We start from the raw sequence: 137,422 nt of genomic DNA, 5'->3' as shown, positions 1-137,422 counted from the left end.
CAGTGCCCCTCACCCACCACCCCCATAACCAAGAGGACCAGCTCACTTCAAGTGATCATGGTGAACTTCTATTGAAACAGATGACTGGAGAGAATCCTCTCACATACATATGTACATGTGTATATGTGTACATATATTCATATTCATATATATATGACTCTGGGAGTATTTTTGTTAAAACTTGGTCAGATGCTTCCATGAGCAGACTTAGCAAATGAGTGTTCAAATAAAACTTCGGAAATGGCTGATGACACAGTTTATTAGGTACACGTGAGCTGACAGCGGTGACTTTATACCATGGAGATTCAGTGTGTCATGCTCATAGGACAGAATTAAGTGTGTCCCTGCAGACACTTCACACAGAGCACTAGAACACCCGGGGGCTCTGCCACCCGCACATATTTAAGTACCTCTCACACTCCAGGAACAAAGCCCAGGTCCCTTGCCCAGCATCCATGGGTCCTTCGCAACTTGCTCATCCGCTCAAAGCCACCAGGCTCCTCTCTGGTGGCTTTAGTCCTTTTAGTCTTTCTAAGGTTGCATGCACAGTCCCCCACAGCACCCCCAACTACACTAGCAGCAACAAGCCCTAGGCCTTCAGCAAAAAGCCTTCCTAGGACACCCACTGGGAAGGGATGATAGTATTTGGAGCAGAACAACTGCTCTGGCTGCCTGCACTGTTGGTACTGCTTCATCTAGGGCCATCTCCCACCCAGAATGAAACCTCCAAGGGCAAGGATTCCCCTCCCTCTGGTCCCCTGAGGTGCAGCCCAGCCTGCACAGGAGACTTGTATGCCTGATAGATTGAACCAGGAGGGGCAGCAGGTGCAGACTATCTAGAGCCTGGAAACCCAATCTCAGAGCACATACCTGAGCAGAGTGGAAAATCTCACCTAAAGGCCACACCATGGAAACATTCTAACTAGCCACTCCAAGAGGCTCCATGCTCAGGAAAGTGCCTGGTCCACACAGGCCTCTGCCCCACCCCCACGGAGGTGTGGGCCTCTGGCCAGTCACTGAGCCCAGGAATCTAGACACTGCTTAAGGCTGGTTTTTCTCTCTCTCTTCACAGTATGGGATTTGCCCCCTGCAATGAGAGTGCCCAAACACGGCTGAGCTGGGAACAGATTGCGTCCACCTCCCCGCACCCCCCTCCCCCACCCCACACACAGGGGCTTAAGTTCTCAATCTGGGTTAATCGGTAACGGAACCGTCAGGCCTCAGTGAAGCGGCAACGTGGGGGGTGCGTGAATGGAGGTAGGGGAATAGGGGGTGCTGACCATTCCAACACGTCAGCGATGCCCCACGCCAGCGATGCCCCGGGTGATTTGGAGCAGGACCTCAGCGCCCAAGCCCTTAAAGTCATAGGACAGCGGGGAGAGGGAGACAGAATTCGGAGCAAACAGAGTCCGGCTCCAAAGAAGGGAGGGGGTCCGAGACAGGTGCAGCAAACAGAGTCCGGCTCCGAAGAAGGGAGGGAGTCCGAGACAGGTGCAGCAGGCCGGCTAAGACAGTGCTTTTCTGCCTTCTCCAACTCTGAAGTGGCGGCCGGACTCCCATCACCAAGTCCTAGAGGCCGGTGGAGGCACAGCCCCCAACCCAGCAGATGCAAGCACTCGGGGCGGCGGGGGGTGGGCGCGAGGCGGGGAGGCGACACCTGCCGGGCCCCACTTCCCCAGGGCACGCGCTGGAAGCTCACCTGGCTGCGGCCGGACAGCGAGAAGGTGGTGTGGCTGGCGAAGCGTGCGGAGCCCAGGCGGGGCGCGCGGTCCGGGACACCAGGCGCGGGCGGAGGGCTGGGCGTGCCTGGTGTGCCGGGCGCAGGGGACAGCCCTGTCGCCAAGCCCAGGGCCTCTACCTGGCGCGTCAAGCGCTCGAGCTGCGCCTGCAGCCTCTGGTTGTCGCGCTGCAGCTCGGCCACCGTGCGCGCCAGCGGGCCGGCCAGACGCAGCGCCTCCGCCACGCGCCGCTCCACGCCGCGCTGCAGCCCCTGCATGTCCTCGTGCAGCGCGCGTACCGCGCCCTCCAGCGCCGCTTCGTAGCGGCCCAGCGCCTCACTCACTGCACGCGCCTCGGTGGCGTCGGGGCTCGGCTCCATGGCCAAGCGGGGCACGCTGGCCTGAGAGCGGGCCTGGCACGGAGAGAAACAAGCTCCTCAGCTCCGGGCTGAGACTGGCCACCCCAGGCTGGGCTCACCCGAGCGGCGGCAGGAGGGGCGGGAGGAGGGCGGGGCGGACCCCGAGAGCCCGGGGAATGGTCGCCGTGCGGGGGCGGGGCCTCGGGGAGGGGGCGGGGCCGGCTCGGGGTCACCCCCAGCCCTGAAGACCCGCAGGATGGTGCTGGGTGGGGTTCCCCGGAGACCCCGAAGGAGAAGAGCTCTCCCCGCCTCTCTGCTCACATGGTGCGAGCCGTGGGGGAAGGGCTGAGTTCGAGACCCCTGACCCTGGAAGAGCGACGTGCGGCCTGGGGGAGGGGCTGCGGGCCCACCGGAAAAAGGCGTTGACCCTTAAGTGGACTTTACTTTGGAGACCACAGACGCAGGTTTTGCATTCCCTAGGCGCTCTAGTCCGTAGGGCCCGGGTCCTGCTGGGGGTGAGGACTTCCCTGCTGCTCAGGGAGACCAGAGAGCAGCAGCAGCAGCAGTCCCCAGAACTACCACCTGACCCTCACCCTGTGTCCGGCACTGTCCTCTCTATGCTGTGGGTACATCTCACGAGCACATACCCACCTGTAGGATTTTTGCCTGGATTTTCTTGCACCTGTTCTAAGACCTAAGTGAGGAAACAGGTGGTGAGGTCCCCTCCCTGTTTCTGCGATTATGCCTTCCCCCCTCCCAGCCCCGGTCTGTGAATCCCAATCTTTGTGCCCTCCCGCCAGTGGTCAGTAGGGGCTCCAGACTCACCAAGGGGCTCCTGTTAGGAGATCAGGAGAGGCTGAGGTCAGACAGAGAGGAAAGAGTGTGCTCAGGGGCTAATCTCCAAATCCTGGCTTGGAGGACTTTGGGACTAATCACCCCCTCCCTCCATCAGAGTCTTGGTCACTGGCCTCTATCCACAGGCGGAGGCTCCCACCTCTCTTCTCTCTCAATGCTCCTTTTAGGAATATCTGCCTAAACCCAGATATTCCTCCTTTCCAACATTCCTGCCCCCCAACCATCACAAGAAAGGGAAGAATGGAAACACTTATTCGTTCAGGATGATAGGATGATGGGCAAGATACTGTAAGTTTCCTAGTATACTGTATTGTAAAGCTAACTAAAAATAAAAATGGGCACCTCCTGTCTGTCTGTGTACAAAAAACTTTTCCTGATTAGCCTTCTTCCCAGGACTGGCACATCTGATGGAGGCCCTGTGACTGGACAGGCACAGCCAGATGACTGCAGGAATGAGAGACCCGAAAGGCTTGTTCCTGTCACATTAGGCTTCCAAAGATGTTTGGAGCCACAGACCTCCTGGACTGGCCTGCGCTGCCCCAAAGGAGCTGGATCAGCCTAACAGATGCTGAGTGCTGATCCCCCTTCCCCTTCCACTATGGGGACAGGAAGGAACGCTGGGTTACCTAATCCAAGCAGCCTTCCAGCAATTATTTCATGAGAAAGTCAAGTGCCAAAAGGCGTGCATGTTGCATGTGTGTGTGCGTGTGTGTGTGTGTTCCAAGTAGCTGTCTGGACAGGGTGAGCCAAACCACTCCCTGCATTCTTTCTCTGGGTAGAATCTTTGATAGAGACCGTGAGAGACACTGCTGCTGCAGCTTCCACCCCAGATAACATTTATAGCCCCTACAGGTCTGGATATGGGAACCTGGAGTTGAGAGGCCAGAAAAGCCCAGTCCCTTCCTTTGCAGGACCCAAAAAAGGACCATGTGGGGATGTCTTAGAAGGAACTGGACAGCTTGACCCCTGGCCCTACAGCTGATGTGCACCTAGACATGTGCCTGGACCAGCAGCATAGGTAGGGGGTAGGGGTGGCAGGGGTCCAGACTTCTCTCCCATCCTCCAGAGAAAAGAAGGCCGGCCAGGTCTCTGGGATGGGAACCCTAATAATGAGAAAGAGGTGACAGACTATAGCTTCTGGCTGCCCAGGATCCATCCACAGTCTCCCATCTGATGTAGGTTACCTAGATTCTCCTGATCTACCATGAGAATATCTAGGAGAGGCTGCTTGCGGGTAAGGCAGGGCTCCATCTGTGGGTTCTAGGAAGGCGGACAGTATAAGAAGCAAATCATCCCCTTGGCTCCTCTCCCTCAGCAGTCAGTCCACTGAGTCGATAGCTGAAGATGAACCTAGGAGATAAGGAGAGATGAACCAGAAACATGAGGAAGAGGGACAAAGGGGCAGAGGGGCAGGGATGGAAGGAGAGAGGGGGAAGGGGGACTCGAGGATGAGGGTGGGGCTTGAAGACCAGTGCCACCCAAGAGCTGGCTCCATGCCAGGTGGGAGGAGGCTGCTCCAGGCCTCTTCCTCCCACCCTCCTCCAGCTCAGCTCCTGCCCAGTACCAGGCTGTGAGGGAGGTGAGGACTGATGAACCTGGCTGAACTCCCTCCACATTCACCAGCCCTGATGTCAGTGAGCCAGGGAGACTGACCTCCTACGGAGTCTTGGGGCTCTGGTGCCAACCCTCCCAGCTCCCCCTCACCTGGCTCTGACCCCTTCGCCGCCTGATGGTCCTTGATCTGCTCTGCTTCTAGACTGGAAGCAGGATGTGAGACAAGTCTTCCTGAGTCCCCCTGCCCGTCCCCTCATGAGATCAAATCCTTGCCAGACCAAAACCACGAAGTCAAGGAAGCTAGTGTCATGGGCCTGAGATGGGGAAATTGAGGCCCTGAGAGGGACAGGGACTGGCCCTAGGCCACACAGCAAGGCATAAAAAACCAGACTGGAATACTGGGCCCTGGCCCCATATTCGAGACACTTCCTGTGTGCTGGTCCCAAGGTACCTCCCAGGGCAACAGTTAAATTCAGCCAAGTCCAGGCAGCACCTCCCTGCTCCCAGGTTGGTTGGAGGCTCTACTCCCCAGGAATTGCCCCTCAGAGGTCTCCAGTACCCCTGCCCCATGGCGCTCTGGAAGTAGCCCCTGAGAACTGCTCCCTCCTCCTCTCTCCAGACTCCCTTCTCACCTTCTTGCTTTTTTGTCCCCAGGACTTCCTGAGTGACTCTTCTTTTGTTCCTTTCTTAACAGGGTGGTCCCCAGGGCTCTGAGCTAGGCCTTTCCCCTCTTCACCCACAGGCCGAACAGGGTGAGGAAAGGATGTAAGAAGTGTCATGGTTCAGTCCTCTGCAGTCCTCTGTCCACCTGCCTGGTACCGCCCTCCACCCTCTGCACCAGGTCCGTGTGCATGGGTGCAGTACGCACACACTTGCATGCACATGTCAGACCCGATCCTTTGAGAGCAGAGGCTGTCTGTCTCCACTGTTCATCTATCCTGACACCTGGAGCAACTGGCTTTAGAAAGTAGGTGATTGAATGCCTGGGGAAAGGGGACCACTGGAGAGCCAGCGGAACCAAGAGGACTGCTAGATGGATGGACAATGGGGAGAGAAAAAGGAGAGAGGAAAGTATAGCTCCCAAATACTGGCTTAGGTATCTGGGGGCTATGAGAGTACCGGTCACTAAGACGAGTCACAGAGAGGGTACATTGGAGGGTATGGGAGCCATGGGGGGCTCATAGTTGCTACACAGAGCCTGTCTCCAAGGTCACATCAGCTTTCGCACTGGGTAAAAGGCAGCTGCCGACCTCACTGGTCACCTCACCCCTCCAAGCCCCTTCACCAGGTTAGAGGGTAATGGGCCAGGCCAGACCCATTATTTGTTGGCCCCAGTCGGCACTGCCTCATTGTCCATGCAGCTCTCAGCTTGCTGGGGCAGCTAAGAGGCCTGGCAACCAAGTTTCATAAATGGGAAGGTACATGAAAGAAGCCACACCCCACCCCTCATGGTCCACAGCTGCAAGCACCCAAAGGGAGCGAGCTGACAAGGACTCAGTGGAAAAGTACACTCCAGGACTGGACCCCCTGGGAAACACCCCACTCCTCCCAAATTCTGAAATCCAGCCTCTGCCCTGGAAACCGTTGCCTTGTTATGAGATCCATGAGATCCATAGGGGTGGGGACGCAGGGCTTGTATTTATCTTTTCCTGCCGGGTTGCTGGGTTTAGGAGCCAAGAAGAGTGCCAAGCAAGGAGGCGGGAGCCATGGTAGAGGTTGTGCAGGAGCAGAAGCCCTGGATGAGCAAGTGTCGGAGCCCCCAGGTCTTATTTCCACCCAGGAGAAGGGCACATGGGGCACATGGGACTCTGCCCCACAGCTCTGCCTGCCTGAAATGGAGCCGTCGGGATGATCCTAGGCCCCAGGGCCCCCCAGGAGGTCTGGAATACTCCTGCCCCTGGGTCAATCCAACTCCCCTCTACCAAACCCTTCTTTAAACTTGATCCCTCCATCCCAGGGACACTGTGCGGAGCACATGTGTAAACTTATAATGTTCATCCTTTTCCTGTGTCTCTGAGGTTGTGTCTGTGCACATATCCTGCTTGCACGTATATGTGTGAGTGCGTCCGTGTAGAGGAACGATGTGGGAGTTACAGAGTCTCCAAGACCCATGCACATATCTGCACACATGTATGGTATGTGAGGTGTGTGCACATTTGCAAGTACCCGTTTCTAAAAAAAATTTTATGCATTTGCTTGTAGTTGGTGGATGTGTTTATAGACACATATGTGTACGCATGCCTGCAGTACACATGTCAACACAGACATCAGGATGTGTCCTACGCCACTGCTATTATGCACCTACCTGTACACATGTCACATGTCTACATGTACTTACATATGTCAAATGTCTATGTGGGTTTCATTGTGTGAGTTTGATCACACGTGTCACATGTCCCATTTCTTGCTGACTCTTTAACCAGAGCTAGAAGTCTATTTCTAGAAAGTATAGATCCTGAGATGGTATAGTATAGATCCTGGGTGTGTACATTTCTACAGAGACTCTCGCATATAAAATTCTAAGGATGGCACTGATCAAGGAGGTGGTAATAGAGAACAGAGCTTCCTGCCCTCCTAGACCAAATTAGGCCTTGTTGGTCCCCATGGAGGAAGAATTTCCCACAGCCCTCTGCTGAGGCCCAGGCTACCCACAAAACAAACAGTGTGTATCCCTGAATGGAGGGGCCTGCAGCCCTCCCCGCAGAGGTGGGGGCTACAGAGGGTGTGGAGTGGAGACAGCTGCTTCCAGCCCAGATAAGGCTGTTTGGCTCACATTTTCCATTTCCAGGATCCTCTACCTCGGGTCCCAGCCCCTAAGCTTTGGCCATATGGCCTCTAAAGGTCTCCAATGACCCACCCAAGCCCCCCACCCCCACCCTGAGAATTGCAGAGCCAAGAGGAGAGATTAAAGTCAGGGAAAAGCATGCACCCTGCCCAAGCCCCTGGGGACTGGGGAAGTGGCCTCTAGGGTAGGACAGGTCCGGCCCGGGGCCCTTACAGCTAATATCCTGACCTTTGGGGCTCCAGAAAATGCCCAGAGATGGGAGGAAGGAGGACAGCCCCTCCTCTTACAACAACGGTCCCTGCAGGGAGGCTCTTTCTGCCCTGCAGAGCCTGGCTGCCCCAGCACGGAGGACCCTGAGACACGGAAGGGCAAGCAGTTGTCTGGGGAAAGAACTGGGCTCGAACTCTGGGCTCCTTCTCCCTTTCCCCACCCCCTCCACAACTGCCCACCCAAAGGCCTGGCCCCTCCAGCCCTGCCTGGCCTGCCTCCCCTCCTGTTCCTGGGCTATTTATAGGGCCTGGCTCAGTGGCCTCCAGGACAAGAGAAGCCAGAGCTCCAGGGCTACAGCTCATCGGGCCTTCCCCAGGGGCCCAAACAGGCTGGGCAGTGTCTGCTTTCAGCCCAGCAAAAGGCCCCCTCACTCAGAGTGAGCAGTGAGGGTGGGGAGGCCAGGCGAAGCAGGGGCTGGGCTGAGGCCTAATCCAGGGGCCCGCTGGAGCCTTTTGCAGTCCACAGACAAGCTGCGCTTCCTCAAAGCACTTTGGAGACTCACTGGGGTTGGGGCTTGTACAGAAGGTTTGTGGTGAGAGGGGCGGCACCAGTCCCTCTTTGAGAATGCCTGGAGGGCAGAGATCAGCATCAGGGCCCACCAGGCAGCCACCCCCCAGAGTCACCTTTCTCTAATGAAATGGGTCCTATGACCCATGGATCACCTCCACCAATAGAGGAATGCCTGAGGGTGTCATTCAAGTTCCTTCCAGCAAAATATACATGAAACTCACTTCTGTAATTGTGCCTACACTGGCACCTCAGCCTGAAGAGTCTCTTGCACTTGGCATCCCGCCGAGCTCTTGCTCATTCTTCAGCTTTTCAGAGCCCAGTTTTAATGCTACCTCCTCTAGGAAGCCATTCCTGATGAAGCCATCACCACTCCTCACCTCCACTCCCTGCCCCACCATGCACCATGCCCACTTCCCTCCTGTCCTTCCTTATTGCCCTCGTACAGTGTGGGGCCTGTGCCTCTCTTCATTAGTGATCTCTGTTTGTGAAGTATCTGTGAAGCTCCCCGGTCCCCTCAGGCTAAGAGCTCCAGGAAGACAGGACCCTGTCTTATTCATCCCTCTGTCCCATCGCTCAGTCCCCAGCTCCATCAGCCAAAGCTTGTTGAATGAGTGAATGAAAGGCAAGTGAAGGGGAGAAGGGTGCTGAATGGATGAGTGTACGAACTAATGACTGAACAGTGAATGGAGATTGAGAGAACAAGGCAGAGAAGGAAAGCAGAAAAGATCCCTTCTGTGTTTCCTGAGCCCCGGAAAAACTGCCTGGTGTCTCAGTGGGTGAGAAGGTGGCAGGGCAGCCCAGGCCAAGGCTCAATGGCATGGCTTGGTCCTGGGAAGGAGCCAGATCGGTCACTCTCATTCTTTCCAGATCAAAGTTCCTCCAGGGAACAGCCTGGAACCTGACACTAGTTGGGGCTGGGGGCGGGAGGTTGGAGGGGTGCAGCTGGCCCAGTTCAGGAGGAGGGCACGGAGAAGCAAGACACCTGTCCCCAGCTCCAGGGACACCAGGCCAGCAGCCCAAGGAGGACACTAGACACATATACGCACACTTACTTAAGCCCCAGCCCTAGCCCCTCCCTCAGATAAAGGGCCACATGGGTAGATAAAAAACTCCTGGCTCCAGGCCCTACAGTTCCAGACTCCCCAAGCCCTCCAGGGCCCCAGGTGCTCAGCTTCTTGCATTTCACCCTCCGTGTCAGTTTTGACTCACCCCATACCCCATCTCTCAGCAGCTTCCATCTCAGACACCCTCCAGGTTCATCTTTTTCTGTGTCCCAGTCACTATGTCTGTTTCTCTGTCTTTGCACCTTTTTATCTCAGCACTCCATATTTCTCTGCATCGTTTGATCCCCCTGGTCCTTGTATCTTTGTCTCTTTCCATCTCTGTTTCTCCCTACACGTGAAAAATAATGATGGAGTGATATGCTGCTAGTCCTTGTTTCTAAGAAGTAGCTGTTTTACATTTCTCCCCTCTTCCCAGCCCCTGGTCGCTACGGTCTGCAGTGAAGATTTTTCTTGATGGTGGGACAGGGGTGGAAGAGAATGGGAGAGGACAGAACTCATTGCCCCTGCTTCAGCTAGGCCCCCTTTGTACCCTCAGGCTGCTACGTCTAAGCCAGACCTAGGCCAGCCCCATAGCAGGCAGGGAGGAAATGGGCAGAGCTGGTCTGGGGCAGGAGGCCTGTGACAGTGGGTCAGGTCCCTGAGTCTGTTCTTCTTCCTCATTCTACTGCAAGCTATGGAAAGTCAGGCCATGGCCAAAGTTTGACTTCATGCCCCTCATCCCTATGTGCAAACTAGCATGCAAGCACACACACACAACACAGGAGGAGTGGCAAAGAGCACAGGACTTCGAATCTCAGTCATGGCTCACCACTCTTTGCATCTCAGCTGTCTTATCTGTGAAACAAGGATTATAATAATAGTATCTGCATCCTGGGATTAGTTCATGTTTGTGAGGCCCGTACAAACAAAAGCCCTTATGTCTGGCAGATAATGAGCACCATATATAGATATATAAAATATACATAATAAATTTAATAAATATGCATACATGATTCAAACTCGACTCTCAGAAACTATAGGTTGTTTCGCTTTTATCCTGTTGCCTGAGGGTGAGCCAGACCCTGGTCACCAACAGGTCCAAACAAGCCTGATGTGAGCAGCTGTAATTCAAGTCAAGGAATAACATACAGTTCTGGGTGTGTACATTTCTACAGATCTGCTTGTGAAACAATATCTAGTTAACATCTACAGACCGGTGGCTGTATCGTATGTGGAGAAGTCGCATTTCTTCCAGTTAAAGATGGTTGAAACCATCTCCTTCTGTCCTAAACACATAGACATGAGATTTTTAAAAATTAATCATCACATAAATGCAATCAATAACACGAGAGGGACATATTTGTAGACAAGAAATGGAGACTTCTCCTTAAAAAAAAAAGGCAGTCTCTGGGAACTGCAAAGTAAGGCTGGGTGAATGTGTTAGATGTGGGCCACAATGTAAATGCTAAGCGAGGCTAAGGCCTGAGCTCAATTGGTGTTGGGACCTGCGCTGCCAGTTGATGAACATAAACCAGGGCAGCTACAGCCACCCCTTATGATCATGGCAAAACCCAAAGCCACAGGCCTGTGGTTGGACCATCAGCAGAGCCACCAAGCTCAAAGGGACTGTCCCAGAAATGCATCACTCATATGAAGTGGAGCCAACAGTGGACACTTCTGAGAAAACACTGGTCTGGCGCCCAGCCAGATACAGACCAAGCCGAGGCCACTAGCAGATGTCCTTGGGCTATACAGAATCTCCAAATAACCTCACAACCAGGAATCACAGAGCACTGAGGAGGCAAACAAATGCAGCAAATGGAAGAACTGACAGCTGAGAAAATAAAGTTTTAGAGCAATTTGAAAAGCATTTTAAGGTAGGTATCTTTAAACTTCTCAATGAAATCAAGGGGATAGCAACCACAAAACAACAAAAGGAAGTCATGAAATAAGAGGAGGACAAATGACAAAGATTCCACTAGACATATATGGGAAATTAAAATTACAGAAAAAAAAACTCATAAGGTGAGCTGAATACCTGACTGAATACAGCTGGAGAGAGACATAATGAACTAGAAGACTGAACTGAGGAAATCTCTAAGAACACACCCTAAGAGATCAGAGATAGAAAATATGAAAGAAAAAAAATTAGACACAAGGAGAATAGAAATAGATGTATCCGGAACTGATAGATAATAAGAGTGATGGAGAGATTACTAAAGAGGCAATGGTTGAGCATTTTCCAGAAATAAAAAAAAACATAAATCCTTACATTGGGAAAAATGTTCGCCACATGCTAAGCATGATAAACAGAAAATCCATACTAGTTTCACATTTTAGTAAAACTTCAGGACATCAAGCATCAAGAAAAAAAATCCTAGTGCCAGCAGAAAAGGCAGCTTATCTAGAAGCAAGGAACAAGAATCTGGCATCAGAGCCCTCAACAGCAACGTTAGAAGCCAGAAGACAATAAAATAATATTTTTAAAGGAATAAGGGAAAATAAACTTGAGCCTAGAATTGTGGACACAGCAATACCATCCTTTAAGAGTAATGGCAAATTAAATACATTTTCAGACATCATTTAAAATTTAAAAAAAAAAAAGAGCCTAGAAAAAAAGCTGTGGTTTGCAATAAGCAATAATGAGCAAATCAGCTCAACGTACTGCCAAATCTAAATAACCATCATTAATTTTATTATGTTTAGTTTCTGGTACTAAAATTTTGGATTATGAGAACTTGGGAGTTGGGAGAACAGAGTATGGGGGGGGCAGTCAAGAACATCACATATCAGATGCCACTGATGTGCTCCTCACATACCCTCAGGCTCACCTCTAATTTCAGCCAGAGTTGTTCCTGGGGGCTCAGGATTACAGGCTCTCATGTCAAGTGTGTTTCATTTTTTGCTCTGGGACTTCTGGAGTTAATGCCTCCAGAGGCATCCCTCAGTGCTGGGGTAAGTGCTTCTCCCACTGGATCCTCACAAGAACAATTTTGAGAAGGCTTCAATAGGCTACTCAGAAAATCCCCACCGGAACTGAGCCCAAATTGCCCACATTAGAGACTTCAATAACACACCCATGGTGGCTTCCCCTCCATCTCCTGCTTTCCCAGTCCCTCTCTCCAGCTTCCTGCCGTTACCTCCCAGATCACCTTCTAACACAGAAGCCCTCATCACATGCTTTGCTTTCAAGAGGATTCTGAGCTAAGACACTAAGGTTCTTAACTTCTTCAGAGGATCGTAGAGACACGAATTGTTTGTCTGTTTGTTTGTTTTTATTGAAATACAGTTTACCACCATTAAATGAATTTTATGAATGTAAAGTCAGTGGTTTTTAGTATATCTATAAGATGTGCATCACCACTACCTAATTCCAAAATGTTTCATCATTCCAAGCAGAAATTCTGTACCCAATAGCAGTCACACCCCAATTCCACCACTATTCTGCTTTCTGTCTCTATGGATTTTCCTATTCTGGACATTTCATATAAATGGAGTCATATAACATGTGATCTTAAGCGACTGGCTTCCTTCACTCAGCATAGTTTCCAAGGTTCATCCATGCTGCAGTACGTATCACAGTCCTTCACACATTTTTATGTCTGAATGATATTCCATTATGTCAGAGCAAAATAGGGAAAGGTGGGATTTAACTGCAAGGTAACAGTTTAATAGTCAGGAAATAGCAACACATACATGTCATTTAGAAACACGGCAATGTTTTTTTAAATCAGCTAAAAAGAAAGAAGAAAGTAACTGCCTGTGGGAAAGAGGAAGCGGGAAGAAAGGAATAACATACAGATATTTTTCCAAACAACCTTGAAGGAAACTAATTCTTTAAACTATATGCATATGTAACTAATGGAAATGAAAAGTAAAATGGAAAAAAAAAAAGGAAAAAAGCATGGTAAATAGAAAATACAAAAATAAGACAGCAAAACAAGTCCAAATGTGCCCACTATAATACATTTAAATGGCTTAAATTCACTTATTAAGAAAACTAAGCCTTTCGAAGTAGATAAAATCTAACTAAATTCTATTAACAAGAGATGTGCCTAAAAAGCAACTACAATACATAAAGATGGAAATGTAAAGGTTGCACAAAATATCCTTCCCAGACAACTACTAAAGGAAAAGGAAAGCTGATGTGACAATAGTGAGGTTGGACAAAAAAGGAATTCAGGACAAAAGGCTTAAGATTAAGATGGATGTTTCATACTAATAAAATGAACAATCCACCAATAAGATTCAGCAATCATGAATGTATCAATCATGTCCTCTTTATTGTGGTAAAAACAAAAAACAAAAAAACACATCACATAAAATTTACCATCTTAATCATTTCTAAGTGTACAGTTGAGTAGTCTTAAGTTCATTCACATTGTTATGCAGCCATCACCACCTTCATCTCCAGAACTTTTTCATTTGGCAAAACTGAAACACTATACCCATCAAACAACAATTCCCCGTTCCCCCTCCTCCAAGTCCCTGGCAACCACCATTCTATTTTCTGTCTATGAACTGGTCTCTTAAGTATCTCATATAAGTGGTATCATACAGTATTTGTTATTTTTTTGACTGGCTTATTTCACTCAGCATGATCTCCTCAAGGTTCATCCATGCCATAGCATATGTCAGAGTTTCCTTCTTTTTTAAAGCTGAATGATATTCCATTGTATGGATATACCATTTTTGTTCATCTATTTATTCATTGATGGACATTGGGGTTGTTTCCACACCTGGGCTATTGTGACTAATGCTTCTATGAACATGGATATGATTGGATGTGTCAATCAACAGTCATTTATTGAACACCATCTTCTAGGCACGGCTCCAGGTACAGAGAATACAACAGTGAACAAGACAGCACCCAGCCTTCAGGAGCTTATGTTCTCATGGAGGCAGTCAATATGCACACAAATGGCACAGTCACATGATGGCAGGTGCTGGTCAGTGCCAGAAGGAACATGAGCTCAGGCCTGTGGGTCACAGCCACTGGTGATGTGAAGACTGCTTTACCCAGGATGGTCTGAGAAGGCCTGTCCAAAAAAAGTGAAATCTGAGTTGAGATCTGAAAAATAAAAAGGTAGCTAAGACCTGTGTGGTAAAGAACATTCCAGGCAGAAGCATCAACAAAAGCAACAGCCTGAGCCTAGACCCAGTTTGGAGTGTTAAAAAGCAGACAGGATGGTGAATGACTTGAGGGGTGCACTGAGGTGGACCAGTGACTTGAGGACGGAGAGGGAGACGGGACCAGGTCAGGGGGTGTGGCCATGTGAAGGGCAGGGCCTATTAAGGGGTGGGGCTAAGAGAGGGGTGTCCTTGAGAACGATGGTGCAAAGTATGGGAGTTTTGAAAGGTTTCTAGCAAGGGGAGGACATGATTTGCTTTAATGTCATGGGGAGGGTAGATTTTAATGGGACCAAAGTGGAGGCAGGAATTCCAGTGAAGCATGCATATAACTTATCCCTGAAGAGGAGTAATGCCCAAACTGGTAGAACTACAAAGAGAAGTTGAGAAATCTATTAATCATATTGAGGAGTTTTATCTCTAGATAAAGGAGCCTCTCCCATATTGCCCTATAGTCCCCACTTTTTCTCAAGTCCTCTGGGCCATCCCTCCCCATGCCTCACTCCCACTTCTTACCATTACCTCCCTTATCTTCTTAGAACTTCTAGCTCTTCCCAGTCCCTACATGTCATTGCCAGTACCTCCAGGCCCAGACCAAACCCTAACGTCTTTCCAATTCCAATGGTCTTCCCGACTTTCCAGCCTCTTCCAGTCTTTCTCCATTCACCTCTTTCCTTCTACATCCCCCACTCACCTCCCCTCAGTCTCTCTTACTCCATCCCATTTGAAATTTCAGCTCCTTGCATCTCGCTAGGTTACTTCCATTCCTAGTCCCCTCTAGCAACTCAAAATCCCACATTCATTCCCGGTTCTATTTCATCCAACTCCCCAGCCCTTTGCTAACCCTTCTAGACACCCAGTCATTTTATCTCCAGGTGCTCACATCTGCCAACTTCCTCCCATTTCCCACAATCCCTCCTGGTCCCCCCAGCCGTGCTTTAGTCCCTCTGTTCTCCTCTGATTAGAGACTCATTTTCTGGTTCCTCATGTGGGACCAGGAGTAGACTCATTTTCCCACTTCCCAGATAGGCCATTACGCTGAGATCCTTGGTTGGCTAGAAATGAGTAAAACACAAACAAGGTTTAATGCCACCTCCAGATGACCCTAGACCCAATGAAGAGGAAAGGCCCCCTTTTAATTCCCACTCCAGGAATGCTGACCATAAGGTGGGGCAGTGCTCATCCTGTCAGGGAGCTTCAGGTTCAGCCAGAGCAGGTCCCCAGTAGCTGTCACTGCACAGACCTTGGGGCAGAGCATAGGGCCTGCTGCAGCAGGTGGTCATGGAGGGGGGACCGGAGGGCTCTGTTTTTGGAGGGGCTATGATTTAGCAATACGGCCAGCCTTGTGCCATCCCCCTTCCATCTATCTTATCACTCAGTTCCTTCAAACTCCTCTGGGCTCCTCCAGTCCCTTCGCAGGCCCCCAGGCCCTCTTAGCCCCGCCCATCCTCCCAGTGCGTCCAGCCCTCCAGAGGCCTCCCTAACCTCTCCTCTACCCCCATGCCCCCATTCTCTGCCTGCCTCCTAGCCCCCCATATTCCACTAGGAAAGAGGCTAGGGATAAGGAAATGATGGCTTAAAATTTTCTCCGTATATGATAGAAAGTAGAATAGATGCTACCAGGGGCTGGGGGTAAGGGGAGTTATTGTTTCATGGGTTTCTATTTAGGAAGATGAGGAAGTTCTGGAGACGAATTGGAGGGGGTGTTGCACAACATTCTTAATGTACTTAATGTCACCAAACTGTACAATTAAAAATGCTTAGAGTGGTAAATTTTATGTATATTTTACCACAATATACATGTCTTCCCTGCCCCAAACTGGCTAAGTCTTCTCCTTTCTCCCAGTCCTTCTAGCCTTCCAGGCAACCCCGTCCCTCTTATTTTCTCTATTCCTTCCATGATCTCCAGCCTCTCTGCACCTGCCTACCTGCCCTAATCACTACCACTGTCCTTAGTCTCCCTAGATCCTGTCAGTTTCTTTCAGCCCCCAATAGTCCCTCCAAGTGCACTCCATTCCCCATCCATTCCTTACCCCACCCCCTTATCCAACAGAATCTCTATCACTCCCCTACCCCAGTCCCACTCACTCACCAAAATTAGGTCAAAATTATCTGTGCTTCAGGAACTATTTTTCCTCTCAGGGCTTGTATGAGTTAGGAATTGTCACAGAAGACTGCCCGCAGTGGTTTAAACAACTGTAACAGGATATAAGAATGGAGGTCATCTTGTCTCAGTTTTGACTAAGATCCCAGAACAATAGGTGCCAATGACCGCTACATTGCAGAGTAGGGTAAGACCACCAAAGCTGAACGTGAAAAGGTAGTGGTTGAGAACCAGTTTTATGACTCTTAGCTTACCAGCCCCCTTAAGTTCACAAAAAAAGTTAGAGAGACTAAGAGGGGTTAAAAAAAAGTGAGGTAGCATTTCTTTGGAGATATCTATACAGTGATCCTCACTACTAACACTCCCCCAGCAATGGGAAAAGGGTGGTGTATGTTTGCCCCTCACTGTAGGTCTAGGGAAAAGGGCTTCAATAGGACCACTCAAAAAGCTTGATATGCATCAGTCAGCCAATCAATAAGCTGTTGACCTTTCCAAGAACTGGGGATACAGCCAAGGATGAAACAGGGGTGGGGTCCTCAGTAGCTTACAGAACATAGTAGACTGGTCTCTGATTCATGCCTCAAAAATCTAATTAGGGGGACTTCCACATTTGCCTCTGAAGGATTAACTGTCTCAGAAATTGTCCCCTCCTCATGTAAACAATTAGAAATCTGGAGAAAATATATAAAACATATTTTCAAACATTGAACAGGTAGCACTGGCCTGGGATCCCTAAAAGAAGAGAAACAAATGATGTGAAGCTCAAAGCCTAGAGGCAGTTTCTGGGTCTCAGTACAGAAAGGGGGATCCTAATTAGAGCTCAGTTGTCCCACTGAGTTGAAGAGGCAAAGCCTGGAGTTCAGAGGTCAAGACAACTAGAATGTTCAGAGCAAAGTACTGATGAGGAATGGGTTTGTTAGAGATACAGCACCAGATGTATTCAAGTGGAGTTTTGGACTAAGAATTAATATGTTCATGTGTGAGAGAAAACTGCCTAGGACAAGGGAAACGGTCACCAGAAAATAGTAAACCAAACAATCTCTGAAGCTCACACAGAAGTGGGCATAGTCCAGACACCAAACACTGCAGCATTGTTCACAAGAGCCAAGATATAGAAACGACCTAATTGTTCAATAGATTAATAGATAAAGAGAATGCATGTGCACATATATAAACAAACCAGAAAGGATAGAGATGATGGAATTAGTAAATAAAGACTTTAAAACCACTATTTTAAACCTTATAAATATCATTAAAGAAAATTTAGACACGATGAGAGAAATGGAAGATATAAAAAGAGACTCATTCTAGAGCTTAAATATATAATATTCAAAATTAAAAATACACTGCATGGGATTAAGATCAGATGAGATACTACAGAAAGAAAAAAAAAACAGAAAACTTGAAGAAATTGCAATATAAGCTACCCAAGATGAAGCACTAAAAGAAAAGACACTGAAAAAGCAATAAACAGTCATAGTAGCTGTAAGACAATATCGAGCAGTCTAACATATGTGTAATTGGAATCCTAGATGGAGAGGTGAAAATGGGGAGATTAAAAATAAATATTTGAATAAATGATGGCCTACATTTTTCCAAATTAGATGTAAACTATAGGTCTAAGAATCAAATAAAATCCAAGCAAAGACACAAATGAACAAAAAACCATACCAAACATCATAATCAAATTGCTAAAAAAATAAAAATAAAAAACTAAAGATAAAAAGAAAATCTCAAAAGGAGCTAGAGAGATTCCACTTCCAGCCAAGATGGAATAACAAGGGCTGGATTTACCCTCTTATTGAAACAATCTAAAAACAGACAAAACATCAAATAACGGTTTTTAAGACCCTTGATATCAAGCAACAAAGGACGAGGATCTCTGAAAGATGGAAAACAAATTAGATGAGATCTAAAATTGTGCCATCTTACTGCTTTGGGTATACTACTGTAAAGTTCTTATGCTGTACATGCAATGGTATAATATCACCATTATAATGGTGATGAAGAATTATGATAATTAAAGATGTCTCCTATAAACCTTGAATGAACAGTAAATAACAAAACAAAAACAATAGCCAACAAACTAACAAAGGAGATAGAAATGGAAACAAATAATATTCACTTGATCCAAAATAAGTCAGAAAAGGAAGGTAAAGGGTGTGAGTGAAGACTGAAGTAAGCGGAAGAAAATAATAAATATAAAATCAGAATTTAATTAAGTGAAAACCAGAAAATCAGTAAAGTCAATTATACCAGAAATTAATCCAAAAGCTGATGCTTTGAAATGACCTATAAAATTGGGAGGTGGGGGGCTATAGAAGGACTGATAAGGGAAAAAAGAGAAGACACAAATGATCAGGAATGAAAAAGAGGACATTACTGCAGATCCTACAAACATCAAAGGATAAAAGGGAACATTATGAACAACTTCGTGTCAATAAACTTGACTTAGATAAAATACATAAATTTCTTGAAATACACAAACTATCAAAGTTTACTCAAAAAGAATATCTAACCTTTCCTAAAAGAAAACTTTAGGCACAAATGACTTCACTGATGAATTCTACCAAGCATTCAAGAACTAAATAATAAAAATCATGTATGACTCTAGAAATTCGTTGAGAAAAAATACTTCCCAACTTATTCTATGAGCCCAGAATTATCCTGATACCAAAACCAGATAAAAATATTACAACAAACCTACAAAACAAAATCCTTTGTGCACATAGATACAGAATTCTTAACAGAATAAATCAAATCCAGTAGTATATAACACGATAATGTAACATGACCATAAGGGATTTGTCCCAGGAATGCAATCTTGGTTTAACATTTCAAAATTATTTACCTACATGTAAAAATAAAATGAACCTTGACCTGTACCTCACACCATACCCCAAATTAACTCAAAATAAATCTTAGACATAACTGTAAGAGCTAAACTATAACCCTTCTAGAAGAAAACATAGGACAAAAATCTTTGTGACCTTGGATTAGGCAAGGATTTCTTATCCACTCTTATCTTTTGATCCAGAAATGCCACTCTTAGTTAGGAAACAAAGGCAAAATGATAACTAGAACTTTACCAAAAATAAAAAATTTTGATCTTCAAAAGATGCCATTAAGAAAACAAAAAGAGAAGCCACAAACATAGAGAAAACATATTTGCAAAACACATTTATCCAGTAAAGGACTTGTATTTAGAATGTACAAGGTTTTCCTTCTCAGAGAGGGGGTGCGGAGAATGCACAAGGAATTCTTAAAACTCAATAATGATACCTTATTTCTTTAATGGGCAAATGATTTGAACAGACATTTCACTAAAAAAGATATATGAACAGAAAATAAGCAAATAAAATGATAGCCGACATCATTAGACATTAGGGAAATGCAAATTAAAACCACAATAAGATACCTCTACACATATGAGTGGCTAAAATTTTAAAAGCTGATGGTACTAAGTGACATCAAAAACATAGAGCAACTAGAACTTTCATTCATTGCTGGTAGGAATGCAAAATGGTATGGCTACTTTGGAAAATAGTTGGGTCGTTTTCTATTCAGTTAACCATATAGTTATCTTTTGATCCAGAAATGCCATTCTTAGATATTTACTTAAGAGGAATAAAAACATGTGTCCACGCAAAGACTTGAACACAAATGTTTGTAGCAGGCACAGTCACAATAATAAAAATTGGAAACGGCACAATCTGCATCAATGAGCACATAAATTGTGGTATATAGATACAATAAAAAGAAAAAACTACTCGAGAATAAAAAGAAAAAAACACTAATACATGGAACAACATGGGTGTTTTCCAAAGGCTTTGTACTAAGTGCAAGGAGCCAGATATGAATAATTACATATTTTATGATTACATTTTCTAAAGGCAAACATATAGGGACAGAAATTCCAAAACAATTCCTTAGCTAAAGGCAAACAAACTTAGAGTGACGGAAATCAGATTGGTATTTGCTAAGAGTCAGAGATAAGAAGTAAGGCACAAGGGGCACGAGGAAACTTTTTGGATGATAGAACTGTTCTTTCTTTTGATCGTGGTATTGGTAAATGGCTATATACATCAAAATCGGTGAATTTTACTTTATGTAAATTATACCTCAATAAATCTGATTTTTAAAATAAAATGCATGACATATTTGCTAGCCCATAGTGGTTTTGATAAAGTGAAGGCAATTTGCTGCATTGGAAACTGGTACCCTTAAAATCCATTGGAGGCAGAGAGAATATGTGACTCCCAAGGACCAGGTGTGAGCCATGAGTGAGCAAAGACCTGCACAGAGCTGTATTAAAACCTGTCCGAGAGCGCCACCTGGAGGAAAGATGAAACCTTGGCAGCAAGAAGCTGAAGCCTGAGCTGCCTGAAAGCTTAGGAGAGGTCAGCCACCAGTCCACACGGAGGGACTCGCCTGTGAGTGAGACACCCCAATAATAGTGTGTGCTAGACAGTTTGGGAAGAACTTACAAAAGAGCCCTACTAGATGAGGGGTCAGATTTATACACATACCATGCTGGGAAGATTGTGTGGCAGCTCACAAGTACTAATCAGAATAAGACTATTCTTGCCCGTTTCCTCCTCTCACTCCCACACTTCATCTTTGGAGGAGCAAAAAACAGCCTAGCACATAAGAAAGAGAATCTCAGGGTGTACAGCAGTAAGGGGAGGGGAAACTGAGGGGAAGTTAATCAGATAATGTACACATTCTCTCTCTCTCTCTCAATCTCTCTCTCTCTCTCTCTCTCTCACACACACACACACACACACACACACAGCATAGCACAAAGCCCTTTTACTTTCCTGTTGCATGCTGCCTACCCAAAATAGACCAAGGTGAAAGGCAGAAGTTTTTACCCTAAATGAACTTTCAATTTTTTTTTTTGCTTATTTTATTTTGCATTTTTTATTGTGATAAAATATACATAACATAGAATTTACCATTTTAATACAATTCTGTGACACCAAGTAAACTCACATTGTTGTACATCCATCTCAAGAACCTTTTCATCACCCCCAACTGAAACCTCTACCTACCAAACAGTAATCCCCCACTACCCACTCCACTGGCCCGGCAACCACTATTCATGAATTTGCCCACTCCATATGGTTTTTTAAATTGCAGTTACTGAAATGAGACTTTTATAACTTGAAGTGACCCAGGAACTTTTTACCAATAGAAAGTGTCCAGAAGAGACATGGGCTTGCCCTATATTCGATGCAAAGGGTGGCAATGAACCATCACTACAGAACAAGCTTGGAGACTGGGAGATAAAAATAAAATTGCCTTATGATGGCACCCTGTGAGTCCTATTCAATCTCACACTTCACAAATAAGGAGCTTATTTTTCTCATGAGGTAAGAAACCTAAAGGTATATAGTCCAGGGCTTACAGCTGGTTGAAATGTCATCAAAGTGCAGGCTCCTCTTAGCTCCTTACTTCGCCATTCTTGGTGTAGGATCCTCCAGCTCCATGGTCTAGGTCTAGAGTCTGATTCCAGGCAGGAAGAAAGAGAAAAGACAAAGGCTTTTGGAAGAATTGGGAAAATTGTCACTCAATCATTTTCCATGTTCTTCAGTTCAGAAAGTGACCTGGTTGACAAAATCTACTCTAAAAGATCAATACAGCCCAAGCATATTTTTAGCCACTTAGTGCCCGCCTGCTTTGCATACCTGGCAAAACTGCACCCAACATCTGCTGGCCACAGGTAAGACAAACCCCAAGCCACTGCTGCCCTTCAAGAGTTTTCTGACCGAGAGACTTCCCTCCTCACCTAGACATGTAAACCCATGAAAGATAGAGGAGTCTTTTCTCCTCCAAGAGGTCCCTTGCCCATTTCCCTTCCAGGTGGTGGCTGGCCTCACTATTCCAAGAAGGTCCTCTGCTATGGGGATGTCCCTTCCATGCAGCCCGGTCCAAGTACCGCCCAAAGACAGCTCACTGCACGCTACTGCCACCTTGTGGTCATGTGTTTTTTTCTTGATCAGCCCCCAAATCTTGCCACTCACCAGGACTCTACACAATAGGGGGGCAGGGCAAGAGGAATAATTCCCCAGTAGAAAATCTGGATGCAATTAGGAAAGAAAATAGAGAGTAAATAGCTGAAAACCTGGCAAACCCACTATGGTCAGTAATGTCTAAGATAAATAAGGCTCTCAGCAGGAGGATAGGACTGGTGTCCAAGGGCAACTGGAACACTTTTGACAAAAGATAAGAGCGGTGCATAAAGAACTAGATGATGCCAAGAAAGGGACACCAGAAGTGCTTCCTGATTCAGGTCTTCTGCTTTAAAAATACTCAGGAGAGAAATTGACCAATGATCTCTTACTGGAGGTGAAACCCCTCCTCCCATTCTAAGTCTAGGTCTAAAACACACTCTGCCTGGGAGCCAGCAGGATCAGGAGAGTACATACGTCCCCCTTGTCCTCTAGGTTTCTAAGGCCTTTGAGCCAGTGTCAAAGTGCTCCTACCTAGCACCATTTCAAGCACATATGCTGTCTGCTGCCCTCTAGGGCTTCCTAGATATATGTGCATGCGTCCGTGTTAGTTGTAGGCAAAAGCCACATTTCTGCCTGAGTTAAATATAAGATAAATTTATGAAAGGTATGTGACCCAGAAGGCAGATGGTGGTGGGTTATTTGAGAACTGGCTCAAGGGCTATGCAGCCAGCAATGATGCTCAAAATCATGCTGTGGAAATGTTGGGAAGGCACAGCTGTTTCTGCTTCATCTGGGCACCAAATGCCACAGCGTGTACCCCTGACACTGAACATTAGATACCGTGTTGCCATAACTCTGAGGCAAGATTATGAAGGTGTATTGCTATCCTTACCAGGTAAAAACAAATGACTTCTGGATTCTCTGCTTGTTGAGACAGAGAATAAAGCATTTAGCAGCTGCAATTCAACTTACCTCTTATTACTATGGTTGACCCTTGAACAACATGAGTTTGAACTGCATGGGTCCACTTACATGCAGATTTTTAAACTGTATTATTTTTAACTGTATTTTCGATCAGTGGTTGGGAACCTGCATATGCAGAGGGCCGACTTAAGTTCTATGTAGATTTTTGACTATGCAGGAGTGGTGGGGTTGGCACTCCAAACCCCTGCATTGGTCAAGGGTCAACTGTATCTCTACTTTAATTTTCCAAGATCCATCTGTCTTCTGCATTATGCAAAGCCCTAAAGTAAGTTGAAATATGATAGGATTCAGTACCCCTTCATCTTTCAAGTCTTTAATGGTAGCATTCATCTTTGTAATTCCTCCAACAATGCAGTATTGATTTTGGTTTACTATTCTGCTTATAGAGCAGATACTCCAGAGGCATTCACTTAGCTCTTGACACAGTAAAGTCTCTTACTCTATGAATCTGAGAAACAACGTAAAGATTTTGAGTCACAGAGTATATTTATTCCAACTGCATAGTCAGAAAGCGTGGAAGTAGCCATAGGATGTGTGGGGAATTCCACCAGACCTACAAATTTCCCTTTGTCACTTAACTATTGTAAGTCCCCATTCTAACTAGTGGACCACAGTGGCATTCAGAAATTATTTGCTTAGAGCTAGCATCCAATAATCCCTAAAACATATGGCTATTTCTCTTTCCTGAATGCACAATTTCCCTAGCAAATAGTAAATACTCATTCTAATACAGATAAATGCACCTGTGAGGGTATTAGTATAAGCAGCAATTCTCAAACCTGGCTACAGATTGGAATCACCTGGGTAGCTTTAAAAACTGTTGCAATGGCTGAATCTCTTCCAGAGGTACTGACACCATTGCTGTGTGACTGAAGGCGGGCAGCACAGTGGTATTTTTTTTTTTAATCACCGGTAGTGATTCCAGCTGCAGAAATTACTGGGCAGGGGTTAGATAAGGAAGTGGTTCTCGGCCTTGGCTGCACATTGAAAACAGCTGGGAAGAATTAAGAAAAATGCCAATGGATCTCCAACCTAAAGACTCTGATTTAATTATTTAATTGACCTGTGTGGGTAATAGGATTGTTAAAGCTCACCAGGTGAATCTAATGTGCAGGACCATTAGGATAAGAGAATAAATAAATAATGAAATGAGGGAATGGATGAATCTATAGTCCTACACTTTAGACTTAGAGCCACCCTGTGAGTGTGTGTGTGCATGTGTGTGTTTGCGGGGGTGGGGATTATCCATATCATTTTAGCATTGTGATATTGAGGCTCATACAACAGAGAGCATGGAACTCATGTATTTTGGAGGTGTCCACTCTGTACCAGGCAGTGGCCTAAATGCTTTAAATGTATTTTCTTGTTGAATCCTCAAAATAACCCTAAAAGGATAGATATTGTTCTACACTTTTTACAGAATTGGAATCAAGACTCCCAGAGGTTAAATGACTTGCCTGCAGACACAAAACGAGTCAGCAGCAGATACTAAACCAGACTCAGGTGTCCTGAAGCGAATGCCATTCCCAACTCCTGCTGAAATGTCTGCCTCCATCTGCCCTTGCAGCCACCTTGGCCTGACCACCATTCATCCCAGAGCCTGTCTGGTGTCTAATTGGAGCTGAGCTAACAGGCATCTTTTGGGGTGTACAGGCAGTGCCATCCAGGCCCAGAGCTGCAGGAGTGAGAAGAACCACAGAGGAGAGGCCTCCATGACCCCATCGGTGGAAATCTTGGTCCCAAAGAGCTTGTTGGGGCACACTAACATCAGAAGGATCTCGGCTGGACAGGGGACAAAGAATCACGTCTGCTGGACAAAGGGAGCCAGCACTCCGAGCCCAGAAGCCAGGCTGAGAAAGAGGCAGGAGACAGGAGCAGCTCAAACACAAAAGGCCCAACTGCCTTTGCTCAGGAAGGAAGGTCTGGCCTTCATCCTGAGACTATAACCTTCCCACATTGTGTTCACAGGAACTGAAATCAAATCATTTGTATGAAATGAGAGGAGATGGTAATTGCAACCCCCAACCCTTGGCAAAATAAAAGGTGGCAACCTATGCTGGTATCTCCATTTGGTTTGTTTGTTTGTTTGTTTGTTTGTTTGTTTGTTTTTGTTTTTGGTCCACAGAATCAGAAAATCTGGAAACCAAGGGTTTCTCTGGGGGTTTGGCGATGGGGAAAAACAGGAAACAAGAAAGTGGAGACAGCAGGTGTAGACAACAATTATTGTAGATCGATACTACTCAAAGTGTGGTTCCAAGACTGGTGGCAGCAGTGGCACCTGGGAGCTAGAAAAGCAAATTCCTGGTCCCTACCCCAAACCTACAAATTCAGATTCTCTGGGAATGGAGCCTGGCAACCTTATTTAACAAGCTCTCTAGGTGATTCCAATGCACACTAAAGTCAGAGAACCACCACTCTAGCTGCTTGTGAAGAGGCCAAGAGAAAGGGAAGTGGCTGGAGAGCCAAGTGAGATTTAAAAATGATTTTTGTGATGGTTGTTCTAATATAGAAAATACTTAAGCTTTTTTTAAAGTTTTTTATTGAAATACCAAACACCTATAGAAAAGTGCACACATCATAAATGTACAGCTGAATACATTTTCACAATCAGCACACTCGTTACCAACACAGGATTAAGAAACAGAACATTGTCAGCATCCAGAAGCCTTCTCATGCCCGCTCCCACCACCTTCTGACTTCTTATGGCAGAGACTAGTTTTACCAGTTCTTGTACTTTATATAAATAGAAGCAAAAATATGTACTCTTTGGTGCCTGGCTTTTGTCATCTATCAGTGTGTTTGTAAGCTCTATCTATGTTATGGCGTACAATTGTATATCTCTTGTTCTCACCGCTGCAGAGTATTCTACTGTGTGATTGCACTACTCACTCTACTGATAATGGGTGTGTGGGCATTTTCCAATTTGGAACTGTTCCGATTAGTGCTGATAGAGCATTCTAGGACAGCGGTCTCCAACCTTTTCGGCACCAGGGGCTGGTGCTCCTATGAGAATCTAATGTCTAATGATCTGAGGTGGAGCTGGGGCAGTGATGCTAGTGCTGGGGAGCAGCTGCAAATACAGACGAAGCTTCGCTCACGTGCCCGCAGCTCTCCGCGTGCTATGTGGCCTGGTTCCTAACAGGCCACGGACTGGTATCGGTACTGATCCTTGGCCCGGGGTTGGGGACCCCTGTTCTAGGAAGTCTGTTAGGCACAAACTTAAGAGAGGAATTTATAAGGACTGGACCATGTTTAATGACTGAGAAGAAAGCAGTAGAGAAGATGTGAAGCTACAGAAAGAAGGAGTCAGTGAGATAGCGAAGTCCAGAGGCAAAAGGCGGGAGGCGTTGGCCAGAACCACAGGCAGGTGGTGGCTTTGCTATTGCACCAGATGGGAAAGACAGAGCAATGTGGAACATGGGTTTGTAGTTGGGGGTGGATATGGGGAGCTCCTTGCATCAGCCTTGATTTGTCCATGTGATAGAGGAGGCAAGGTTGTCCACTCAGTATACAAGTCAGAGAGTTCAGGGGAGGGGAGTGGGAGAAGGTCTGAAGTAGTCATAGTAGTCAGCAGAAAGATAATTAGAGAAAGAATGAGACCAGAGTCCATAATTTGTCCTACGATTTTGCCACAGAACAGGTCCTTGTGAATCCTAGAGAGGGAAGGAATTTGGAAACTCATGGTTTCCAGGCAGTGGCTCCCTGAGAGGTCTGTGGTGCCACCTGCTGGATAAGAGCCACACGATGCGTCTTCGCCACTAGATGCTCCCCAGATAAATCCAGACCCCTGGAGGGGCCTCAGGCTGAGCTTTTACTCCAAGAGACCAGACACCTCCACATCACATGCTGAGCCCTGATCCAAGCAACAATGTAACCGTAGTTCCAACCCAAGCTCCACTTTCCCTAGATTAGCGTCCTGAACAGGCCAGGAGCTCCAGGGTCTGCATCCTCTAAAGAAAGGGAGCCAGCAAGCATCCTGGGTCTCAGGACCTACGACTGTAGGTCGTAGGCTGGGCTCTTCCTACCTCCCTGAGCTGAATTCCCTGCCATGAGAACCCCTGGGCCCTGGGCCCTAATGGGGCAGGTTCACTTGGAACCTCCCTGGCCCCATGACCTGCCCAAACCTGTTTCAGATTCCACACCACCCCTCCCCAAGGCTGTCTCCACCGCCCTGGCTCAGGCAGGGCCTCCTGAGACTCAGCTGGGAAGGTTGGCAGGCAGGAGGGCACCACAGGGCCATGGAAGCCACAGCAGGCCCCGTGCTCTACCAGAAGCTGCTGCTCTCGGAGCAGAGCTTGGAGTCTGAGGAAGAAGGGGAGATTTCAGAGCCACTTATTCATGACCCCTGGAGGCCCCAGGACTCTTCTGGGTGAGTCAGGGAGGGATCTGGGCACCCAGCAACTCAGGCCTGAGGCTGGTAAGTCCCTCTCTCTGGGGCACCTAAGGGGGGCCAGACAATCCTGAGCTTGGCTCAGCTCTGGGAACTTTCTGGTTAAATAGGGGGAACTGGGGCTGCAGCCCCAGACCTGGCCTGAACCAGTCAATCCAAGGTCTGTGTGTCTGAAGGAAAATTTGTACCAAACCAGCCCTGCCAGCTGCTCTGTCGAAGGTTCCCAGCCCCCATCCCTTTGGGCAGGAGGCACCTGCTGAGCTGGTTGGGGCCTGACTACACCTGGCTGAGCCCTGCTTCTCAAGCCTGCCAAGACCTTGTCGGGCCTGCCTACCAACTGGCTCAATCCTGCCTCTCCAACCTTCTTTCCAGAGACTTTGTCCCTATCCCTAACTGTCCTCAGTTTCCCTAGTCTTCATGTCTCTGTCCACACTGCGCTATCTTCCAGGAGGCCTTTTTCCTTGGCAAACTTTTACTCCTCTTGCGAGCAAGATCAACCTTTGGGGAAATATTCCCTGGGTTTTCCTGGGGCTCTTGGGTGTCTATCTGCCGGCCCTGGCTCAAGATACCACTATCTGCAGAAAAGATGCTGGTGCTCGGCCCGGGGCCTGGGCCCAACTAGTCGCCACCCTGCTGCTATTGGCTGTTAGCTTCTCCCTGGCCACATGGCAACTCTACACCAGGGGTAGCTCTACGGAAACCGTGGGCTCTGTGGCCCCTCCACCCCATGGGCACTCCCACCACCCCGGCGTATACCACCACGGTGCCATCATCAGCCCTGCAGGTCAGTGATGGGAGCAGCTCAGGAGAAGGGAGGGTATGGGGTCACTGGTTCCAGGCCCCTCCACATAATAGTCCCTTCCTTGCTGCAGCCATGTGCTCCCACCTGGGCCAAGAGCTGCTTGTCGCCGGGGGCAATGTTGTGGATGCCGGAGTTGGAGCCGCTTTGTGTCTGGCAGTGGTGCATCCTCATGCCACAGGTCTAGGTCAGTGACCCACAACCCCAGACAGTGACCCCAACCCTGGGTGTGATTGGTGACCTGGACCCTAGGCAGTCAGTGGCTCTGCCCCCAAGGCTGGTTTGTGAGCACGACCTAAGACTTGAGCAGTAGCCCCAACCCTACACTGTGACCCTTGATCCCAGGTCCCTGTAATCTTGACCCCAGGTCAGTCTCCAGGCTTAGTCAGTAACTCTTGACCCCAGGCTAAATCAGTGGTCCTTCACCTGGGGCTACTGAGTGACCCTGACCCTAGTCAGTGCCCTGACCCCTGTATGACCCCTTTATCTCCCTCAGGTGCCATGTTCTGGGGCCTCTTCCACAATAGCTCCTCAGGCATTTCAACTGCCCTGACGTCAGGCCCAGCCCAGACTTTGGCCCCTGGCCTTGGGCTGCCCTCAGCTCTACCCACCCTGCGCTTGCTGCACACACACTTCGGCCGCCTGCCCTGGCCGCGTCTGCTGGTGGGCCCCACCACCCTGGCTCAAGAGGGCTTCCTGGTGGACACACCCTTGGCCAAAGCTCTGGCAATCCAAGGCACAAAGGGACTCTGTCCACTACTTTGCCACACTGATGGGACCCCCCTGGGCCTTGGGGCCCGAGCCACCAATCCAAAACTGGCAGATGTGCTACACAAGGCAGCACTTGCCCCGACCCCAAACCTTGCTGGGGATGCCCTACTGAGTTTGCTAGCCAGAGACCTGGGGCTCGAGGGACCCTCAGTTGAGCCCATGCCTACTTTGGAGCCAGCACTGCAGCTACCTTTGGCCCAGGGCATCCTGTTCACCACCCCTAGCCCCTCAGCTGGCCCAGAACTGCTGGCACTGCTGGAGGCAGCCCTACGGTCCAGTGGGCCCCACCCTGACCCGTGCCCACCACCCCTACAAGTTACTGTGACCCCTGTGAGCAGTGTCCTGGCCACCGTGGACAGCAGCGGCTCTGTGCTCCTTCTCACCTCCTCACTCAACAGCTCCTTCGGCTCTCGACACCTGTCCCCAAGCACTGGGATTCTACTCAGCAACCTGGTAGCCAAGTCTGCAATTAGTACCTGGTCCTGCCCCCTCATCCTTCGTGGTAGCCCAGATGACACAGAGGCCGATGTGTTGGGGCTGGTGGCTTCAGGGACCCCTGCAGTGGCCAGAGTCACAACTCACGCCCTGCTCAGCCACCTAGCTGGGCCCCAAACTCAGACCCAGCACCAAAACCAGAACCAGGCCCAGCAAGGATCAACAGAGAGCCCTGGCGCTTGTGGCCAAGAGACTGTGCTCCAGGTGGCAGCCCATGCAGAGCATGCCCATGTTTCCAGTATCCCCAATGGCTGCTGCCCCTTTCAGGGGTTCTGAGTGGGCAGGGACAAGAGTTGGCCCAGGCAAGGGCAGAGAGGGCCCAGCAGCAATGAAGGGCATAAAAAGTGTATATCAACTATGTGCTCACTGCTGGCCCTCAAACTCCGGCTTGGTCAGTGACTTGGATTGGCTCTTCTCAGTTAAGGAAACTAAGGATAATCAGAAAAGAGCACCAGGGCTTGGGGCAAGCCCTGAGTTCAGATCCAGCTCTGGGAAGGAAAGGCGGAAGAATGCCAAACCCCTGCCTAGGCTCCGGGACCCCTGGGCAGGTCAAGCAGAGCCTGGGGTACTACTGGCATCTCTGTCCTCCCCTTCAGGCCCCCTTCTTCTGATTTCCCTCAACGAGGCTGGAAACAAAATAAAGATCAAGTCTCCCAGACGCCATGTCCCATTCCTCCTGCTTGGTTAATTTCCCATAAGTCTTTGAGGCACCTGGTGTCAAGGCTTTCCTGATAGGCAGCACAGGAAACTCTCCTCCAGAGAGACAGAGCCTGGGCATGTGTCTTTTGGTTCCTCCCTGCTCTGCCTACCTCCCTCCTAGGGCACCATGTATACAAGGTAAACGTCTTAATCTCACTTTCTAAAACAGAGAGCAGAGCAAGGAAATGGTTAAGTGTGTCAGTAGGAAGTGCCTCAGGGGCTTGGGTACAAAAGCAGTTAGAGCTGAGTCTCTGGAAATTAAAGGCCAGATTTGCCTCTGACCTCCCCAACTCCCCTAAGGCTGTGGCCTCTCTGGACTACAACCTTCCAGAGACAGCTTCTCAGGTCAACAAGCAGGGGTGACCAATAGCATCCCCCCCACACACACATATTGTAAAAGGTATCTCTGATTTAATAGAACTCTTGATCCCACCACCTTCATCTTCTCCTCCAGTAAAGAAAATTCTTCCTCAGCTCAGTTAATTGGACCACAATCCACCCGCTTACTTTAGCCCCAAATCTGGCATCTCTCTCTTATTTACTCCCTCCACATCCATCATCCGCTACCAGCTTCGAATTAGCTGGACTCTGACCTGTTCTCATAGTACCCTGGTCCAATCCACCACTGTCTCTAAGTGTTCCTCCTGCTTCTACCTCTGCACTCTTACAATCCATCCTCCGCACACAGCTGCAAAATAATCCTTTAAAAATGTAAATAGAATCAAGGCTTGCCCCTCCATAAAACCTTTCAATGACCCCATCACATTAGAAATAAAATCCAAACTCTAGATCTCCGAGAGAAAGCAGAAGAGCCAGGCCGCCCCTGCCACGCCCCCGCCACGCCCCCATGCCCACCCCTCGCCCACCCCTCGCGGCCTCTCCCGGCTCCGCCCCGCTGAGGCTCCGCCCCGCAGCCAACCCAATTCAGCGCGCTTGCGCTGCGACCTGACCCGGAAGAGGCTGTCTTCAGAGCCCACGTGTTCCAAGAGCATGGCGGAGATGGAAAGTCAGGACGTCGGTGAGCCTATGTCTCTGGGAGAGGGAACGAAAAGCAGCGTTCGGCCTGCTGACCGTCATGGCCTGCTGAAGCACAGTCGCGAGTTCTTGGACTTCTTCTGGGACATTGCGAAGCCGGAACAGGAGACGCGTCTTGAGGCCACGGAGAAGCTGCTGGAATATCTGCGCACAAGACCAGTGGTAGGGTGGCGATGCCTGGGGCAGGGTCTGTGTAGGTCTCAGCAAAGATGTGGCGGCGGGCACCAGGAATTGGGACTGGGGACACGTGGTCGCGAACCTGGATGCCCAGGTGAACGCGGTCCGAGGGACGAGAGTGGGCGAGTGCGGTGGGATTCTTGCCGCTGGTCGACCCGGAAATGTGCTTGGTTCCACAGGGGTCCGAAATGAAGTACGCCCTGAAGCGCCTAATCACTGGGCTCGGGGTAGGGCGAGAAACCGCTCGGCCCTGCTACAGTCTAGCCCTGGCCCAGGTGAGACGGTCACTCCTGGAACGAGCCTAGCCACGCTCAAAACGGTGGGGAATGAGGAGGGCAAATGTCTCAGCTGCAGAAAGAGGAGTCAGTAGTCCGAGGGAGAAGTTGGGAGTGGGAGGGTGGCATCTGAGCTGACTGGAGGTGGCCCTAGTGGAAGTGGAGAAAGTGAGCAAGGCCTGTCTACAGAGAACCCCCAGCAGGTGGAATGGAAAGTTGAGCAGTTTTCTTTTTGATGCATGGGTTGACTGGCTTCTGAGGTACATTTACTGAGGGTAGTAAGCTTTGGAGTGGATCTCCTTTCCTCTGCAAGGTTCAGGACCCTCCGTTTCCAAGGGGCACTCAGCCATTTACCAGCCACCTCTGAGGAAATTAGACAACTGGAAGGGCAATAAAGATCAGTCCTTTAAGATCAGCCTAGGGGGAGCTCAGAGCAGGCTATGGGGATAGTGTCCAGGAATCTCAGCTGAGCAATCTAGGGGCCAAAGGAGGTACTTGCTGTAGCCCAGCTAGGCAGGGGGCAGAGACAAGATTCAGCTCCACCTGAGCAGCATGTTCCATCATTAGCACTTCTCAGAGGGCAGTGAGCAGCTTCAAAGGCATTCTTGGGGTGAGAGCAGGGGCCTAAGGCTTCTGGGCAGAAGCTGAAGGGAGATGTTGGAGGAGGTTGAGGTCTTTTGGGATGTGGCTGGGCCACTTGCCTGAGCTCCCCTCTCCCTCCTGTCATGACTCCTGGCAGTTGTTACAGTCTTTTGAAGACATCCCCTTGTGCAGCATCCTGCAGCAGATACAGGAGAAACACGATCTGCAGAAAGTTAAAAAGGTGAGAGTTAGTGGCCCCAGGGAGGTCAGCAGCCCTAGGGTGGGGAATTCTTGGGCCCTTGGAGAATTCACCAGTTCACCGGCTCCTGGAATCCTTTTCTAGGCAATGATGAGACCTGCTCTCTTTGCAAACCTGTTTGGGGTGCTAGCCCTCTTTCAGTCAGGCAGGCTGGTGAAGGTAAGAGCTTTGGGGGCACAGGAGGTATGTGGACTGGCTTGGGAGTGGCGGGGGACAGTGGCATGTCCTACTTATACCCTCTCCCTCTTTGTGGGTACCAGGACTCAGAAGCACTGATGAAGTCAGTGAAGCTGCTGCAAGCCCTAGCCCAGCACTACAACCACTTGCAGGAGCAGCCCCAGAAGGCCCTGGTGGATATCCTCTCTGAGGTACAGGCTTACTGGCTTTGGGCCCTAGGGTAGTGCTGCTCATTACAGACGTGGAGAAGACACAAGTTAATACATGGAAAAGTTCTAAAGCAGCACTGCCCCATAGAAAAACAAGTGTGTGATTTGACAACTTTTTAGTAACTGTTGGAAAGGTAAAAAGAAACATTTATAGTTTAGTAACATTTAACTTAACCGGTATATCTGTTAGGTTGTCGAAATGATTTAAAGTATTATTTCAACATGCAGTGGTATAAAAAGCTGTAGAAATAGTTTACGTTTTTCTTGTCGTATTAAGCCTCCGAAAGCCAGTATGTGTTTTACACTTACAGCAAATCTTCATTCAGATTAGCACGTTTCAAGTGCTCAGTAGCCACATATGGCCAGTGGGTGCCATATTGGACAGTGCAGTTCTAGAACAGCCCCTGGCATGTGGCAAGTATATTAACATGTTTGCTATTGTATTGAGCAGAGTTGACCCCTTAGGGACCCCCACTACCCTACTTGGGAATGGAAGTAGGCTAGTACCTGGAACCCTTTGCTGCTGAGGAAAAGGCAGGGACAGCAGTGTCATGGGCTCCAGCTTTCTGCACAGCCCTGGCCACAGAGCCAGAAGGACCTGAATTTGAACCCTAGCTCTCCACTTGGTGCTTCTTGTATAAGAAACGGGCTAGTCCTGAAAAACCCAAAAGAAGAATAATTAAAACAGTGGCACTTGGCCAATTAGCATCAGTGGGGTGCTTGTTTAAAAACCCAGCTTCCTGGAACTTGGGAATTTAAGCTTTTTAACAAATGCCCTCTGATGATTCTGATGCCTAACAAAGTGGGTTGTGGCTCTCCCACCTCAGACTGGCACTGTGCCAGGGACCTCTTGGGAGCTCACTTCAAAGGATGCTGTGGGGGAGCCACCCTCCCTCAACCTGTCTCCACACCCAGGTCCCGGAGGCCACATTGCAGGAGGTCCTGCCAAAGGTCCTCAAGGCTGACTTGAATTCAGTACTTGGCTCGCCTGAGCACCTGGAGCTCTTCCTCTTGGCCCAGCAGAAGGTGCCCACGAAGCTCGAGAAGCTGATGGGATCAGTCAACCTATTCTCGGATGAGAATATCCCCAGGTGTGAGGGAGGTGGGTGGGTGGACTCCCTGGGGCCAAGGGGCTGCATTTGGCTATCTATAGGTATGTGGTATGGCCTGGGGATGTCCCTGCTGCTCTGGGAACACCGGTCCTTATCTGTTCAGTGGGTGCCCCCTGAGTCATCCCCTCTGCCCTCCACAGATTGGTGACTGTGCTAAAGATGGCTGCCACCTCCGTGAAGAAGGAACGCAAGCTGCCTGCCGTGGCTTTGGACCTGCTCCGCCTGGCACTTCAGGAGGACAAGTTCCCACGGTTCTGGAAGGAAGTCGTGGAACAAGGGCTACTGAAGAAGCAGTTCTGGCCAGCCAGGTATGTGATGTGCTTGTCCGCTCTCCACCCCTCCTTCTCTGTTAAGCAGTGATGGACCAGAGGTCTCAAGATCCACCCAGGGGAACTGAGGGCTCTGACCAGATTTTATCATGTACCCACTTAGCTACCTGTGTTTCCGCCTGCTGGGTGCTGCCCTGCCCCTGCTGTCCAAGGAGCAGCTGCAGCTGGTGATGCGAGGAGATGTCATTAGACATTACGGGGAGCACATGGTTACTGCTAAGGTGGGTGCCACCCACACAGCCCAACACTGCCAGAAAGGGCCAGGCAGTGGGGCTGCTTCCTGCCAAGGGGTATGGGCTGTCTCAGGAATCAGCCAACTTCTGGAAAAGAGGGCTACTCTTTGGTCCAGTGTTGGGTCTTCCTGTCTCTGGTCCTACCTGGATTGGGCAAGCATAGCTGTTGTTGGGAGGGGCCTGGGACCTGGGTGTCCCTTGCCTTTGGGTAAAGTGAGCTATCTGAGCCCCCTGCCCCTTCTTTCCCTCTGAATGGAATTTTGACAAGGTCAGCCCATCTGCTCTCAGGCCCCTCACCAGAGACATGAACAGCCTGTGGTCTATCCAGACCTCCATCCACCTTTGTGTTACAATAAGGAGAGTAGTCTTCATCATCAGTGTTGTTCTGAGCGCTGTCCATGCATCCTACACTAAGCTAAGCACTCGACAAGAATGTCTGTCATGTGGTAATAAGAGCATGGACCAGACTACCAGGTCCCAGTCCTGGCTCCACTGCTCATTAGCTTTATGACCTTGTGTAGTTTGCTTCCCTTCCTTGTGAGACAAGAGGAGCAGTGCTTCCTCAGAGTTATGAAGATATCCAGTTAATACCCACCAGGCACCTAAAGCAGTGCCCACTGCACAGGACATGCTCCTGAGCTTGTTCCTCTCACCAGCTCGTTTCCCCTTTACGAGCAGCTTTGGAGAGCCGCGTTCCTATTAGAGTTCTGGGCGAGGGACAAGTCACAAAGTAGAGAGCAGTGGTGAAGAGCGTGGCTGCAAGGCCAGGCTGACTGGGTCCGCATCCCAGATGTACCATTTGGAATGACTTCTAAGCTTCTTTGTGCCTCACTTCTATAAAATGATAAAAGGAGGCCTACTGCAAAGGGTCGTTATAAAGGTGAAACAAGTTGCTACACAAAGACATGTTGCGTGGTGCCCAGCACACAGGAAGCATACAAGAGGGATTAGGTTTTAAGTCTCACAGCTAGGAGTTTACAGAAGTAGGAGTTGAACCCAGGTCAGTTTGATGGCCCAGTCGGGACTCTGAACCACTATTCCGCCCTGCCTCGAGCCCAGAAAACAGCCTGCCCTGATCTAGTGAGAGGTGGGAGGGAGGGGCCTTCTGGGGTCGGAGGTGAGGTCAGAGAGGCCTTTATGCCAGGCAGAAAGAAGCATTAGGGAGATAGGGCAACTCAGCCTGGCTGTTAGAAAGGAAGGAGGCTTCCTGGGCTTTGGTTTACCCTGATGGGTAAAAGGCTGGCAGGAATGTTGGACAATGCTGTGCCTGACTCTTGCAGTTCCCAAACCAGTTCAAGTTTGCTCCAGAGATGAATGAGTATGTGGGAACCTTCCTAGAAGGCTGCCGGGATGACCCTGAGCGACAGTTGGCTGTGGTAGTAGCCTTCACGTCCGTCACCAACCAGGGCCTCCCAGTCGTGCCTACTTTCTGGCGGGTCGTGCGGTCCCTAAGTGCCTCTGCCCTCAAGGGCTACGTGGCCTGGCTGCGGGACATGTTTCTCCAGCCTGACCTGGACTCCTTGGTGGACTTCAGCACCAGCAACCAGAAGAAAGCCCAGGATGCTTCACTCCATGGGTGAGTGGGCCCAGGGATTGGGGGTGAGGAGGGGCCTAGGGCTCAGGAGTTGGCTTCCTGGGCCTGCTGAGCCCAAAGACCAGTATCACGGTTCCATGGAAGGGCGGAAAGGGGGAGGAGGTGAGCCTTAGCTCTCAAAGAAGGCTCAGTTTCCTCCCGTGTGTTCACATGCTGGTGTTCAGTGGGTAGAGATCTCGGTATTCCAGTCTCCAAAGTGAGTTAAAGGAGTACCATTTTTGCCATCTCTAAATGGCTCTTGTAACCTGGCTTCTGCTTTCCAGGCCTGAGCGTGCTGTGTACCGGCTGCGGAAGTGGATCATTCTCCGCATGGTCAGCATCGTAGACAGCTTGCACTTGGAGAAGGAGGAGGCCTTGATTGAAGAAGTGGCCAGGTGTGAGACATGCTCAAACCTCAACTCCCTATGGGTGGGGCTGCCAAAGAGTTGACCTCTTGCCTAGTCCTAGTTTGGGTCTCCCTGGAGCCAGAAACCTTGGGGTCAAGTTGTCTATGGGAAGCAGGCAAGCCATTCCTGCCCCTTAAGCAGAAGAGGATCTAGGAGAAATTTCTTGGAAGTCTGTGAAAGGAACAAACCCAGGAAATGTGGGGCCGAAGAGGCCTCAAAGGCTCAGGCTGTCACCACAAGCAGCCTCTGTACATCCTCCGACAGTGTCAGGGAAGCCTCAACACCAGCCTCATCTGTGCCAGGTGCTTATTCAGCCCTCAGTACAGTCCCAAGAAGGAGCCACCTGTGTTAGTAGAAGTGATGGTGTGATTTGGTTGAGGCCACACAGCCTTGTGTCTGGTTCCAAGGGAGGGATGCTGGATCAAGATTTGAGAAATGTCCACTTCTCATCAAGAAGTGTGGCCACCTTCTCCTCCTGTCCTTCAGTGGTGCCATCTGAGGAGAGGCTGGTAAAAACAGGTGGCACTAACCTAGGCAACATGGGTTGCTCTACTCTCCCCAGGTTTTGTTTCTTTCACTCATTCTTTGAAAAAAAGAAGCCCACATCCCAGATCCCAGAAACGGAGCAGCAGTTCTCCTTCCCTATGGAGGGCCGGGCCCGAGAGGTGGTCAGCAATGCTTTCTTCAGGTGGGCCGTGGGCAGCGTGGGAGAGGTCTGAGAGTGGGTGAGCAGGGTGGGAAGGCGGCCTTGAGGATGCTTGCTTTCTCCAGTTCTAAGCTGGAAGAAACTTAAGGCCCGGTGAGTTCTAGTGGGTCAGGGCGTGGGGCGGGAGGAAGATGGCCATGTTCACTGAGATGGCCATGTTCACTGACCCAGCCCATGACCCTGACCCCAACCCAGCCTGCTGCAGACCCTTAGTACACAGTTTAGGCAGGCACCGGAGCAGACCCAGGACAGACAGCCGTGGACCTACCGCCTGGTACAGTTTGCAGATATGTTGTTGAACCACAGCCGCAACGTGGCCCCCCTGGCACCCTTCACTACCCAGCAGCGCCAGGCCTGGGACCGGTGAGGGTCAGGATTTCCAGGGGATGGGTGGGGCACTCTGGTGTCTGACACTAACAGCAGTGGCCTGAGAGCATACCCATCTTGCCCAGGATGCTGCAGACTCTGAAGGAACTGGAGGCTCGCTCCTCAGAGGCCAAGGCCACTGCTTTCCAGCACCTCCTACTCTTGGTGGGCATCCACCTCTTCAAGGTACGGCCATCTAGAAGGGAAGGAGTTAGAGATATGGGGTCTGGGGCATGACAGGTTTCCTCTTGAGAGGCTTGAGGGCTTTGCCAGGAAAAGCTCAGGGAAGTTGAACTGGCAGGTATCCTAGGCCAGCTGGTCCTGGATGGAGCTTAGTGCCAGCAACTCTTGACCCTCATGGTTTCTTCCTGACTACATTCTCATTTCTCCAGAGGTTTTCCTCTCACATCGTATGAGGCTCTTACAAGGCTACTTTGGGTCTTAAGTAGTCTGAGGAGATATTGCTTCCTTCTGGCCTCTTGGTTGTGGATCTTGTTCCAGGCCCCAGGAACTCTAGGCCCAGCCCGTGAATGAGTTGTGTGGGTAAAGGTTAGCCATGATGCCCCTTCTGCTCCTTAGCATTATGCCTTGGGGCCCTGGTAATTGGGGACACGTTTTGAGCCTGTCCCAGACCCTGGGATATCTGAGCTTGACTTGGACCAAGGGTGTGTCAAACTACTGAATAAAAGGTGCCCAGCTACGGCCAGGAAGCTGGGGACAGAGACGGCCAGGGTTCTGGGCTCTTATTCTGGCCTTTATTCTATCACTCCAGCCCAAACATTGAAGCCCCTTTCTGTATTAAGAGGGAAAAGTCTGCCTTTGTAGTACCATAATCACAGAGACTGTTTTCAGAGCCTCCTCTTCATCCCCCAAGGATGGTCAAGGAGGGTGGGTGGCAGGAGTCTGGGCATATATCCAGCAAGAAGGGTTAAGTCAGTTTAAATTAGTTAAATTAGTGATATTCGAGTTATTTGTAATAATGTTGAGCCAGGTGTGGGAGGAAAAATCTAAAATTTCGAATTGTGAGGCCAATGACCCTAACATGAAGTTGGGCTCCATGTTCCCTGAGGTCTCTCAAATCCAGTGACTGCATGTTAGGTGTCAGGTCATCACCTGGTTCTAGCTGAAGTCCTCTATTCTGAATGGTGTGGGTAACTGGCCAAGGCAGGTTCTGATGCCAGCTGCTCCCACTTGGTTAGCCCTTCCTTTAACTCAACAAAGGCTAGAAATGGGGCCTGGCTCCTGATTTCTGTCCTACCCATAGTCTCCCACAGAGAGCTGCGATCTCTTAGGTGACATCCAGACCTGCATCAAGAAGGGCCTGGGGGAGAAGACACGCCGCACCCGCTCCAAGGCCACCAGTAAGTAGGTCATTGTTCCTGAATGGGAAGGCATAGGGGAAGGAGAAGAGCATGACCTGGGCACAGTAGGGACCCAGATTTGGGCAGCTGTGCCCTGCCTAGACTCAGCCCTCTCCCCACTTGCAGATCCCCAAGAGCCACCATGGGTGGAGGTGCTGGTGGAGATCCTCCTGGCCCTCCTGGCCCAGCCTAGCCACCTGATTCGCCAGGTGGCTCGGAGCGTGTTTAGCCACATCTGCTCCCACCTGACTCCACGTGCCCTGCAGCTAATCCTGGATGTAAGTTGGGACCTTTGGGGAAATGGCTCCCGGGATGCGGCTGTCCCAAGTACCAGGCTGCACCAGCACTATTGTATCAGCCCATTGTCCTTACTGTAATCTGCAGAGCGGGTGGCGGCCTCACTCAAACTCTGCTGTTGTACAAGCCTGTTCAGGGTGTGCTGAGTGTTCATCATGTCTGTCAAGGAGGTGCTGGCCCTGGGCATTGGAAGATGTGCCCCTTCCTCCTGGGCTCCATTTTTCTCTCTTGACCAAGACTGGAAGGGGCATGTTCAGGGAAGGCAGTCAAGAGGGCCCAGTGGTCTGAGGACGGTAAAGGGTCAGCTATCTGTGAATACCCGGCAGGTGCTAAACCCAGAGCAGAGCCAGGATGAGGATGACAATGTGGTGGTCACGGACGATTCCGAGAAGCAGCTAGAGGATGAGGAGGTACTTGCCATCGAGGGGCAGGGCAGGGTGGGCAGACACATGGTGAGCAATGGGGAGGTGCGACTCCCCGGCACCCGTGGCCACCCACAGGACAAGACCTCGGACAGTGAGGACAACAAAAACTCTGAGAGTGAGGAGGAAAGCAATGAGGAGGAGAGTGACGAGGAAGATCGGGATGGGGATGTGGACCCAGGCTTCCGGGAGCAGCTGATGGCAGTGCTGCAGGCAGGGAAGGCACTGGTGAGCAGAAGCTGCGGAGGGGCTCCTGTCCCTGTCTATGCCTTCTTGTGCCTGCGGGAGCCCAGGCCGCTTACTGGGCATCTGTTTCTTAGGGTGGAGTGGACAATGAGGATGATGAGGAAGAGGTGGGGGATGAGGCCATGATGGCTCTGGACCAGAACCTCGCCAGTCTCTTTGCTGAGCAGAAGCTACGCATTCAGGCCCGGAGGGACGAGAAGAACAAAATACAGAAGGAGAAGGCACTCCGGCGGGACTTTCAGATCAGGGTGAGCCTGTGAACCAGTCTAGTCACCTGCCTCTCCCCTTCCTCTGCATGCACTCCCACTCCTGGCTGAGCCCACCTGTCCTGGTCACAGGTCCTGGACCTGATCGAGGTGCTGGTGACCAAGCAGCCCGAGAACCCCCTGGTCCTGGAGCTTCTCGAGCCGCTGCTGAACATCATCCGGCGCAGCATGCGCACCAGCAGCACCAAGCAGGAACAGGACCTCCTGCACAAGACCGCCCGCATTTTCACGTGAGTGCAAGCAAGGGGCCACCAACATGCCCCAAAACCAGAGCTCGAAGGAACACCAGGCCTTTGCAGTTTCCCGAGTAGGAAAGGTAGGAGCCAAGTTTCCAGCGTTGGCCCACTTGGCTCTCAAGGCTCACTGCTCTGCCCCGGAATCATGTGTCACTTACTAATACACACAGCCCTTAATTCATCTATCTGTTCTCTGACACTTGGCAAGCATCAGCTTTCCACCAGACCCGCCCTCCTCAGGGGCCCCCAGTCCCATCTCTGCCCTCAGGGTCACTGCTTTTGGGAAACCAGACTGGTCTTTTGGAAGTGACATCCTGGGGCTGTGGTGGGGGTTGAATAGGAGACAGTGGGAGTGCAAAGTGGTGGAAGCACTAAACAAGTGTCAAGGTGCCAGAGAAGGCCTCCTGGAAGGATGTCAGCAGTGCTGGGAGCTATAGAGTTCATCGGGCCCAGAGGCCACAGGGCAGAAAGGGTTCAGAAGGAAGCTCGTCAGATGCAGCTGGAACATAAGAGGCCTCAGCATGACCAGGGGCTGGTTTGCCTTTGAGGAAATGGACAGCAGCATGGGCTGCGCTAGAGCAGGGAGCCCCGCAAGAGGGGTGATGTAGGTGGCAGATACAGACCTGCCTTCTGAAGTGCAGAGATGCTGGGGGGAATTGAAGGCCTAGGGACTTGAGATGCGGAGTGCATAGCATAGAGAGGTTAGTGAGGGTGTAACAGATAGTGCATCCCCCAACACTGCTCCCTTGTGAGCCCTAGGCCACACTTTCTGAGCTAGTTCTCCGCATCACCGGCTTGAGTGATGTTGGGCTTGTTCAGTGTCCTGCCTTTCATCCCTACTCTGTTCGCAGCCTTGCGGAGCCACACAGTGTTCTGAGCACACAGACCGTGGTCTTGCTTTACAAAGGACTTAAAAGCCACTGTCCCACAAGAGACATGTAGACAGGAGATGTGGACCATGGTGCAGCTTCAGTTTAGGGAGCCAGTTTCCCCGCTGGCTTGTCCTCAGCAAATCTGTAGGTAGCCTTGGGCCTCCCTCTGCATCCTTAGATCCCGTTTCTTCTCTAGTTGTCTGTTTTCCTATGAAATGGAACTTGGGACCCCTATTCTTGGGGTTGGCTCTGCTCGGCAAGGAGCAAGGGTAGAAAGAATGTTGTAACCCGTTCTGCCCCTTACTACCCCACAGACATCACCTGTGCCGCTCCCGGCATTATTGTCATGATGTGGGCAACTGCGTGGAGACTCTGTACACCCAGGTAGAGCGTCTGGTGCAGCAGGCTAGTCACCAGGCCGACTCTTCCATCTCTCTCTACTACTTCAACGCCTCTCTCTACCTGCTGCGGGTCTTGAAGGGCAACACTGCTGACAGTTCCATCTGTAAGACCCAGAAGAAGGAGAAAGCAGGCACTGATACCAGCACTAAGCCTAAGGGCCCCAAGGTGAGCAGGCCCTGGCCCAGGAAGGCTTGGCCTAGAAAGACAGTAGATAGGAGCAAGTGCCGGCAGCAGGCCGGGACCATCGCTCATTTCACAGATGGGGAGTTGAGGCAATGACTTCCAAGAACCCAGCTTTCAACCTTCTGAAGGCAGCCAGGCTCTGTTCCCATACCAGGGACCCCTTCTCCCTGGCATCACACCAGCTCTCTCTCAGGTGGCCCAGGCTACCAGCTGCTTGGATTTAAGCCTCGTGACCCCAGTCTACTCATCAGCACTGAGCTCCTTCCTGACCAAGCGCAATAGCCCACTCACCATTCCCATGTTCCTCAGTCTCTTCTCCCGGCACCCGGTGAGTGTAGGGGCTGGCCCACCCCTTGGAGCCCCGGCTCAGCCTAGTCCCCCATCTCAACCCTGTCATTCCCTCCCTAGGTGCTCTGTAAGAGCCTGCTCCCCGTTGTGGTTCAGCATGTGACAGGCCAAGTGCGGCCCCGCCATCAGGTAAGGGCCTTCCCAAATCCTAGCTCAGGGCCTGAGTTACTCACCTGACTCATTTTTGGACGGGTATTTGTTAGGGCCAGGAGTGCTGCCCTGGTGAGGGTAAGGGTGGGACAGGATGGCCCAGCCAGGCCCAGCCCAGCCCAGCCCAGCCCAGCCCCTCTGACCTGGCCAGCCCATCCCCTACTGTATAGTTACGGGAGTGTAGGCGGCTTTGCTCCTGCTACCGCCACTTCCCATGTGGCCTGAGCTCTCTGACTCCTTAGCACTCACAGTCTGACCTGCACAGAGGAAGCCCCTGTCTGCTCAGGGTCTGGGCTGACATGTGAGCCCCAGGGTGGGTCGGGGGAGTAGCCAGGAGGGGGACAAGGGGGCTGGGAAGGCTGGAGGAAGACAATACTGAGAAGTAAGAGTCAGATACTGTCTCAATCTGGATTGCCACCTCTGTCTATTTAAGAGCCCTTGCTTTCCCTTCAGGCTTTCGTTTCCCCGCCTACTTGAGAAGGTGGGACAGGAGTAGATGATTACTAAGCCCAGAACTTTTGTGGTAACAACCCAGGCAGGTTGGACCCAGAGCAGCAAGCATACCCTCACACACAGCCTAAAGTTGCCGTGGCCTTAGTAGATGCTCAGCAGGCTCCGAGAGCCCTTAGGGTCCCCTATGGTTTCTTAAGCCTTGGCCACACACAGCGAGGCTTCTGGCAACCACATTTCCCCACCCCAGGCCCAGGCCTGCCTGCTGCTGCAGAAGACCCTGCCCATTCGGGAGCTGAGACTATGCTTTGAGGACCCTGAGTGGGAGCAGCTGGTTGGTCAGATCCTGGCAAAGGTCACTGAGGTAAGAGCCACGGAACTCCCTCCCGTACCGTCAGGAGCCAAGGAGCAAGGATTACTGGGACCCTAAGCCTGGAGGTGGGTTTGGGGTTGCCCCAGGAAGCGTTTCTTCCCTCGGGGCTGTGGGCTCTGGTATGGGAAATGGCTTCAGGCAGCTCTCCAGAGTGGCTCAGCCTGACTGCCTTCTCCCTAGAACCTGCGGGCGCTGGGTGAGGCGCAGACCAAGTCAGAGCACCTGAAGGAGCGGTCTTCCTTGGAGCTGCTCAACGCTCTTTTCCGGATTATCAATCATGAGGTGAGCCGTGGGCTCAAGAAGGAGGTCACTAGGCAAGAGGGACCAGTTTCAGCAAAGGTAGGGGCCAGCCGGTGAGTCATGAGGAAGGTTCTGAATGCCAGGGGAGGAATATGGGCTGTTTTTATTTGGGTGGTTAGAGAGCCACGGACATAGGAGATTGACCTGGGAGGGGAGAGTGCCACACCTGTGTCCACGCTGTCGTACCCCAGTAAGAAATCTGAGAAAGGGCTGGGAGGGCTGAGGACCATGGGAGACAGTGAAGAAGATTCCTGGTTGGCAACTATTAGGAGGGAGCCAGGTTTCCAGGCCTGCAGAGAAGGAGCAGGGAGCCATCAGAATTGGGGCCAGAAGGCAGCTGTGGATGAGTGTCTGGTTCCCTCCATCTGGGCCAGAGAAAAAGGTTTGGGAGTCCTTAGCATAGATACTGGTCAAAACCCATGTGCAGGGCAAGCTTTCTGAGAAGTAGTAGAGGGAGGAGACAGGGCCTTGGCCAGGGCCTTGCAGAACAGCGGGCAGACCTGAGAAGCAGTGCTTGGAGTGGTAGTAAAAACCCAGGAGAGTGGAGTGTTCTGGAATCCAGTGGGTTTCAAAAATAATCCATTCAGTATGTGGCAGGGAGGGTGAGATGGGAAGAAAGGTTCTAGCCACCTGAGGTCATTGCATGGTGTTCTCAAAAGTGAGTGGGCCAGAGCTGCCAAGGGGAGGACTGAGTGGGTGGTGAGGAATCAGCTTGGGCCTTCTGACTCTGGGAAGAGGGAACAAACATGGCACCTGGGGTTCTTTTTTCCATTCCTAAGGTACAAGGAACTGTGATTTACAGGCAGAAGCAGTAGCCAAGGGTCAGAAGGGGACATGGGGTCACTGGAGAGGCAGCGATAACTAGGCTAGGGTGGGAGGACTGGGGACCAAGAGCTGGGAAGAGGCCCTGCTTCCCATCTCCACTGCAGCCACAGCTTTCCCACTCCTCTGCAGAAGCTGACTGTGGACCTAACCTGTATCCGGAGCGTGCTGCAGAGCCAGCAGCCAAACCTGCAACAGAGAGTGCAGCAAGGAGAGCACTCAACCGGGTCTAGCCGCCTCTATGACCTCTACTGGCAGGCCATGAAGATCCTCGGAGTCCAGTAGGTTCAGGGAGGAGGACACACACCTTGGGGGGGACTGGAGAGACCCTCACACTGCCCACATTCTGATGTACGTGCCCCAGTATGGGAGCTTTGGGCAGTTTGAGGTTACCTGGGACCAGAAGTGTAGGTCACTCGTGCTCTCGCTGGTCACTGCCTTACTTTGCTCACTTTCTCCTAGGCGTCCCAAGTCAGAGAAGAAGGATGCCAAGGAAGTCCCCAGTGCCACGCAGAACCCCATCAGCATGAAGCGAAAGAAAAAAGGTTTCTTGCCAGAGACCAAGAAGCGCAAGAAACGCAAGTCTGAGGGCACCACACAAGAGGAGAATGCCAAGCCTACATCCATCAGTGGGGACCAGCCCCCCAGCACCGGCAAGAAGAGGAAGAAGAGGATGAAAGCTAAGGTCGCGGCCCAGGCCCAGGTCAATGGGACTCCTGCTGCCAGGAGTCTTGCCATCAAGAGTCCGGACCCAGAGCCCCCTGCCGCAAACCCCAGCACCCCTGCCAAGACCCCAAAGCTACAGAAGAAAAATCGGAAGCTGTCCCAGGTGAATGGAGACACCTTTGTGTCCCCTACAGAGCCTGCTGGCGAAAAGCAGCATCAGAAGGAGCTGCCCAAAAAAGGGGTCTCAGGCAAGTCGCCACACTCGGCACTGCCGCAGAAAAAGGCAAGATTGTCTTTGGCCAGCAAGAGCCCGAGCCTCCTCCAGACTGGGGCCAAGAAAAAGAAAGCACAGATGAGGAAGGAGAGAAAGTCCTGAGTGCAGGCCTTGCTCTTCAGCCCCTCCCTATCAGCCAGAGAGACTCCTGTTTTTTAACCATGATTTTAATAAACAAGCCACTGTGTGAGGTACTACCTTCTGGCACCGGGGATGGAGAGGGTTTGCTGTCAGCCTGCTGGGAGGTATTGCTGCAGCAAACACAACCCGAGTCCTTTTCCACGTAGTCCCAGGGTGGGTGCAGAGACCTTGGCCCTGAGCTGGGCCCTCCCTCTGCTCTCTGGCTGGTCTGTTTCTTAGCCCAGAATACAACTTGAGCCGTATGGGGCTGCAACTTTAGCCCCCGGTGATGTGGGCCAGGTCCAGGGCTCTGGTGATGAGGCGGGTCTGCACAGGTAGACACTGCCAGTGCAGTGCCAGCCACCACACTGGCTGAGCACAGGTGTGACCACTCCTCGTGCCCCCCACCCCTGGGCAGCTTTCCTACAGGAGCCACCAGGGCATGATTTAAATAGGTTTATTTCTTCATTTACAAGAGGAATATATTTGGCTTCTCTCTTAAGACTCTTGAGATTCACAATCAGCAGCTCTAAAAAATAAAGGAGCAGTTTGGCTTCCGGAAGGAAGAGGAGGCAACACTTGGACCTGGTTCTTGTACAACAAGAAAACATTGCTGGGGCCCCAGTTGAGGCTGGGGTGGGGGTAGGTGCCAGGCTGGTCTTTGAGGGGGTCCCCCCTTGTTAGGCCCCCTAGGGTACCCCAGAGCTTGTTGGGGAGTGGGTATTCCACTAGCTTACACACCACTGAAGCCACACCAGCCAGTAACTACAGGGCAAAGAACATTGTCTAAGCTAGCTCTTAGAGTCTCCTACTGGCCACAAGGGGCCCCCACAACTGAACCACCTTGATTCCAGCAAATGTGCAGGGAGGGAGTATGGAACAGAAGGGATATGATAAGCTCCACGCTGGGGGCCAGCGATCTGGTGTAAAGTTGGCAGCTGTACCCTGTGTGTGACTATGAGAATAGCATGGTGTATGCAAAACAGGACTACAGGGGTGGTCAGAGGCTGGGGGCAGTAGTGGGCTGTGTGGAAATGCACGTGAGCAATGGCAGCCAATGTTTGGGTGGAGGTGGCTCTCGCCAGGCTATTCCCTGGGTCAGGAAGCTTAGAGGATGGCTGCTTCCTCTGGAAGCCACAGCCCTGGCTACTGCCCCATGGATTTTGGGAATAAATAGTCCCCTGGGCCCTGCCTCTGGAAAGGGCCAAGCCTGGGGCAGGCTTCTGTGGGGGCTCCAGGATGAGATGAACCGCAGAGGTTCTCCAGGGTCTGTGGGGGGGACGGGCAACCCCCAAAGATCTCGGGCCTGGGGGCCCAGATGGTATATAACAGCCACCAGGGCCTTCACCCCTGATGGTGCCAGTTCTCTGTTAGGATGGTCTCCACCTGGAAGACCAAGTGAGATCCAGCCTGAGGCAGCAGAGACAAGTGACCCGCCAGGTTGAAAAATGCCCGGTAACTTGGGTGCCCGGGTCTGCCAGGTTGAGTCCAATGTCCCCAAGGTCACAGGCTCAGCTGAAAGGATGCAGTCCTCACCTACCAGGCCCTTCAGAGAGCCTCAGAGCCTGAAATGCCACCCTGAGGCCCGGGCTACCTCTTTGTGCAGTCCAGGAGCTGTTGGGTCTTCAAAGTTGCAAACAGTGCTTTGCTGGGCAAGCTGCATGGGAAAGGCCAGTCCACTGGCCCCACGGTCTGGGGAGGGCAAGGACTTGCCCAGGATCACATAAGCTGGTGACAGGCCAGGCTCTCTCCACATCCCCAATGGAGGGTGTCTTCTCGCTGGGCCCCAAGGGCCCTGCAGCCCAAACCCAGGGCTGGGGGTCTGTCCAACCATGTGGCCCCAGCATACACAGCCTTCCAGGTTACTTGAGGACATGGCCTCTTCTTGGATCCACGGCCACTCAGTCTCAAACCAGAGAGGGTGGGTGCCCAGCCGTGGGTCACATGGAAAGCTGGACGGCCCAGCAGGGCTGGGAGGCTGTAGGCTACTCCCTAGACTAGGTGGGAGGGAGGGCTCTTCATTGTCCCAGAGGCACCTGGAGGGAGGAGGATAAAAGATCAGAAGTGGAGCTTCGGGAGGGGCCAATCTAGAACTTCCCTCCTTCATTTTCCTTGTTTGGAAAGATGCCTTTCTCTGGGCTCTGGGGGTGTGAAAGGGGTATGGGTCTACTGGAACAGGGTGCATGGGGGCGGGCGGGGCGGGGGGGCGGCGACCTTGGGTCTTGCACTGCTGGGAAGTGCAGCCCCCAGAGGCTAAGCTCAGAGGAAGGTCAAAGTAGGAGTCAGGGCCCTGGCACCTCTAGGAAGATTAGGGATGTCAGAATCCAGGACAGCACAGTCTTGGCCAGTCCCAGCCCTGATCTATGCCCTCAGCCCTTCTGAGGAAGGAAGAGGGAGGGTGCTGATTTACTGGAAGAGGGAGCCTGCCCCTCTTCCCATGGATCCTCCAGTCCATTTAGGCACCATTTCAGGAAGAAGAGCAAAGTGCTGCCCTGAGTGCTCTCTCTTCCCTAACCCCCTCTTCCCCTCCCACAAAGAGCCCACCCTCAGGCCCCCTGGCCTGCACTCACCGCCTCAGACCTTCACGGATGCAGGTGGCATCACCAGCTCGTTCACCCTGGGGAAGAGACGGGCGGGGGTCAAGGTGGCGGATCAGCGGGGACCGGGCCCAGGCACTGCTCTGGAACATCGCATCACGGAGGCCGGCTGACCGGACGTGCTGGGCAGGGACCTCGTCAGCCCCAGGGGGAAGTGGGAGAGCCCAGGGGTGGGGAGAGGAGAAAGAAAGAAGAGTAAAGAGGAGAGGAGAAAGAAGTCAGAAAATGAGAGGAAAAGGAAGGAAAAGGGTCCCAGCTCCGAAAACATTTAGCTCCAGAGAAAAACCTAAGTCTAAAACCACCAGAAACAGCCTGATCCACCATGGGCTCCCACAGCTCCCAGGCCTTCGCTGGGTATGGGATGGAGGCTTTTGAACTGGAGGCAGCATCATAAGGACAGGAAGGCTTGCGGGCTGGTCCAGGACCCCGGGGGAAGGGGACAGGTGGTCCACCCAAATCACCCTCCCACCACCCCAGGCAGGGCTGTGGCAGCAGAAGCAACAGGCCCACCCCACCCCCACTCACTGCTGCTCAGCCTTGGCACGGTCACTGAGGAAGAAGAGAGCAGTGGCGAGGAAGAACATGCCACCCAGGACCACGACGAAAGGGCAGAGCATGAGGGCATAGCCCAGACTCAGGAACTCCCAGAGCGGGGAGTCCTTGGTGCTCTGGCGGATCAGGTCAGAGATCTGCGAGGATTGGGGATGGACGTCAGGGCAGGCCCACCTACCAAAGCCCATCACCCACCACAGCCGCTCAGCCCTGGGGGACTCACAAAGCCAATGAGGTAGGGGCTGCCGGCATCCCCCAGCAAGTGAGAAGTGAAGCTCTGCAAGGCCACGGCGGTGGCCCGTCTCGTGGGGATGACCACATACTGTAGAAGAGGTGGCAGGTCAGAGGCCAGAGGAGTCAAGCTCACCCACCTGACCTCATCTCTGGGGTCAGGACACTTCTGAAGCCCTCACACCCTCAGACCCCTTCTGCCCTGGTGTGTTAACACCTCACTCCCCTGGGCCCTTCCCTCTTCCTACCCCATCCTCCATCCAGCAGGGCTCTCTGCTCATCTCCAGCTCATGAGACCAGACTGCCTTAGGTTCTGCACTGGGCTCTTAGCGGGGAGCCAAGTGCAGTGGTTATGGGAAACTGAAGCCCAGAGGGACACAGATCACACACGAGTCAGGGAGCACTAAGCCCAGAACCCTGACCTCTCAGCCTCTTGCCCTCACCTCCCCAGGGACAAGCGCATCTTGGTTCCCTCTCCATGAGAAGCTGGCAAGGTCTAGGTTGGCCTTTGGGGGAGGTAAGGAAGAAGGAGCCTGCCTGGGCACCCACAGCACCAAATGCCAGGGGCTGCTAGGCCCCAGGATTCCCTATCAAACAGAGCAGGCCCTAACTCCAGGGGCTGCAACTCCAAAGCTGGGTGGGCCAAGGTCAGCAGAGAAGCAGTGGGGTAGGCAGCAGCCAGCTCAGTGGGTGCCCCTAGGCCACCTCCTGTCCCCAAGCTCCAGCTACCTCATCTAGTCAGAGCACCAGCCTTTGGACAGTCTGTGAGAGCAGCTAATACCCACTGAGCACCAAGGGAGTGGGGGGGAGACCTGGATCTGATGATATTGTATGACCCCATTTCCAGTAATAATTAGTCACGTGGCTGTGACACTTAATAAAATAGGACATGATTTCCCTGGGACCCAAACCCTGTCAGCAGCTGGGGCTGCCCCTGGGGACAGAGGCAGGAATGGGGATCCTGCCCTACAGAGAGACTTCTACTCCCTTCACTCTGGGCTTGGGCAGTAACCCTGCCACCGGGCCTGGCTCCATGCTGAGGCGTACAGCTGAGTCAGACCTCCCCGCCCCTCCCCCTAGCCCGTGGACAAGAGAGAGACAGCCCCAGGTGAAGCAGATATTCAGGGAAGCTCTGGTGGGGAAGGTAGCTTTCCTGAAGGAGAGGAGCTGGCAGAGGCCCCAATGCCTGGCAGACTCTAATCTCCTGGGCTGTCCTATATTGTGGCACCAAACCCTGAATGCCCTGAGGGTCAGGTCAGCCTATGAAGAGCTCTTTGGCCTCCTGTCCCCAGAGCCTGTCCTGGCAGCTCCCAGACAATCTCCCTAACCCCCACCCCCAACCCCACTGGTCTCCTGCACTTCTTTCTCCCAGTCCTCTCCTGACACTGACTTGGAGGATTAGCGAGGACAGAACCAGGTATCACTCCACCCCCACCCCTCATCACCCCTCAGACTACTGCAAGTTACCAGGGCCACAGCCCCTTCCCAGTTCCTCCCAGGCTGCACCCAACCCCACCCAGAGACACCAGCCCCTGCCACACTCAGACAGCCTTTTGTCCCTAGCTGGCTGGTCTGGAGCCCATTGTTGGCCCTGTGAAGACAGCCTCTGTCCACCCGGCCCCAGCCGCAGGCACTTGGGCTGGCGTGCCTGGGACCCAGGCTGAGCTGGGAGGGCAGAGTCCATGGAAACTCAGACCCTAGGGGAGGAGCGCTGGCAGGCAGCAACCCCTTGGTGCCAGCCTGGCACTGCCAGCCTCTGGGCCACAAACCTGAGCCTCCAGACGTCTCCCTCCCCACCCAGTCCCTACATCCAGTCCTTCCGCCTGCTCAACCCTCTGATTTAAGGACCTGCTCCATGCAGGCTCCAACATCTCTGATCTCCTGCCTCCAGGCTCACCTTCCCAGCATGCCTTCACGCCTACCCACCCACCCCCGACCCACAAGCCCTGACAGCTCTTCCACCCCTTCCTTTGCCCTCCCCAGCTGCCCCAAGAGGTCAAGAGGCCTAGTTAGCAAAAGCAACCTCAGCCTGCCTCACCATGAGGATGTCTGCGGTGATGGCCCAATTAGAAAACAGCAGTGTCTCCCCGACAAAGATGCAGATCTGCGCAGGAGAGACCAGAGCAACTGTCAGGAGGCCCTCCACCCACCAGCGGCCCAGGGCTGCTAGGGAGGGAACCCCAAATCTTCCCACCCCTCCCTGGGGCCTGCATCTCCTGGTAGTCAGGCTCATGAGGAAATTGTGGCTTACCAAGCCATGCCTGCAGCCCTGAAGGACACCAGAGCCCTGGACAGGCCCTGGAAAGAGCAGGGGCAGGCAGATAGCACCCTCCCCATGGGGAGGGAGGGCCCCATAAGTCAGACTGCATCTGCTGCCAGGCCACCTCCCACCACTACCCTTGTACCCCGCACTGCACTCACATAGGCCCCCACGATGCTGCTCTTGGCGGCCACGAAGATGAGGCAGATGAAGATGGCAGAGCCCAGCATGCCCACAGCACACACCAGAGGGTCAGCCCGCTGGGTCCGCAGGCGGCACCAGCGCGTGGCTCCTGCCCCCGTGACCACACCCAGAAAGCCCGTAAAGCAGGTGATGGCCCCAAAGATGAGGCTGTGGGGACAGAGGACAGTAGGGTATGGGTTGAGAGGAAGCCCAAGGCTGGGGCAGAGGGGCTGGCACTTCTGTCCAGTGTCCCTCACCACCCTGCTGCCCGCCACCCCCACCCCAGCCTGCCCCCACCTGTCCTTGGCCCCACAAGGCGGGCTGCTGCACGTCTCCGCCGTCTTCTGCACTACTTGGGCGCGGTGCAGGTAGAGCGGGATCCACATGCCCAGGGCCCCTGTGGCGAATGACACAGCCGACGTGGCCAGGGAGGAGAAGACGTAGCTACGGCTGGGGAGAGGCCAGGGCAGCGACACTGAGTGGGGGCCAAGAGCCCTGCAGCTGGCCCAGAAGGCAGCCTTTTCTCCCCCACTCCATCCCCAGGGACAGAAGGCCTCTAATGTCTTCCCTTACGGGTTCCAGGCGTGAGGGCTATGGCTGCAGGAATAATAAAACACTAGTGCCCAAAATGTCACTCCCAGCATTGTGGGCAACAGAGATAGTAGGGAGCCGAGGGTGCCAGGTGGGCCACCTCGCAACGGGTGTCCTCTTGCCTCAGCACACCTCCCTCTTCCCACCAGACTTCTCCCAACAGTACTCACTTTCTGATCAGGGCCTTCATGTCTCGGAGCCATGAGGTTCGTGCCTTGAGCTGTCCCCCAAGCTGGTCGGCGTGGCCTCTCTTAGTGGCCGGGACAAGGACAAGGATGAGCGTTCCTGTGATCATGCCCATAATGGGGGACACCTGATGGGGCAGGGAGCACCAAGTTAGAACACCAGGGCAGAATCAGCTTTATCTCTGCTGCATTAGGAAAAGGGACTCAGGGAAGCTGCACCTTCTCTGGGCTCCAGGTCCCTCCCCTGGGTTAGTATCTGCCCATCCTTCCTGACAACTGCTGAGCAAAACCACTGGGAATGAGGTCAGCAAAAAGGGCTTGGCAGATCAAACTGGAGTGTCCAGACCGGGAGCAGGATGGGAGAGGGGACTGAAGGAAGAAAGGAGGGAAAGATAGTCAGGTGGATGGAGGAGGGAGGACATGGCTGGAGAGATGGACAAAGGAATGGACAGACAGATGGAAAGATGGATGGATGGATGGATGGATGGATGGATGTATGGATGGATGGATGGAAAGAAAGGAAGACAGGTAAATATTGGATATGTAGATGATGAGTGAGAGAAGAAAAAGATTTCCTGTAGATAGGGAGTCAGATATCAGATAGCTGGGTCTGGGAAAGTTCCTCATGAGAGCTCTTTGCCCTGGGGGATACTGGGAAGGGACTGGCTGGGCATGAAGCTTCCAGCAGATAGATCAGGTAGATTATCATTTGGGAGGGGCCCATGTGGGCCCCAGGAGAACAGAGGCTCGGGCACTCCTTTGGGTCTTCCCTGTGTCCAGTCCAGTGTCAAGAATAGAATCTCCAAGGCCCCAGGCCTCTCTCCAGATAGCGAGAGGTGGGGGTTGGGGTGGAGACACATCTCAGCAGCCTGGATTCCAAAATAACATGCTCCTCCATCAGCTCATAAGAACAGAAAACTCAATCCCCACCCCCACCAGGCCTGGGAGCCCATGGGCTGGGGAGTTCCTCTCCATTAGCCAACCCCTACCCACATCAAGAAATTCCATGGAGGCTGCTTCCTTCCTGCTTTTGAGGAAAAAACACTTTGTCTTAAGCTTCCTCTCCTCTGCGAGACTGGGGATCTCTGTTTCCTCTGATTGCACTGTCCTGGAGCCTTGGCAGACTTGCCTGGAGTCTTCCCAGGGGACAGGAAGTGGCTGCAGACCCAGGGGGCCCCCACACAGAGGTCTTGTCTCTGCTTCACTGTAGCAGTGGCAGGGCTTATAGCAGGAAGCACCATCGTGGACCTGGAATTTCCTGACATGGCGGGAGAGTCTTTTGTCCTCTTAGCTGGGGGGCCCCTGAGGTGGCAGGGCTGAGTCCAGCTCTGCTCATTCCTGGGGTCCCTGACACCACAATGTGGACTAATCTAGAAGAGCCCAGGCCTATGAGCTGGGAAGCCTGGAGGCCAAGCCCACATTCTAGCCCAGGCTCTGTCCCTGAATTTCTGAGTGACCCTAGGCATGGTCTGGTCTGGGATGTGTGCTTACCCGCAAGGCCCAGTGCCAGTCTCCAGCTGCCTGCTTCACGCTGGAGCCAGTAATGTACCCCAGGCCACTGCAGAGAAGACGAGCGGTCGGTCAGGCAGGGACAGGTGGGGGTGGGGATGGTATGTGCAGGGGATGCTTACTATCTACCAGGCAGGTCACCCCACCACCGCCCCAATCACCCAGCCAGTCATCTGGGGAGCAGGTCTAGGTGTTTTTCCACGCCTGACCACCCGCATGTTTAGGTCACAGAGGGCTGCCTCAAGGAGAAAGAGTGGTCAGAAGTCCAAGGGAACCTTGCCCGGATCCTCACCTGCCCAGTGGGATGGCAAAGTAGAAGACAGACAGCATGAGCGTGCGTGTGTTCTTGGTGAAGAGGTCGCCGATGATGGTGGGCGCAATGGTGGAGTAGCTGGCTTCACCAATGCCCACCAGCCCCCGAGACAGGACCAGCAGCCAGAAGTGCTGTGAGGAAGGTGCAGAGAATGCTGGGAGACTGTTCTGCTCCCCTGACTACTCATCCTTGGTCCCCACTTTGCTCCCCACCTTCTGCAGGGTCCAGGAGCCAGGGGAGAAAATGAAGCCCAACCTCTACCTCGGCAACCACTACACCCCCAGGGCACACTGGGCCTCAGTTCCACCTTCCATATAGTGGGTCTGACTGGGCCTGGTTGGCCCAGTGCTGGGACAGAACTGGACTTTCCCAAGTTGAGAATTGTAGGTATGGCCCAGATAGGCTCCCTTCATCCCCATAAGCGTGGAGGACGTAGCCTGTGTTTCTACCCTCCCAAAATTAGATTTCCTCCTTGGATTCTGGCCCCACTTTGAGTCGCTCCCACTCTGTCCCACTCTCAGGCAGGGCAGCTGAGCTGACCCTGGCAGCACTGAGGACCCCATGTGAGTGGGGAGTGGTCAGGGCAACCCAGTGGGCTCAGTGCCCCTCCCTCATACACACATCAAAGAGCAAAGCCCCACGGAACTGGGAAGGGTGGGGCCATGCCAGCTGCCAGTGTTACTACCCCTTTGATGTGGACCAGGCCCCTCCATCCCCCCAGCTGCCCGGGGCTTGAGAACCCAGCCTGGTCATCTTTTCCCTGACCACCCATCCAGCCAGCATCACCCACATTCGGCCTTCCTCCAGGCTCCCTGCTTCCCTCTCTCCTTCTTCCCAGCTCTTTCCTGGCCCTCTCTCTGTGTCACTGCTCCTGTCCAGCCATCTCTATGCCTCTCACTTCTGTAGCTCACTCACGCTGTCTCTGAGTCTTCCCCTAACTCCTTGCCTCTGCTTCTTTTCCTGGGAATTAGCTGCCCACAGCCTTTGCCTATTTTTCTGTTGGATTGTTTGTCTTTCTTGCCTCGATTTCTATTAGCTTTTTATATATCATGGGTATCGATCCTTTATTGCATATGTCACAAACATTTTCCATCATCTTTCTTTCCACTTTGTATATGGGAATTCTACCATATAGAAGCTTTATTTTGTGTTTAATTCGATGATGTCCAATCTGTTGATTTTCCCCTAATGGCTTCTGGATTTCATGTCTTTTTTAGGAAAGCATACTCCACCCCAAAATGATTTTAAAATATTTTTTAATGTTTTGTTTTTATATTTTAGAGAGAAAGAAAGAGAAAGGGAGGGATTTTCTCAGTCATTCTCCTCAGTACAGGAGCAGGCAGATAAGAACCCGCTGACGGGATCCTGTTGATCCCGATCCTGCACCCAGTACCCACTATATTGTGCATTTGTGCATTTGTTACACATCCAGGTACCAATGAACAACACTTGGTGTCCCCCTGTGCTTTGAAGAAATTAACATAAAAGGAAACTTTCCATGCATTTCCATGCACAACTTGCTTTTTTCACCTCATTTCAATCTTTTGGTAACCCATTTTCTGCTGGTTAATATAGATCTAGTTCATTCTTTTGCAGTCGAGAGTCTCATAGGATGAAGACACCCCATTTTATCTGGGCATCGCTCTATTGTGGTCGCTTAGATCATTTCCTTTTTTTTCCTATTACAGGAATGCAACAAACATCCTTGCATGCGTGGGTCACTATGTGTCCGCAAGTTGGAGTTTCTCTTGGGCGTATCCCTCGAAGTAGAAGGCTGGGGCCTTGAAATGTATAGAGCTAGAATTTTACAAAATTCCTCCATTTTGCTCTCCAAAGAGTCTATCAATTTACACTCCCACTAGCAGCTTTAATAACACTTGGTATTGTTAGCCTTTTTAATTGTTGCCAATCTGATGGGTGTGAAATGGCATCTCATTTTATTTGCATTTCCTTGATTACACAAAACCAAACACCATCACTTCATACTTTTAGTGCCCATTTGGGTATCTGCTCCTGGAATTGCTTCTCAGTATCCTTTGCCCATTTTTCTCCGGGTTATTTGTCTTTTTATTGTTGATTTATAGTTCTAGATTTTTATAGTTTGCTTTTTACTTTACTTTCACCTATCCGAAATTTATTTCGACGTATGTTTTGAAATACAGACTAAACTTTCTTTTTCATCTAGATGGATAGTCAATTCTCTCAAAACCATTTAAGATTCAACTTTCGTTTTACATTCAATTCCCACAGAAAGGAGGACTCCGTTTCATTGATCTCTTAGTCTATCCCTCTGATGTTGTGGTTAGAATAGCCATACTGTGATAACCGACAGGGCAAGGCCCCTTTCACTGTTATTCTTCACAATGTTCTTGGCTGTTCCTGGGTGTTTTCTCTGCCAAATTAACTTCAGAATCACATTACCAAGGTCCACTCAAAACTCCTGTGGGACTGATTGTGATTGCAATGAATTTGTACATTAATTGGGGGTGAACTGTCGATTTCTTTCTCTGCCTCTGCCCATCATCTATCCCCAACCCTCCCTCCCTCCCACATACCTGGAGTGGGGCCCAGCACTGGCCTCATGGTCCTGAACTCACTGGTCAATCCCAGAAGTAGCCCAGAGCTCAGAAGACCAGGGGCCTGGCCAGGGGCAAGACAAGCCCAGAGAGGCCTAGAAGATTCTGGTCCAGGCCTCAATTTTGACTGTGGGTGTCAGGCTCTACCTGACACTCCGGGCCCAGAGCCTACTTGAACCTGATCCTCCTCTAAAACTGCCCCATGAAGCAAAGTTGTACCCCCAAACCTGCTGATCCTCTCTGATCCCACCTCCAATCTCCCCATCCTCACAATCAGTGTAAATCTGACTCACCATTACCCTTCTTCAGACTCTTCCAGGGTCCTTCACTGCCCTCAGGAGAAAGCCCATGCCCCCCAACCTGGTCCCTGCCTTCCTTTCCAGCCAAAACACTCTGCTACTTGATCTCTCAACACACTCTACCATTTCTGTACCTAAATCCATGGGTTTGCTCCCTCTGTCCATGCTACCTTTACCAAAAGGCCAAATCTCCCTGTCCTGCCTGCCCGGCTCAAATGCCATCTCCTCCAGGAAGCCTTCCCTGACCCCATGGATTTTAAGAGATTGCTTGTTCTACAGTGAGGACTTTCAGCACTTAGCATATCCCAAAGGCTCTGAACATGGGAGCTCCTGTCACATCTCCCCACCCCTAGCCTGGGTGCTCCCAAGGACAGGGCCAGGGTCTCCTCCTTTGTCCCTTAAGCTGAAAACTCCCTAAGGACATATCCCGGTCTTCTCCCCTTCTTCCTCTATCTCCCTCTATAGTAGGCATCATATGATTGTCCTTCCTCTGCCTGAATGTCCCTAGTGATGGGAAATTCACTACCTCTCAGAGTAACAAATCTCCTTTGTGGAAAAAAGAATAGAAATAATGATTTGTTGAATACTTGCCATGTTCCAGGGCCTGGGCATTAACTCAGTTGTTTCTCACAATAAACCTTCAAGCTGAGAGGTATTATCCCCATTTTAAAAATGAAGAAACTCAGGCCCAGAGAAGTTAAGTAAATTTCTCCAAATCACAAAGCTGAGTGGACAACAGAGTTGGGATATTCAAACCCAGAATTGTGAGAGCCAAGTAAGAAACACCTTCCTTCTGTTGAAGTGATGTTTGCCTCCCTAGGATTTCGACCCAAGGAGTTAGCTGCTCATTGAATGAAGAACAAACTGTGAGAGGCCCAGAAGGGGTAGTGACTCACCTTGAGTCACACAGCAAAATGATGGGAGAGCCAGGACTAGAACCAAAGGGTCCTGACTCCTAGGCCAGACTAGTTCCCCTTGTTCTTTGCATCCTCCCCAAACCGGAAGCAGCTCAGAAAGAGTCAGAGTACCACACTAGGCTGCAAGTCCTTCAGTTCTGGCCAGCATGGGGAAGACCCTATTTGCAGGGCCAGTTTATAAAAGTACCCAAAGACCCCCTCCACCCACTGCACTTGGAAGATGCTGTCTGAGGTTCAAGCAAAGGGGCTGGACCCCTGAGTCTAAACTAGAATAGATCAATCAGACTGGTCATACACTGGAGGAATGGATGGGACACACAGGGTTACTGGACAGTAAGTCCGGACAGGCCTCACCTGCTGGGGGATGAAGGAGCTGGAGAATGTGACTGCTGACCAGAAGAAAATGCCGCAACTGAGGATCACTTTCCTGTTGAAGCGGTCACCCAGGTAGCCAAAGATGGGGGCAGCCACCATGAAGCTGCAGATGAACACTGTGCAGGGAGAGGAGAGCTTGAGGGGCCATGCAGGGTCACTGTGGCTGAGCCCTCCTGCCCAGACCACTCCAGCGTGAGGTCAAGTTCTCAAAAGGCAGGGCTTGGCCTGGGCCAGGCACCGAGGAAACGGCCCCAGAGAAGACAGCTTTGGCCAGGCCTGAGCTCAGGGGAGGCAGGAAAGGCCCTCCAGGTTAGGGTGACACCATCCTCTTCAATGCAAGCCCACAGTTCGTCCAGCTGCAAGTGAGTCCTTTGAGTACTTTTGAAACAGTAAAGATTTACTCATTGAACAGTTTCTACAGGCCAGGAGCTGTACTAGGGCTCAGTACAAAGCATCTTGTGTATCCCTCCAACCCATCCCACCTGGCAGATGGGGAGACAAGCTCAGGGAGAAGTTACTTGCCCAAGGCCCCACCAGCAGTAAACATCCCAGTGGGGATTTGACCCCATCTACCTGACTCTAAAGCCAGTGTTCTTTGTACTTTGCCACACTGCTTTCCTTATTATACTTGAAAAAGAGGTTCAGAGAGGGGAAGGGAACTACCCAAGGTCACACAGCAAATCAGGACAGAACTGGGCCTGGAACTCCAGGTCTCATACCTGACATTACATAGCCACTCTCCCTCCCGACAGGCTGCAGAGGCTGTCCTTACATTTGGAAACACTGTCATTTGCTTTTTGCTGAATAGGTCGATGAATGAATGAATGAATGAATGAATGAATGAATGAAAATTCCTGCCCTCTTGGAGCTTTCATTCTACTGAGAACCAGACAATAAAATAAAAAACATAGTATGTCAGATTGGACAAGTGCTAAGGAGGATAAAAGGCAGAAATGAGAGACAGGAAATGTGTAAAGCAGATGTTATAATTTTAAATAGAAGGCTCAGAGAAGGTGACATTTTCAGCAAAGACCTGAGAGAAGTGAGGAAACAAATCATGCAAACATTGGGGCAAGAACAGTCAGTACAAAGACCCTGGGGCAGGAGCATACTTAGCATATTTGAGGAACAGCAAAGAGGCCAGAGTGGCTGGAACAGAAGGGTTGGGGGGTTGGGGAAGGCCATAAGGGGTAGGGCCTTGTGGCCCACTGTGATGCCTGTGGCTTCTGCCGGTGAGAAAGGAAAACACTGGAGGATACTGAACAGAGGAGTGATATGACCTGGTTTTGTTCTTCGAGAACAAGAGAGCAGCAGACTCTTAGATGGCTCAGTGAGGATGCCACTGCCAGTGATGGGAGGAGCCTCAGAGGTCCCAGGTGGAATGAAGAGGCCAGCAAGCCAGGGTAGGGCCAGGGTCATGGCACGGCAGCACCCCACCCCCCTTCCTCCCACTGGAAGGCAGTCCTGCAGCTGACGGACAGATGGCCAGACAAAGGCCAGGAGTGGGCAGACAAGGTGGCCAGTGAGAGACCTCTGACCACCAAGCTGAATGCACACATGGGCTAGGCTGCTCCCTCACAGACCTGAGTCCCTGGGGAGGAGGAACTGGGAAAAGAGAGAGAGGAAGGGGAGGAAGGAGGGAAAGAGGTAAACAAGGGGAAAGAGAACTGAGCTGGAGGAGTGTGACCATCTCTCTCTTATCCTAGTGAAACAGTGAGTGTATGTGGGCGTTGGGGGTGGCTGTTAATCTCAACTCTGTGTGACTGGGACCAAGAGCAGAATCAGCATAGAGGCACACAAATTTGAGCACAAGTGACACACTGCCTGGGCTCGAATTCATCTTTCTATCCCTTCCTAGCTGGGTGACCTCGACCAGGTCATAGCCTCTCTGTGCTTCAATTAGTGATGTGCTGATAAATGTCTAACAACTGGCTCTCCTGATGTGTAGTGTTTGCCAATTTTCATGGTGTAAATATTCCCACCATGGCTGATTTCAAGATACCAATGCAATGTCACTGTTCCACACGGCATTGTTTATACAATGTTTCTACCAGACAGATATAATATATGTGAATAACCTTAAGGACATAGATAATAGCAAAATGTAGTAAAATAATTAGGGAGTGATGAATTGTATTTATTATCTTTTTTAAAATATAAGTTGTTTAATTGTAAGTTTACATAATTTAGTTTTTAATAATGGTTGTGTTGAACAACCAGCTCACACAATTCCTGAAAATCTAACAATTTACTCTCAGGAGAAGGTCTAAGCTAGACCCAGCATGCCAACTTCCTCATTTGTAAAATGAAGATAAAAATAGCAACTCTTAGCACTTGGATGAGATAAGACTTGTAAGGTACTTAATGCCACACCCTGCCCAGAGTGGGTCAGCCTCAGTCAACACTGGGCTGTTGTTTAGATTAATCAAGGCAGAAATTATTTCCTCATATCTAGAAAAAGATATGGGACAATACGCTGGGCCTGCCTCCTATTACGTGCCTGAGATCAGACCAGGATACTATGAGCAGGAAAGAGATTTCAGTTTCATTAGAACTTAGGCACGTTAGGGAGAAGAGGAAGAATTGTCCCCTCTGTGCCTATCTGTGCTAGGTGGAGAGTGGGCAAAAAGAATCAGAGTAGGAGATTCTCCCTGTCTGGTCAGGGGGCAGACCCCATCCATGGGTTGCCCATGGTGTTTTAAGGGCTAAAACACCAAGAAACCAGCAAGGAGGGACAACCCCTGCGAGGACAGTGAAGCTTCATGAAGACCGTGATGTCAGAGCAGGGCATTGAAGGATGCAGAGAGGAGTTTACCATGACAATAAACTTAAAATCAAGAATATATACTAAAATATAAACTGTAAATCTTATAAGCTATACCCTATAATGGCTAAGAAGGCACAATGCTTATTGTTAATAATAACCTCAGTTATCATTTATGGAATACTTATTATAAGCAAGGCCCAAGGATGTGCCTTGGATATAAGCACAGGTTATCTCATTTGATTCTCACTATTATCTTCATCTTACAGAGAGGATAACAGAGGCTGAAAGGAGTGATGTCACACAACTTGTGTGTGGCTGAGCCAAAATTTCAACCCCAGTTTGACTCCAGAGTGCTTGCTCTAAATCACACTGCAGACTTCCAGGGTGGGAAGGGGGACGGTCCAAGCTGTTGTTCCCAAGGTCAGAGAAAGTTCAGGGTATACTGGGGACAGTGAGAAAGCAGGTCAGACTGCAGCATGAGAAGGCCATGGAGGAAGCAGTGAGAGATAAAGCCACGTTGGGCCCTAAACACTGGGACCAGGTTTGGTGTTTAGTTAGAGGGCGGTGGAGAACCACAGCATGCTCTGTTCTCCCCCTTCAAGGGAGAGCACTGGGCCCCCACTGGGAAGGTAGAGAGGGATTGAAGGAAGTAAACCACGCCTTGGCCAGACCTCGGTCCTCCTGGTCCATCCCCACCCTCCTGCCTGTAGTGAAGCAGGAAGGCAGCTCCTGACTCTTCCGCCCCTGGCTTTCTGCCTGCTCATCTGTGTGGGCATAGGCATCCTGGACTGCAGTGGACTCTTGTTGGAGCAGGCATGCCCCATCCCTCTCCCTAGTCTCAGCCTGCTGAAAGTCACCAGGCACCACCCTGAGCTTCACCATGTCTGTCCCATTTTATAGCTGAGGCCACCGATATGTGGGAAAACTTAGCAAAGATGATACAGCAACCCTCATGACCCTGGACTCCCTTGTCCCTCAGTGCCTTCTCTTTGGGGACAAGGGAGTCCAGGGTCGGGAGGAAGACTCGACCCATCTTTGCAGCCCTCCCCTTTGCTCTGCTCAGGGCAGACAAGAGGGCTTCTCCTGGACCCCAAGTATGTCACAGGCCAGGGAGGGGCCTGAACGCAATCAAGGTAGAGACAGGAGGAATGATGTTGCTGGCAAGAAGGAAGAGCACAAAGGCCAGAACATGTGAACCTGTCCCAGAAGGGCGCAGAGGACAATCTGGCCAGTAGGCAGCTTTGCTGAAAATAAAGACCAGCTGGTCTAGAAGCTTCTCTGGACACCCACCCCCCACCCCATAGTCTTTGTTTGTTTGAGGAGAGCTTTCTGGGCAGCCTGGCTGCCCCACCCCTGATCTCGGTAGGGGTGGCTTTCCCAGCAGCTCCCACATGAGGACATCCTGTGGCTGGGGTGTGGGGAAGCCCTCACTCAGCTCACGTGTGCTGAGCCCACAGGTCTGAGACAATGGAGCAGCAGGCAGGGAGCCAGGGCGGGGAGGTGGGGGTTGACAGGGAGGGGGAAGGGCACAGATGGCAGAGTGGGAGAAGTCAGGGCTCTTGACTCACCATGAGAACCTGGGCTGAGCCTCGCTCCCTCCTCTGTGAGATGAGCCATGCCCCCTCCTCCTAGCTGGTGAGAGTCATCAGAAAGACGGGGCTTGGACAACATCCCTAAGAATTGTCCACCTCTCATGGTGGTCCAGGTGTTCAGGATGCTGGCTGATGGCTTTTTCCCCTGTGGGCCCACAGAGGAGCCAGCACCCAGAAGCTCAGAACAGCCCCTGCTGAGGACTCTGCACCCTAGCAGATAGCCCCAGGCCCCCTGCCAGTGCACACGTGGCCCTGTTTGACCCCAGAAGGTGGTCCTGGAGTAGAAGTGGGTGAGGTCTGAGTTGGGGGAGCCCTGGATTCCCACACTGCGGCCTTGGAGCCCATGTCCAGCCTCCACCTCAGCCTGGGCCGAACCAGGACTATTTTTACAAAGTGCAGATCTGGCCGACCTATTATTTGGCAAAGATCTGCCATCCTCCACATCCTGTGGGCAGGGAGAGTACTTGAGCAGGAATGGGGTGGGCAGGGGTCAGGTTTTGCCTGAGTACCCTTCCTGCCCACAGAATGTGGAGGATGGCAGCCCAGGCCAGCCAAGATGATGGAGAGGACCCAGGACATCCTGGCCCCATCATTGCCTGAAAGCCACAAGGCCCAGACTTCCTGAAGGAACCACTCCTTTATAGTCTGCTCAGGATATAATCCCTGGATCCTCAGGCCTCAGGGAGGACCTGGGGTAACAGCCACAGGGGCTGCCTAGCTTTGCCTTCAGAACCAAGCAGAGGATGTTACTGGGCTAGCCAAAGGAGGGAGGGGAGCAAGGTCAGAAGTCTCAGCCCCAAAGCCGAGGCACTGTCTGGTTTCAGTCTGAGCTGGCTCTTCCTCTGTCCCCATTCTTCCTGCATCCTGGCACTTCCTCATGACCCAACAAACCCCAGCCCTGAGCTACCTTCCAGCCTTCTCTGCCATCCATTGCCACACTGGGCCTCAGAGTAAACATCCTGAGGCACACATCTTACGAGGACCTGCCCTGCTCTGAAACCTTCTCTGGCTCCCCACTGCCCTGAGACAAAATCCAGATGCCTTTCACAATCAGACCCTGCCTATTGTTCGGCTTCCTCTCCTTCCATTCTCCCCATACTCTGGCCCATAAGTCACCAGAGCCAGGCAGTATCACCACCTTCCCTCTCGCTCCTCCTCCCCCTGACCTACATTTATGCTGATTTCCTCAGAAGATCTAACTTTTAACTTGCTCATTTTCTCTTCGACTGTGTCTAGTTTACTTGTTAACTCCTCTAATTACTATACTTTTTAATTTTAACACATATTTTTCACTAGTAAAATTTTAAAGTTAGGTCTTTTAAACATCTTCCTGTTCTTTTTTAATAAGGTGCTGTTCTTGTCTTAAAATTCTACTCTTTCCTGTAGCACTTCAAAAAATAAGTATACCTAATGTTGAAGTCTATTCAGGAGTTCTATAGGTCTTCAGCAGCTGGCTTTCCCATTTTCTGGGCCAGCTGACTGTCTCCCACAAAAGCGGGTTTCCTTGTGTGCTCTATTCATTTTGAATTTGAGTTTATATTCAGCAGGAATTATCATCTGTGTCCCATGCAGGCTCATGATTCACAAAGGCTTCACTGAGGAGCAGTTTTGGATTTACCTCTGCTGGGGTCTCTGGAAACATAAGGCCTACATGGGGAAGGGAGCGGAAGTCTCGGACCTGTACGAAGCAGGGGCTGGACTAGGCTCTCTGCATAAAGCCGTAACCAGGAAGGAGCTGTCCTTTTGCAGATGGAAAAAATGCCCTCCAGCCTAGGAGCACAGCTTGAAATCAGGGGTCTTGCCCTGGGCTCTGAGTGGGAACCAAGTCACCCATGCAACACTAGAACCTAAGCTGGCACTGCGCACCCCTCAGAACAAAGAAACCTCCAAACCTGGAAACTAGGTCAGACTGGTGATACTTTGATGAACCTGGGTGATGGCTATATGAAGGTTCATTATACGATTCTCTACTTTTTATGTATGTTTAAAATTTTTTATCATAAAAAAATGTTTACATTAAATATACTGTAACTAGCTTCTAAGACCAATACTGGTCCCCAAACACTCTGCATCATTTGGCTTCAATACCAGATCCCGCTCTTGTTTTTAAGTTCAATTCTTTGCTTCTGGCACCTGGAAATTTCAAGCTCAACTATAAAATTTAAGTGTTTCTTGGCATATTTTATCCAGCGTGGAGGGAGAAGGAGGGCTTCTCACGTCTTCTCAGTTTGACAAACTGATTGGAAGTCCTTTCCCCTGAATAAACTCTAACTCATCCTTCAAAGCTCCACTCAAGTGCTCCCTCCTCCAGCCACCAAGCAGAGCTAGGTATGCATTCACTGCCATTTCCCCCAGGGCTCCCACAGGTCACCATCCCCCCATGCCTGGGTGGGGACTGGATATGTTTTCTGTTCCCATCAACAGAGGGAATTCGATGACTGAGTCTGTGGCAGAGCCCAGCACAGGGCCTGCTGAGCAGTAGATTCAGATATAGCTGGCTCTTTAGGTGTAGGCTATGGGAGCTACTGATTTCCCAAAACAGCAAGACCTAAGAGCTATAATTCTGCTATAATTCTGGGCTTTTGCAGAGGCTGAGCTATGGCTGCTACAGGAGACTCAGGGGCCAGATCTGAGCTGGCTGCAATCTGCAAGGAGGCTATAGAAAGTAGGCTCTTCCCAAGCCGGTGCTCATGCTCTAGTCCCAAGAGGAAAGAGCAGGGGCAGGCCCAGGCCTAACCCGTAGCCACCCCCCACCCTGTCTCCTGGCCTAGCAGCCCCTGGTGCCCAGAAATAAGCAGACAACCTGGCTCTCAGCCCTGGCCCTTTGATCCAGGCAAGCATCAACACCTGGCTGGCGCCCTCCACCTGGCTCCGACCTTATCGGGGCCTGGGGAAGAGACAGGTGCCTGCGGCCCAGGCCAATTAGGTGATTTGCCTGGGTGCCCACTGAGTCACATCTTGGTCTAGCTCGCCTAGCTTCTTGGCTCAGATGGCCAAAGAAGTGAGGACACTCTGGGACACCATCCCAGCTGTGCCAGGGGTAGGTAGAAGGGTGAGGGTAAGAGCCAGGGAATAAGGACTTGGGGATCTCTGAGAGTGCTGGGACTCTAATTATGGCCCAGAGGCATCCATCTTGAAAACACTGAGATAGATGTCAGACTCTCAGACACCTGGAACAAGCCTCGCCAATCCAGTGGCCATCTGTGCCCCCTCCCAAGCCAACAGGACAGCACACGCAGAGTCCCAATTCCGGGCCTGCTACTCTCTTACCATGAGACCTTAAGCAAGTCATTTCTCCACTCTTGACCTCTGCCCCTTCATCTAGAAAGTGAAGTTGACCAAACAGAACTTGTAGGAGGAAGAATCAAGCACGATGATGCCTGGGGTATTTGGGGTACTCGTCCACTTCTGGCCAGGTCAACAGGGATCAGTAGAGACTGCTATGACTTCTCTCAGCCAACTGTGGCAGTGCTATGACCCTCACAGCCCTCCCACTCACACCCTGGGCAGCTGCATTGGCCCTGACCTCACTCAGTGGGAGGTTAATGGAAAAGGCTGAGGTAGAGCCTTACTCCACATCAGTCAGTAAGGCCAAGACCAAGATAGGATGAGGCTCAGCTGGTCCCCCGTGTCTCAGGGGCCACAGAGGGAGGGTACTGGATGGCTAGGCACTCTCTGCCTTTCCCTCATCAGCTCAGCAGCTCGCTCCCTTCCACGCTCCCATCTAGCTTGAACTCTCTCTCCCCTGCTCTAAGAGCTAGTCACTGGGAGTGCAGCTGGAGGGACCCGTCCCAGGCCCCAGGGTGGTTGACTTGCTCTAGCCCAGCCAGGGAGGCCCAGCAAGGGGGTCGGGACCAAGGGAGGGATTTGGGCTCACATCCCGGGTGAAGATGACATGTACATGGCAAGGACCTAGCCACGCTTAGGAGGTGCTGGACCATACAGCCTTGCCCAAGTCCTAGCTTGATCAACTCTCACACATTAGGGCTGAGCCCTGAAACTATTATGTCCTCTCTCTCTGAGCCCCAGAGACCCCATCTGAGAAATGAGCACAGGCAGCTGGGCTCTATGAACTCATTGTAGAGGCCTGGCATTGTGCATACTGGAATGCCACCTAAACAGGTCAGGCAAGTTCCTGGACAGAGCCAGCTCACTCTACCCCTCCCTCCCAGGAGAGCTCAGAATGGGGAAGGGGTTCACAGACTGGAAGACAGGCCATGGTCTTCTTCTCACATATCTGACTGTGCCTCACAGCCAGATAGACTCCTGGACCAAGGGGACCAGGCGGGCCACAGAGCAAGGTTGGGGCCAAGTCAGGACCAGCCCAGGACTCAGTGCTGGCTCTGAGTCTCTGCCCATGTCTAAGGGGCCTGCTGAGGGCACGGCCAGCATGGCCACAGCTAGTGGGAGTGCCAGGGAGCCAAGAGCTCGGGTATGCCGGGGCCATATAGTTGACAGGGAAGGGACAAGGGAGACATAGACCCTGGATGGAGGTCCAGACAGTCTGGGATAACTGCTTAATGACCTGCCACACTGCTCTGGCCCAGGGGTCTGGGGCCCTGCCTCCTCACCAGTCAGGAGGGTGGGGGCCTCCAGGGAGATAGGGTCAAGAAACTTAGGCCCCATCCTAGCCCAAGACCCAGCTCCTCAGGCTCCTGCCCTGAGTCTGGGAATAGGTCTGGGGCTGACCAAGAGGTTGATTCCCAGGTTGATGGCAGTGGAAGGACCTGGGGTTAAGGAGAAGATATGGAAACAGAGTTGACAAGGCTCTGTTGACATTGCCCAAGTTACTGATCTAAGGATTTTCCCTCACCAGCCTCAGAATGGAACCTGGATGCCTGGGTCCTGATGAGGCCCCAAGACCCAAAAGAAGGGTAACCTCCAAGGAACTGAGTCCTTGGCCTGCACGCTGGTATATCTCCCATAGTCCCTCAGGGCACTACGGGAGATTTGTTTTGTTTTACAGGGAGAGCAGAGGCTGGAGAAGGTTGCCTTTTGTGAGTGGCAACAGCGGGATTTGGATGCAAAGTCTATGCTCTTTCCAGTGAGTCAGGACCAGGAAGAGACCCAGCAGGGAATGACCCACCCGGGTGGAGGGGGCCTGAGATGCCGAGACGTGAAAGGGGGTGGGCCTCACCTGACTGCAGCAAGCCAGCGCCTCGGTCCTTGACCCCAAAGTGCTTCTGGATGTCCAGAAGGACTCCTGGAGGGAAAGACAGATGATGCTTACTGGTGACGTCTGATACCCGGCACACCCATTACCCCAGCCCACCTAGGTGACCCCAGTCCCAGCCCAGCCTTCTTTCTACCTTGCAGGGCCCAGCCTGGCCCCATCTACACAACTCCACCCTGCCCAGTTTAGCCAGGCCACTGGGGATGTTGGAGTCCAAGTTTCTATCCTGTCCTACTAGGCCTTCTTGCTCACCCTAGGGGTAGGATCTCACCTCCTCCCTGGCTGCTGCAGGGACCTAAGGCACAGACAGGCCAGGTTCCTCCATGGTTACTCAGCTCAGTGGAATAGCCAAGCCTTCTATCTGCTACCCTGGGCCTCTGGCCTACCTGTGGCCCGAACCCAGACTGTGTACTGGCACCTGAGGAAAAGACATGCGCCCTGTCCTCAAGGAAGACCACCAAGTCTGAAGCCCAGAGAGCAGGTAGGCAGCCCCTGAAAGCTGCAGGGGAAGCCCTCTGGCTGGGAGATGGTTGAGGGGGCTCACAGGCAATGTTCATACCTGCCCACCAGCACATGTGCACAAGCACATGAGCATACACACACAAATACATGTATACGCTCACCCAGCTGTCCTCAAGATTATAACCAGGACCCCCAATTTTCCAGTGCAGGAGTTGAGATGCAGAGGGAAGCAGGCAGGGCTGCAGGACAGCTTTCCAGGGGGAAGGGGATCCCTCCTCCCAAGTCCCAGCCACCTCTGCTCTCTCATTAGGGCTTTGCATGTCAAGGAAGGGGTCAACCAGAACAACCAGAAACCACTCCCACCTGTGGACAGACAGAACCATGGCTATATGGGATTCAGCAAGCTCCTCGGCCCCTCTCACCTCTTATAGCACTTGACCAGGGCCCTGAATAAGCACAACCTCCAGCCCTGAGGGCCCGAGGGCCCCCACCTTGGCTTATCTGCGAGGACAGCAGGAGGCTGGGCCACAAGTCAGAGCCCCCTGACCACTGCACATCTGCATTGAGAAGGGAAAAAAGGAGGAGGAGACAGGGACTGCATCAGGAGTTCCCTATTCAGGGGACAGAGGAAGGGACTGGACCCTGCTTTCAGGGGTCTCTCAGAGCTCTTTATGATGACGATGATGTCGGCATTTGAAATGATGATGAAATGATGAAATGATAATGGTTTGAATCATTGAGCATTAAGTGCTTTGCTAGTTTAATCCTCATACAATCCTATGAAGCTGATACTATTGTGCCACAGGACAGATAAGGAAAACCAAGGCACAGGAAGTTAAGCCACACTCTTAGTCATACAACAGGAAAGTAGGCAAAAGTGGAATCTCCAAGCACTATATGAAAATCCCATCTGGTGGCTGACGGTGTAGAAGTGGAGAGAGTAGAGTGTCACTGTCCCTCCCAAGATCCAGAGTTGGGATGCTGAGCAATTTCCTGGGATGCAGGTCAGACCCTGCTGCTGTCCTAGCAGCCTGACAGCCAAGAGACACTGGCCTCCTCCCTGTTAATGCCCACAGTGGATTTACCATAATTACCCATAATGAAGAGGCTGTGTGAGGCCCAGTTAATGACTTAATAACCAAGGCAGGCTGTGGCCTTGCCTTGAAGGCAGAGCCAGGGGCCAGTCCTGAGCCTGCGGATGGCAGGGCCACCAAGTAGGACCTCCAGAGTGCCCCAACTTGGCCTCAGAGGTCCAGAGTTTCATCAGGGCCTCTGGGTGGCACGACTGGGTCTGATCTTGGGGAGCTACCCACACTCACCTCCCACTCCACAGTCCATTCCTACGCTTGAGCCAGGACCTGTTCACCTGATGTGTGGGTCTGATCTCATCACTCTCTCACAGAGTCGCCATCAACTATGGCTCCCTACTGCCTCAGGGGAGGATCTAGGCCCACCACCAGACCACAGGGCTATAGGTTCAGCCCTTCCAACCCTACTCTCCAGCCTCACTTCTCAGGACACCACCCCTCCACCCAGTACTCCAGTCACCCAAAACTACTCATGACCACTCAATTACACATGTTTTCTAGCCTGGCACAATTTTGTTGGCTCTGCTAATTCCTGCCACTCCTTTAAGACTAGCTCAGGTGCCTTCTCTTCCGGGAAGTCTTCCCTGATTTCTACCCCTCCCACCACCCTCAATAAGTTAGTCGCCCCTGTCTATCTTGTTTTAACACTTGTCACATTAGGTTTAGTTAGTTCTACCGGGAAGAGACGTAAGAACATGGATATGAGTTCCTTGGACCCAGTGGCCAAGAGCTAAGAGCCAACAGTTATTGGTTTCTGCTAAGTTCCAGGTACCATGTAAAGCTCTTCAGATGGTATTTCTACCTCTGCTGCCTATGCTGGTATCAGCAATTATCACCCTCATTTTACATATGAGGAAACTGAGGCTCTGAGAAGCAAAATAACTTGTCATACAGCACTTAAGGTGTTACAGGTAAGATTTGAAACCAAGCCTATTGCCAAAACCAAAGCTCGTTCTTCTGCCACACTGCTTCTGCATGGTTCACTCTTGTTTTCCAGCCCAGGGCCCAGCACACTGCCAGCAACTATGGAGTGGATGCACAGTCAGATGGGTGAGCGTCCGCCTCATCCTCCACTCTAGACCATGAGCCCCTTGAGGGCTAGGACCATGGCAAGTCACCCCCAGGACCCAGAACAAGGACCATTTAGAATGGGTGGAGTTGGCAGGCAATATGGAGGTAAAACTCTCCCTGGGCCCCTGAAGAATGAGTCCCTATCCACAGCCAAATGGAAGGCATGAATCTGAGATAACTGTTGGCTCACTTCCTGGGAAGGAAGCCATATAAACATGGTCATCATGAAGACGGCTTGTGTGCACAGCAAATCAGAACACTCTTATTTCCTCCCAATTCACATTCTACCCACCTGACTAGACTCGATCCCCCTCCCATACTTAGAGGCACAGCATTTGCCTCTGCCTCCAGGAAGCCTCCTCTGACCTCCTCTACTGCACAGAGCTCCTGGAAAGTGGTGGGGAGGACATTTCTCCATGTCCAGATGGGCATCCAGGGCCACTGGGAACTCTCAGGCAATCTAGACCCTAAGATACAGGAAGCTTTGGATGTCCACACCCCAGCAACCCCTGGAGCTCAACCTTGGGTCCAAGGCCTGAACTCCAGGCAAAAGATCAGAGAGAACCTTCCCAGGGAGCAGGGCCTCATGCAGGCCATAGGCCCTAGATCAGGCCCTGTCTGAGCCTTTCTGAGTTGTTTTCCCTCTTATAGAACTGGAAGGGGCTATGGCCACAAGTGATTGAGATCCCACTGGCTCCTGGCACAGGAAACATGTGTCACAGCCGCCCTGCCGGTCATCTCAGATTTTCCTCTGGGCTCCAGCCTGGCTTGGGCCCACACACCCCCTCCCTTCTTTACCACAGCCTTATTTTTAGCCTCTTTCCTGGAGGCTGAGGTTTGGTGGGTCACAGGATAAGCCTCATGTCCAGGAGCAACCTCCTACAGCTCAGGCCAAGCCCCTTTCACCAGCCCTACCAGCCAAAGGCATGCAAGGTGGGGCTTCTACCTTACACGCAACCCCCAGCCTTCCCATGGCCCCACCTCTCAACCCAGGACTCTCCAGGCAGTCACCCCAAATCCACATTCAGAAGCGCCCTCTGTCCACAGGGTTCCCATCCCTAAGCCAAGAAAACACTCTGGAACAGAAGAAGCATCTGGACTTTCTCATCCATTAACCCCAGTTACACCCCTTCCGAGCCCCTGAGGGTCTCAACTCTTGTCTAAGGCTAACTTTCCCCAGCTCTAGGCCAATTGTCCCTCCTGCCTCCCAGTGATCTTGCCGTGGGTCCACCCCTGGCTTGAGTTTATACATAGTCTTAGCATCTACTTCTGTCTTCTGTACATCAGCCCACAAAAGTGCTCACATCCCTCTCATCCTGGTGATGAAAGCAATCCTGACTTGTCCCCTCTGCCAACCACTCCTTTCTCCCCGCTCTAGCAAAAGTTCTTAGATGAGTTCTCTCCCCTTCCAAACTCGATGTCCTCACCTCCACCACTCCCCTGAAACCAACCACCTCAATCTTACAGACTCTCTCATCCCTCAGTGTCCCAGCCACCTGGACTCCAGTTCTACAGCTCCCCAATCTGGTCCCCATTCCCTGAGTGGCAACATGGCAATACCCAGGCCAGACACCTAGGAGTTGGCCCTGAAACCTCCTTGCTCCCCATAGGCCCATGAATGAGCCCCAATGATTCTCTCTCTTCTTCACCAGCTGGCCTCCTCTCCAGTCTCCCTCCCGCAGCCTGATCTCACAAGCATTTATTGATCTCTCACTAAGTCCTGGGCTGGGCTTTAGAGCCCATAGACAGTGTCTGGACTCAAGAAGCTAACGCCATGGCCCAGTGATTGCCACTTCTGGTTAGGGCTCAGAGTAACCCATGAATTCTTCAACATCCACTGGCCCACACCACTGGTTCAGTATTACTACTACTAACAACAACAAAAATCTGGGTATTAACATGTATTGAGTGCCAGATACTGTTTTAAGAGTGTTACCTCTATTAGTTCATTGATATGGCTGCCCACTAATGCTCAATGGCTCCCCACTGCCACCCAAATTAAGCCAAAACTTCTAGCACTTGAGGCCTCCATGATCTACATCTGTACAGATACCTTCTCTGGAGGTGAGACCCAAGTATCTCTTAATATACAGCCCAGTGATTGGAAAACACTGGCCTGGCTGGCCTGAGGACTCTGTGACTTGCATATGACAACCCAAAGGCCTCCAAGCTTTGACTACAGCTGTGCCCTCTTCCTGAGAGTCTATCTCTACTTGTTAAGATCCACCTCATCCGACTTATGGACATGGACAATATATTAGTGATTACCAGAGGGTAGGAGGGAGTGGAGAGGTAAATGGGATAAAAGAGGTCAAATATGTGGTGACAGAAAGAAATCTAACTATGGGTTGTGTGTGTGTGCGCGCACACACACACACACACACACACAAACCTTAGTGTTGAAACTAACTGGATTTCATTAATCAATGTCACCTGAAACTAACTGGATTTCGTTAACCAATGTCACCATAAAAATAAATAAATAAACTTAAGAAAATTAAAAAACAAAAAATTAAGATCCACCTCATCCAGAGCCCAGATTCAAGGTCTGGGCCAGGATGTCCTGCTAACTCCCTCCTCTGGGACTCTTATTGAAGAGATGCCTGAACCTCGAAGGTACCAGAGCTGGATGGAATCTGGCCTCACTCACCTAGCTGGCTGGTCACAAATACAGTGATTTCTCATTACTGCTGGTCCCTTGGCAGCTCCCAGAGGAGCCAGGTCCAAACCTCAACATGCTGATATCAGAGAGTTCTCAAAAAGGCCAAGGTGTAAGAGGAAACTGACACTGACCTCAGGGGCCCCTAGCTCAGACCAGCCTCAAATACAAGGTTGGGACAACATAAAGTCTCTTCCTGCCCAGTCAGCCAAAGCAAGCTACATAGTGCTCAAGGTTACTCCCCCAAGTACAGTCATCATCACCCTACATTCACCCTGCTTCTCTCAGAGCAGCTGGAAACTTGGCTGAATTCTCAAGAATATGGGCTCCAGAGCCAGACCATCTGGGTTCAAATCCTGACTTCTGCACCTTCCCTGCTGTGTGACCCTAGGCAAGTTACTTAACCTCTCTGTGCAGTTTCCTCCTCTGTAATATGGCTTAATTTTAAGGTCTGCTTCCTATGGTTGTTGTGAGGTTTAAACAGGTTAGTCAATGTAAAATGTTTAGAATGATGCCTGGCACATGGTAGGTAGTTACTAAATGTTATCACAGATCATTAACTCATGGGGCAGGAGCCCTGGCCATAAAAGAATGATGGGAACTCCCACCTCAGTAATCTTTTCTCCAAAATGAGGACAGATAGTTAGAAAGACAGGGCCTAAGGACCTGAAGGGATGGGCCTTGCCTGCCTTTGGCTGGTCCCTATAGGAGGGGCCCTGGTTCCCCTGCAGAGGCCTCAGAGCTGGTTCACTTTGAGAGTCTTGCCCCTGCTCCAATGCTAGGCCACAGCTCCCGCCCCAGTAATTATAGGGGCCTGACGGCCTGGCTTTGCTGATCTGGCTCTGGATAGCTAAGGCTGGGAAACCACAGCCTGGCCCTGCTAAAAACCCCCTCCCCTCTGCCCCAGCCTCAGGGGACTGGCCAAGGCAGTCCCTAAACTGGGGACCCAAGCTCTCAAGCACACGCACTTCCTGCCCCAGGACTTCCACGGGGCAAACTCCTGCCCCTGTCCCCCAGAGACAAGCTGAGTGACCTCCAGGAACTTCTGGCCCCCACTCCAAGTTTCAGGTCACCCACCTGAGAGTGACCCAGGATCTCCATACATCCGGGCTGGGTTCATCCTAAATCTCAAGTGCATTTGTTCTACATATCCTGACCATCCTCCTTCCATGTCGCCCTACAAATCTGGGTCATTAATGTCAAGACAACTTAGTGGTCATCTCTGCAGGAACCATGAGGATAAGGCCCCCAAGCCCCAGAGCCTCAGCCCCTCAGAGAGGCCCTACTCTCTCACTGGAGAGCCTAGACCCTGAACTTATCCCTCTAAAGAGTACTCCAGCTGGAGACCATAACATCCCTCCCTACCAAGAGCCCTGCCCACATACCCTGCCAGCCCTAGAGGGGAACTGCCCCCAGAGCTCAAAGAGCCCTCCCTTCTCCCTACCAAGTCTCTATGCCTGGAGTGGGTGGGGACAGGCAGCCTGGCCTCTCTCCTGTGGTTCTAGTCTATCATTTGGGGCCAGCTTTCCTGGAACCAGACTTGGCCTTAGCAATTTGGGGGCTTTGCATAGCCGTTCCTTTCCCAGCTCAGCCTCTCAGGCCCCGTCCTGCCTCAGGGGCTCCCACGACCACCTGGCAGGGGATGAGGTGGCCATACCATTATCATGACCCTCAAAGAGCATGGCCCTATGTCAGGGGTCCCCAAACCCTGGGCTGCGGACTGGTACTAGTCCATGGCCTGTTAGGAACCAGGCCACACAGCAGGAGATGAGCAGTGGGTGAGTGAGCAAAGCTTCATCTGTATTTGCAACCACTCTCAAGCACTAGCATCACCACCTCAGCTCCACCTCAGATTATCAGGCATTAGATTCTCATAGGAGAACCACTCTCTGGTCCTAAAAAGGTTGGGAATCACAGACCTATGTGACCACAGACACAGGATAAGAGGGAGGAAGGGGGAGAGATAAGAGATCCCAAAATGCCGTGGCTCAAGCCCACGAACTCCCAGCTTCTCCCGGTGTGCTGCTTCAGTGGCCAAGGGTACCAGTGACTTCTGCTCCCACTTCTCGAGTGGAAAATTGAGATTCGGAAGATGAATGGGACAAAGTCCACAGAACCAGGCAGGAGCAAGGCTGAGCTGGCCTCCAAGCTCCAAGCCTGGCCTATGTCCCCCTACCTTACCCCAACTAGACCCAGAAAAGAGGGTACGACCAGCCCTCTCTCAACATCCATACCCACAGCACTCATATGGATGTTAGAAACAGTGTGTGACCAAGAAACGTCACCCTCCCCAGGCATAGCCCTTTACAGTTTACAAAGTCTAATCACGCTCCTTGCTTCCTGGGACTCCATTCGGCAAATCCATGCTTGACAGTGAAGGGACCACGAAGACCTCATGGAGCTACCAAGTTGGGGGGAGACCCCAGCAAGGTCTCCATGATGGGAGAGAACTGAGGGAAGGTAGGAGGCCAAGCCCTAGTCCTAGCCTCCAAGCTGTCAAGTGCATTGTCCCTCTTACTTCTTGCTCTAATGTAACTGCTTCTGCTCTCAGACACATCTCCCCCAGGACTCCTTTCATCAACCTCCCAGCTACCAGAAAAGGGCCGGGCCTAGAGCAGGCAGCCTCACTGTGTGACCTGGGCCCAGCCCTTCCCCTCGAATGCCTCTCTATAGAAGAGACCAGACAAAACTACTATGGTGCCCTCCAGAATGTACAGAAACCATTCTGCCCAGTGTGTGGGCAAGGGGGCCTCACTGTCAGAGTCGAGGGCTGAGTAGACAAGGATCATGCTGACTTCCCCGATTTCCTTTCTAGGGGTGCAAGGCTCCGTAGCTCATTGGGTGCCCTGGTCAGTACAAACAGGTAGCACTGGCAACCACGAAAGAAGCCCTGGCCTCAGCAACAGGGGCCTGGTCCTTACCTAGGATTGTCTAAACCTATCAAGGCCCCTTCGGCCCAGAGGGATGGGCTTTGGGGTTAGGGTCAACTCATCTCTGCCAATCAGTCAGCAAGGGTCAAGCCTGTGCCAGCACCCTACCACACACACATATTGGGGTCACAGAGATGACCAGGATTGGCCCCTCAAGGCTAGAGGAAAATGTCCACCAGACATAGGGGTAGATGCTATGATGGATATGGAATATAGTGCAGCTGAAAAGCAGGCGTTAGGTGCCTGGCTCAGCTCAGAGAGCTGGGAAGAGCTCCTGGAAGGAGGCAGAGGCACCACTGACACCTACCCAGGGAAACTGAGGTTGGCTGCTGCCACACCTGGGAAACAGACCTGGTTATCCTGGGGGAGGGAGGTACAGGCAGAGCCAGGGGCCAGCAGACAAGAGTTTCTGGGACCAAGCTACCCTTGGGAGCAAGAGCCTGATCACAGAAAGAGGAGCAAAATCATTTATTGTTGATTCAGGGTTCGGAGAGGGCCAGGATCTACCTCAGGTCACACAGCAAGTCTAGCAAAGCAAGGAGCAAGAAGCTCAGCCCAGAAGACATTCAGGGCCCAAAAGTGAGCCTGGCCCCAAGAGCCTGGGGATGAAGCCAATGTCCTCTTTGCTTCCCTCGCTCTCACCCCCTGTCTATCCTCTGGATTTCAGCTCCCCACACCCAGGCAGAAACAAAAGCTACTTCCTATCTGAGGAAGGGACATGGAGCTCTTCCTTTCTGAGCACCTCTGACCTAGCTATAACCTACAGCCCTGCAGCCTTCCTGTCCCATTCACAAAATGAGAAACTAAGGCACAGGCTGGAGTGTTAAATGGCCCTGGGTCCCAGGGCCATTTAAACTCAATGTAGTGAGTTTCAAGGCACTTCCTCTGACAGGTCAACAGCACAGCTGAGGTGCTGGCAAAACCAACTAGAAGGTGCCTAAGGAGGAAGAAGGATCAAGGAAATAGGCAGCTGGCAGTTAGTCATTAGGGTGCCAACATTCCAGGGCAGCCAGTGGTTGACCTGGGTACTGACCTGCCAGAGAGGCGCTCTGGAATGTGGCCCTGGGATACTCCACCCTGCAGACTTTAGGTAGTACTGATGTGGCTGTGGCTAGGATGGGGCCACCCACTGAGAAAAAGACTACTTGAGGAAGTATGGGGGAGGTGATATTGACTATCCTTATCCACAAAGATAGCCACAGAGCTTGGGGCTTGACTTGGCCTCTCCCCACCCAAACAACCCTGTAAATGGCCCTGGGCCTCCATTTCCCCCATCTGTCATCTCTGGACAAACTCAACCAGGTAGACAAAAAAGAGCCAAGCGCCCCAGCCTGGCAGTCCCCTCTGGCACCCAGCTCAGGTGTTTAGGGAAGCCCCTAGTTCCTGCCAGGCCTGTGTTCCTGGCTGGGTCCCTAACCTCAGCTATCTTTCTGGGTTTCTGTTAGTGAGCAGTTGTCATGGATACCGGTCTCAGCTTCCTTGGCAGAAAAAGACTCCCCCAGGGCAGCACTCTGCCTCTCCTCACCAGCCCCCGCCCCGACCAATTTCAAGTGCCCAGTCTGCCATGGGCTGGATCAAAGGAAAAAACAAAGGTCCCAGGAAGAGACAGGTACCCCAGAGAAGTTGGGGAAGGATCTCAGCTCTCAAATAGACATTCTCCAAGCATGAACAGGGCCGGCGCCAGCTCCCTCTTGCTGGGCCTGGTTCCAGGAACAGAAGGCTGCCACCTATACCATCACCTCTGCTTCCATTTTACAGATGGGGCAGAGGCAGCTTTGGCTCCAAGAAGCAGAGCTGGGAAGAGCAGACCCAGGACCCTCGCCTGAGGGCTCCCTCTTTCTCCTGACCTGGTGACCATGAGTGAATTCAGAATGGAGAGTGGATGGCTACTAGGCTGGTAGCAAGAGCCACATGCCCTACGGTAGCTCAAATCACCTCCCTTAAATTGAGCTGAAATTCATCTGCCCAAAGGGCTCTTACCCTGGTCAGCAGTCTCTGAGTTTCTAGGCCAGAAGCAGGAGGCATGTCTCTGCCTCCATCAAGAGAACATTGTACTGGGAGTGGAAGGGAGGAAAGGGTTCTGGTCCTGCTCTGTCCTGCCGCATGATGTTGGATAAGTACCTGCATTCTCCTGGTATCAGTTCCCCCATCCACACAAGGAGGCAGAGGAAAGGGTTTAGAAGTGGTTAGTTTCTGGGCTACCTCAATTTCAGCCAAGGCTGGGTAAGAAAAGCAAGAGCAGGAGTCTGGCCCTCCTCACCTGCTTCCAAGGCCACTGCCCTCAGGGGGTTCTCACGGCAGGGAGGAGAGGCCATAATTAACTGGATCTCTGGGTGGTGCATTGGGAATGCTAGCGCAGAGGAAGAACCTATTGGAGTTCCCAGGATGGAGACTAACCCTGGTGGAGAAGGGAGGGAATCGCAAAGGTATTCTGAAAGATAACTGTCCAAAACAGAGGAAAATGGGAAGGTTGTCATGGCTGAAGTACAGTCGACATTTGTGAAGCTCTCCTAGGAGTCTGGCCCTGTCCCAGATGCTTAAGAGACATTCTCATTTATTCCACACCACCCGGGAGGTAGAGAGGAGGAAATGATCACCCAGAAGGCTCAAGTGACATCACCAAGGTCACAAGGCTGGTAGCTGAAGAGCTTGGACTCCGAACTCTGGCATCGAAGACTTTAGACCTGTGCTGTCAATTGCAATGGCCCCAGCCGCTGTGGCTGTTGAGTACCCTAAATGCAGCTCATCTAAATCAACATGTGCTATAAATGTCAAACACACACTGGGTTTCAAAACTTATTATGAAAAAGAAGGCAAAATATTTCATTCATAGCTTTTATACTGATCACATGTCGAAAAACATTGGGTATATTGAGTTGAATAAAACATATTAATTAATTTCACTTATTTTTTTTCACTCTTTTACGTGGCTACTAGAAAATTTTAAATTATACGTGGGGGCTTGCATTATATTCTTTTTGGACAGAGCCGATCTATACCATGAAGACAGAAATACACAGGACGAATTTAAAGGAAAAGAGTGGAAACTCCTCTTATTCTTTGAAGGGAAGCCAGGGCCAGATAGTGAGTTCCTGAGGGGCCAAGTAGGCAGGAACATCAAAGGTGACTGACCAGCAGAGTGTCAGCATCCCTTGCTCTCTCTCTCAGCTGGGCCAGCCAGCAACAGGTGGACTCAGACCTGGAATGACCATTCTCCTGTTTGACCCATCAAGCCATCGTAGTTGCCATAGAGACAGTAAATCTTCCTAAAAACTGAATTTGGCGGCAGGGAGCTGTTGGGGAACCTACCATAAAGAGAGGGAGAGAAAGCTAGGCTTATCCGGAGAGGAAATCTGTGTATGTTGTGTTGGAAGCGGGGCAGTGCACAAGCTGCAGCCCTGGCCTGAACCGGGAGGGCTGCATAACCCAGGCGGAATTTGCACAGGGTTTTCTGACCTTCCTCCCTACTGCCCTATGCCTCTCTTAGCCACTGCTCCCACCCCCATCCTTTACCAATTCACCGGAAATTTCCTATCTTCCTCCTCCATTCTGATATTCTGGTTCTGGGACTGAAGTCAGGATTGGGGCAGATAAACACCACACCTCCTTGATCCTACCCTCATCCCCTCAGCCCCTGGCAGAGTCAGCTTCCCTGAGAGTATTGGAGGGGGTGGGCTGGAGCCAGAAAAAAAAAAAAACAAGTTGGAAAGTGCTACAGTGCCAGAAGCAGCACCATTCATTGCCTAACTGAGAGAGGGTGGGAAACCTCTTCCTAGGCGGGGCTTACTGGTAGATCTAACGCCAGCCTTGTTGTGCACTCTCTGAGCCATCTTGGACAAGGATTGTACAGGGGCCTGTTTCCCCATCTGTACACAGAAGTCTATTTTGCATTGACTACAGGTCACAATGTTCTCTGACTTCTTCCCACCTTAGGGTGGCACCTAAGCTCCAAGGTCCCAGGCAGGCACATGCATGACAGGGGCTGGTGCACTTGGGCCATGCTGGGTATTCCTGCTCACCAGACCAAAGTAAGAGCCCCTTGGGGAGAGCCCACCCCAGAAACTGATGCCACTGGTACCCACTTCCAACTCCTCGCAGCAGAGGAATGGAGAGCGGAGGGTTTTGAATATGAGAGTGGGGGGAGGGGAAGCCTCTGCTCTCCCACCTGAGTTCTTCCCTTCTAGTTGACACAAAACCCCAATCAACAGAGGAGGAGACTGAGGCCCGGAGAAGGGGACCCAGGTGGGTGTCTGGTTTATGCAAGGCTCTCCCCTCGATCACCACAAAGTTGTTTTTAGAGTCTGTCCAAAATTCCTCCAGCTATCTTTTTTTTCTTTTTTTTCTTTTTCTTTTTCTTTTTTCTTTTTTTTTTTGTTAGTTCCAGATTTTACAAAGCTGTAGTTAGGCAGATTCTGGGACAGCATGCCAGGTACACAGTCACCACTCTCCCCCTGAACTATATGCCAGCCTAGCCATGGAGTCCTTTTCTCTCAAAGCTGCACCATTCCCACCTAGGGGCAGCTCAATCTAGAGGAAGTCTCTACTCACAGATCCCTAAGAACTGAAGGAGGGGAGCCGGCAGACTGAAATTCCAGTCCCCCATCTATCCCCAAAAGGCCCAGAGATCAACCACCTCACAAACGGGAGAAACAGACCTAAACACAAGCTGATACTAGCCCAAGGTCACACACCAAGTACAGGAGCGGCAAATCTGGGACTAGAACCCAGTTGTTCTATGGATCCTCACCACATCCCCAAGTCTGGTTCCCAGAGATGCTCACAGAGGATGAGGCAGCCCCTCTCTAGGCCTAGTGGCCTCCACTCTATTCCAGGCACCAGGCGCCATAAAGCAGGGGGAAGCGTCTTTGGGCCTCTAGCCAGGGCCAGCTGCAAACCGCATCCTGGGTCCCCAGGCGCCACGGACCCGCCCCGCCCCGCCCTCTTCTCCCCGCAGCCTGGAGCCTTTGTCAGCCACGCGCTCACACGCTTACACACACATCCGCGCCGCCCGCGTGCACACGCTTTCTCCCCAGGCTCAGACCCGCAAGAGGCGCGTGCACTCGCCGCACACACGCAGAGGAGTGGAGGCGGCGGAGGAAGGAAGGAACTGATCTGCTACCGACCGACAGACTGCCTGGGCTGGGGGAAGGGGAGGAGAGGCCCGAGAATCTGAGGCGGGGGCGGAAGGGGGCGCAGAGGCAAAAACGCAGAGAGACGCAAGGAGACTCTCGGAAAAGAGGACAACGGATGGGACGTCAAGGGCTGGCGAGGACGCGCGGACTACTCCAGGGGTGGGGACTGTCTCAACCTCTGGCCCTGAGTGGGGGGCAGTCCTTGGATTGGACCCGTGGATCACAGGGCATCACTTGCCCAGTTGTGCCTGAGCCGAGGGCACTTAAGGACCCCACGTAAGGCTTGGATATTGAAGGTTTGGGACCAAAGGCTCGCAGGGGTACCTCTAGGCAAGGGATCCTGGTTCTCGGGCTGGGTGGGGCACTAGCTCACCTGCTACGGTGTACCTGTCCAGGTAGTTGAGCACGTTGCCCAAGCTGAGGATGGCGGCGGCTGCCCCCCGCCCGCGGCCCAAGCTGGCGGGTTTGGGCTGCTGCGCGCCGGGGCCCTTGGCAGCAGTTGCGCAGCTGGGGGTGCTGGGGGTGGTGGGGGGTCCGGAAGGGGCCCGCCTCACGCTGCCGGACAGCGTCTGCACCTCATCGTCGGCGGCCGCGACTCCAGCGGCGCCCGCTGCCCGCGTCCCGCAGCAACCACCACCGCCAGCCCCTAGTTGCGCCCCCCGGCGCCGGCGCCGCCGCTCGGCGTCCGCCTCCTCCTCCTCCGCGCCGCCCGCCGCCGCCGAGGCGCATTCCAGGCACATCATGCCAGCCGGGATCGGGGCGGCGGGGGGCGCGGGGGACGCGCGGCCCAGCTTGGGCCCACTCAGTGCGTGTGTGCGCCGCGGAGCCGTCGCTGCACCATCCCGGCCGGACCCGGTCGGCTCCTGCACTCCGGCCCCGGCTGCGGCGCGGCTACGGTTCAGCCCGATGCGCCGTCGCCGCCGAGGCAGCTCTGACAGCTGAGGTCCGGCCCCGCCCACCAGTTTGCGCCCAATCAGCTCCAAGCAGGAGCCACAGCTCCGCCTCGCACGTGCTGCCCCGGGGGGCAGGGAGGCGGTGGAGGGCCCTAGGGCTGAGTCCCTCCCGCCCGACGGGGGCGCAGTCACGCTGGAGCCGCGCGACTACGGAGGCGGGCAACGGAGGGGGCTTGTGGGAGCTACGGAGGTAGCAATAGGTGCACTCTCCAGCACCTACTCAATGCCCTCCCTCCCCATGCCCTTCCACGCGAGTGGGCTATTGGCGGAGACTCTGGGAGACAGCCGAAGGCTGGAGCTCAAGGCATCTGGACATCATGGAGGGAGGGTCTCAGCTAAGTCTGGGCGCCTGTAGGAGAGCCGGTGGCCACTCCAGCAGCTATTCACCCGCCCTGATTTAATCAGTTCAAGAAGTGTAACCAGTGGAGGCTTGGTCCAGGACCCAGTCCTCCACAGGCACAGAAGGCTATGTTGGCCACCTCCCCAGGGAAACCCATATCCAGCCCCCAATCTCCCCTTGGGCCCATTTTTGTGTGTATGCTGAGACCTTACTCCTGGCAAACCAAGAAGCAGCTCCTGGCAGAGAGAGCCAGAGCTCCATTTGAAGCCCACCAGAAGCAGGGCATTAAAAAGGGGCATTTTTTCCTGAGGGTGTGGCATCCTCAAGCATCGGACTTCCAGCTGTGCACTAGGTAAGGGACAGAGCCCTGAATGGAAGACAGGAGGCTGGGTCTTAGTGCAGCTCTGCCCTGGAGGGTAGCATGACCCTGGACTAGACCCCTAACTCCCTCTGGGTCTTAGTTTCCCTCTCTGGGGGTAGATAGGAGGATAGGATTCAGTCTGGAAGTCTATGAGTGGTCAGCAGAGTGTGGAGTTCTGTCTCCCTTGGGGAGTGGTCGGGTAGCTTCTGCGTTCAGGGCCACAATCACCACTCTCACCAATCTCAGAAGTGCCGTGGTTCTGTGACCCCCTCCCCAACCCTTCCCCACTCATCTGTTTGAAGCTTTGATTGAAATTAAAATCCTGTACAAAGTGCTGAAGACAAAATGGTAGAACTAGACAGAGCCTGGGAAATCAGAATTATCTTGTGTTTCACAGAGAGGTCTCAGGGCCCAGAAATGACCCCATCATGGATATGTGACTAGTCAGTGACAGGGTTGGTGCTGACCCAGGGCTCTGATACAAAACCCCTGCTCTGGGAGCTCAGTTCCCACTACAGACTGCTCCAGACCCAGTGTCCACAGGCAGGTGCATCTTGTGAGGGTGTCGGCCACAATGAATCATGACATAGCAAAAGGGTGACACAGCATGAGGCACCCCTCCACATCCTCCCTACTGCCTCTTGTGAGCAGAGTTAATCCCCAAGCTGGTGTTTCTTGGCGCCTTCGAGGTGTATTTTAAATTCTGCGAAGTGACTAAAAATATGCTTCGGCATGTTGGGTATGAATGACTGTGACGGAAGGGTTAGGAAAACATTTCATTCTGAAAGTTGCCTTGCTGCCTCTTTCCAGTTTGCTGAGCTCAAGCCTGCAAACCCAGATAGAGGAAGTTCCACTGGTTAGCCTGGGATGACAAGTGATTAACAGGCAAAGACAGACTTAGGAGCTCCATGGGGCTGAGAATGGGCCCCAGCAATGACCCTCATGTGTAATGGCGCCAACTAGAACACAGTATCTGACTGTAGGACTGTGCCCAGCTGTGAAGGAGACACAATTATGGCTCTAAGCTGGGCCCTAAGGTCCCCTTCCCAGTCCCCCAATCATCAATCATCCCATGCCCATGACACCCTAATCATCTCTAGATGTGGCCTCATCACCAAGCACTAGGTCCATATGCAGTCTCCTGCACATCCCCCCACCCCAGACATCCCACAGCACCTTGAATTCAGCACATCCAAAACTGAAGTCATCTTTCCCCTAAACCTCTCCCACCCTGGTATCATTTATTTCTTGACAAACAGCTCCATCATCCACATTGTCACTGAGCAGAATACCTGGGAGCCATCTGGGACTCCTTCTCCTCCTTCAACTCCTACATCTAGGTCCTGTCCATTTTTTTCTCTTTAAATCTCTCAATGTCCCCATTGCTCACTGCCTTAGCTCAAAACTCTCTAGGTCTCACTTGGACCCTTTTAAAGCTCAACACCACCTGCTCCAACTTTCCTTCCAGTCTTTTTCCATATTTCTTGCCAGCAACTTTATAAATCATATATATGACCCCATTACTACCTTGCACAATACCTTTCCATAGCTCCTTACTGCCTATAGGATCACAATATCTAAGTTCCTTAACATGATCTCAAGACCCTTCATAACCCCTCATGACCCATGCCAATCTCCAGCCTCAAATCCTACTACCCATCTCTCAAAATTACATTCCGCCACACTGAAAATAGAGCTCCTTGAATTCAGTCACAGTAATTATACTTCCTAGAGCCTAGAGGAGTGGCAGGAATTGGGCACATTTATGTATAGTTCCTGCTCTCCCCTCAACGCAAAAGCCTTTGTCCTACTAAAGCAATGACGGTTCAGAACCATGGAGAGCGTCACATGGGCAACCCCCCACCCCCCAGGCCCTTTAGTCATGCTCTGCCTATGCTGTCTACCTAGTTCATTCCTCCTACTTGTCCTTAAGAAACCCAGTACAGACGTGACTTCCTCCAGGAAGCCCTCCCTGACCAACTTAAACAATTATAATTTCCTCTTCTGGGTTACTTGAGTAACCTGTGTATCATTCCGTCACACTAAACACATCATGCTGATTATGTTTGTACACGAATCCACCACACACACACACACACACACCCCACAGAAGGCTGTGAGCCTCGAGGGCCCATACTCTGATTCATCTCCACAGTTTAGTACAGAGGAGATGTTCAGAGAATGTTTGTTGATTGAATGAGCAAATGACATTTAGCAGGTGCTCAGGAAGTATGTGTTGATTTGCATCATGTGTCTGTTGCTCTGAGTGACTCAGAAACCAGCCAGATTCCTCTTCTGGCCCTTTTGAAAAAGGCATTTTCTCCCTAATTGACTCCACCCTCCATTAGCTTCCATGTGTCATTTGCCTCCACCCTTCGATTACCTTCTCCACAGGTCACCACGCACAGGTGAATAGAAGGTACCTCCTCTCTGCTCCTGCTGTTGCCAAGTTGGGGATTTGTTGTACCCCCTCCATCCCCCAGCCTGGGGCTGCCTCACAAATTTTGTTCAGAATGCTTCATCTCTGCCTCTCTCTCTTGCTCAGAACAGATGGCTCTGAGTCCCCACTAACACAGAAGTTCCTGTTCTGTCATTTGAACATTTTTAACATTTTCTAAATTATAGAAGCTTCATCCTTCTTTGATCACAGACCCAGACCATCAGAAATGAGAATCCCTTGAAGGACATTAAGTCCAGTTTCTTCCTTTTCCCTTAGAAAGGCCTCATCTGAGAGAGGACCAGCGGCCTGCCCAAGATCATTATAATGGACACCATGTTTGTTTTTGTTTTTGTTTTTTGTCTTTTTTCCCCTTTCACTGTTCTTTTGTTTTAATGCTCAGAGTCCATCTCCCTTCCTAACAGCATCCCGGTTTCCTGGTCTTAATGGAGCTATAAATCATGCATGGGCATAGGCTCCAACCAAACACTCTGGTCCTGTGCTTTAAATCCTGAATAGGATGGCAAAAGGAGAGGGCAAATTTGTCTGGAGCCCCTCCCACTCAATAAGATAGCCCATGGGACCCTGGATCCTGAATCTTCAACCTTCCCATTGATTCTATGAACTCCTGATATGTTTCCAACAAATTTCTTTCTTACTTAAGATAGTCTGTTTCTGTTTCACACAACCCTACAACCCTGATATGGCCACACAGAAGGAGCACAGTAGTCATATACCTCCCTGTGTTGGATAAACCTTGGCTCCAGGAACCTCTGCCTGCCTCCTGCCAGCTCTATCTTTAGAGGCTGCATTAAACCAAACAACCACACAGAACTACCCAGGCATGGAGGAAAAACAGATACTTCAGGGAATAAAACAAGATAGACCAATGTTTGGTGTTGCAAGGGAACAAACCAGGGTTGCGGTGATCATCTCAATGTAGGTGTTCAACCCTCAAGCCTGAAGCCAGGGTGGAAGAGCTTTTATCAGTACCCTATAAACACACCCTTACATGCTCACACACCAACACAGAAATGAGCACACACAGGCACATGCACACTGACAGGCACACTGTGTGCCAGGATGACACCTGGGACTTGTAATGCAGCATGTGGCTGGGAAGAGCAATTAACACATTAAGTGAGCAAGTCAGGCTTGAGAACCTCGACCTGCTGAGCAGTGCATTCCCTCCTCAACATTCCCAACAAACAAGTCCAGAGTATCAGGGACTAGGATTACCCAGCAAGTGCCCTTCAGGCCAGAATGTTGTGTTCTGGTGGCCACTCTAGTCTGAATTGCTGGACTCTCACAGACCAACACCTGTGGTCTCAGCCTAGTGAAGCCTGAGGAAATAGCCCCAGTGTGGCAGGATGTAGGAGCTCAGTAAAGCTGGAGCCTCGGTTGGCTGCAGAGTAGATACTGGTCTTTCCTTCCCAAAGTCCGCTAGCACTGGACCTCCCATCCTGACTCAAAATGCTTTGGATTATAAAATCCTATAAACTCCTAGCTGAGCATTTTGTCTAGCTCAGGCCTAGGAGGTACCACCCTGCCCTGCCCAGCAACCCAAACACCAGAATGCACTGGAATTAGAAGAAACAATCCCATATTACAAGATTAAAGTCCCAGCTCCTCAGCTGGCATCTGAGCCCCTCTGGTCCCAGCCAGTCTCTCCTGCCTCCTCTTCCTCCTCCAAAACATACGCACCTTGTCCTCTCCAGCCACAGCATAGCCCTCCATTCCCCTGCACCTTGGCCTGTCCTGTTCCTTCCACTGGGAATCCTCTTCTCCCACACCTTCTCCCGCTATTTACCAGTTCCTAGGCCACCTACCCAAAGGCTTCTGCAGAATGCAATCCCTTCCTCTGCCCATCAATGTGCCTCACTTGGCATAGCCAAGTGTTTCCCTGTCTTATCTTGGGCTGTGAGATCTAAGGGCAGGGCTAGTCAGATTCCCTGCCTAACAGCATCATAGGCATCCACTGATACCAATTCATGTTTCTGGAACTGGCATGAATGAGGTTTCTGATCTTTCTCCCCAGGCACTGGACTCGGGTAAGGGAGGAGAGGGTGATTGGTATTCTGACTCTTGGGAAGCTTTCACTTGTTTTCTGGGAGCAGAGCTTCACAAAGGTTTTCCCCAAGGCTTTAGGGAGGAACATTCAGACCCTGGACCTAGGTTTCTGTGGACCTAGATCCAGCCTATGAAAATCACTTGAGGCCTGGGCTGGAAAGGCCATATTCAACACACCTCTTAAATATAGCTGGGGAGTTTGCAGCTCAGAGAAGACAGGAAGAGGTCACACAGCCAGTGAATGCAGAAGGGACCATGGCATTCTGGCTTCCCCACAAACTGGCTGCCTCGTTCTCAAGATAAACTAAGTATGATATTGTGATTTTAAATAAGAAATATATGTTTGGTATTCCTCCCCATTTCTGGTACAGAGCTCCAAAAATCCTCAGAATTTCCTAAGCGATAAGAGTAGTAAAGGTGTCGTTTGTTAACGAGGTGACTTTTGGACCCCACCTAAGGATGGGGACTTTATGGTGGGGACTTTATGGAGGGGGAACCAACCATGTGATTAGTCCTACCAGTCCCCCAGCCTCCAGGGAGGGTAGAACACTGGAGGTCTAGCTTAATCACCAATGGCCAATGGCTTAATCAATCATGCCTATGTAATAAGCCTCCATAAAAACCCAAAGGACAGGATTCAGGAGCTTCCAGGTTGGTGAACACATGGAAATTGGGGAGAGTGGCACCTGGAGAGGGCACAGAAGCTCTAAGCCCTTTCTCTCTACTTTGTCCTATGCATCTCTCCCATCTGGCTGTCCCTGAGTTATATCCTTTATAACAAAATGGTAATCTAAGGAGTAAAAGGGTTTCCTGAATTCTATGATCCACTCTGGAAAATTAATCAAACCCAAGGAGGCAGTGGTGGGAACCTCTGGTTCATAGCCAGTTGGTGAGAAGCACAGGTAACAACCTGGACTTGGGATTGGCATCTGAAGTGGGGGAGCAGGGGTGGGGGTAGTCTTGCAGGACTGAACTCTTAACCTGTGGATCTGACACTATCTCTGAGTAGAATGCGTCAGAATTGAGTTGAATTGTAGGACATCAGCTGGTATCAGAGAATTGCTTGGTAGTATAGGAACTCCCCACCCACACTATAACTGGGTTCAGAACCCTTCCCAAGTATCCTCACTGATCCTTTTTCTTACAATGGGGCATACCATTTCATGAGCTCCAATTGTCAAATTGCGATTTGAGAGGCTGGTCAACTTGGTGATGGCCGCTCCTGGGGGAGGGCTTGGATCGGAGATAGGCGTGGGCTGAGCTGGAGAGTCCAGCTCCTGGAATTTATCCCATCCACCAATAAGGCACAGGGAGGACACCACAGAGGGCAGGGATGGAGCAATCAAGGGTGAGGAGGTGAGTGTGAGGCTGGGTCTCTGCTCTGCCCACAACTGCTGGGAGTCAGACACAGCCTGGCACAGTGAAGAGGGTGATCAGCAAGTGAACGAGTGATTGCCTGGCTGGGCACCAGGGGAGGGGGAGAGAAACTCATGCTCACAGGCGGAAATAACATGCCACCCCACTGCTGCCCGCCTAGAAGCTGTCGATATCCTGCAGGGCCCGCTGTGCCCAGCTGCTCTGAACCCAGTGGCAAATGTGAGTCCCACAGAGCCAGCCCTCCCCATGGATTATGCTGGGGTCAGAGCGTGGGCTGTAGGGGGTGGGGTGCAGCGGAGGGCACAGCCAGGAATGCCCATGCACAACCACGTGAGTACCCCAGCATCGTTCGTCAGCAGCTGGGTCTGTGGAGGGTTGAGCACTCCTCCATGTAGTTCCTTGGAACTTGAAGCCACACCCCAACACCAGTACCCTAGCAGAATATCTCCAAGACTACGGATTCAGCTCCCACCTTTTGTTCAGAGGATAAATTCACACAGAGGCTATCCTGTGCCCCCCTGAGCCTGCAGAGTGGGGAAGCTGAGTTACAGTGGGATGTCCAGGGTTAGGATGATGCCTAGAGACCCATCTGAGCAGCTACCTCAGTTTCCCCACTTCAGGGGCAGCCCCGCATCCTTGGCCAGGACTGCCCACCTCTTCCTCTCCTGCTTCTACTCCCAGCACAGGCGCCTCAAGGCTATAAATAACATAACAGTCCAAAGGCCAGAAATCCGTAGGCTTGTATTGGCCATACTTTAATTGGGGCCCACCGGCAGCCAGGCTGAGAACTCCAGGCTGGAGTAGCCTCGTGCTAGGTGCAGGCACAGGCCCAGGCCTCCCACAGAGGGTGCTGACAGCTCAATTCCCAGTCCAAATGCAGGTACTGCCAGATCTCTAGCTGGGAGCGAAGAAGTGGCAGGTGCAGCAAGCCAGAGTCCCTGAGCAACAGCCAAAGGTGAGCAGAGGCACTGACACTGTGGAAGCCAATGGGAGGGGTGCAGGCAGGGTGAGTGGGATCTCCCCACTGCAGGGCAGGGGCCTCAGGGGTCCTCTGTGGAGGCCTGGGTTCCGGAAAGCAGGCTTAGTCTCTCCATGTCCTTGCTGTCTACTTCCTTGCTGTCTGGTATCCCTGTGGGAGGAAAGAGGCTCAGTCAGCCCCAAAGAAGACAAAGGTGCTCTGGGACCAGGCCTGGGCAGTCTGTCAAGAAATCTTCTAGCTTCCATTTTTAAAATAAATTCCAGATCCAACCCCTTCTCCCTACCTTCAATGCCATCACCATGGTCCCAGCCCCACTGCTCTCCCTTGATAGCTGCAGAGCTTCCTATGGTCTCTCTGTTTCAACGCCAAGCTCCTACAGTCTGTTCTCGACACAGCATCCAGAGTGGTGCTTTTGCAATATAAAACAGATGCCTTGGGACTTTTCACAGTGCTCCCATCTCACTCAGAGTTAAAGCCACACGGTCCCTACAAGGGCTCCCCGAACTCCCCATACTCTGGCCCCATTACTGCCACCTTCATCTCTATCCTCTTGCCCCTGCTCCAGCCACACTAGCCTCCTTGCCGGTCCTCAAACACATCAGGTACATTCCCACCTCAGGGCCTTTGCACTACCTGTTCCCTCTGCAGGAAGCACCTTCCCCAGAGAGCTGCATAGCTCACTCCCTCACCTCTTCCAAATCTCGGTTTCAGCGTCACCTGTGCAGTAAGGACCTCCCTCACCATCCTTTCAAAAATTGCCCCTACCTGCTCCTCTCCACCCACTTTCCTGCTTTATGTCTCTCTGCAGCACTTATCATCTCAAATATACTTTATCTTTTCCTTTTTCTGTTGTTTTGTTTTGTTTTGTTTTGTTTTTTGTCTATCTGTGCCTTCTAGAGCACTGGCTCCATGAGGGCTTGGACTTGGCATTCACTCCCCAACATCTGCAACCTTGCCTGCCTGGCACATAACAAGGGCATAATAACTATTTTTGAATGAATGAATAAATAATTGAACAAGTAAACTGGCCAGGGGCTCAGGGGGTGGCCAGTGTTCCTTGCTCCTACAGAGTTTAGCTCTGACTCCGGCATGGGTAAGAGAGGTAGGGGTACCTGTGTCAGGCTGCCTGGCCTGGTCCTGGTCTCCTTCCAGGTGCAGTGCAGCCAGTAGGAAGCAGCCGCCCCCCAGGGCGATGACGAAGGTGCAGCACAGAAAGCTCTGCTGAAGACTGAGGAAACGTTGCAGGTAGGAGTCGGGGCGCCTGGCTCGCAGGGCGCTGGAGATCTACAGAGGAGGGAGGCTTGGTCTGCCAGGTCCACCAGACCAGCCTCTAGGTCTCATCATGTGTAGGTCCCCACCCCCCAGACCTTCCCCACCCCCCACACACTAGGGCATGCCTGCAGCTCAGCCGCCCACCCAGCCTTACAAGTCCAGTGAGATAGGGGCTGCCAGCGTCTCCTAGGATGTGGCCCACTGTGATCTGAAGCGCCTCTGCTGTCCCTCGGCATCTGGGCACCACCACTGACTGCAAGACACAGGAGCACCAGGGGAACTCCCCAAGTGAGGGCAAAGAGTAGATGCCCCTCATAGCCAGCCCCTGCTCCCCATTTGCCAAGGACTTGCCTGGGGGTGTGATAGGTTGGCCAAGAGAGTAAGATAAGAGGGAGTCAATGACCCCAATGCCTGAAGCCCCACCACCAGAATGTCAGACCCCTCCAAGTCTCAGGAAGTCTCCCCAGTCCCCCAGGATGGGGCTGCCAAGTCCCCTGACGAGGGATACCCCTGTTGAAGGTTTGCTCTTGAACCAAGTGGGAACCAGGCATGGCTGTGACAACAGTGATGGGGCTGGGGTACCCCAGCTCAGGGACCCAGGAGTCAGTAGTGCAGGCTGGTAGGGTAAAGAGTGGGTACCAAGCCAGGTGTCTACATGTGTGGGCACTGGGTAGGATGGTACAGACAGCTCACCCCTTCTCTCAGGAAATTCAAGCCCCACTGGACAGACACCAAGGCAGGCTTGGTTGACTCCACGGAAGAGAGTGGGGAGGTTAGAAATATGAATTCTGGAGTCAGATAGTCGGTGTTCCAATCCCAGATCCCCACTCAACAGCTGTGTGACCGGGCCAGGTGCTTCGCCTTTCTGTGCCTCAGTCTCCTCAACCCAAAATGGAGATAAAAACTATACCTACATGGAGGGTTGTGCTCATTATTATTCTTCATCTGGTATCTGGAGCTTTATGTGGACATCAGACAGAAATAATGCCCCATGATTCTAGGAGGCAGAATGCTTCCAGGCATTTGAGCATGCTATGCTTTCTGCCTGGCAAGCCTTCCCCTCTCTGGTCCAGCTGGAGCATCCTTATTTGGCCTTCAGGATTGACCTTTAGGTCATCTCCTCTGTGAAGCCTTCCCAGAGTTCAAGGGTCTACCCTGAGCTCCCACAGCCCCTATGTGTACCCCTAAGTGGACACATGTCCCCCACAATTGGGACAGTTCCCTCTTTGCTTCTTACCCTTACATTATCTTGGCAGCAAAGCTCCTGTCTTATTTCTCTTGGGCTCCCTGGGGTACAGCAAGGTACCAGGTACAGAAGGGACTAGCTGAAAGTATGCCAACTAAATAAATCAAGTAGAACCATCTGGGAGACTGGTCCCAGGAGAAACCCTGCCAGAACCCAGGGCTGCAGCAGGAGGGGGTGGGTGGAGGAAGGGGTTCAAGCAGAAGCCACAGGTCACACAGTCCCTACAGGGCACCCACAGGAGAGCTTCCCACCACATAGCCTTATCCCCAAGACCTAAATGTCCACAATCTGAGCCCATCAGAGAATAATAATGATAATAATTATTAAATGTATTAAATGCTTCCTGCATGTTTTTATATATCATATGTATATATATTTTATATATCTATTTAACCAAATCATGAGAAAGATACAATTATTATCCACATGTTATAGGTGAGGAAATCTTCCACAGGAAGGGGAACTTGCCCAGGATTGCCCAGCCAGGAAACTGCAGGGCTGCGGGCTTTGATTTCAGGCCTTCTCTCTCCATGGCCTGGCCTTTTGACCACTCTGCTGCTGTGAACAAGGAGGAATCTTTCCAGGAATGTTTATATGTCTGTTCTAGAACATTTGGAAAATAGAGAGAAGGATAAAAAGGGCAAGTTCATCCTTAGCCCTGCAAACAGGTAACTGGCAGGGAGATTGGGGAAGGGCATTAAGGGCAGGGGAGAGTGTGAGCAAAGGTGTCCCTTTGTGAGCAGGAGCCACAGGGGATTTGTGAGAGGGGCCTTGTGGGTGGGCAGGGCAGAGTGGCAGGAATCACTCCTATGGGTAACTAGCTAGTCCCAGAGTCACTGGTGCTGAGCTACTCTTTCCAGGTGGCGAGAGAAGCTGGGCCTCCCACCCATCACCACCACCTGCCAACAGGCCTAAGAAGGAACTGACCACAGCTCTGCATCTTCCCTAAGCTCTTTCTTCTCACCCCATAATGTTGTGATTACTCACTGGTGGTTCTGGGGAAAAGGGGAGGGCCTCCTAGAGGATGGGACCTGAGTGTCCAAAAAGATGGTTCCATCTTCCCCTCCCAGGAATGCCAACCAGCTGGGCCAACACCAAGCCACTGCTGCCAGTGGCAGAAAAGGTAAGTCTCCCCCAGTCTGTTCTGGGTCCGCATTGTGTCTCCACATAATCAGGGGCCACAGCTGGGCCCACCAGCAGGTGGAGAGTCCAGCTGGTAATTTTAGAAGTGAGAGGCTTTTGGGTTCCCAAAACTCCAGGCTCACTCTATTCTGAGACAAAAACACCTCTGTTTTTGACTTTCCCTTCTTAGAAGAGCTATTCCCTTTATAGCCTGGGGCATAACCAGCGCCAACCACGGGCCTACAGAAAGTCAGAGTGGCAACCACCAGGTGCAGACTTCCTGGCAGCCTGCCTCTTGCAATCCCCACTCAGTCCTCACACCCAGACACCCCTGGGAATGTGAGCAGACAGCTATCTGGGGGGCAGAAAGCAAAGCAGGGAAGAATTGAGACAGGGTCAGCAGGAGAAGAGGAGGGTGATAACTCTTCAGGGGGTAGGAAGAAATCTGCTGAGGAGGAGGGAGATGAGCCTGGCAGCTGGATTCCAGAACCCCAGAGGACAAATCTGGGAGAGGGAGTGAGCTCCCCTTCTGCTCTATTCCCCACTCCTGGGGTGAAACTGGCTCTGGGGTACCCCGAGTGGAGCCCAGAAAGATAGGAGGGTTGGAAGGCAGGTGGAGACACCATCAATAGATTCGGGGAGGCAGAGATCTCAGCCTGAAGAGATGCAAGCCCAAGAGACACAATGTCAACTTTTCAGGAAACACAGCCTTCTGGGGTCCAGCCAGGCTAGAGGGAGCTTGCTAGATCTGAAGTTGTTCCGGGCTGTGATGGAGCCAGATCCTTTCACCAACAGAGCCACCAGGAAACAGGGGCTATCCGGAATTCAGGGAGGAAGCTCCTTGTCAGAGGGTATGTGAACAATGGGATGAACAGTGCTCATCAGAATTTTGCAGAGGATTCATGGAATAGGGAGCTGGCTACGCTAGACCAGTGGTCCCCAAGTATGCTGTGAGAAACATCTACATAAGGATCACGTGGGAAGCTCATTAGAACTGCAGATCCCTAGACCTCAGCATAATCCCACTAAATCAGATGCTGAGGATAGAGAGCCTAGAAGCTCAATTTGCAACAAGCTCCCCAAACCTGAATCAATAAAGTTTGAGAACCACTGGACCAGAGAGAGAGCCTCTGAGGTCTCTTCTCCAGAAAGAATCTGGCTTCTCCTACTTGTGGCTAAGCGATCAAAGAGAGTAGTGCCCCTGAGACAGGACTGACACGGAGGCCAGAGAGGCCTATACCGACTCCTCAGGCACATGTATGATGAGGGTAGCACAGCGGTCCCCAACCTTTTTGGCACCAGGGACTGATGCTCCTATGAAAATTTAATGCCTGATGATCTGAGGTGGAGCTGAGGTTGTAATGCTAGTGCTGGGGAGCGGCTGCAAATACCGATGAAGCTGGGCTTGCCTGCCGCTCACCTCTTGCTGTGAGGCCTGGTTCCTAACAGGTTGGGGACCCCTGGAATAGCAGATATTAGTTAACTTGTCATTATAGCCTGGGAAGCACAATCGAGGGCCTCCTCGCTCCCTAGAACGTGCCTGATTAGACTGCCTGTGCCTCAGGAGCAAAAGTAAGCCAGCAAGTGGGACCTTTCTGCACTTCCTGGCAAACCCATGTCCCCACACAGTTCCTGCCCCCATCCTATTCTAGGCTGCTTCCCCCCAGCCCCTTCACCCGCCACTCCACATCCTCCTGGCCCTCTCTCCACCTTTCCCTCCTTCCCGCCCCTGGAGGCTACTCCTGCCTCATCTCCTGAAAAGCAACACCAACTCCTGCCAACTCCAGCTCCCATTCTCTCTCTCCTGTCTCCTCAGCACATCTTCCTGTGTGCGTGGTCTACACTGCAGGTCTCCTTCATTCCCTACTCTTTCCTCACCCTGCTCCAAGCTGGAGTCTGCCCCTCCATTCCACAGACCGGGTACTCACAGCCTGCCTGCCCCTCATCTGCATTTGGCCAGAGGCCACTCCCTCCTTGAGTGTCCCCTCTCTGCCAGAGGACTAAGCTCCAAGGGCTGCAAGAACTAGTCCAGCTCCCACCACCAAAGTATCCAAAAGCAATCTTTCATTAAGGGGCTTAAAGAAGGTAGGAAGGAAGGGGGGCGTGACATAAAACCTTCCTGGGGTAGCGGGCCTTGCTAAGCTTTGGGAGCTGGAGGCCTCTGAGCCAGGGAAGAACACCAGGGAGCACCAAGTGGTCTGAATCATGGCCAGCCGGCCCCCTGGGCAGCTCCAGATGGCTCCCCAGCAAAGCTAGATGGGTCAAACTATGGCTGAGCAGCCCCACAGCCCTCCCCTTCTCCCCGACCTCTGCCCCAAACATACACACAGCTCTACAAAGAGCCTGTTCAGCCAGGTTAATCATTCTTTCAAACACAGACACTGTGGGGGACACAGGCGCGGTCTTCACATATCTGTGAGGCTGTCATGTGGAAAAGGGAGCAGCACAGTGGGGGGCAGGCGGAGGAAGCTGCAGGTGGCAGGTTTCAGCCCCATCTGAACCATCTGAGAAAACAGCTATGTTAGAGTTAGGGGCTAGTTACCTGTGCCTAAAAGTAAGCAATTCCACTAAAGAAAATGTTTGTCGACACTTTCCTGCTTCCCCATTTACTGAGCGTTTCCTGCAGTCTCTCTCGCAAACCCTGCCAGGCCGGTATGATTAGCCCTTTTTATAGACAAGGAAACTGAGGCCCAAGACATTCAGAAGGTCTGTAGCCAAGTATGGGCAGGTGTCCAAGTTTTCTGTCTGGAGAAAGAAGAGAAGACCTGCCAGCCCTCCTGCTGATACACCCACTCAAGACTCAAAGACAGAATAGGCCTGTCTGCACCTGCTGAGCCTGGCCCATGGGAAGGGGGCAGAACAGCTAGATAGGAAGTAAGCATCCAATCACAGTAATATTCAAGCAGGCCTTGTTGGCTAATTAAATGACTGCATTTCCCCACAGCCCTTTCATTCTCAGATTCTAGGACTCTAGGATATCTCTGGGAGATGAAAGATGAGAAAGTAGAAACCTCTGACTAGCTATCAGCACCCTGGCCAGCATTCTCTGTGCCAGCCACAGGGCAAAAGCTGCACCCGTATCATTTCATTTCTTCCTCACAATAACTCATCAGGCATTTTCATACCCATCGCCACATGGGGAAACTGAGGCTCAGAAACACAACGTGAATTGCCTAGGTCACATAGCTAGTAACTGACAGAAACAGGGCTGAAATCCAGGTCTGTTTCCTGAATCCAGGTTTGTGCCCCAGCTACACCATCCTTAGGACAGCTCTTAGCCAATTGCCAAGCTGCTGTTTCCCTTGTGCCCAGCACTGACCTGTGCCAGCCTGCCAAGAGGCAGGAGGAGGGCTCTTGTGGTCCCCCTAGGTCTGAGACTCTGTGTTATTCACAAGGGCACAGTCCATCAGTGTTTAAAGCCCTTCCCTGCATGTCTCCGAGAAGGAGGCAGGGAGGTTGGACTCTGGACCTAGTGAAGTTATGTGGTCAGGACAGCATCAGGCCTCATTATAGCCTGAGCTGGCCCCCTGGCTTGACATGGGAGCTGGGGCGATCTAGACTCACCTGGGCTCAGTGGCTATAGCCCTAAAGTCCAGCATGCCCAGAGTGGGGGCCAAGGAGCTCGCTTGCTGAAGAGTGTAGTCAAGAAAGAGGGGAAGAGGGAGGGAGCCCTGGAGTCAAAAAGCCTGGGCCCCAGTCCTGGCTCGGTGCCTTTGCATGTTGTGTGACCTCGGTCTAGGCACCTGCCCTCTCTGAACCTCTATCTGCTCATCTGCAAAATGGGAAGTGATGGTCAGAGGAGATGTTTGAGAGTGTCAGGGGGCCCCTGGTCAAAGACAACTGTTCAGTTACCTTGGTTCCCTACCCCAGGGATCTCTGAAGCCCCTCCCAACCTCTGGGCCACTCAACAGCAGAGGTCCATCCCTGAGCTGAACAGACTTCAGCTCCCACTGCTCAAGAGGCCCCAGGACCAGCCCCCACTCTGACCCCCACACCTACCAGCAGGATGTCTGCAACCACTGCCCAGTTGCAGGACAGAAGCAGCTCCCCAAGGGCCAGGAACACCTGTGGACAAAGGGAGGCCAGGGTGAGGCTCCCCGGACTTCAGTCACCCACCCCTCCCAGTACTGACTCTTCCTGCCTGTGGAGAGGGAGACTGAGGCTCCACAGAGGAAAGCACCAAACTCATTGGGTCGACGAGGTCTAGAACTTTGTTTCCAGTTGCAGCAGCCTCAAAGGTGGGTAGATATTCCCATCTAGGCAAGCTGGCAGCCATGACTCGAGGGTGGTGACAGGGCCCGAGAACAGTACTCTCCCTGATGGATGGCCCCCAGAGTCTAGCTCTTGAGGTCACCTGGGGAGCCCAGGGAGGAAGCAGCCAAGACACCCAGTCCACTTTTAAAGGTAGGGAAACAGACTTGAAGAGGAGAAAAGCCCAGGGACTACTCAGAGCTTACCCACTCCTTCTCTGTGTTCTCCTAAGGCTTGAGCACACTGATAAGGTGCCTACTGTGTGCCCCCTTCCCCCACCCTGCCCAGATGTCTGCTAGTGACTGGAGGCCACTGCAAGCCTGTCTCTCCCAGCTCCCTGAACCCCTGCCTCATGCCAAAGGATTAGGACAATCCTCATTCCACTTACTCAAGAAGAGTTTAATGAAGCAAGGAAAAAAAAAGTCTTATTTCTGCGAGCTTCCAAGAGCTTATGGCTGGAGTGGAATTAGTCATTCCTGGAGTCACGGGGCTGTGCCCTGGGCAGCCGAGGCCCTGACTCCCAAAGGCCCATAAGCACCCAGGGCAGAAGAACCAAAGGACCATTGCCTGCACACCTGCTGCGTGCCAACCATGTCCAATCTTGTCACCCATCTAACCTCTCAGCCACCTTATAAGGCAAATATTATTAAACCCATTTCACAGACGAGGATACTCAGGCCCAAGGTAATATATCAGGCCACTTTCTGGCAAACCTCCCACCACTGTGGCTGTCCCTTTGAAAGATGAGGAACAGGAGGCTGTGATGGGGAAGACTCTATAAAAATTTCAGCAGCCACAGTGCCCAGTGAGGCTGGCAGGAAGGAAGTCAGAGGAAAGCCCAGGACGAGGAGGGCCTCCAGGCGGAGGTGGCACTGACCAAAGCCTTGAAAGGTAAGTAGGATCAGGATGGGCTGAGAAAAGCCCCAAGGCCATGCCAGGCAGAGGATCCATGAGAGCAGAGGCAGGGAGGCTGAAATGCACCCACCATGCTGGTTGGGGCAGAAATATGGCCCAGTGCAATGGAGAAAGAGAAGAACCCACTGAAGAGAAAGAGCAGCTGTGTGTGTTCTCAGTCTAAGCAGTCCCTGGTTCTCTGCACCCAAACTGTGGAACCCTTGAGGGCAGGGTGGGTAGGCACCCACAGGGGTGGGAATCAGATCTGCTGGCAGGTCAGGTCTCAGGTGGGGCCCAGACAGTCCACAGACCCACATTCCAGCCTGACAGGATCTGTCACCCCAGCTTCTTGAAGCCACATGAAAGCCCGGGCCAGGCTCACACCCACCTTCCCCACACATTCCAGCCACCTCCAACTGGACTGCCAGGCCACTCCTCTCCTCACACCTCCAGCTTGTGGCTGTCTTTCACTCCAAATAGTGGGTAGCAGCCACTGGAAGCCATGCATTCTGCTGGTGCTGCAGCTTCCCATTCTGTCTCTCCCTGCTCCCCCACAGCCACAGGACATACTGAAATACACCTTTTCCTTCCTCCAGCTGGAGCAGGGTGGATCCTGACCCCAAAATAGAGCCGATCAGAGGGAGGCTGCAGCCACAATGGTGCCTTTCAGGCTGAACAAGCTGCCGAAGGATGCCAGATTTCCTAGGACACACCTGGAAACCAGCCTCCAGCCACAAATCCTCATCTCCACAAGGGAGGTGCCCGCTTTGAGCGGCAGAGGGCCTGGCTGGGGAGAGGCCACCTCTCAAACCAGTAATTACAGAGTCTCCTGAGGGGGCTGCTCAAGGAGGGGCTCTCCAACAAAGGGGTGTGACCTCCCAAGGAGGACAGGGCCGGCCCCACCCTTCCATGCTGGGCAACCCGAGGGAGGCCACCCTCCTCTGGGCCTTGGTTTCCCCAACCGTACAACAATGGGGGTGGCCCAAATGCTCTGCCAGGAATCTCCAGCACCAACAGCCTGTGCTTCTAAAGCTGTGACTCTCGCTTGGCACTACTCATGTTCCCCACAGTGTGTGTGCAAAGGAGTCTTAGAGTTCAGGGGCTTCCATGACCAATTCAGACTTGGTTCCTCAATTAAATAACTGAACAAACTAACTAAAAGATAAAGTCACCATGAAGAATTTATCTGACTGTTTCTAGCTACTCCTACACAGGTGACTCAGCGCCACAGTGCCAGGCACCTCCTGGACACCCTCTCTTGAACTGCTACAGGCATCTCTCACTGACCAGGTTCCCAAATTCATTCTCTCCTCCTGTCCTCCCATGTCACTGTTCTCATCCAGTGTAGCAAAGCCAGCCAGGACATAAGCCTCAGACTGGCCACCAGCAGGCTGCCGAAGCTGCTTCTCTGGGAAAGCTTGTTGTAGGCCATCACTCAGGCCAGAGGGGTAGTAAGGGGCTCTTACATTACTTGTTCACCCTCGTCGCCCTCCAGTCAGTGAATCCTGTCCATTCTGCATCCTAAATGTCCCTCCTATCTGCCCATTCCTCCTGTCTGCTGCTGGGCTGGTCCAGGCCACCCCTTCTCTCTCCTCCTTACCAGTTTCCCAGGCTCCACTATCCTCACACCCACTGTAGCCCTGGAGGGGATTTCCAAAAGGGAAATCTGACTCTGCCCTTATCCCCTTAGCGCCTATGCATGCTTCTCTGAACCCTGAGTTAGTCCCCCTGGGTGACAGGGCCTGGGAATCCTGCCTGGAGCCTGAGAAATGTGGAGTCCCTCGGCCCCTGGCCTTTTCCATTTCAGACTCAAGAGGATTTCCCCTTTAGGCTGGGGCAGTGATGATGAATGTCCCTGGCCTTAGTCCCCCCTGGCCACAGAGGAAGGCACACATACACACACCCACTCACACTGTAATACAGGCACACACTTACATATACACACAGTCACACAAGCATACATAGACACGTGCACATGCAAAACCTCACACATGTGTACACAAGCTTCAACACGTGCACACTCATACACATGCACACATACATGCACACTCGTAACATGGAACACACAGAAAACACACACCACATGTACATGCAAATACAAGTAACATAGATGACATTTTATTATTAAATTATTAATAATTTAATAATTTAATAATTTAATAAATGCCATGGGCTGCCTCAGAAGGACTGAGAAAGGCTCACCTGACCTTCCTTTGAGGGCCCCACCTCCCTGCCAAGACCTGGCAGCTGTCTCCTCTTGGATGGACAGCAGAGCCCACCCAGAAAGCCCACAATCTCTGCTGAATTCTTTAGGAGGACACCAGAGCTCTGCTTCTTCATTTCCTCACTCCCCACCTGCCTGCCTACCAGGCTGCCAGGCTGTTGCTGGCCCCTGAGAAACAGGTGGTGCTCTTGTGCCCTGAAGCCAGTCTTAATTAATTATTAATTAATAATTTAATATTAATTAATATTATTAATATTAAAAGTGTGGCAAAAGTGCCAGCCAAACAAGTGGTGGCTGTAAACACTGGTACACACTTACTGGGGTGAACTTGCTGAAAAACAGCCTAGCATGTATACCTGCAAGCTTGTGGTCTCATAATACGGACAGCAAGTTGTACACACACGATCACACAGGTACACACAGTTATGCATATATACAAACATGCTTATGCCCTCACACTCATGCACAAGGGCATGCGTACACTCATGCCTTCACACACATACATATTCACAGCTCTCCTCCAATACTCCTGCATGCACAGGAAGGCCTGGAGAGGGAGTAGGAGCCCTGACCAGAGAGAAAGCTCAGTCTCTATGGGGTGGTGGGGGTGGTGTCTTCACCTTGGTCCATCTCGGTCTTCCCATTGGGCAGTAACTGATCTCTGACCTGCAAAAAATGGATTCTAAGCCCCCCAGGAAGGAAAAAAGCAAATATCCCCCATGGGCCCATGGAGACTAGGGCAGAGCTAAGACTCAGTCCTCCCTTTTTACAGATCAGCTCCTCACTCTGTATGACTGAGCAGGTCAGGACACAGGCCCCAAGCAGACTGGCCGCCAGAAAGCTGCCAAGCTGGCTGGCACACTTTACCCCCAGGCCTGCCAACCTGTAATCGCAGAGACTGGCTTCAGGGCACAAGAGCACCACCTGTTTCTCAGGGGCCAGCAACAGCCTGGCAGCCTGGTAGGCAGGCAGGTGGGGAGTGAGGAAATGAAGAAGCAGAGCTCTGGTGTCCTCCTAAAGAATTCAGCAGAGATTGTGGGCTTTCTGGGTGGGCTCTGCTGTCCATCCAAGAGGAGACAGCTGCCAGGTCTTGGCAGGGAGGTGGGGCCCTCAAAGGAAGGTCAGGTGAGCCTTTCTCAGTCCTTCTGAGGCAGCCCATGGCAAGTCTGGCTACTTGAACTCAAGATGCGAAAGAAAAAGGGCTTATTCAAGAAGTCTCCCAAGGGCTAAGTTGTAGAAAAGCCCCTCCAGAGCTGGGGCACCTGCATAGCCAAGTTGCCTGCCAACCCTGCCCAACCCCCACCACCACCACAGGCTAGAGAGCAGAACTCACAGCCATCCCCAGAATCCTTTGCTGACCCTGACTACAGCTATAGTGGGCACAGATCCTGGCTGATCTTGGCAACCACCTCGCAAGGCTCCCCTGTGGGCATCAGGCTGGTAAGATATTGGTCCTTACCAAGGAGTCTTTAAAGATAAGAAGGGCAGCATCCCCTCCTGTCTGTAAAGGCCTTGGTGACAGCCAGGCTATCTCTGCTCTGTGTAGTGGTGGCCACATCTCTCCTTCGGCAAGTAGGGAACTCAGAGTCATGATTGAGTTTGGGCTAGAAGGGGCCTTAAAGACCATCTGGGGCAACTCTTATACAAAGATGGAGAATTGAAATTGCAACACAGACTTCCCTTCCCTCAAAAAGTAAAAAATATTAAGTCGAGGGAAAAAATTGTTTTTCACCAAAGAACAAAACAAAACCTAATGAGATATACATTAAATATTGGCAGCCAAGGAAAAAACAGACAATTCTGTAGTGGAGTAGAGAATATAGCCCTTCTCAGCTCCCCTCCCCAAAACTATTCTCCAAACCCCCGTACTGAAGGGAAATAAACTGAAGGGCTCTTAATTCCCACTCTTGATCAAGAACCAGTGGGAAAAGCTACTAGGGGAAAATGGGTAAAAGTGGAGAAAGTAAACAATGGTTCCACTTACTGACTCCACTCAAGGGCAGAGCACAGCCCCCATCCCAGAAGGGGAATATACCCAGTGATTAAGTAGAATGAACCCTGTGGTCGAGCATTTACCTAAATCGTGGAAGAGAGAACAGAGCCCAAGTGTTGAAACAAAGACTCCTCACTGCCTCACCTGAGCCCTGCAATTCCTTCATGCTACAGAAAACCTAATGCTCAAGTTTAGAACTGCAGCCCCTTTGGAGAAGAGAATAGTCACAGAGAAGGCTGGAAGAAAGTCAAAAACAAAGAGTCACCCACACTATACCAAAGCAAATTCAGTATCTGAGCAGAGTCGCCCATGCCCAGGCTAAGGGAAGGCATTCAGTAAACACACAAAGAACTAGAAGGAGAGGGAGGAGAGGGAGGTGGGAAATGGAAAGGGAGAGAAGGGAGGGGGAGGGAGAAAAAGGGAGGGAAGGAAGGTAAGGGAAAACAGAACAAAAGAAAACAAAAGAAAAGAAGGGAGAGAGGGAGGGAAGGAACGAAAGGGTAGGGAAGAGAAGGTAGGAAGGAAAGAAGGAAATAAAGAAGGGAGGAAAGGAAAGGGAGAGAGAAGGAGCAGAAGGAAATTCCTTATAATTGCTCTAAACTATATTGAATATTAATTCAACCAAGAAAGAGCTCAAAGATGAGACGAGCCGCCACAGCATGAGATACAAAGGGATATCACAGACTTAAGGAAATAAATGTGGCGGGGCGGGGGGCAGGGGTTGGCGCAAGACAACTAACAACATTATTACAGAACTAATAAATTATAAACAACTAGAAACAGAATAGGCATCAATAAACATAGACTTACTGATATAGAGAAAAGGCTTAATATAATCTCACTGGCTGATGATTTTTAAAAACACAAAGAGAAGGCAACTTTTAGAGAGAAGTAAATGATATGGAAGACAGAAAAAGATGATCCTGGCTGGGACTAAAGTACAGCAAGCGAGGCACATAAGGCACCAAATTTAAGGAGGTGCTCATTCTCAGGGTTACACAAGTGCAGGGTCGGTACTGGAGAGTGAGAGCCCCCTTAAACTGTGTACCCTCGAGGCCTCACTTGCCTCACCCTAGTCCCAGCCCTGAAGATGACTCAACCCAAATACAAAACTCAACAAATAAATAAACATAAGAAATATTCTAAGAGATAAAACGGGTAAAAAGGATACTCAGTAGTGATTCTGAAGATATGAAGAACACTGTTAGGAAGAGATTTTGATATGATATAAAATATTTAGCATTGAAACACAGGCTAGTTGTGGTAAGCATCTTCCAACATGGCTCCAGAGATCCCTGCCTCTTATATTCTCGCCCTGGCCTTGATTGCAGCCTTCAAGAGACCATGAAGCAGAGGACTCAGCTAAGCTATGCCCGGATTCCTAACCAAGAGAAACTGAGAGGTAATAAATGTGTGTTGTCTTAAATGGCTAAATGTTGGGGAGATTTGTCACACAGCAAGAGATAACTAATACACTAGCTAAGCTATTGAATTTCAAGAATGAATAATGAAATTTTCAGGTATCCAGATGGAAAGGTGAATCAACATTAAGGATTTTTTAAAAATCAAGCTAACTTTATTCTCCATAGCAATATTTAATGCCAAAAGACAACAGAGTAAATGTTTGCAAAGTAATGAGGGAAAGAAAATGTGAGCCAAGAACATTATGTCCTGTTACATGTTGTTTAAATAAAGAGTCAAAGAGAAGAAGATGATCTCAAATATAAATGAACCAAAGGAATGCAATCTTTCTAGCTTTTTGAGGGGTGGAGGTGGGGGAGAGGATGGATAAAAACTAGCCACAAAATCTATCCAGTTAGAAGTTGAAGCAAGATAAAAAACTCAGAAATGAAGGGTCTCTGTCAACTGATAATGAGCATTGAATCTATTTAAATCTGGGACTACTATCAAACAACTGTAAGGATTATGCTTAGAGAACAGATTGAATGTTACAAATCTAGAAGAAGTAAAACTAATAATATAACTAACAAAAATCAGGAGATTGGGAAGAGAAGAAGGGGGCAGTATAAAAATGCTGGTGTTCTCTTTCATAGTTGGGATTCATCCGTAATTCCAAAATCATAAAATTAATGTGAAATTGAATAATTCCTTTGATTTCACTTCGGTTTATTCAGGTAAATTCATATAAATTAATTAAACATATTGTATGATTCCATTTATATCAAATATCCAGAATAGGCAAATCTATAAAGATAGAAATTAGATTAGTGGTTACCTATGGCTGGGGTAGAGTCAGGTTGGAGAGAAATGGGGAGTGACTGGTAATGGATATGAAGTTTCTTTCTGAGGTGATGAAAATATTCTAAAAGTGATGTGGTGATGACTGCACAACTCTGTGAATGTACTAAAAACCACTGAATCGTACACTTTAACGGGTGAATTGTATGGTATGTAAATCACATCTCAATAAATCCATTTTAAAAATCACAGTACCATATGACCCCAGTTTAATAAAAATATTTCTAAAAACATAAATCTGTGTATATATACAGAGAGACACATTTAGAATGAGAGTCACCTAATAAAATAACAAAAATGGAAGCAAACAGGCCAAAATGTTAAGAGTAGTTAATTCTGGAGGACAAGAATATGGATAATTGCCATTTTCTTCCTTGTGCTTTTCTGCTTTTGCTTTTGTTTTATAAATTTCTCCCAAATAAAAATGCGAAGGTCATTTGACATAGTGTGGTTGATTGATTTGGCCCCAACTCTTTATTTCACTATGGTAACATGATGTATCCACAGCCTTGACATGTGGAGTGCCCTGAAGCTTGATCCTTGGTCCTCTTCTCGTCTCTATCCATGCTCACTCCCTTGATGATCTCATTCAGTCTCGTGGCTTTAAATAATTCACCTAGACCTCTCTCCTGAACTCCAGACTCATATATATCCAAGTGCCTCTTAACATTTCCAGTTGAATACTTTAAGAGGCATCTCAAATTTAACATCTAAAATTGAACTCCCAATCCCATTCCCTCCAAAAAGAGGAAAAAAAAAGTTTTTTTTAAACCCTGCACCTCCTTCGCTCTTCTCCATCTCAGTAAATGCCAATTCCATGCTTCCGGTTGCCCAGGCCAAAACCCCTGGAGTCATCCTGGATTCCTCTTTCTCTCTTATACTCCACACCCAACCCGTCAGGAAATCCTGTTGATTCTCCTTCCAAAGTATACCTCAAATCTGCCACTCCTCCACACTTCCTCCATAACTACTCTGGTCTCAGCCACAACCATCTCTTGCCTACATTATTAGAAGACCTAATTGGTTGCCCTGTTTCTGTCTTTGTCCTCTTTCATTCTATTATCAATGTAACAGCCAGAGAGACCCTGTTAAACCATGTAATAGATGTTACAGAATGACCCCTAATTAATCATGCTTCTTAATATTCACACCCTTGGATAGTCCCCTCCCATGGTGAAACTGGGCTTGCTTTACACCTTGCTTTGACCGATAAAATAAGATGGAAGTGATGCTGTGCTCTTCTAGGACTAGGCCTTAAGAGACTTTGCAGCTTCCACTTTTGCTTTCTTGAGATGCTGCCCTTGAGAGACTGCAACATAAGAAGCCTGTTTAGTCTAGTGGAGAGTGAGAGGCTAAGTGGAGGAGAACCAAAGGGCCCCAGGCAACAGCCAGACATGAGTAAGGCCAGGTTGAACGTTGCAGCCCAGCCAATCATCCAAGTGAGGGCAGCCACTTGAGTGAGCACAGGTGAAACCAGCAGAGGAACTATATGGTCAATCTATAGAATCACAAGAAATGGTAAATTATGGTTGTTTTAAGTCACTAAGTTTTGGGGTGATTTGTTACACAGTAACAGATAACTGATATAAACCATAAGTCTGATCATTTCATGTCTGGGCTAGACATCCTCTAATGGCTTCCCATTTCACTTAAACTCAAAGCCAAAGTCACTATATGTACAGGGTTTTACACAATCTGCATCCCCACTGCCATTACCTCTGACCTCATCTCTGCTCTTTCCTGGCTCACCCCATTCCAACCACATTTCCTCAACCACATCACCAGCCATGCTTTCCCCTTTCAGGGCCTTTGCACTTGCTGTGCCCTCTGCATGGAATGCTCTTCCCCATCCACCCACATACCTCCTCGGTCACTCCCTCACTTGCTTGAGGTTGCTACTGAAATGTCACTATCTCAGCGAGGCCTCTCTGACCACCTTGCGCTGCCCCTGTCTCTCTTCTTGTCCCCTTTCCCTGCTCTGTTATTCTCCACAGAGTTCATCCCCATCTAACATACCGTTTATTTACATTTATTTTACTACATACATATTCTTGCCTGTTTTGTTCAATGTTGTATCCTCAAAGCCTAGAGAAGAGCCTGGCACACAGGAGGTCCTTGGGAAATACTTGATAAGAGAATGAACATTGCTGCCCATCCAGCCACCTCACCATGGTCTTGGCTTTGCCCCTCGAGGCCTCTGCTCCCAGCCCATGATACCCAGCAGGGGTTTGAGGATGAAGACTCAACCCCCAGTTTTCTCACCTGTGAAACCAGAAGAGCAGCATGGAACTAGAGACTTGCCCAAGGAGAGGGTGGCCCACACTTGTGGGGGCTTCACGGCCACATTTTATGTGCCCAGACTCTCCTCCCCACAATGTCAGATGTCAACAAGACCCAGACCACAGTGGACGAGGAGCCCTTGGGGCATTACGACAGATTGTATTTACCCAAAATGTCCACTGCACTATTTCCACATGCTCTTCCAGATCACTGCTAGTCCCCATCAAAAGATTTAATCCATTTTCTCTCACCTCGAATCTGAGCAAAGAATTGTGGCTCAAGCAAAGAACAGAATTCCGTGAAAGTGATGCTGTGCCACTTTCAAGGGTCAGTCATAAAAGACAATATGGCTTCATCTGTCTCTCTCTCTCAGGATGCTAGTCCTTGAAACCCAGCCCAAAGTTGTGAGGAAACCCAGGCCACATGGAAAGGCCACAAGCAGGTGTCTCAGCCAACTGCCCCAGCAAAGTTCTCAGCCGACAGCTAGCATCAATCTCTGATAGCCCCCAGCCTTTGATGATCCAGGCCGACCCCCATTCTGCTTAGTTAACCCCAAGTGAAAAAGAGATAAGCTATCTCACCTCCCAACCTTGCCCAAACTGCAACTTCACGAGCAAAATAAATGTTTTAAACCACTAAGTTTCATTATATATCCATAGCAACTAAAACAAACACCAAAGTCCATTTAGCTCTTTAAGGAAACCAAGAGGCAAGTACTAGCACTCCCATTTTATAGCTGAGAAAATTAAGGCATAGCAGGGCCAAAATCCTGTCCTAGCTCACACAGCTAGTAAGTGAAAAAGCAGGAATGATGCCTGGTTCTTGCAGATGCCTGCCTCAGTGCAGGCTCACTCCCGTCCCCCAACTCCTGCTCCTCCATCTAGACCACAATGCCCACCAGGGGGAGCGTGCCAGGGTTGAGCCATGTCCCCCAGCCACCAGGCCAGCAACCGTGGAGCCCCTGCATTGGGCTCAGTCCATCCTCTGAGTACAAACCCTTTCTCCTCTGAAGGGCAGCCACTTTGGGAAGAAGGCCAAGGAAAAGGGTGTGAGCCAAGACCTGCTGTGTGTGTCTGGATCCCAATTAACAGCCGAGAAGCTCACTTCCCCTGCCAAGGGGACTGGAAGAAAGGAAGAAATGCAACCCTCTGTGCCTGCAGGTGGACCACAGGACATGGGCTCCCCCAGGGAAGGCCTCAGACCAGACTTTATATGCTCAGGAAACCTTACTGCCATGAAACGTACAACATGAGTTGGCCCCTACTTCAGGAACTTTGGGGGCAAACACATGATGCCACCAAAAAACCCTCCTTCTCACACAATGCAACTACAGTCACAAAAGCAGTGGAAGTAAAGCTACACTCAGTTGCAGACACACATGTGCACACCCATTCCATACAATTATCCATATTCCCTGATACGCATGTATGTGTTTGCTCATGTACATACATGTATACAAAACAGCACACATGGACACACTTGTACATACTGTGTACGTATAGAATGAATATACATGTACATGAAATATACATAAAGCATGACAAATACAGGTATACAGAAATATGTGTACACACATAAGCACACTTATCTCCACTCATATTCACAGACCTGAATATATTCACACTTGAATGCATGCACACACTACCACACATACCCGCATGGGCCCTTCCCAAGAAGATCTTGGGACCCATTATTTTTCCCAAGACTCACAGAGGTAGTGCAGGAAGAACTTTGGTTCCTGGAATCTGAGAAGGAGAAGGGATAAGTGAAGGGATGGAAGAAGCTCAAGGGACTCTTCCTATTTTGAAGCTCATCATAAGCCAATTCCTCAGGCCCTTTAGACTCCCTTTCTGATGTTGACCCTTCTAGGTCCCCCAAACTTCATGACATCCTTCATGATGGACTGCAGCCAGTTCCCACCCACTGAAGTTTTAGGGGTGATGTCACATCCCTTGGACTCCAGACTCCTCTATTCGACTCTCCACTACACCATCACTTGGATGTTGACTTCACATCACAAACTCAAAATGTGCAAAACCAAGCCTGTTGATCTTCCAAAAAAAAAAGCCACTGCTCCTGCCCATTTTCCTATCTCAGCCAATGGTATTTCCCTCCTTCCAGTTGCTCAGGCCAATATCTTAGAACTCACCTTTGATTCTTATTTCTCACACACCACACTGAATCCATTAGGAAATTCTGATAGTTCTATCTTCAAAATATATCTTTAATCCAACTACTCCTTACCACCTCTACTGCTACCACTCTGAACCACGCCTCATAGTTTCTTACCTGGATTATGGCAGTATCTAATTCTTCTCTCTGCTTCTGCCCTTGCCCCCCAAGTCTATTCTCAACAGAGAAACCAGAATGATTCTATTAAACATGAGCCAGTAATAGAAAAACAATAGAGAAAATCAATAAAACCAAATGTTGGCAGCAAAACTGATAAATGTTTAGTTAAGCTGGCTAAGAAAAAAGGAGTGAAAACTCAAATTTCTAAAATTAAGAACAAAGGAGGGAACATTATTACCAATCCCACAGAAATTAAAAGGAATATGAGGAGATACTATGAACAAGTGTATGACAACAAGTTAGATAACCTAAATGAAATGCACTAATTCCTAGAGACCAAAATCATCAAAACTGACTTAAAAAGAAATAAAAAGTCTAAATTAATCTATAACAAGTAAATCTTGAGTCAGTGGTCAAAAAACTTCTCACAAACAAAATCTAGAACCAGACGGCTTCACTAATGGATTCTAATAAACATCTAAAGATGGATTAACACAGTCCTTTATAAACTCTTCCAAAAAAAATAGAAGAGGAAGAAACACTTGTCAACTCACTCTGTGAGGCCACTACCCTAATACCAAAATTAGACAAAGACACCACAAGAAAACTACAGACCAATATTTCTTATGAATATAGATGTAAAAATCCTCCACAAAATACTAGCAAGCCAAATTCAGCAACACATAAAAGTGATTATACCACTGTCTCTCAGTGTCCGTGGAGAATAGGTTTCAGGACCCCTAACAGATACCAAAATCTGAGGTATCCTCAAGACTCTTTTATATAATGGCACAGCATTTGCATATAACATAGGTACATCCTCCTATATACTTTAAGTCATCTCCAGATCACTTATAATACCTAATAGAATGGAAATGCTATGTAGATAGTTGTTATACTGTATTGTTTAGGGAACAGTGATCCAAAAAAAGTCCATACACGTTCAGTATAGATGCAACCATTGTAGGCCTAACTGTACAGTACATATCAGCAACAATGTAACTTTTTTTTTTTTCAAATATTTTCTATCCACGATTGGCTGAATTCATAGATATGGAACCCATGGATACAAAGGGCCAACTACACACCATGGCCAAGAGAGGATTCACCCTGGGAATGCAAAGTTTGTTAAACACAAATATCGATCAATATAATATACCACCTTAATAGAATAAAGAACAAACTGTAAGATCATCTCAATAGATGCAGAAGACATAAGCCAGATCTCCCACTCCTGAGCACAAAAACCTGTCTCACTCTCAGTAAAAGCCAATTTCACCTGCACCCCACAAGGCCCTACATGACCTGGCCCCTACCACCTCTTTATCTTCATCTCTCTCTCTCCTTTCCCTCTCTCCACACAAACCACAGTGTCCTTGCTAGTCTTCAAACCCACCAGGTACACTCCTGCCTCAGGGTCTTTACAGTTGCTATTCCTTCCACCTAGAAAATTCTTCCCCTAAACAGCCATATAATTCACTCCTTCACCTCCTAGCGGTCTTTTCTCAACAACCACCTTCTTGGTGAGGCCTCTCTGGTTACACTATATAAAATCGCAGCCCTCTCCCTGCAATCCCACACAATCCCTATCTCCTTTCTCCACTCTAAGAATTTATTATCATTTGAACTATTGTGTTTTACTCGTTTCTCACCTGTTGTCTGTCTCCCCCAACTAGAATGTAAACTCCCTAAAGACAGAAGTATTTTAGTCTATTTTATCCATTGCTATATCCACAGCATTTTAACTAGCATGCCACTTTCAATAAATATTTGTCAAATAAATAAATGAATGCAAATATCTGGTCATTCAACCATTCACTCAGCAAGCAGTGATCACCCCCACCCAACCCCAAGTTCCTGACACTGTGCTTCTGGCTGGAGTACTAAGGAAGGTTGGAATCAGCCTAGGCCCTGCTGGGAGAGGGGTCAGAGGATAAGTAACTATAACCCAAGGAAGACAATGCTGAGGAGTATCAAGGATGAAGAGAAAGGGTCAGGCCTAGCAATCAGGGAAGGCTCCATGGAGAGATGGAGCTCAAACCAGCCCTCGATGGCCCAAAATGATTTGGGCATATGGAGAAGGGGTGGGAGTGGAGGGAACAGAGGGAGGGCCCAGATGTGAGAAGCATGGGGCATGTCCTGGGAATTAGAAAGGGACCTGTGTGGCAGGACTGCATGGGGATAAGGCTACTAAGGTTATCAGGGCAGTTCATGAGAGGCTTGGAATGCCAGGATGAGGAGTTCAACTTAGTTCTAGAGGTGCCAGGGAGCTTTTCAAGGCTTTGGAACAGGGAAGGTCCGTGGTATCACTCGAGCAGTGTGGGAAGAACAGATTGTGATGGGTGAGCAAGAAGGCAAGGAGACCAGGAAGGTGGCTCCCAGAACGGCCCTGGAGAGAGACGGCAAGGCCTGAGCCAGGAAAGGACAGAGGGGACTGAAAGAAGAGAGAAGGTTTGAAGGTATTAAGGGTTTTACGATGATGTTGCAGGGAGGGAGAGGTAAGGAACCGGAGCCTGAATCTCAAGTCAGAACATCCAGGTGGACCTCAGAGGCACAGAGAGACCCATGCAGGCAGGTGTCTGGTCAGGAGGTCCAGAAGGAACCACACCACTTCTGGAAGGCTGGAGTTCTGGCTGCGGGGGCTCAGCATTGCTGGGCACCATGCCAGGGCTATATACAAACCACAGGAAGGAGGAGCTTCCCAGCACTAAAAAAACCAATGCATCCTGGCCCTGCTCACCTAGCTGCCCCTCACCTCTCATCTCCGGGGTAAGCCTAGAGAAGAGTTTCTCCAGCTGGCTTTGCCAGCCAAGACACAATGTCATTTCTAGATGAACCATCCAGCTCTGGAAATATGCCAAGCTGTAGGAGGGGGGACAGCTGTGTCCCCAAACATAGCCAAGGAGCCACCTCCCAGAGCCAACCAAGACAGTGGCAGAAGCAGAGCTGGCAGGGGGTTCACCAGCCCAGCCAATGCAGGGACAGGCCTTTGATGGGGCCTCCATCTGCCTGGGGCCTCAGCCTGTCTGCAAGGTCAGGCCTAGTCAGCCCCCACCAGCTGGAGCTGATGGTGCCAATCATAATTCTGCTACCTCAGCCAATAAGCATTAAGGCATTTATTGGCACCTAATGTATATAGGCTGTTTCTCTCCCACAGAGGTGGCAAGGATCAGTGCATCATGAAGGACACGGACTTTATAGTCCACAGGGCTGAGTTTGAGTTTTGTTTGTCCCGCTATTTGTGTCACTATCTCTGGACCTCAGTTTTCCAATCTATCAAGTAGGCATGAGAAAAACTCTTCCCCATGAGGGCATCATAAAGGCGGAATAAAAGCAGGTAAAGTCTGCTCTCCAGGAACTTCAGCAGAAGCTCAACCAACATTGAGGACTTGCACTTAAGAGAGGTTGCAGACATACCCTCGAGGCTTAGAGAAAGAAATGAAACTGTTTTGTGTGGCCTCCAGCTTATGTAGAAGGCTGGAGACTCAGGCTGGGGAGGGTTTTTTTAGAGTGAAAAAGCTGAATGAGGGGCCTCTGGTGACCCACCCACAGATAGGGCAGTGCCTGCTAGGAGGGAGACTGACCTTTCTCCTTGGCAAAGCACCAATGAAATGCTGACCATCCTGCACCAGGGCCACCCAAGGGGCACCTACAAAGGGCACCCTAAGGCCATCTTGGAGGATATCACCTAGTATTCAGAAAGCATGGACCCTTGGGCCCAAGGAGAGGCTGAGGGCAGGAGTGCCAGACGGAGCAGCCTACAGTGTCAGGGTGAGGAGAGAGGGCAGGATTCAGGGTAGTTATGCTTCCTGAGTTCATCCTAGGGGTTAAACAGACACTAGAGAGGAGACAGGCTTGAGGGTCATGAGAGGGGAGCCCCACAGGGGGTCTGTCTGGGGCCACAGGGTCTAGCAGGAAGGTATAGAAGGACGACATCTGAAGAGGAGCAGAGAGGAAGATGTGAGAGGACAGAAATGCCAATGTCATCTGCCTCAAAGAACAAAGCAATGTAAAAGCCAAGGCCAGGGGCCCAAAAAACTCACAAAAGTGTCCTCAGGAGAGGAGTCAGCCAGCATCTGGGCATCTGCCACATGGAGGGCACTGATAGTCAGCAAAAACAACAGCGGACACAGGTGATACTTGGCCCATTTTTCCGGTCATTCTTCCTGGCCCACCCAACCCTAGAGGGGTCAGGATCTCCAGGGAGGGGCAATGCTGGGGACCGAGATGGAACAAGGAAGACAGAACTAACTAAAGCTCCCCCTCTCTCCAATGCAATTTTACAGGCCTGGATAGAAGCTTTACTAGGAAATAGTTCCAAAGTTTTGATTTCAATGGGACCAGCTGTATAGTTCATGAATGTGACTGGAAAAGCTATGGGATCTGGTCACAGATGGGAGACCCGCCCAAACCGATAGAACAATAAAGCTGTTGTTGATTTACTCTGAGTCTAGTCTGCTCACTGAACTCTGCACACACATGAGGGGGCATCTGTGTCCATAGCAGTGGGTCCCCAGGGCCTTGGGACTGGGGAAGGGGAAAGGGAAGGGGAAGGGAAAGGAACTCGAACCCTTCTGACTGAGGCTAGGCTGACACCATCTTCCCAGAATCAGTGGCCCCTTCCAATTGGGTGGGACAGTCAGGGCTGGGGCTTTGGGGAGCCAGGGACACTGCTGCACATGTGTTTGTCTATATGTGGATACAGCCCCATCCATATACCATGGTGCCTGATGGAACCCAAACATGCACTGAGCCCAAGTGGGAAAGGTGAATTCTGATATGAGTAGCCAGTAGTCTGGAAAGGGTTTTGGAGAAGGTGGCCTTTGAGTTGGGTCTTGCAGAAGAAGGATTTCAGGAGGCATCTAAGAGAGATAAGGTGTCCCTGGCAGGAAAAGGCTGAGAGATATGAGTACCTTTCAGACTGTGAGGCACATGAAAGGATAAGTGGGATATGGATCTGGAAGACATGATATTATCACAATTGTCACCTTTAAAGTAGTATCTGCACTGGCTATGGCTTCACTTTCCTCATCTGTAACCTGGAAAGAATCACCCTGTTTCTTCTTGGATTCACAACATGTCCTAGGAATAAGTGAGTCCCATTATCTCGAATCAAAGCATCAACCAGGAGCTTAGAAGACACACTTTAGAGTTGGAAAAGCTTAGGCTCAAGTCTCAGTTCTGCCCCTTCTTAGCTGTGTAACTCTTAGTAAACCTTGGTTTTACTCATCTGTAAAATGGGGATAATAAGCTCCACCTGGAAGGAGTGATACACAGGATGTAAGCAGAGGCCCAGCACAGTGTAAGCCAGTATGAAACAGGAACTCCCTACCCACCTCACCCCACCCCATCGCTGAAGGGGCCCTCACTTACATAGGAAGCCAGGAAGGTGGTCGGGGCCAGGATGAGAGCCAAGTAGAGGCAGGGGGCTGCAGCAAGCAGGCTAGAGGCACAGATGAGGGGCTCAGCCCTTGGGTTGACTTTCTTGTATCTCCTTGAAGCCTCTGCTCCCAGGACAACTCCAATGATGCCAGTCACAACAGTCAGCGCCCCAAAAATCAGGCTGAAAGAGCAAAGAGGGGTTGGCCAGTGGGTATGGTCAGGATAAGGGTCCAGATGCTTGTCCCTGTTGCATGATCTGCTACCCACAGGGAATGTGGCTGTGGGCTCCTTCCCCTCCCTCTTAACCGGTGCTCCTGGGAGCATGTTCAGGGACCCAGGAACTCTCCCTCTCCTCCCCGATCCTCTTGCCTGTCTCATCCTGGGAATGCCACTGGCCATGTGGTGATCTGCTCAGCACCTGAGTTCTCAGCCTTCCTCACTTCCTGTGACTTTCTCCAAACTCTCACCACCCAAAACTGTCCCACTCAGAAATCTCAATTCTACGATCCCACTCTGGCCCTTCAACCTCCTCGCCTTCTTGCTCCCAATACTAAAGGAAGTGGAGGCAAGTGGACATTTATTTATTGAGCTCCTATGATACACTTGGCCCTTCTCTGGTCACTGTATACACCCTCCCTCCTCGAATCCCTCCTTCTCCTCTCTGTCTTTGAATACCTCTCAGGCAGCCCCCTCCTAACTTCACTACCTTTCCCACCTGTTCCTGTACCCACCACAACGTCACTCGGCCCCTCTTGCACCTTCCTCCTATGCAAAACTGTCCCTGCAGAACAACCTCCATACAGGTCCCCAGAGGGTGCTTTCTAGAACACAGATCTGACCACCCCCTGCCTAAAATTCTCCACTAGCTCTCAAACGTCCGCCAGATTTGTTGCCAACTCATTGCAACATACATAGCTCTTCATGATGTGACCCTGGCTGACTTCAACCTCCAGCTCCATCCAGCCCCCAGACGAGTTGTTGTCCGTTTCATACTTTTGATTCCTCCATTTAGACACTCTTCAGTAGTGTTTCCACTTACTGAACTCCTACTCATCCTTCAAGACACATCACAAATATCCCCTCTTGGGAGATGCCTGCCCCTGGCCCTTTGCTTATTGCTTCACTCCCTTTAGTTCCCATAGTACCTTCTGTGTCTCTATCATCAAGGTCATTACTTATTACCTGTGAATTCCTAGAGACCAGAGACAAGATTTGGTTTACTTTCTTGACTCTATATTGGAAGCATAGAGCCTGGACCACAGGAAATATATGAGCAAATTAGCTCATTGAGCCCTCCCAGAATTCCCAGGTGGACAGATGAGGAAGGTTAAGGTTAAGATTACCCAGCTAATAAGTGACAGAGGCAGGATTTGAATATACATCTTTCCCTCCTGGTCCATCCTGCTCTCCCAAACCTCCTATTAAAGGAGCTCAAAGGGATGCCAAGACTGACCAGCATGAGCTCTTGAAAACGTGAGTATAACCAGGAACTTCCCAGCCCCTCAGTGGCTCCCTGTTGTCCTTAGGGCAAGCTCCCAGCCAGCACAGCGGTACTGGCCCCTGCTGACTTGTGTAAGCTCCCCTCTTTTCTCCTTCACGCACTCTGCACAAATGATTAAGAATTCTCTAAAGTCACCCTACGTTTTCCAGCTACCTTGCCTTGGCCCACACTGTTCCCTTGGTCTCGAGTGCCATTGCTCCCCCACCTGCCTTCTCTACCTGGCTAGTATCCCCACCCTGACCAAAACATTTCCAGAAGTACGTGGGATGTCCAGGTGTCCTGCTATTACTTCTATGGCTCCCACAAAGATGTAAGAACATGACAGATGCAAGAATATAGTTACTGAAAAATTGAATCACAAAAAAAAAAAAAACAGCTCTCCTCTAAACAACTTCTGTGAAACGTCCATTCCACAGGCTGAGGACTTGTTCTTCTGCCCCACTTCCTTGATTTATAGGAGAGAGCATAGAGCCCAGAGAGAGCAGGAATCTGCCTGAGGCCACACAGCCCCTCATAAGCAGAGCCAGGGCCTCCTGGCCTTCTGCCTACCAGACAAAGCGTGTGTGTCCTTAGGCAGTTTAAAGGTGCTCACCGAACCTTCCCAGCCTTCCAAGCTGTGCAAGGCTCTGGCTTAGCCCAGTCAAGTGATCCCAAGCCCCAGATGAATGCTATCCACTTCTGAGTCCTGGTCTGAGCTGGCCTTGGCAGGTTCTCGAGACCTTTGTGAGACTTAGGATCAATTATTCAGATAGGCAGTGTAGACAGGAAAGACCTTCCATCAGTCCCTGAGCAGAAGGTATGGCCAGAGGACATGCCCAGCTACGAAGGGACCCCTCATCCCTACAAGACCTTCCCAGAATCAGACTCTCAGAGCCAAGAGGGTCCTTAAAGGCCTGCAGGTTCTATGCTGATTCTCTGTACAATGGTCCTGGCAAACAGCTGTCCAGCTCCTACTTACATACACCCCCAAGGGCCGGAAGCTCCCTACTCCCATACAGCCCTTCCATCTGGCAAGCTCTAAGCATTGGAAGTTCTCCCTCTGGTTGAGTTGGAATCCTGTGTTCTGCAGCTTCCTCCTCCACCTCACCCTTACCCTGCAGCTTATCCTAACCCCCGAGGTGTGTTAATAGCTGAGGTCTGAGTTGAACCTCAACACTGGGAGCTTCTTCCCACTCTGTGGTAGGCTGAATAATGGCTCCCTGAGGTGTTTAAGTCCTAATCTCTGGAAGCTGTGAACGTTACTTTATATGGAAAAATGTGGTTACATTTAAGGATCTTGAGATGGAAAGATTATCCTCCATTATTCATTGGGTCCTAAATGTAATTACAAGTATCCCTATAAGAAGGAAACAGAGATTTGAGACAGAAGAGGAGAAGTCATCTGTCTGTGGATGCAGAGCCCGGAGTGATACAGCCACAAGCTAAGGAATGCCAGCAGCCACCAGAAGCTAGAAGAGACGGGGAAGGTTTCTCCCATAGAGACTCCAGAAGAAGACTGGTGCTGCCGAACTTGATTTTGGCCTAGTGAAACTATTTTGGATTTCTGGCTTCCAGAACTATAAGAAAATAGATTTCTGATGTTTTAAGCTACCAAGTTTGTGGTCAATTTTTATATCCGCCCCAGGACACTAACGCAAACTCCCATGTCAGTTTCTCACACAGGATCTCTGGAGGAACTGAGTTAGAGGAAGAAGCTAAAGCTGAGAAAAGGGAAAGTGACTTGCCCAGAAACACACAGCCAGTTCATGCCTGAGGCGGAATCGCATTCTGTTCATCTCCAACTTTTTCAAGCTGTCGTGGGGCTTTTAGGGCTCAGTCTTTGCTTCCAGGGAGATAGCAGTCTAGCTGTGGCACCAAGACCAACATCCAGTCTCATTTGATGCATGAATTCATTCACTCACTGGATGCTTTCCCTGAACACCTATGGTGTGTGTGTCAGAAAGCTGCTCCCAGCTAGGTAGAGAGATGCTCACGTCAACTAAGTAACAGATAGTCTCCGGAGGCAACAGGACTTGGAGCTTGAGAGCACCAGCTTTGGAGACAGTAGGGTTTGAATCGTGGCTCTACTACTCGTTAGGTATGTGACCTTGGACAAGTCACTTAACCTCTCTGATTTTCTACCCCCTCGTTTGTAATACAGGAATAATAACAGAGTTAACTATTATAAAACTTCAGAGGATTTTTCATGTAAAATGCTTAACCTTAGGACCTGAACTAAAGTTAAAGCTTAAGAAGTAACAATGAGAAAAGGGAGAGGAGCTATGGGCAGAGGGCATAGTTTGGGCAAAGGCACAGACAGGTGAGAGGGCATGAGACATTCTGGAAATTACACAAAGCTCTCTCTGGGCATCAGAGAATGAGGAAGAGGCCAGAGAGGAGGCTACAGAAGCAAGGGCTGTGCTGCCAGCAGAGAACTGGTGTCACCGAAGCCTCGGGGAGCATGGAGCTCCTGGGAAAAGCTCAGAGCCCTGAGGAACTCTGAGGAGCCCATGGGGCAGGGTTGGAGAGGAGGGGACCACAGGAGACTGAAAAGCTTCAACCAGAGAGGAGGAGGAAACTAGGACTGCAGGTTTCCAGGAGGAGAAGAAAGCAAGTGAGAGAGGACTGAGATGTGCCCTCTCGATCAGGAGGTCACTGAGTCCTTGGAGAACGGGGTGAGAAGGGCATTCACTGAAGGCAGAGCACCAGTATGGCTTTTGCTCTCCACCCCTCTCCACCCTCTCAGCAGCTTTCCCAGACTCTCAGCACTTGAAATGAGGCAGAGAATCAATGAATGCATGGGTGAAATCCCTAAGCCAGATGAGTAATGAGGCCTCCCAGTGCCTCAATTTGCCATCTGTAAAATGGGATGGCCTCACACTATAGGTCCCTTTGAAGGAAAGTTGCCTGAGAGTACCATCACTCACTCTGACTCAAGTGCCTTCTGGACCACCCCCAGAAGCCCAAGAGTGGGAGGACAGGCGCTGGGGCCCAGAGATGACTGAGGAGCTAGCTTCCTGTGGCCACTCAGGATGGCAGGAGCGCAGCTAGAGCTAGAACCAGACTCTTGCCTGCCAGCTGTGTCCTGACCTCTGGGATCTTCATATGCCTAGTTTTGGGGCTCAGAACCTCCTAAAGACTTCCCCACCATGATTCCCCCTGACCTGGGCCACATGCCCAGGGCTCCAAGAGGCACCTCACCTGTCCTTGTTGTTACACGGCTGCCGGAGGCAGGGAAGCTGCAGCCCGTGCACCACACGAGCCTCAAACAGAAATGTAGGGGCCCAGAAGCCCAGTGCTCCAGTCACAAAGGCCATGGCTGTCACTCCAAGGGTCGACAACACAAAACTCCAGCTACAAAAGAAAGTGCCCTGGCTGAAGCGGAAAGAGGACTAGAACTGAAGGGACCTGTCTGCTCCTATCTGCTCTTCTTCTCATCTTCTGGGCATTTCAGTCACCTGGGCACTCAGGTGGGCTCCAGGCTCCAGATCCTCCCCAACATTCCCTAACAACCCAGCATATCCCACCTCCACACTTTCACTCATGCTTTGCCTTCCTCCCTCCTCTCTGCAAAACCAATTCTCCCATTCTGAAGGGCTAACAATCTGACATCAGATTCTCCAGGAAGCTGCCCCTGCTGCCCTTCCCTTCCTCTGAGTGCCCTCCACTGGCCTCATGGCTCTGTAACAAAGAGAGTTGGGTCCTGTTTGTGCCTCTCATTTCAGTAAATCATGAGGCCTGGGAGTGCAGTTGACTCCTGTCTGCCTCCCGACCATGCCTGGAACAGAGGATGGATGCACTCCCATGAGGCTCAGAGAGGTGAGTGATTAACTCCTGGCATCCTCCCAGCAACCCTGAGAAGCAGGCAAGGCTGGAGAGTTATGTCCACTGAATAAATGAGGGAAGTGAGGCTCCAAGTCTCAGGTCACTCAGGGATAAGGCAATGACAGAGCCAAGGCTACAGCTCATGCTGCCTGACTGCCTCCCTCCCTTCCTGTCTCCCTCCCAGCCCATATTCTGCCACATGGCCAGGGGAAGTGGGCCTCCAAGTGAGGGAGGGGCATCTCCGTTGGTGAGTGGGAGCTCAGAGGAGAAAGAGGGCTGTGAACCTTGGACAGTCACAGAGGGCTCCCTGGAGGCAGAGAGAGGGAGGTCAGTGATGCTGGAGCAGACAGTGGGGTTTTCAGTGACAAGAGGGGAAGAGCAGAGATACTCACTTTCTCCCCAGGTATCTGATGTCCGCACACCAGCTGCTCCTCAGGTCCCTCACGGCCACCTCCCCCTGCTTCTCAGCAGCTCCCCGGGGAGGGTCTGGAACCAGTGCAATAAGCAAGATCAAGGCCACAGCTTCCAGGCAGGGCAGGATCTGGGAACAGAAGGGCCCAGGAAGCTCAGGACCACAGACTTCTCCTGAAAACCAGGAGATCCTGGGCTGGGCTGAACTCTGTGGTCTAGGCGCTTGGGGTGCTTTGTGCCCTGGGAGGTAAGGGAGGACAGCTCGTTTCCTGGGCGCTGGTTATACAGAGCCTGACATACCACTGTTCCTCACCCATGAGAGTATGGCCTCTCTGGGGAGTGGGGTCCCCTTGGGAGTTAATTTAATACCTGTCTGTCTAGTACAGACATAACTCTATTGGATCAGTGAGCCTGGCATGACTGAGAACTGAGCCCTGACTATACTGGCCCTAACCATTGAGTACTCATTGCCCCCATAACTGCCCGTTTTCATGGCCCATGCCTCCATCTGCTATACCAGTCCTGCCCTAGTATCTTTCCAACCCATGTCTCCTTAATCCTCAAGATTCCATAGGCAGCATTTACTCTCCCATTTTACAGATACACAAGGTGAGTCTCTTAAGAGAGAGGTGACTTGCTTCAGGTCACAAAGCTAGCAAACTGAACAGTCAGGATTTAAACCCATGACTTCCACTGTCCATGTTCCATATGAGGCCCCAAATGTCTGAAGCTGCCGATGTCTGACCACCCCCCATGGCACCAGGTAGTGTGCCAAATGGCTAAGGCTACTCGAGGCTGGAAAGTCCCTGCTGGCCCGGGGGAAAGCAGAGTAAAGAAAAAAAAGCTGGACTCACTCGGAGGGCCCAATGCCAGTTCCCAGTCAGCTCCGTCACAGCCGACCCTAGCACGTAGCCCAAACCACTGCAACAGAGGGCCAAGGGGAATGGGCAGTGAGGGTGGATGGCAGGCCCAAGGACACAAGGCCAGCCTAAGCCAAGATGCCCCCACCCCAGGGAGCTGGCTCTCTGCAGCTCATAGCCCTTTCACTGGGAAAACTGAGCCACGCAAGGCCCAGATGTCCACTGCCCTTGGTCAAGTCACCAGTGACCTCTGGCTCCTAGCCCATCCCCGGCACTACTGTTCACTGTCTCCCTATATAGGGACCCCCTCTCTCACCCAAGGCTCAGCCCTGCCTGAGTCAGGCGATTTCAGGAAACCTGGGTCAGAGCTCAGAGGCTTAACTGTAAATCCCACTCTGTCCTACCCCTTTGTGGAATACACTGCCCAGCCCTAATGCACTTCCCTGCCTCACCTCCCAGAGCTGGCCCCTCCCTGCACAGGCCACACTGCCCGGCTGCTCTTTCTTACCCCTTCCAGAGCGTACTAGCATTTAGGAAACATCTTTATTCTCTCTAATCATCACCACAGCCCATCAGTGTTGTTGTCTCCACTTACAGATGAGGAAACTGAGGCTCAGACAGGGAAAGTGACCCAGTGAGGAAGGGGCAGAGTTGGGGTTTAAATCCTAGCCCTCCTGGCCTGATGTCTTCTCCACCAGCCCAATCCCTGTTCTGACTCCTTTGGGTCTCAGTTTACCACCCAGGGAAGTGGATCCAGGGTGATACTAACCTTCCAACAGGAATAAAGATGTAGAAGATGGCCAGCACCCGGGTCCGCTGGTCCCTCACGAAGAGGTCGCCCAAGACAGTGGGCGCAATGGTGGAGTAGCTGGCAGTGCCTGTGCCCACGGCTCCTCGGAACAGGAAGAAGAGCCAGGAATACTGGGCAAGCAGGCACAAGAACAGGGTGAGTTCCAAAAATCACCCACAGGCAAGGGACTCAAGGATTTGTCAGAAAGGCTGAGGGTACCTGGTGGCTCATGCCCCCAGGAGATTAAGAAAAGATGGAGCTTCAGCCACCTCTCTATCCTCCCAGTCCAGGTTCCCCAAATCACACGGGTGCCCCCTGCTGGCGCCTACAGCCGCCACCAGCCCTTGAACCCAGAGATGCCCTTTTCCTGGGCATCGCCTTTGCTAACCAGGACAGTTCCCCAAGACAGTAGCTGTTACCACATCCCACCCCCAACACGGTCGGCAGGAATGAAGCCACAGGCAGCAGCAGGAGATGCAAGAGAGGAAGACTCTCATTAAGAAAGCCTAACAGGCTTCTCTCAGCCCTTGAAGGTATTCCCCAGCCAGCCTGGAGCGTGGAATAGAGCAGAAGCAGTCCTACCTGACTCTGATGGGACTGAGTCAGAGAGGAAGCTGGTGGGAGGAGGTCCCCGGGGGCCCGTGTACGGGAGAGGGCACCTACCTGGGGGGAAATGAAGGAGCTGGAGAGGCCTGCTCCTGACCAGAGCAGGATCCCAAAGCTCAGTGTGGCTTTGCGGCTGTGTCGGTCACCCAGGTAGCCAAACACAGGTGCAGATAGAAGCAGGCAGCTGATGAAGACTGGAAGAGACATGCAAGGAGTAACATGCATCTCTCCGTAGCACTGGGTGGGCAGATGGGTTCAGCAGGCCTATAGAGGGGCACCTTGGCAGTGGGTCAAGGCCAAGAGGAGGCAAAGGTGGGTAAACCCCCAGTCTCCTCCTAGCACGGAACCCATTTGCCCAGAGTCAGGTAGGTAGGCCCCAGCTCAATCCCAGCTCTGCTACTTGCTCACTGGGCTGCCTTAGGTTACTAACTCCAACTCTCTGAGCATCACTCCAGCATTGGAGAGAAATCGGCACCACACTACCACCACCACCACACCACCACCACACCACCACCACCACCACCACCACCCAGGCTGTGTAGAGGTGAGATAGAAATGAACTCTGGCATGGAGCTGCCAGTGTTCAGCACACACCAGTGCCCTATGTTTACAAAGACACCTGCCCTCTCTGAGCCTGATGCTGGGATTGGTCTGATTTTGCTGTCACACCCCCGCCGATGGCAGGAGAGGTGGGATATCTGCCTAGGCCCGCTTTGAGCAGATAAGCGCGGTTTAAAATGAGCACAGTGATTCCTGGAAGCCAGAAAGGTGTTGTTTCTCCTAAGTAGGTAAAACATTCCCCCTGACAGTTGTATTTATATCATTTTTTTCAGTAAGCCCTTAGGAATTAGCGACTGAATTAATGAATACGTTTGTTATTCTGTGAAGACAAAGAAACCGACACGTTTTTGCACGACTTTCCACATGGATAAGTACCCTCACTGCTTCTGTTCCTTAAATAAATCGCCTCCAACCCAGGTGGATGTGTCCGCTGCCTCCGAGAGTCTGCGGGTGGGTAAGGGAAGATCTGGACTCTCCATGTTCGGTCCCACCAGCCAGGGCTTCAGGCTCCAGGGCTCCGGGGGTCCCGCCCACCGCCTGGGTCTCCATTCATTGCGCACAGATGATTGACATTTTCCGAACCCAGTGAGCGTCCAGATTCGTCCCGGCTCAGGTTCCAACCCCTCCCACTCCTCTAGTATAGGGTTGGGCCACATGCAATTGCGGAAATTAGGCCAGTTTTGACCTACAAAAACTACAATTTAATATGGTTCGACCTGATCCTCCACAAAGAGAATAGTCTTTGGTGTCAATGGCATTTATAATTCTAATAGCTACTGCCAAAATGGCCTCCAAAAAGGCTGTATCGATTTACACTTGCATAGAAGCATATGCCAGCACCCTTGTGACACTTTATAGGCTGAATCACTTTATTTTTATTCATCTAATAGTTGAAAAACAAATGGCTTCTCGCTGATGTTTTAATCTGTATTGTCCTATTCCCAGTGAAGCTGAGCATCCTCTGCCCATTTTTCTACTGGGCTTTTTGTTATTTGGAAATAATTTCTCCCAGTCCTTTATATTTGTTTTAAGGATTTAAAATGCAAGTTTGAGACTAAACTACAGCGGCTCACATCCTGACCGCATCTGCTTCCTAGCTGCATGACCTGCGGCAAATTCCTTAACTCTCCTGTTCTCCTTCCTTAACTATACAATGAAAGAAATAGTAACAGTGCTTGCCTCATAAGATTAAATGAAATAAAGCATATAAAAGGCAGTGACTGGTTTTATGTAAATACCTAATAAATATTAACCTATTATTATTACTAATTGCATTTACAGTATTAATCACCACCGTATGGAAACATTTATCCTTAAGGTAGTCAAATTTATAATCTTCTAGGGGTTTGTTTCATGATCTTAATACATACCTTTCTTTACTCGAAGATTATTAAAATATTTCCCCGAACCTTCTAATATTTGTATTAGATTTGGAACAGGGATCCTTTACAGCAGCAGTTCCCAACCTTTTTGACCATCCAAGGCCTGGAGGTTGGGGAACCCTGCTTTAAAGGACATAAACACCTTAAACCTGTAGATGCCCTCAGACGGAGACATCTGCCCCCCAGGGGAAGGCAGGCACTCCTTCCTTCCTCCCTAGCATCTCCAAATTCAAATCATTTCTGTGACAAGGTGGGAGTATTGAAGGAGCACGAGGCTAAGAGAAGGGCTCTACTGTCAGCTGCCTGGATTTGAACTTTAGCTGTCACTCACCAACTGTGTGACTTTCAGCAAGCCCTGTAGTCACCCTATGCCTCAGGTTCAGCATCCGTAAAATGGGCATTGAAATAATAGTACCTGCCTCTTGGGATCGTTGTGAAGATTAAATGAGTTAATAGTATAAAGCACTTAGAATAATCCCTGGCACGAGATAAAGACCACATTGGTGTTAATTTTAAATATTATTAATCAATTAACTAACTCCAACAGCCTCTCTGTCCCATTGGGGCAGGAAAGAGGAGGGTTCCTAACCACTACTTCCTCCTCACTCATCCTTTCCCAACTCTAACAGTTTGACCAAGCTCTCTCTTAGTTAGTCATCAGTTTCCTCTATTCTGCAGCCCTATGGACAGACAGTAGGGTGGGTCTTCTGGCCATTGTATGGCAACCAAGAAAGGTGAAAAGACTCGCCTGAGGTCACTGGAGACAAGTCTGGCAATCAGGCTTTCAGCCCCACTGTCCTTTCCACATACCTTTTTGGGCTGCTTCTGCCGAGATGACCCTTCCCTTCACTCGCTCTCAAACACACACATTCACACACGCATCCCCATAGCACTCACACTCGCACATATACATGTTTGAATGCACTCGCTCACTCTCTCTCTTTCTCTCTCTCTCTCTCTCTCTTCACACACACACACACACACACATGCACACACACACTTCTTCCTCCACAGCATCTCACTTATCAAGGCCTTGTAGTAATAATCCCATTCACCATGATAAGAACCAGGGAGGGGAAATGTTAACTCAATTGCCATTATCTGTTTAATCTAGAAGGTTGTAGGCATCAAGCCAAGAAGGTCTCACTTTGGCTACGTTTATGGCTGGAAGATCAGTCCCAGCTTCCGGCCTCAGTTCTGAAACAGGAGCAACTGGAAGATTCACGGTCTAAAGCAGGACTCTGCTAACTCTTTTGCCCGGTGCCTGCCTCTTAAAGAAGTTTATAGAACTATGCACTACCCCTTCATGCTTTTTCAGCCAACATTTAAAACATTTTTATCATAAGTTTAAATAGTTGCAAAAGATGTGATTTCCAGTATTGTTGTATCTTTTAAACTATATCTTCATCCAAATCCTTGTGGCTGAAGATCAAGTTTTTTCAGTTTATGGGAAATGTCCGCTGTAGAGTCTAATAAACAAACTAGTCCTTATTTGCCAAATCAGCCTGGTTGTCTTTAAGAAAGACATTAAAATGTTGGCTATATTTTTTATTGAAATAAATGTGCTGACATCCATCCCTGACACAACCATCTCATTTCTGAATTCTAAATCGTAGATAACTAGCAGACTGTCACACACCAGCAGGACAGCTAAATAAGGCTTGGCACCTTGCCATGGGTTTGCAGCCTGGAAAAAAACATCCCCAGTGTGTTTCCACTGATACTCTGTCTGCTCTGCTCCAAGGGCCAATCCAGCAGAAGCCAAGCATCCACAAGGGGTCTCTCTGCCTGGCACCCTTGAGGTTTTTACACCCTAGGACAGTGCACCATAGTAAACCTCAGAATGGGGAAGAGGTGTACTTTCCTGCTTAAAATGGTAGATGGGTGATTATTAAAGGGGAAGTAAGAGAAGAGAACTGGAGGTTTGCTCTCAGATCCACTTTAGGAAAGAAACATACTGGCTTAAGGATCCATAAATGTATTCTCTCAAAGCTCTGCTCCTGTAGCCCCTGAAAAGTTTTTATGTCTCCCCAGAGGTCCCTGTACCCCAATTTGAGGGCTTTGTTCTAAAGTTTTGAAATAGTTGATTTTTAAGAGGAGGAACCATGTATTTGCTAGTTATTGGCTGGATATATGCACACATGTATATCCTGTGTTGTGACAGTGTGTGCACACATATGGGATGATGTGTGTGTGTGTGTGTGTGTGTGTGTGTGTGTGTGTGTGTGTATGTGTGTGTGTATGTTTCACCATCCAGGCACCCACAGAGGAAAAGTTAGCACCTCATGACCCCCTTGTAATGGGATGTGTGGCTATTCCCTGCTGCTGGACTGCAGACCAGTGCGGCCCCAGACCCAGGTTAGGGGACAGATGTCTCTGTCTGTCTGTCTGTCTGTCTGCCTGCCTGTCTAGATCCTGGTAGTCAGATTTTTCAGGTCCATGAGAGGAAAGCAGGCATCCATTCTCCAATACCAAGCTAATTTGTACAAACGTGAAAGGGCGAGTGACCAGCTTCACATTAAGGGGCCCTTTCCAGCCCCGGCTCCCTCTGTTCTTTCTGCAGCACCCACACTCAACCCCAAAAAGGCTGTTCAAGCATAAATTTCAGCCTATACCATCTCTTCCTCCTACCCAGTCTGTCCCTCATAGCCACTGCCACCAACCTCAGTGCCCCTTCTTCTGCCAGGGGACTTAGTGGGGCTCAGCTTGCTGGCCTCCAATTCCCAGCAGCTAAAGCTGGTCACAGTACAGGACCCAACCTACATGAGCCCAGGGCTCCAGTCCCAGAGCCAGGATTTGCCCCTTACCTGTCTGAAGCAAACCAGCACTGCTGTCACTGATTTGAAAAAAATTCTGTACATCCAGCAGCACGCCTATGGATAGACAGAAAGAACTCAGGAAATGGAAAGTAGCCCACCGGGCCTCTAAAAGCAACTGCCTTCACATTTGGGACAGGGCCACAGCTAAACAGCACAGAGAGTGGCACCTGGGCCCACTGTTTTCTTCCCCTCTCTCCCATACATATTTTATCATTTACACACACATTTACAGAAGCAGGTACACAGATGTGTGCACATCAAACACACGCAAAAACACATATCCCAAAGGCACCGACTTATATACACACTTTCGCACACAGCATGCACTCCCAGGCATAGATACATAGTCATGCAGACACACAGACATTCAGAGCCACATACAAACATACAAACAAGAATGCCCAGAGAAATACACTTATGGAGGCACAGATATACATACACACAGGTGCCCGTATTCATAGGCATGAAAGCCCAGTCTCATACAACCAGATGCATATAACATATACACTGTGCATATAAAGAGACACCTGCAGTCATGCATGCATATGCACATGTGCAGTGCTGCCATTCACATTATAGTCAGAGTGACTGGAAGCTCCCTGTTGTGGCACAGAGCACAGCCATTCACTTAGACTACGGTGTAAATGGAAGTTCCTGGGATTCTGCAGCACAGCATTCCCACTCACGTACAAACTCGATAGTCATAGACATCCATATATATGTGTGCGTATGTACATGCAAAGACAGATGTGCCCTGGCCTGCACACATGCACACACAAGCATGTTCTTCCAGAGGTATGCGCACACAGACATGAGAGAGCACATGAGAACTTAAGAGACAGGTCCCATATAGGTCCGACCTTGGCCCCACCTCCCTGAGGGTGGCAGGTTCTTGCTCTGTACCAGCTAGGTCTCTGAAGCCCCTCCAAGATCTTGCTAGGCCACGGGCTGGTGCAGTGGGCACTCAGCCTAAAACAGAGAGAGAAAGCAGGCCCCTAGACACCAGGCCCTATTCCCAGAAATCCCCTCAGCCCCTTAGTGTATTTCAGAAGAATCAGTCAGGGTTCGAGGCACCTGCTGTGAGGCTCTGGCCCTGTCATAACGAACAATCATCACTTACACTGAATTATGAGATGGCTGAGGGCCAGGCCCTGAGCTGGACACTAGCAGTTGTTTCCCAAGAAGTGGGGACTATCATTGCCCCATTATGCAAATGAGGAAACAGAGGCTCCAGCCAGCTATGGTTGTACAGCTGGAAATGAGACTAGAGTCCCAGACAGAAGCAACTCACCCTCCTGCCTAGTGTCACAGAAGGGAGCAGAAGCCCACAGAAATGCTCACACGGTGGGGAAGAAAGCCCCCACCCACACCTCCAAGACCTGCCAGCAGCAAGAAAAGATCAAAGAGTCAGAGAAGCAAAGTGAGAGTTTTGTTCAGACGTTTATTTTGGGCCCAATTGCCACGGCATCCAGGCATACCAACCTGTAGCGTTAAATAAAAATTCTCTCTCATCATACTCATTGTCCATGTTTAGGAATGAAGACTTGCTCCCTTGTTTGGTCTGCTCCTGGGCTCCTCCCAGCCCTGTGGTGCTCTGGGTGCTTGGGCCTGGTCTCATTTTTACCTTTAAGCTGTCACTCTGGCTTCCCAAAGTGCTGCTTCCCACAGGAGAATTCTAGTTGCCTGGAGACTTGCCTGTTCCCAACAGTCCCCAGGCACTCAGCATGGTTTCACATCTCCAGACCTCCTTCATCTCAGTAATGGCCCTCCTTCTCACACAGCCAGAGGAAGTCCCAATAGGGAAGGGGCCTCAAGCATGCAGAACTCAGGGTCTGATAGCCCAGCCAAAGGCTTCTCAGGACAAATGGCAGTGAGAGCAGGAACTCCAGCCTACGGAGCTCAAAGAGCTCTATTTTCATGATTGCCCTGCTCCCATCTGTGTCCTACCCATCCCTTCCTCTTCGTACCCTAAACCCACACTCCAGCTCAGGCCTCCTCAGCTTCGGCCTAATCCATTGCAGTAGCCTCTGAGCTGACCTCTCTGTTTCACTTTGCCTCCATCAGGGCCTCATATCTGATGATAGTCCCACCACTTTTCCATGGCTCACCATTACTTCAGCAGAAAATCCAAGCTCCTAGACTGGCACCCAAGAAGTCTATGATCTGACCTCAAACTCCCTTTTAGAATAATTTCCTACTTTCTTCTCCCTCATTATACCTGATTAGAGAATGCACTCTTGCCCCACGTGCCCTGGCTCATGCTGACTCCTCTCTCTGAATGCTCTCACCTCATCCCATTCCCTGTCTTGCTAACTTTCTCGGCCTTCAAGACCTAAACCAAATGCCCCTCTTCTGTGAATCCTACCAGACCCTCAGTCATTGGTCCTGGGGCTGCCCAGCTGACACTTACCCGTTCTACCCTGTATGAGAGCTACTTGTACATGTGTTCTGTGTCCCTGAGCTCCTCAAAAACAGACTTTGGGTGTGGCACGGTCTATAACTCCCACAACGGGACTGTGAAATCAAGTCCCATTCATTCTGCGGCTGCTCTCTAGTATGCCTAGCTGGTGACTGATGATTCAGTACACTAGCCTCAGGGATGCCCAGCAACTGCAGGTGTCCCCTCTGAGCTCCTCAGGCCAGCTGGTGCCTCCCTCATCTGGCCGCATCTCTCTACCTTGCAGGAGTCCTATTAATGAACTTCTCCCTCTGCCCATGAGATGGTCATTCCTGAGTTCAGAAACTACAAGGTTGACTTCCTCTCTACTGGGTCCGTAAGGCCCACTCAGAGGGTACTGCCCATAGTTAGTGCTCAGTCGATCTGGAATGAATCAGTGATAAACAGAAAAGAAGGTTGAATCTTAAATGAATGAATAAGTGAATAAGTGACAAAAAGACAGAGCAGTTGAGCCCGGGGAACTATAGGAAGGAAGGCAGAATGTGCACGCAGCCTGCTGTCGAAGAAACAGCCAGCAAGCTATTTCTTGCTTGGGAGTTGGGCCAGGCTGCCCTGTCCTCTACAACCTCACCCCAGTGTTCCACCCAGAACCTCCAGGCCTTTGCCTGAATGCCCAGTCCTCCCTGCTGTCCTCGATCACCTACTTGCCATCATGCACCCACATAAAGGTGCACTCTTAGTTTGGGGCTAGATTGAGAACTCGACTGGCTCTCCCCCCCCCCGCCATTCAGGCATGGCCGGGGATGAGGACAACAGGGATATGCTCCATGAGAAGAAAGCTTGCTGAATGAAAGGCCACCATGGACATGCAGCACCTGCTGGTGGCAGGGCAGGTGGTGGACAGATAGACAGGGGCTGCCCAGGATGCCTGTCCCCTTCCTCACCTGCGATGATAAACCAGTTCATGTAGTTCAGGAGGTTGATGTAGCAGAGCACTGCAGCAGCCAAGTAAGCTCTCCAGCGGGGCAGGCTCCAGGGGGCAGGCATGGTCAGAGGGGGGCACTGACTGGAGCCTGAGGCTCCAGAGTGCCCACCTGACCCCAGGGACCAGCCCTGAGGCCCCTCTGGCCCAGGATCCCAGCACTCTGCAGACATGCCCCTAACCTCGTCAGCCTGCTGCTCCCGTCCCAGAAGGAGTGTGGAGGCAAAGGCACATTAGCTCTGCACCAAGTTACTTCCTGTGAGCCTCCCAACCTCAAAGCAGCTGCCCTAAACTGCTGAGCATCTTATCTCAGGTTTCTGCTGAACCCACTGCAGACTTGCTGGTGAGATTTCACCATCTCAGCCCCCGAGACCTGCTAGATGGGAGGAGAGCTCCTGCTCCCCCTACCCCACCCCACCCTAGGTGACTGGACACTTTGGTCCCCTTGATCTAGCCTGCAGCTATGATAGCTGCAGTGGCTGCAATGAGGAAGAGAAGCTTCGCGGGACAGGAAATGAGATGAGTCTCCCAGAGTCCTGCTTACTGTGAGAGGGTCTGGCTTCCCACACAAGAGGGACATAAACCAAGGTCAAATCAGGAAGGCTGGGTGTTTCCAGGGGAGCAGCATTGGACTGGACAAAGACGGCAGAGAGGCTGCCTACAGGAAGACAGCCTGTGAGCAAAACTCATCAATGGATAAAAAATCTAGGGGGAAATTTTTGATGAGAGGCAAGATATTGGCATAGTCTTTATCAATTGTTTATTAGTAGCAAGGTATGGGAGGAGGGTAACTACACAGTAGAATAATTACGCAATATCTCGACCGAAGGATTAAAATAACATCAACAATGAGGGGCAGTGGGCATTGTTTCCATATGAAGCCCTGAGCAAGCCACATCGTGGTGGCAGGATTCCCATTAGGAATGCATGACCTGAATCATGTCTGATGTCTGACAAAACACCAGACAAACCTAAATTGAAGGACACTACTTTTTTAAATAGACTTTATTTTTTAGGGCAGTTTTAGGTTCACAGCAGCTGCAGGTGCCCCCTCTGAGCTCCCCAGGCCAGAAGGTTCAGAGATTTCTCATATCCCCTCTGCCCCTACACATACATAGCCTCCCCAGTATCAACAAGCCTCACTGGAGTGAGACACTTGTTACAATTGAACTTACAGAGACACATCATTTCCACACAAAGTCCATAGTTAACATTAGGATTCACACTTGGTATTGTACATTCTATGGGTTTGGACAAATGTATGACATATATTCACCATTATAGAATTATACAGAGTAGTCTCATTGCCCTAAAAATCCTCTATGTTCAGCCTACTCATCCTTCCCTGCCCCAACCCCTGAATTTTTTACTGTCTCCATAGTTTTGCCTTTTCCAGAATGCCGTATAGTTGGAATCAGATGGTGCGTAGCCTTTTCAAATTGGCTTCTTTCACTTATCATATGCATTTAAGTTCCTCCATGTTATTTCATGACTTGATAGTTCATTTCTTTTTAGCACTGAATACTATTCCATCGTCTGGATGTACCACAGTTTAGTTATCTATTCGGCTACTGACACACATCTTGGTTGCTGCAAGTTTGGGCAATTATTAATAAAGCTGCTATAAATATCCGTGTGTGGGTTTTTGTGTTGATGTAAGTTTTCACCTCCTTTGAGTAAATACTAAGGAATGCAATTGCTAGATCAGATGGTAAGAATATGGAACACTATTTTTTTTAAAGAACTGCATTATTCAAAAATTTTAAAGTCATAAATGACTAAGAAAGACTGATAGATTGTTTCAGAAAATGACAGGGATGTGATAATTAAGTGCAACATGAAATCCTAGACTGAGTCCTATACTAGAGGGGAAAATGCACATTATTGGATCAATTGATAAAATTAGAATACAGACAGTAGATAAGAAGAAATATATCTGTGTCAAGTTTACTGAAGCTGGTAACTATACTATGGTTAGTGAAATCTTTATATTGAAGCTTTAAGGGGTAAAGGGCCGACATCTATGCAACTTACTGGTTGAGGAAATGGTTGAGGAAAAATAATGGATAGATATAGTAAGAAAGTAAATGGGGCAGTGTTAATAAGAAGAATTTGAATAAAAATGATATGGGTTTCTTTGTATTATTGCAATTTTTCTGTAAGCTGGAAATTATTTCTAAATAAAAAGATATAGCACAAAATTACAAACAACTCAATTAAAAATGAGCAACGGACTTGAATAGATAATTCTCCAAAGAAGATATATAAGTGGCCAACAAGCATATGAAAAATGCTCAATATCACTAGTCATTGAGGAAATGAAAATCAAAACCTCAATGATATCAACTTCATACTCACTAAGATGGCTAGAATAAAATAAAAAAACTTAAAAAGAAAACAGAAAATAATAAGTGTTGGTAATGATGTGAAGAAATTAGAACCCTTATACATTGCTGGTAGGAGAGTAAAATGGTCCAGCCACTGTGGAAAATGATATGAGTTTCCTCAAAAGGGCAAATATAGAATTATCATATGACCCAGGCTACTCCTAGGTATATACCCAAAAGAATTGAAAACAGGGACTCAAACAAATACTTGTACAAAAATGTTCATAGCGGCACTATTTACAACAGCCAAAAGGTAGAAACAACTTAAATGGTCATCAATTGATAAACGGATAAACAAAATGTGGTACACATATACAATGGAATATTATCTGGCCATGAAAAGGAAATGAGGTCCTGATCCATGCTACAATGTGGCTGAACCTCAAAAACATGCTAAAAGCCAGACACAAAAGGTCACATACTGTATGAGTTTGTTTATATGAAATATCCCAAATAGTTAAGTCCATAGAAAGAGAAAGCAGATTAGTGGTTGTCAGAGGCTGAAAGGAGGATGGAATGCTCCTCTGAGATTGATGAAAATGTTTTGGAACTAGAGGTGATGGTTGCACAAGAGCATGAACGTACCAGATGCCACCGAATCGTACGCTTTAAAATGTTCTCAATTTTGTTATGTGAATTTCATTTCAATTTTTTTTTACTTCAATTTTTTTTTCACTTCAATTTTTTTAAAAAGTTAAAGCAAACAAACAAAAAAATGATCTGGTGGCATGACAAGAATGTGAGTTGTGCTATCCAACAGGCCTGGGTTCAAATTCCAATTCTGCTTCTTCCTAGTTGTTTGCTTTGGGCAAGTCCCCAACCTCTATGAGCCTCAGTGTCCTCATGTGTGACGGAGAGAAAGGAATATATGCTTATTCTTCTTAATAATTGTGAGGATGAACTAAGATGAGTCCTTGTAACATTCCCGGCATAGAGCCTGGAAGCACTCAGTGAGTGATGACTGTCATTGCTGTTGTGATGAGGATGATGGTGGTGGTGATTGGTCCTTGGCCTCTGCCATGTGATTCAACTGCATACCCCATGTGGATGGTCTCAGTAAAATAAAGAGAAGTTCAAAATCAGGCCCTCCAACACTGTAGGCAGTTTAGCATCATGGCTAAGATCCTGTACCCTGGAGCTGGACTCACCACTCCATGGCCATCTGATCTTAGGCAAATAAGCAAAACCTCTCTGTGCCTCAGTTTCCTTGGGGGTAGTAATAATACATACCTCACCGGGTCGCTGTGGTTAAATAAGATGATGTTTGAAAAATGCCTAGATCTTTGCTTGGTATTGAGGAAGTGCTATGTGTTTGTTAAGTAAAATGGGGTTTTCCCTGGTACAAATAGATGAGATTTTGGTCTCAGCATGCCCTCAGAGCTGAGGAGTGACAAGGAGAGTTATATCCTCAAATATTAATATGAACCCAGGCACATGTATGTGCACGCACGCACGTGCACACACGCACACACACACACACACGCACACACACACATTCATGCAAACTAAAGAGCATTGCAACCAAGATAGAACTGCCCCCATCCAGAGACTACTGCCCCCGATAGGGCTTGTCACAGTAATCCCTTTCCAGAGCCCAGCCCTCATCATGCCAAGCCAGAATGCCACCTCACTTCAGCTTTCAAAACCAGGCAGAGACAAGGGAGCAGCTCACAAGGTTAGAACTCCCGGGACTGGTAAAGTCCAGCAGGCTAGGTGTTGGCCAGGAGGGCAGCATCAGAACACAATCGACTACCCTGGACCCCTTGGCTTTCAAGCATGGGGTCCTACCAGGGACCCAGGGTTTGACCTCCAGAGGCATCCTGGATGAAGAGGCTTTGCCCCACATTCCCAGAGGCATCTTGGAAATAAAGTTGAACATCATTTCCCAAGAGCAGAAAGTCAGCAATGAGGCAGCACAGAGTCACAGGTGATCAGGTAGGAGGATTGGGTTCCAACACTGTGAGGACACTTTTCCAACACTTTTCCTCTCTGAGCCTCAGCTTCCCCATTTGAACATTGGTGGTCCTGGTGACGGAGGGATTAGATAGTCCTAGAAGGTCCACTCATCTTCGCAGTTTATGTGTATGTCTGTCTCTCAATTCAGCTGCAGGCTCCTGTGAGGGACCCAGGAAGTAGATCCCATTGATTTCTCTAGGAGTCATCATCAGGTATACACTGCTGCCTTCTGACTATCCATATGGGAATAAGGACCCACAGGTCCTGCTTTTCAAAGGACAGAAAAATTTCCACATGAACACTGACGAAAAACGCTGTTTTTGCAGGAGAAAAACATGGACTAGAGAAGACAGCTCTGTGCATGATCTGCAGCATGTCCTTACAGAGGACACAGGAAGGAGATAGGTCACCCCCACGCTGGCTGCAAATCCTTTGTCATGGGTGGCAGCCTCCTCCCAGCCGCAGCAAGACCCAGATGTCTGGCACTGCAGAGTCTGTAGTTTTTACAAACTGGGAGACAATATGTTCAAAATTACTTTCCCTTAAAAGTAAATGTGCACTTCTGGACAGATACCCAAAAGAATTGAAAGAAGGGACTCATACTTGTACACTCATAGCAGCACACTATTCACAATAGCTAAAGGATGGAAACAACCCAAATGTTTCCAACAACAAATAAGCAAAATGTGGTATATACATATCATAGAATATTATTCAGCCTTAAAAAGGAAGAAAATTCTGACACATACTACAAAATGAAGGAACCCTGAGGACATTATGTTAAGTGAGATAAGCAAAACACAAAAGGACAAATACTGTGTGATTCTACTGATGTGAGGTACCTAGAGTAGGCAAATTCATAGAGACCAAAAGTAAAAAGGTGGTTGCCAGGGGTGGGGCTGGGGATGGCAGGCATTGGGGAGTTATTATTTAAGTACGTACTTTCAGTTTGGAAAGATGAAAAAGTTCTAGAGATGGAAAGTGGTGATGATTGCACAACTAGGTGAATGTACTTTTGCTATTGAATCGTACACTTAAAAATTATTAAAATGGTAAATTTTATTTTATGTATATTTTACCACAATTAAAAAGAATAAATGTGGTAATCATAATATCAAAAAAAAAATGGCAACATTCTAGATTCCAGGTTTCAGCAGATTGGTAAAATAACTAAAGGTAAATCTATACAATAGAGCTCCAGACAGCTTTTTACATAATATTAGTCTATATTGATCTGAAATGTGTTCAGGATATAAGTGAAGTGTAAATACAGTGTACAAAAGGTATATATGTCTGTATGACCAATACAACAAAATCTTATGAGTTAGCCCATCAGAATTCGCTTGGCTGCTTGCCCCTGTAAACTCTAATACAGAAGTTCATTTGAGATTTTTTTTAATGTAGGCGCTGCTAGAAGGGTTCTCATTAGAATTTAAATTTTCATTCTTTTTTTTTTAACAAAAGAAATTTTTCAGCCTCACAGAATAAGAGGGGACAAGAAATCACCCAAGAAGTCTCCTTTTATAGAATGGACCAGTAAGAATGCTTTTGGCTGCAAGCCACAGCAGACCCAATAGCAGCTAAACAAGGACATTATCTCACATGAGAAGAAGTCGGGAAGTACAGGGTTTCAGGGTTGGTTAACTCAGTGGCACCATGACATCATCAAAGACTCCAGTATTTTTCATCTTTCCTTTCTGAAATCTTTATAGTGTCGGCCTTTGACTACTTATCTATTACAGCATAACAAATGGCCCCCAAAATTTATGGCTTTAAACAATAGTCGTTTATTACCTCTCCTGGTTTCAGTGGGTCAGGAGTTTGCAAGCAGCTTATTGGATGTTCTGGCTCAGAATCTCTCACGTGGCTGCAGTGAGATGTTAGCTGGGGCTACAGTCATCTCTAAGCCTGATTGCAGCTGGAGGGTTCATTTCCAGGGTGGCTCACTCACATGGCTGGCAAACTGGTGCTGGCTGTGAGTTACTCTTCACAGCACTGTCTGAACATCTTCACAGTACAGTATGTGTCCCTGAGTGTCCTTACAGTGTGGTGGCTGGCTTCCTTCAGAGGGAGCAATCCAAATGGGACCAAGGCAGAAGCTTCACTACCTTTCACTATCT

At 50.4% G+C, this 137,422-nt stretch overlaps 5 protein-coding genes and 1 long non-coding RNA gene across 21 annotated transcripts in view; 3 read left to right on the top strand and 3 right to left on the bottom strand.

Annotated features, from left to right (window-relative positions):
* The window catches only part of SMTNL2 (smoothelin like 2), a 19,511-nt gene extending 17,315 nt beyond the window's left edge, over positions 1-2,196 (bottom strand). The window contains exon 1 of one of the 4 annotated variants that reach the window (XM_039886439.1): positions 1,700-2,196. In XM_039886439.1, the coding sequence (XP_039742373.1) occupies positions 1,700-2,098 (399 nt within the window). In that variant the 5' untranslated portion in view covers positions 2,099-2,196. The remainder of the gene's footprint in view (positions 1-1,699) is intronic. The other 3 variants (XM_039886440.1, XM_039886437.1, XM_039886438.1) reach the window with 3 other exon arrangements.
* A 25,311-nt stretch (positions 2,197-27,507) lies between these two features.
* GGT6 (gamma-glutamyltransferase 6) lies at positions 27,508-30,000 on the top strand. The gene is made up of 4 exons (XM_039886436.1): positions 27,508-27,638; positions 28,241-28,443; positions 28,532-28,645; positions 28,955-30,000. Exons 1-4 carry the CDS (start codon positions 27,508-27,510, stop codon positions 29,998-30,000), a joined length of 1,494 nt encoding a protein of 497 aa, XP_039742370.1.
* Positions 30,001-31,366: 1,366 nt separating this feature from the next.
* On the top strand, positions 31,367-45,725 carry MYBBP1A (MYB binding protein 1a). Of its 4 annotated transcripts, none has more exons than XM_039886424.1 (26): positions 31,368-31,620; positions 31,815-31,910; positions 32,650-32,733; positions 32,836-32,910; positions 33,012-33,119; positions 34,053-34,228; positions 34,390-34,557; positions 34,682-34,799; positions 36,092-36,387; positions 36,669-36,779; positions 37,354-37,479; positions 37,693-37,860; positions 37,950-38,049; positions 39,128-39,224; positions 39,351-39,502; positions 39,848-39,931; positions 40,022-40,171; positions 40,264-40,437; positions 40,528-40,685; positions 41,878-42,130; positions 42,342-42,476; positions 42,557-42,625; positions 43,347-43,460; positions 43,650-43,808; positions 44,724-44,872; positions 45,054-45,725. In XM_039886424.1, the coding sequence occupies exons 1-26, from the start codon at positions 31,414-31,416 to the stop codon at positions 45,631-45,633; spliced, it is 4,107 nt and encodes a 1,368-aa protein (XP_039742358.1). In that variant the 5' UTR covers positions 31,368-31,413; the 3' UTR covers positions 45,634-45,725. The 4 variants fall into 4 exon arrangements, with proteins under 4 accessions (XP_039742357.1, XP_039742356.1, XP_039742358.1 ...); XM_039886425.1 differs by having other exon boundaries at positions 31,369-31,620; positions 43,650-43,751; XM_039886423.1 differs by having other exon boundaries at positions 31,367-31,620; positions 39,848-40,171; positions 43,650-43,751.
* A 367-nt stretch (positions 45,726-46,092) lies between these two features.
* SPNS2 (SPNS lysolipid transporter 2, sphingosine-1-phosphate) lies at positions 46,093-82,060 on the bottom strand. Of its 5 annotated transcripts, none has more exons than XM_039886426.1 (12): positions 81,487-82,027; positions 67,736-67,801; positions 58,219-58,355; positions 54,052-54,203; positions 53,742-53,808; positions 52,236-52,378; positions 51,772-51,924; positions 51,453-51,642; positions 51,070-51,135; positions 49,024-49,122; positions 48,222-48,268; positions 46,093-47,687 (listed from the first exon to the last, which is right to left on the bottom strand). In XM_039886426.1, the coding sequence occupies exons 1-12, from the start codon at positions 81,854-81,856 to the stop codon at positions 47,210-47,212; spliced, it is 1,968 nt and encodes a 655-aa protein (XP_039742360.1). In that variant the 5' UTR covers positions 81,857-82,027; the 3' UTR covers positions 46,093-47,209. The 5 variants fall into 5 exon arrangements, with proteins under 5 accessions (XP_039742360.1, XP_039742363.1, XP_039742361.1 ...); XM_039886429.1 differs by lacking the exon at positions 46,093-47,687 and adding an exon at positions 48,774-48,937 and having other exon boundaries at positions 48,224-48,268; positions 81,487-82,060; XM_039886427.1 differs by lacking the exon at positions 46,093-47,687 and adding an exon at positions 48,774-48,937 and having other exon boundaries at positions 48,240-48,382; positions 81,487-81,993.
* A 7,313-nt stretch (positions 82,061-89,373) lies between these two features.
* On the bottom strand, positions 89,374-131,420 carry SPNS3 (SPNS lysolipid transporter 3, sphingosine-1-phosphate (putative)). 6 transcript variants are annotated; one of them, XM_039886432.1, is made up of 13 exons: positions 130,922-131,403; positions 127,568-127,633; positions 122,875-123,011; positions 122,191-122,342; positions 121,416-121,482; positions 120,543-120,691; positions 119,527-119,679; positions 114,837-115,026; positions 101,260-101,305; positions 97,270-97,335; positions 91,057-91,155; positions 90,743-90,914; positions 89,374-89,780 (listed from the first exon to the last, which is right to left on the bottom strand). In XM_039886432.1, exons 1-12 carry the CDS (start codon positions 131,130-131,132, stop codon positions 90,748-90,750), a joined length of 1,503 nt encoding a protein of 500 aa, XP_039742366.1. In that variant the 5' UTR covers positions 131,133-131,403; the 3' UTR covers positions 89,374-89,780; positions 90,743-90,747. The 6 variants fall into 6 exon arrangements, 4 of the variants coding, with proteins under 4 accessions (XP_039742366.1, XP_039742365.1, XP_039742367.1 ...); XR_005658083.1 differs by lacking the exon at positions 89,374-89,780 and adding an exon at positions 95,595-95,774 and having other exon boundaries at positions 90,896-90,914; positions 130,922-131,420; XM_039886431.1 differs by lacking the exon at positions 101,260-101,305 and having other exon boundaries at positions 130,922-131,397.
* Positions 119,917-124,450, top strand: LOC120621100 (uncharacterized). Its single transcript, XR_005658085.1, has 3 exons — positions 119,917-120,144; positions 122,201-122,367; positions 123,651-124,450. It is a non-coding gene; the product is annotated as an uncharacterized LOC120621100 (long non-coding RNA).
* Positions 131,421-137,422: the final 6,002 nt, after the last annotated feature.

The sequence above is a fragment of the Pteropus medius genome, unplaced genomic scaffold, assembly GCF_902729225.1.
Source record: "Pteropus medius unplaced genomic scaffold, Ma_sr-lr_union100, whole genome shotgun sequence".
Lineage (NCBI taxonomy): Eukaryota > Metazoa > Chordata > Mammalia > Chiroptera > Pteropodidae > Pteropus > Pteropus medius.
The sequence above is the reverse complement of the archived record's forward strand: the minus strand, read 5'-3'. Positions and strand labels throughout refer to the sequence as shown.

What these genes read in the sequence shown, in the direction of transcription:
- SPNS2 (XM_039886426.1), bottom strand. Translation starts at nt 81,856, where the DNA reads ATGATGTGCCTGGAATGCGCCTCGGCGGCGGCGGGCGGCGCGGAGGAG. An exon ending in CGCTGGCTTGCTGCAGTCAG is followed by an intron (nt 58,356 to 67,735) that starts GTGAGGCCCACC and finishes CTCCCTGCACAG; the next exon opens with TGTTCATCTGCAGCTTCATG. An exon ending in GCTCCTTCATCCCCCAGCAG is followed by an intron (nt 54,204 to 58,218) that starts GTGAGGCCTGTC and finishes CCTTCCTCACAG; the next exon opens with CACTTCTGGCTGCTGGTCCT.
- MYBBP1A (XM_039886422.1), top strand. Translation starts at nt 31,414, where the DNA reads ATGGCGGAGATGGAAAGTCAGGACGTCGGTGAGCCTATGTCTCTGGGA. An exon ending in TGGGCATCCACCTCTTCAAG is followed by an intron (nt 38,050 to 39,127) that starts GTACGGCCATCT and finishes TCCTACCCATAG; the next exon opens with TCTCCCACAGAGAGCTGCGA. An exon ending in TGCAGGCAGGGAAGGCACTG is followed by an intron (nt 40,172 to 40,263) that starts GTGAGCAGAAGC and finishes TCTGTTTCTTAG; the next exon opens with GGTGGAGTGGACAATGAGGA.
- GGT6 (XM_039886436.1), top strand. Translation starts at nt 27,508, where the DNA reads ATGGAAGCCACAGCAGGCCCCGTGCTCTACCAGAAGCTGCTGCTCTCG. An exon ending in AGGCCCCAGGACTCTTCTGG is followed by an intron (nt 27,639 to 28,240) that starts GTGAGTCAGGGA and finishes CACTATCTGCAG; the next exon opens with AAAAGATGCTGGTGCTCGGC. An exon ending in TCCTCATGCCACAGGTCTAG is followed by an intron (nt 28,646 to 28,954) that starts GTCAGTGACCCA and finishes TATCTCCCTCAG; the next exon opens with GTGCCATGTTCTGGGGCCTC.
- SPNS3 (XM_039886431.1), bottom strand. Translation starts at nt 131,132, where the DNA reads ATGTCTGCAGAGTGCTGGGATCCTGGGCCAGAGGGGCCTCAGGGCTGG. An exon ending in GAACTGGTTTATCATCGCAG is followed by an intron (nt 127,634 to 130,921) that starts GTGAGGAAGGGG and finishes GTCTATCCATAG; the next exon opens with GCGTGCTGCTGGATGTACAG. An exon ending in ACTGGCATTGGGCCCTCCGA is followed by an intron (nt 120,692 to 121,415) that starts GTGAGTCCAGCT and finishes TTCTGTTCCCAG; the next exon opens with ATCCTGCCCTGCCTGGAAGC.